General features: G+C 41.9%; 6 protein-coding genes across 17 annotated transcripts in view; 3 read left to right on the top strand and 3 right to left on the bottom strand.

Moving 5' to 3' along the window:
* The window catches only part of ift88 (intraflagellar transport 88 homolog), a 26,235-nt gene extending 24,851 nt beyond the window's left edge, over positions 1-1,384 (bottom strand). For 2 of the 4 annotated variants that reach the window (XM_061691570.1, XM_061691571.1), the window contains exons 1-5: positions 1,257-1,384; positions 1,077-1,139; positions 847-906; positions 485-529; positions 332-395 (exon numbers count right to left, since the gene is read on the bottom strand). In XM_061691570.1, the coding sequence (XP_061547554.1) occupies positions 332-395; positions 485-529; positions 847-906; positions 1,077-1,139; positions 1,257-1,337 (313 nt within the window). In that variant the 5' untranslated portion in view covers positions 1,338-1,384. Of the gene's footprint in view, positions 1-331; positions 396-484; positions 548-720; positions 771-846; positions 907-1,076; positions 1,140-1,256 lie in introns of those variants that run through there. The other 2 variants (XM_061691572.1, XM_061691573.1) reach the window with 2 other exon arrangements.
* A 678-nt stretch (positions 1,385-2,062) lies between these two features.
* cryl1 (crystallin, lambda 1) lies at positions 2,063-23,978 on the top strand. 3 transcript variants are annotated; one of them, XR_009769569.1, is made up of 9 exons: positions 2,063-2,323; positions 2,493-2,600; positions 4,425-4,551; positions 4,778-4,939; positions 5,439-5,534; positions 5,636-5,734; positions 15,647-15,755; positions 21,738-21,931; positions 22,590-22,676. XR_009769569.1 is itself a non-coding variant. In XM_061692200.1 (9 exons), exons 1-9 carry the CDS (start codon positions 2,298-2,300, stop codon positions 23,785-23,787), a joined length of 939 nt encoding a protein of 312 aa, XP_061548184.1. In that variant the 5' UTR covers positions 2,071-2,297; the 3' UTR covers positions 23,788-23,978. The 3 variants fall into 3 exon arrangements, 2 of the variants coding, with proteins under 2 accessions (XP_061548184.1, XP_061548185.1); XM_061692200.1 differs by lacking the exon at positions 21,738-21,931 and adding an exon at positions 23,683-23,978 and having other exon boundaries at positions 2,071-2,323; positions 22,590-22,696; XM_061692201.1 differs by lacking the exons at positions 2,063-2,323; positions 21,738-21,931 and adding an exon at positions 23,683-23,978 and having other exon boundaries at positions 2,510-2,600; positions 4,388-4,551; positions 22,590-22,696.
* Positions 23,979-27,013: 3,035 nt separating this feature from the next.
* On the top strand, positions 27,014-33,773 carry gjb8 (gap junction protein beta 8). The gene is made up of 3 exons (XM_061691564.1): positions 27,014-27,181; positions 30,499-30,599; positions 31,342-33,773. The coding sequence occupies exon 3, from the start codon at positions 31,348-31,350 to the stop codon at positions 32,158-32,160; it is 813 nt and encodes a 270-aa protein (XP_061547548.1). The 5' UTR covers positions 27,014-27,181; positions 30,499-30,599; positions 31,342-31,347; the 3' UTR covers positions 32,161-33,773.
* Positions 33,774-41,205: 7,432 nt separating this feature from the next.
* On the top strand, positions 41,206-44,384 carry gja3 (gap junction protein, alpha 3). Its single transcript, XM_061692312.1, has 2 exons — positions 41,206-41,628; positions 43,416-44,384. The coding sequence occupies exons 1-2, from the start codon at positions 41,263-41,265 to the stop codon at positions 44,382-44,384; spliced, it is 1,335 nt and encodes a 444-aa protein (XP_061548296.1). The 5' UTR covers positions 41,206-41,262.
* Positions 44,385-53,838: 9,454 nt separating this feature from the next.
* zmym2 (zinc finger, MYM-type 2) lies at positions 53,839-118,899 on the bottom strand. Of its 4 annotated transcripts, none has more exons than XM_061691111.1 (24): positions 118,816-118,899; positions 103,361-103,981; positions 97,545-97,698; positions 96,927-97,075; positions 93,093-93,241; positions 92,853-93,015; positions 88,849-89,061; positions 85,852-86,002; positions 78,003-78,118; positions 77,800-77,928; positions 74,783-74,933; positions 74,517-74,689; positions 72,818-72,983; positions 72,018-72,046; positions 71,795-71,936; positions 71,591-71,712; positions 70,559-70,715; positions 67,840-68,001; positions 66,553-66,626; positions 66,002-66,310; positions 64,501-64,615; positions 59,528-59,755; positions 55,954-56,077; positions 53,839-55,589 (listed from the first exon to the last, which is right to left on the bottom strand). In XM_061691111.1, the coding sequence occupies exons 2-24, from the start codon at positions 103,964-103,966 to the stop codon at positions 55,397-55,399; spliced, it is 3,975 nt and encodes a 1,324-aa protein (XP_061547095.1). In that variant the 5' UTR covers positions 103,967-103,981; positions 118,816-118,899; the 3' UTR covers positions 53,839-55,396. The 4 variants fall into 4 exon arrangements, with proteins under 4 accessions (XP_061547095.1, XP_061547097.1, XP_061547098.1 ...); XM_061691113.1 differs by having other exon boundaries at positions 55,954-56,074; XM_061691114.1 differs by lacking the exon at positions 118,816-118,899 and adding an exon at positions 98,714-98,768 and having other exon boundaries at positions 103,361-103,451.
* An 8,012-nt stretch (positions 118,900-126,911) lies between these two features.
* mphosph8 (M-phase phosphoprotein 8) overlaps positions 126,912-144,179 on the bottom strand; it is a 39,701-nt gene continuing 22,433 nt past the window's right edge. For 3 of the 4 annotated variants that reach the window (XM_061691767.1, XM_061691768.1, XM_061691769.1), the window contains one exon: positions 137,879-144,179. This exon is cut by the window's right edge and continues 344 nt beyond it. In XM_061691767.1, coding sequence (XP_061547751.1) covers positions 143,235-144,179 — 945 coding nt within the window. In that variant the 3' untranslated portion in view covers positions 137,879-143,234. Of the gene's footprint in view, positions 127,317-128,526; positions 128,611-128,690; positions 128,816-132,093; positions 132,246-132,881; positions 133,037-133,487; positions 133,575-133,650; positions 133,792-137,878 lie in introns of those variants that run through there. The other variant, XM_061691770.1, reaches the window with a different exon arrangement.

Here is a 144,179-nt window from a genome sequence, read left to right as displayed (position 1 = left end):
CGGTGGCGGACGTTGTTAACCCGGGCCATGACCGATCCGGTATGGAATACTTTGGATGAATGCTCATATTTGCGGCCCTATGTTCAACTCCCCCGTTATATTGTTGTATTTTAATTGCTTTGTAAAACCCTTGCTTTGGGTCACTTTGCGATTAACCTGCAAATATTTGCCCCTCAAAATTAGAAAGTTGCTCCGCTTCAAATGAAAAAATAATTAGTAAAACTGCTCCTCAAAGAAAAGCAAAACATTTCAAGCCTCAAATTAATAACTTCTTCAGTACAAACACTAAGTTGTTTGTCAATAATAGATGGTAAATGTTGAATAAACTCACCACGTACTCGCGATGAGGTGAAACCCGCCGCTCTGACCGCTGACATGGGCCGAGACGCTCCATCCTGAACCAGAAATGTAGAAAATACTTTAATGTAAAGTCTGTATTATAACATTTTCAGTAACCCATCTCTGCAAATGAAGCCGAAATTACCAGTACAGCTCCAGTCATGGGTCGACCGGTCATGGACAGCCGAGCCTACAACAACAATAAGAGCTAATATAATATTTTCAAGTTAATGACACATACATTAAGTAATTTTGGACTTTAAAAGAGACATTTTCCTGCCTTTTTTAACTATTTAAAACAAATCCCAGGACATCACAATTTAACATTCTTCAGAACAGCTTGCTTCCAGATACATTTTCAGAAACAGGCAGATAACTTACAAATTATGTGATTTATGTTTGACTTCACACTTGTGGGTGGGCAGGCACTCCTATAAGACAATTTTTCATAATGTGTCCCCCTTAAAAATCATTATCTAGCACTCAGAAGTCATCAAGTCTACTTACTCCAAAGGAGGAAACGAGAGGGCGCCCCGATGCGGCAGTCCCAGGAAATTTAGCAGTCATCTGCACAGTGCAAGAAGAGAAAAGAGCTTCATGAGTATTCTAAATACACGCCGATATACATATAGTGGAATTGTCACATTTGATTCATGTTAACTACCACTTAAATTGCGTGAGGCGGCAATTGCGGTTTATAACGACACAAACGTTGTCATTTACAGTTCATTACTGACCGGGGGTCTTCTTCCATGACTGGTCCTGACTGCCTCTTGGAAGCCCGCATCATTATCCAGCTCCTTGAATGGGTAAAGTGATCGTTATTCTCCACATTTAGCATTTTTGGGGGTCCAACTTGTTTAGATGACTGGGTAGCAAGTTAGCTAACTCTTAATAGGCTACGTTACGTCTCTCACCTCGGTGTCGAACGTTGGGTTGTAGTCGTTGTATCCCGAGTAAATATCCTCTTCCTCTACCGCCAGATGAACATTTTCCATCTTGTCTCCCCCACCCCAAAAAACAAGTATGAACGCTAGCTGGTGTGTGTGTGTGGGGGGGGGGGGGGAGCTAGAGATAATCGATTGGAGAAGTTTGTTGTCAATCCCAGCATTCCACACGACATAGGCTGGACTATTTTCCTTTTTATGAGATATGATTCGTCCTTGGCGGCTCCATAAACGTGTAGCTTCACGTTCATTGGTCGAAGCTGGTTTCAAGCTGTTGCTGTGTAACAAGCGTGAGTGACAGGTTTGCGCCTGTCCTTTTAGTTTATAAGGCTAAGAATCGCTTACTTTTAGTTTTCATATCACGGTAAAAATTTACCAATGTATTTATGAATGTAAATCATGATAAAGTCAGCGAGGAAAAGACGAGGATACGCGACTAGAGGAGTTTGGTGTCATCCCCCCGGGCTCCATGTCCCGTAGGCGGAACACGTTGGTTTGACCCGATTCGTAACTTGCGCGTCAATCATCACCTATCTTCACATTCATTGGTCGAAGCTCGTTTAAGCCGTTGCTAGGATACAAGCGGACGCCATGAACTTGCGCCTTACATTTAAAGCAATACAATTTATAGTTTAGACGAAGATAATTTTGTCAAATGCTGTTATTGCGAATCGGCGTGTTCCATGCGGAATGGGCCAGATTTTTTGTTTTAAAAGACCCGACTGTTGCTAGTATAAACGCTTAATGACAGGCTCGTGCGTCACTGTTATAGCTAGAATGCCTTTAACTAAACGTAAAGTATCACATTCATGTAAAAAAAAATATAAATTCGAACATTATTAAATTGCTTTTATGTAAGTAGTTTTGGTGTGTTTTCAGCCTTTCGAGTTGCCATAACATGCATGTCGCAACCAGGTAGTGTGACGTCTGACGGGGCGGGGAACAGCTCTGTTAGGAAGTTCGGCACATTTGTTTTTGTTTTAAAAGATCAAATAAGTGAGCACTTAAAACATGAAAATCATTACCGTCATCGGCAGGTGAGCTAGACTTCATCTGTTTGTAGTACGTAATGGCTGCCATGTGAACTATTACGCGATGCACATTAGCATTAGCTCAAATTTCCCGATTGTGCATGAACACTTTTTTTTGTTTTTTTGCTTAATTTGAACACAACTTGAGTGCAAATGGTGTATGCGTGTGTTACAGTGGGCTGATAGGGCGGTCGTGGGCAATGGTGTTCGCCAGTGGAGGCTACACTGTGAAACTCTACGACAACCAAGCAGGGCAGGCAGCCAACGCAATGACTGAGATGAAGTTAGTAATGAAAATATTTCACGATGTGTGCGATATGGGATTAAAATCTCGCGAGACATCCCAATGAGAATGCAAAGGACTAGTTTGTTTTGTGTGATGTCTCCACACCGGCGTTAAACATAAGTTTAAATCATAGACAAGAGACATGAGCCTAACATGAAAGACGAGTTATCAAAACCGGTATCGTATATAATTGACATTAAAAATTATTTTTTTACTTTTGTACCAAAGTACATTTCAGTTTTTTTCCTGTTTTTTTCCCCTTCTTTTTTTAGTACAGGTGTTGAAACAGTACTACTTAAAATTAGAATCTAGTATCTTTTCTTCATCTAGTTCAGGGGTGTCAAACTCATTTTTTGTCACGGGCCACATCGTAGTTATGACTTCCCTCCGAGGGCCGCTCCAACTGTGAACCCATATAAATGAAATATGACATCACAACAACACATTGATGAATAACCAGTTTTGAAATCAGAAGCCTATAAAACATGTTTTTCAACTACTACATTTCTTTTCAAAGGGGGATTGATAGCAAAAAAAATATCTCAAAGGTATTACACCAGAATGGTATTTTGAATTGCTTTCGCGGGCCACATAAAATGATGGGTGGGCCGAATTGACACCATGATCTAGTACTCACTGTTAGAACTACAGATTCTTGTGTAAAAGTAGAAGTGCTGATTCAACTCCGGTACGTAAGTAAAAGTACAGACTCTCAAATGCATTTAAGTACAAAAGTAAAATTGAATGTTTACTATCATCCATCCACCCATTATCTGAACCGCTTACAAGGGTCGCAGGAGCGCTGGAGCCTATCCCAGCTATCATCGGGCAGGAGGCGGGGTAAACCCTGAACTGGTTGCCAGCCAATCGCAGGGCACATATAAACAAACAACCATTCACACCTACAGGCAATTTGGAATCTTCAATTAACCTACCACCTACCATTTTTTGGGGATATGGGAGGAAACTGAGTGCCCGGAGAAACCCCACGCAGGCACGGGGAGAACATGCAAACTCCACACAGGCAGGGCCGGGGATTGAACCCCAGTCCTCCGAACTGTGAGACAGATGCTCTAACCAGTCACCCACCGTGCCGCCTGTTTACTATCAACAACTGAAAAATAAACCTTATATTTGTTCACTCAGATTCACAACAGAAGCTGGTAGTTATTAGGCTGGCACAAGACAACGTATTTGTCGCAGATCCTTCTTGTAGACGATAACTTAAACAATTCCATTAAAGCCATGAATGGGAAATGCAATGTTTTGTTTTTCTGCCCTCAAACTCCCATAAGATCAACCAAAATCTCAACCGCACAACTTGACCGCTCTCTTTCTATTTGGGTCTTTATTTGAGGCAATCGGCTGAGGTTGAAAAAAGTACAAGCCTTTTTTGACAAAGTAGGAGAAAGTACAGATATAAGTTTTGTGTAGGAAGGAAAATTAAAAAGTCACCAGAAGAACAAATACTCCAGAAGCTGAAAAATCTTCTTAAGCACAGCAACAAAGTACCTGTACTTCGTTACTTCCAACCACTGCTTCTACATTAAGTACAGAGTGTGAGTACTTTTGCCACCTCTGGTTAAAGCAGCCAATTTACTGGTGTGGGCTTAGTTTACAAAAGTTGCAGAAAAACAGAAGTGTAATATTAACAGAGACAAACAGCCTGTGCATAAACACATACAGGCAGGCAGGCCTCATTCACGTGATCAGCCTGTTAAGTTACTTTGACAACAACAACGTGTCTATACAAGTGGTGACATGGTTGGTTAAACTTTACATAGTGTGTGAGTGTGTGCGTGTGTGTGTGTGTGTGTACAGGAAGCAGATGATGGAACTGCAAGAAGTGGGAATGCTGAGAGGGCAGCTGAGTGCAATGCAGCAGTTGGCCTTGCTCAGCAGTCATGAGGACCTGCCACAGGCTCTGCAGGGGGCTTTCTTTGTGCAGGTATTTGCTTTGCTGTGTGTTAGTAGTTTAATCATTCGCACTTTGTAAACATCTAAGACAATTTAGATTCATCAAAGAACCGAGTGGTTCGTTTATTTTCTCAAGATTATTTTTTTTTTTTTTACTTACAAATGTTTTGTACAGTTAAGGCTGTATAATGGCTGTAATTAGTCCCAGGAATGGTCAAATTCAAGTTAAATGATGTTTTTTTTTTTTTTTGTCCTAGGAGTGCGTCTTTGAGAATCTGGAGGTAAAGCAGAACCTGTTCCGGGACGTGGAGCGCCTGGTGGGCGAAGACGTTATCCTGAGCAGCTCCACTTCCTGTCTGGTGCCCAGCGCTGTCTTCTTGTCGGTCCAAAACAGGAGCCGCTGCCTTGTTTCCCATCCGGTTCGTACAGCCATTTTTAAGCCAGACCAACAAAATTTGATTTCCCATAGTCCCACATTGCATTGTTATTACAGTGAATCCCTGCATATTTGCATTTAGGCATTCAACAAATTCACATATTTTCTGACTCTGACTCTGCCCACTATTCTCTGTTACACCCTGAACCAGTCTCCAGCCAATCGCAGGGCACATAGAAACAAAGACATTCAAACATACAGGCAATTTAGAGTCTTCAATCAACCAACCACACGTTTTTGGGATGTGGGAGGAAACCGGAGTGCCCGGAGAAAACCCACCCAGGCACGAGATTTGAACCCCGGCCCCCAGAACTGTGAGGCAGATGTGCTAACCAGTCTTCCACTGTACCGGCGCTGTGACACAAATGATTGCAATTTGTTTTGTGGACTCACAAGCTTCAGCTCGCAGTCCCCAGTTTGAGAACATTGCATTAACGTTTTCTTTGATACACACGGTTGACTTCATTATCCAATGTGACTAGGTCAACCCGCCCTACTACGTTAAACTTGTGGAGTTGGTACCTCACCCAGAGACAGCAGTGGCCATTATAGAAAATACATACGCCCTGATGACCGAGGTAAAAAAATAAGCAGTGGAAAATGTTTGTCACACCAGTATTTTTTATTTCAACAGCATATTCCACTCACTTTTGTTGTTGTTGATTTATTTTGCAATCAGGTGGGTCAGGTGCCCGTCCGCCTGAAGAAAGAGATTGACGGCTTCACCATCAACAGGGTGCAGGCCGCCATCATTGCAGAGTGTTGGAGGCTGGTCCAGGTTAGTCCTGACAAATGGTTAGATGGATGGATGTTTAGAAACAAACCCCAATTCTAATGAAGTTGGGACGTTGTTTCAAATGTAAATAAAAACAATGACCTACAAATCCTTTTTAACTTTTATTCAACTGAATACACTACAAAGATGATACTTGATGTTCAAATTGATTAACGTTTTTGTTTTTTGCAAATATTCACACATTTGGAATTTTCCAAAACACAAAAAAAGCTGGGACACGGGCATGTTTCCATCACGTTTCCTTTTAACGACACGCAATAAACATTTGGGAACTGAGGACACTAATTGTTGGAGCTTTGTAGGTGGAATTATTTCCTATTCTTGCTTGATGTATAACTTCAGTTGCTCAACAGTCCGGGGTCTCCGTTGTCGTATTTTGTGCGTCATAATGTGCCGCACATTTTCAATGGGAGACAGGTCTGGACTGCTGGCCGGCCAATCTAGTACTTGCACTCTTTTACTACGAAGCCATGCTGTTGCAACACATGCAGAATGTGGCTTGGCATTGTCTTGTTGAGATAAGCAGAGAGGTCCCTGAAAAAGACATTGCATGGGTGGCAGCATATATTGCTCCAAAACCTGTATGTACCTTTCAGCATTAATGGTCCCTTAACAGATGTGCTAGCTAGCCATGCCATGGGCACTGACACACTGCTGGCTTTTTAACTTTGTGCTGATAACAATCTGGATGGTCCTTTTCCTCTTTGACCCGGAGGACACGACGTCCATGAGTTCCAATAACAATTGCACGTGTACTCGTCAGACCACAGCACACTTTTCCACTTTGCATCAGTCCATCTTGGATGAGCTCGAGCCGAGAAAAGCCAACGGCGTTTCTGACTCTGATTGTTGTTGATACTATATATGGCTTTCGCTTTTAAATGGTAGTTTTAACTTGCATTTGTGTATGTAGCAATGAATTGTGTTAACTGACAATGGTTTTCTGAAGTGTTCTTGAGCCCACGTGGCAATGATGATTGATAGATGGTGGATTGACCAATGGATGGAAGGATGGATAAACAGACAAATGGTTGGAAGCATAGATGGACTGATCGATAGATGGATCAATGGATGGATAAATGGGAAGAGGATGGAATGGTGAAGAAGAGATAATGGATTGCTGGATGGATTGATCCATGGAAGGATTTATAGATGAATACATATGATGATGGTTAGATTAATGGATGGATCAATGAATGAACGTCGATATCAGGGATTTCCAACCTTTATGGAGCCAAGGCACATATTTACCAATTTAAAAATCTCACTGCACACCAACAAACAAAAATGTCGAACAAAATGGATAAATTAATTACTGTATGTACTTCCTGCCATCTAATAGAAGAGAATTAATTTGTTCTGTCTGTCACTATGCCTCACTGGCATAAATAGAGGAACAAAGATACATTATTTATTGTAAATATAATTTTTTGCGCAATTAAGTCAAATTTCATCATTTCCCACGGCACACCTGAATAGCGCTCACGGCACACTAATGTGCCCTGGGGCACATTAAATGGATGGCAGGATCAGTGGAGGATATGTAATGGATCAATTGATCATTAAGATTGCTCAATAGATGGATTGGTAGATGCAGGCTAGTAGGAGTGGATCCTGTCATCACATTTTATTCCTCAGGGGGGTGCCAGGGAGTCACCTTATGTTATCTGAAATTGAGGTACAGTTCTGTAGATTTCATGTGTGAGAGACAAATTTGGTCCTCATGATGCACTTGTGAGTGAATCTGTGAAATGTTATCCTCATGATGCACTGGTGCAAGGCTTGTTTGTGTGTTTGTTTTGTTGTGTTTATCAATCAATGTCCTCAAGATGTGCTTGCTTGTGAATGTGTGTGAAATTCAAATAAATCAAGAGCCTTATGATACCCGTGTGCATGTGTGTGTGTGTGTGTGTGTGTGTTTGTGTGTGTGTGTGTGTGTGCGTGCGTGCGTGTGTCTGTGTGTGAAGGCTTAGTTGCTCTGCGTGAAAATGTCCTGATGCTTTCTGTAATGGATAGAGCAAGTTACAACCCCAATTCCAGTGAAGTTGGGACGTTGTGTTAAACAAATAAAAACAGAATACAATGATTTGCAAATCAAGTTCCACGTATATTTAATGGAATATACTACAAAGACAAGATATTTAATGTTCAAACTGATAAACTTTGTTTTTAGCAAATAATCATTAACTTAAGAATTTTATGGCTGCAACACGTTCCAAAAAGGCTGGGACAGGTGGCAAAAAAGTGAGAAAGTTGAGGAATGCTCATCAAACACCTGTTTGGAACATCCCACAGGTGAACAGGCTAATTGGGAACAGGTGGGTACCATGATTGGGTATAAAAGGAGCTTCCCTGAATTGCTCAGTCATTCACAAGCAAAGATGGCGCGAGCTTCACCTCTTTGTGAACAAGTGCGTGAGAAAATAGTCGAACAGTTTAAGGAGAATGTTCCTCAACGTACAATTGCGAGGAATTTAGGGATTTCATCATCTACAGTCTATAATATCATCAAAGGGTTCAGAGAATCTCGAGAAATCACTGCATGTAAGCGGCAAGTCCGAAAACCAACATTGAATGCCCGTGACCTTCGATCCCTCAGGCGACACTGCAATGTGTAAAGGATATCACCACATGGGCTCAGGAACACTTCAGAAAACCAATGTCAGTAAATACAGTTCGGCACTACATCCGTAAGTGCAACATGAAACTCTACTATGCAAGGAAAAAGCCATTTATCAACAACACCCAGAAACGCCGCCGGCTTCTCTGGGCCCGAGCACATCTAAGATGGACTGATGCAAAGTGGACAAGTGTTCTGTGGTCCAATGAGTCCACATTTCCAATTCTTTGGGGAAATTGTGGACGTCGTGTCCTCCGGGCCAAAGAGGAAAAGAACCATCCGGACTGTTATGGACCCAAAGTTCAAAAGCTAGCATCTGTGATGGTATGGGGCTGTGTTAGTGCCAATGGCATGGGTAACTTACAAATCTATGAAGGCACCATTAATGCTGAAAGATACATACAGGTTTTGGATAAATATATGCTGCCATCCAAGCAACGTCTTTTTCATAGACGCCCCTGCTTATTTCAGCAAGACAGTGCCAAACCACATTGCGCACATGTTACAACAGCGTGGTTTCGTAGTAAAAGAGTGCGGGTACTAGACTGGCCTGCCTGCAGTCCAGACCTGTCTCCCATTGAAAATTTCCGGCACATTATGAAGCGTAAAATACGACAACGGAGACCCCGGACTGTTCAACAGCTGAAGCTGTACATCAAGTAAGAATGGGAAATAATTCCACCTACAAAGCTTCAACAATTCGTGTCCTCAGTTCCCAAATGTTTATTTAATGTTGTTAAAAGATGACACAGTGGTAAACATAACCCTGTCCCAGCTTCTTTGGAACGTGTTGCAGCCATAAAATTCTATTTTCTAAAAACAATAAAGTTTATCAGTTTTAATATTACATATCTTGTCTTTGTAGTGTATTCAATGAAATATAGGTTGAACATGATTTGCAAATCATTGTATTCTGTTTGGCGGCACGGTGGACGACTGGTTAGAGCGTCAGCCTCACAGTTCTGATGACCTGGGTTCAATCCCCGGCCTCGCCTGTGTGGAGTTTGCATGTTTGCATGTTCTCCCCGTGCCTGCGTGCACGGGGAGAACATGCACATCCCAAAAACATGCATTAATTGGAGACTCTAAATTGCCCGTAGGCATGACTGTGAGTGCGAATGGTTGTTTGTTTGTATGTGCCCTGCGATTGGCTGGCAACCAGTTCAGGGTGTACCCCGCCTCCTGCCCGATGACAGCTGGGATAGGCTCCAGCACGCCCGAGACCCTAGTGAGGAGAAGTGGCTCAGAAAATGGATGGATGCATGGATGTATTCTGTTTTTATTTGTTTAACACAATTTCCCAACTTCATTGGAATTGGGGTTGTACAAAACAGAATAAATTCCATATCATGACAGTGTGATTGTGCAGAGTTTTAACAAAAGCGTTCTGATACAAATAATAATTTTCCTAGTAAGCCTAATCAATTTTTATCATAATGTACTGTATTACAAAAGAACCACCGAAGAACACATTCACCTCCATTTACACAGCTTCCCTGACCGCGCCTCGCGTTCTCACGCAGCTGCCACGTGCCATGAATGGCGGCCATGGCCGCATTGGATCTGTTACCAAATACAGAGTTTGTCCGCCGATATATGAAGGCTCGTATATAGTGTGTTCAGACGGGGTTATCCTGGAACTCCCTAACAAAATCTGGCACTCTTAAATGAAAATGAACTTTCGTTCAACAACTGCTCTTTGATGCCCGAATGAGCGCGTTCTTAATCATGTTTTATCAGGCAGAAATGAACTAAGTTCAGTTCATGTTCGCACAAAATATGAACTAGTTTAGGGAACTTTCGTTCATTGAACTCATTCAGGTACAACAGTGGAGGTTACAGTGGCCTAAAAAACTGACCAGCCCCCAAATGCATCACAAAGTGGTTCCTTGTGAGACATCACAAAGGATTCTCTACAGTATTAAAACACAAGACATGCGTGAAGGGACATTTGTTCTCCATGTTTGTTACAGTCTTAATTAATACACGGAAAACTAAGTCTGGCCTACTTTCTGGATTCCATACATTACTGTTGTCTTTCAAAGGAAAAGACAACAAATTTTAGGATTTCTTTCAATCAGATTTTGTCATTTAACATTGGCAAGTAAAGAAGCGTGACGATGGCGACAAGGATAAACCGGCATTAAAGGCGCTTCAATGGATTGTCAGTGTTTTCAGGAAGTAAGTGGAAATCAAAGTTCACATTCTCAAAAGAGTGTCACAGATGACTCGTCACTTGTACATTGTTGCGTGTTCAGAATTAGAAAAGGGCCATTGTGGATTATTTAGTCACAATTCATTTCAATGGGGAAAATTGATTTGATATACACGTAAATGAAGTTTTGAGCTTGGTTATGGAACTGATTATACTCGTAAATGAAGGTATCGCTGCAATATTAATACAGATAGACCTGTCTCTTTGCGGCTGTCACAATGTTTGTTTTCCTTAGTGCATTCTTTGTGTAAAGTGTTGTTTGTTGGTTGTTTTTTTTTTGGCTTCACTGGATCCTCGATAAAACGGATCCCAATATAACGGATATGGGATAAAACGGACCGTCGGGACTGAACGATGTGTCGAAATATAGTTTCCATTTGTCACTTAAAATGCCGTTGACAATGTCTGTTATTTTCAGAATTGGCCGCCTTTGTTTACTGGCACTGTGGCACAATCCAGGCAGAGAATGGGACTGATGTATTTCTGGGTCACCTATATATAATAATACTAGATCCTTCGTCACCTACGTGGCGGCCATGTTGAATGTGGGGCATTGATGTGGCCACGTGAAGATGGTTATAGCTATTGTACATAGAGCAGAGAGAGAGCAGCATGTTTGCGGCGTTAACTCTGAGGAGTACAAAACAAGTCTTTGGAGTCTGGAACATGCTATTTTTGGGCGAGTATTTTTTAATTTTTTTTTGTCAAGCAGTTCGCCTTTGGCAACAGATTTGGAACTAGGAAGCACACTAATTCCTCATGGCTCAGGACAGTGACTCGCCTATGATGAGTACTGCACTAACCCTTCAACAATGTCAGGATGACCAAGCACACTGGTGTGCTAAATTTGGATAAAATGTGGAACCTTCAAACGTTTTCAAGCTTTTTTATATTTACAATCACTATATACAGTACTGTGTGTTTTAGACTATGACAAAAACCTACACAATATTAATTTTGTACTGTACAGTAATATGGGTGCATATTCCCTCCCCCCAAAAAAAGTGCTTCAATGTAACGGACAATCAGCTATATCGGACTGACCGCCGCCCCTCTATTATTCCGTTTTATCGAGGATCCACTGTACATACATACAAATGTGTGGATGTTAAAGGCCCCCGAATAGATGATTTAGTAATAAGAAGCACAATATTTTCTAGCCTTGAACTTGGTCGCCAGGCAATCGTAGGTTCAAACAAATATTTGTAATGAAAGTATCCATCTTATTACATTGGAATCCACCAGTATCAATCCTAAGGTTGGTGTTGGTGTCTTCAATATTTGGATCTATCCACCCTCCACTACTGAAGCTCACCCTCGAGGAACAGTTGTTGTCTCACCTGACCTAAAACTGGCTCTAATATTGTGTTCCCCGTTGGAATTGTGCACAGGTTCATCTTCGTTTATCTGATGCCCAAAAATCGCACACTGTGCACGGTTCATTTTGATCCAACCAGCGCGAGGATCAAGGCTTCTCTGCACGCTATTGCGGAATTCCTGTGTAGGAATAGCATGCGAGGGGTGTGTTCGCACCGGGCTGTGGAAGTTCAGGCTCCCTGCGAGGCTCCTGTTATGGGACTTAACTCTGAGGTTTCCATTATGTGGCAGCTGTTAAAAATGCCACTGTGCTGTTAAAAGTGGACCACGTGCCCAGAATGCACGACAGCATCAACTCCATGGAGCATCAGTTTCTTGTTTTATCCAAAAGCAGATTATTAAATGAGTGTCTTGTTGCCAAATAGCTCATTTCGACAAAAACAAAATAAATACAGAGAATGTGGAAAAGCAAAGGTACGTCAAGTCACAGTTTTGAGGACTCAATAACTCATGAAATGTTCATGCCAGTGAAAATGTACATATTTGTAGGGTGACACCCCCCCTCCTCCCCCCATCTCAAATATTTGCCTGGAAGTGCCGCATGTTTTTTTTCTTTTCCCAAAATTCAGCCCTCACATTTCACGTAACATGCAATTTGGTAGACATGTCTATCATGAGTACACCTGCAAAAAAAAGTCTCAAGAACTCATGACCAAAAAGACCTTGGAAGTTTGTCATTATGAGTTGAATGACTTGCCATAAAATCTGAACCTCTCTGTCAGCTCAATAAGCTCAGAGCCTCACCAAACATCTTGTGTGCACTGTATAGCTCCAGTCTTATGACTAAATCACAAATCACTGTAATTGCTGTTTGAAAATGGTGGCTTTTCTAATTGACGCTCAATTCAACATTAATTTCATTGACATTGTCGAAAACAAACAACCAAACTTGCCTGACTGGAATGATCTTTTCGGCTTCTTTGGCTGTTCTCGGTGGGGTGGACCAACAGGTCCATCTGGATTGTTAGCCAGCTTTCACTGTTGAGAATGTGGGGCAGAGGTTTACTCCCTTGAATCTTATCCTGCCTGATTGTGTGCAAGGTAAAGGCAGAATCAGCACCGCAGAATTAAGAATGTGAATGTGGACTCATAGGGCTCCAGTAGAACATGATTTGCACTTTACAGAAGACAATCAACAATTGCAATCGAGATAAGACCTCCACATAGAGAGCTTTAATTGTGGTCCATCTTTTTCTTCATTATCAGGCTTCTTCATTGTTCAAAGATAGTCCAAAAAGACAGGCGGGTACCATTTGTTTCTAGGGGGTGGAACGAATCCTCCTGTATGATAGATGCAAATGTAAAGGGAGCTCTTATATATTTTAATTAGAAAAGAATAGTTTATTTATTCATGGTTTATTATTATTATTTTAGCCCACGACCCTAGTGAGGAGAAGCGGCTCAGAAGATGGATGGATGGATGATTATTTTAATGATTGTCTTTTATGTTTGATCTGCAGCACTTTGCTACAGCAGTGGTTGTTGTTAAAAGTGCTATATAGAGTTGAGTTGATGTTTAAGCCTGCAGATAGGCAATTTAGTAATAAGAAAGTGGATTGACGCAATGGTTCAGCTCGCTAAAAAAATAGTCAAAAAGCTGCGATCTGTCAATCTGTCAAGCAGACATTGTCACCATATGAAAGAAACTTTGAAAATTGTCACCCGTCCCACTGTTGAAAATTCCAAGAAAATACTTATTAATCCCAGCTAAATCATACGTTCAAATCAAAATGGCTGACTACCTGCACATTTTGCTATGTAGTTTTTTTTTCTCCATTTTTCCTGATCATTATGCCAGCTCGATTTTGTGTCAATCCGTCGTACTATTGGCGGGTGGGAATATTCTCTAGCAGTGTTTTTTTTTTAATGTTGTTATGTGAGGGTTACTTAGAAAACAGTCATCCAAAACTAACAAATCAAATGTGGCTGACAGTGAGGTTTGGTGTTTGTGTGTGAGTGAGCCTGTGGTCCTTGTTATGTAACACAGACCCCCACCCCAAGCTCGCCTTAGCCATCCAATTACGCTGAGAAAGAGAGAGAGAGAAGGGGTCCTTGAGTTAAGGCCAACATTGGAAAGCAGAGTGGCTGAGAAAGCGGATGGTGATCATTGTGGAGGAAAAGGTTCCGCCTACCTGGCCACTTAACTAAGATAACAGGCTCGTTGTTGAACAGCAGACTTGAACAAAGAGCGGCCTGTGAAGCCCCCCACAGACCCTCACGTCCCCTCACCGACCCGATTTGCTCCCAGCTTTGATTTCCTACAATGTGACAACCTCACCTGAACTCAGACACATACTGAACTCTGCTTCATCCCCACATCACCACCCTCATGCCTTTGTCCTCAATCCTTTTATCCTCTATCATTAGTCCTCATCTTTAAATCCTCAACCGGAACTCCAACACGCAATTGACTCTTGATTCATCCCTCCAACATGAACCATCACTCCTCCCATCTCCACCATCATTAACCTAAATCCTCATCCCTCCATCATCAAACGTCTTCCCTTCCAACAAGTCAAAAAGTACAGTGGAACCTCAGTTTCTGTGATGAATCCATTCCAGAAAGTCTGACTGAAACCGAATCATATGAAATGCAAAGCAATATTTACCATAGGAAATAATGTAAATCAAATTAATCCATTCCAGACACCGAAAAATATAAACAAAAATACATTTTATTGAGAATAATGATAGCTTTACATACAAAAACAGAGTGAAATAAATATGAAAGACTCATGAAGTGGATAAATTAACATTTAACATCACTTTTACCTTTATTGAACCCTCTTGATGGCGTATACGGGCAAGGAGGGGTCAGAGTGGAGCGATTTACCGAGTTCTTTCTTGAATTATGTAGTGTTTCTCCCATTTATTTATTTTTCTATATCAAATGGTTGGCACTCGGAACTTTCTGTCGTATTGTGTAAAAACATGACTACAGATAAGGCGTATGCCACAAAGCAAGCTTTTATTATCAATTTAAGGCAATAACGAACGTCCTGTCTGCTCGGGAATACTTGGGACAATGTGGAGCAATAGCTGCATAACGTCCCACCAAAAATGAGGCCTTCAAAATAAAAGCAGATCATTCAGCAGTCACATTCAAACTATTTTGTGCTTGTTTATCAAGTGCGACTGTTAAATAAGCCACCATGTGGCCCAGCAAAGTGCGGTGAAAGTGTATTATACCGTCTGCTTTTTTTTTTTTTTTTTTGAAGCTCTGACTTTTGACAGGAATGTGTTATGCAGCGCTTGCATTGTGGAATACACCTTGCCACCTGTTGTACGTTTTATACTCAATTTACGAAAGGCGTCGGAAGAACTTGTATCAATTCTGGGAAACGAATGACCGAGTCGTGCGCTTTTTTTTTTTTAATACACAAAAACTGAGTGCATATATACGAAAGCAGGGACAAAATTTCGATCAACAAATAATCATCAAAACCCGAATCATACAAAAACTGAGATTCAACTATAATCCTCATCTTTCCATCGTCATCCTGAATTCCAACACTCCCTTCATTCTTGTTCCTCCATTCTGGACCATCATCCCCCGCTTTCTCAAGGCTGAGCCAGCCATCCTTAGGCCTCATCTTTATATCACTCATATGAACATCTCTTCGTGTGAAAGAGTATTGCTTCTCTTGGTTGTTAACTCTCAACTGTCCATTTCCATCCTCAGGATGGCATCATCTCTGTCCAGGACATCGACTTGGTGATGTCAGAAGGACTGGGAATGCGCTACGCCTTCATTGGTCCCATGGAAACCATGCACCTCAATGCACCTGAAGGTAAAGCTGCTAAAGTGGAGTTGAATTATTGGAGTTTTGTGTTTTTACGACTCGTTCACAGCCCTGCTCTCCTCCCCGAGCGCAGTGACGAAAACTCAAATCCCTATTTAGTGTATGTGCGCTTCAAATTTGGTAGCAATCTGACAAAAAAGTTTCAGACAAATTTGTCTTTGAAAGACCCCTGGAAATGGCTGAAATGAGCCTAAAATGGCAGACTTCCTGTGTCTTTTTGGTCATGGATTATTGAAACATTTTGTGAGTCTATTCATGACGGACATGTGTACCAAAGGTCATGTTGCCAAGTCAAACTGGCTTTGGGGGCTGAATTTTCAAAAAACCTGAGTTTCAATCCAAAGTTAACATTTTCTTCGTTTTGATAGAGCTTGTGCACTGGCTGTCATGTGGTGCAGCTGTACCTAACGAAATGTATGCAGAGTGTTAATAATAATAATAATGAACACATACCTAACATGTAGCTCACGTCCTACTGCTGCATACATTACATACTACGCGCCGCGATGTTGCTGAGAGTGAAACGCCAGGTAGATGGAGAATGTCAGCTGCGGGTGTGAAAGCCACACAGTCACTGGGCATGTGAGCAGGAACGCCAACAAAGGCGTCCTTTGATGGCTGACCCCTCACACCCTTCGTCCAAAAGCTCACATGGTGTCCTAAGCACAGTTCTCGGACCTTGTAGAACTCCTCAAATAGTTCCAATCATATGGCGAAGACAAGAAAGTGGATTTCCGCCAGAATTATCTTGCCAGGGAGCTTTTACGTAACACATTCACTGCCATTGAAAGCTTTAGAACTCAAATATCCATGTTAACTGGGAAGGGTCGCATTGAATGAGTTAAATGTATTTTACTTATTTCTGTTGCTAACCAAAACAGGAGCACCTACCACGAAAGGTCTCTCAGATACCCCCCTTAATTTACTGCTACTTTAGAAGTCAAATATGAATCTTAACTGGGAAGGCTGGAAATGAATGAGTTAAAATGGACGCCTCCTTTTTACCATGAGGCCAGAAGAATAGTTCATAACTGTCAAGACATAGTAATTCTTAAGGCTTCTTTATACCTGCGCGGGCGGCGACGGCGCTGACGTCACTGCGGCTCGCCCGCGCGTATTTTACCCTTCTACTCGAGCGCAACCCATGTGCACAGTTTTTAAAAAGTACTGCAGTTCACCTCCAAATCAGGGGTGTCGCTACAGCTGGTATTGGCTAAAACGTACCAATCACGAGAGATGATCTCCGCGGCGTTGAACGCAAAGCAACTATTTTTGCGCGGGCCAATTCGTCGGTCACATGATGCAATGCGGGCGTTCTCGGCCTCTCGTCTACACTAGAGCTGTGGGATATGGACAACATTTTATATCCCGCTAACGATATATATAGTGACATATTTTTCCTTAAAATGACATGAAATGAATTTATTTATTTATAAAATGTTTCATATAGACCACACAATTCAATTAATAAAAGATTAATACAAAATAAAATAAAACATATCCAGTGGACCTTTAAATACCATTCAAATAAATGGTCGTATAACCACTTTTCAAGAAATGCGGTAAAGTGCAAATAATTAAATTAAATATAACACATTGCGCCGGTGCGGTGGACGATTGGTTAACACGTCTGCCTCACAGTTCTGAGAACCAGGTTTCAAATCCCGGCCCTGCCTGTGTGGAGTTTGCATGTTCTCCCCGTGCCTGGTTGGGTTTTCTCCTGGCACTCCAGTTTCCTCCCACAACCTAAAAACATGTGTGGGAGGTTGATTTAAGACTCTAAATTGCCCGTAGGTGTGAATGTGAGTGCGAATGGCTGTTTGTTTCTATGTGCCCTGCGATTGGCTGGCGACCGGTTCAGGGTGTACCCCGCCTCCCGCCCGAAGATAGCTGGGATAGGCTCCAGTAGACCACGACCCTAGTGTGGATAAGTGGCGCAAAGAAAACGGATGGATGGATGGACAACACAGTGCTTCATGTAACATTCAAGTAGGATTTATCCAGTAAAAGTCCAAATAAATTAACTGCTTCAGTGGTTGAGTTTTAGGAACACAAGCTTGTTAGCTTGTTCTGATGGCCTGACTGTGATGTCTCAGTCTGAATATTAGGGACACCATGTAAAAGGAGCATGGACCTAAGCGACAAAGAAGAATAGCAACAATGGAAATCTAATGATAGACTACAAATGGAAATGAGCTGTCTGCCAAATCTGGTGCAAGCCTCTCTTCATGTCTTTTGATATTTATTAATGTACATTGTGCATATACTGTTTTTGTTTTTAACAATATGTCGTTATATTGTTCAATTGACGTTTTATATCTACGATATGTATTGTTAGATCACACTGTTCTAACTTATAGTAACTCATATTTGAGTAATCCTTTCTGCATTGCGGGGGTTAGGTTCCATACCACCGTAAGTGAAATCCATGATATAAAAATAACCTATTATAATACATGTTTTTATAGCATTTTAAAAAAAAAAAAAGGTCTTTAAACACACTTTTGAATCAATACAAACATGTTAAAACCCAGAAACACCACCGGGTTCTCTGGGCCCGAGCTCATTTAAGATGGACTGATGCAAAGTGGAAAAGTGTTCTGTAGTCCGACAAGTCCACATTTTAAATTGTTTTTGGAAAATTTGGACGTCGTAACGAAAGATCTGGACTGTTATGGACGCAAAGTTCAAAAGCCAGCATCTGTGATGGTATGGGGCTGTGTTAGTGCCAATGGCATGGGTAACTTACACATCTGTGAAGGCACCATTAATGCTGAGAGGTACATACAGGTTTTGGAGAAACATTTGCTGCCATCCAAGCAACTTTTTCTTTTTCATGGACGCCCCTGCTTATTTCAGCAAGACAATGCCAAACCACATTCTGCACGTGTTACAACAGCTTCCATAATTAGTGTCCTCATTTCCCAAACGTTTATTGAATGTTGTTAAAAGAAAAGGTGATGTAACACAGTGGTAAACATGACCCTGTCCCAGCTTTTTTTCAACGTGTTGCAGCCATAAAATTAAGTTAATTATTTATTATTTGCTAAAAACAATAAAGTTGATCAGTTTGAACATGAACTATCTTGTCTTTGTAGTGTATTCAATTAAATATAGATTGAACATGATTTGAAAATCATTGTATTCTGTTTTTATTTGTGTTTAAGACAACGTCCCAACTTCATTGGAATTGGGATTGTATTTTGATATTTGGAAATGTTCCACTCTGACTTGATTTTATAGCTGAGGGTCGCATCTTCATGTCACACTCAACAACAAAAGCAGCCAACTCTTTATGGTGTTACGTCTAATCATTGTCTGCTATCCAGACAGTTTGTTACAACTCTAAAATGTAGCATCACGTCGCTGAATCGCGAGCAAAGCTTCCCTGTTTACTAATGGTTAACAGATTTATTGGTGCGTGGTATTAATCATTCGTTAAGCAAAATGTCTGCTGCCTTTGTCACGAGGAAATCATTAAAGAGCAATCAATGACGTGACGTGGCCGTGTCGAGAAGGAAGCTTGTGAAAGTTTATAGTTTTCTACTGCACATTGTTAGCCTAATAGTGGTTTTATGTGAGTGGAGCTCCATTTTCAGTCATTGTATGTCTTTTCTTAAACCATAGGACAATTTTGATGCTTTGTTGAAAGCTATTGTTTGATTTTGTATAAACATCAAAGACAGTTTAAAGAGAGGTCAAGAAATCTAACATGCAGTTGATTTAAATAGTCTACAGACCATGATAAATAATTTTTCCACCATTAATATGACCTGTAATCTAAAACATTGATTGAAGATTGACATTTTTGGCCATCATTGCAAAATGTATGTTTGGCGCAAACGCAGCATTGTTTATCACCATTGAGTTGCATTTATTATGCATTATTTTTCCCGTTCTTTTTGTTGATACGCTTGTGGAGGGAGTCAATGATGAGGGCAAGAAATATAGTTTCAAGTTTGTATTTAAGCAAACAGTCATACAGCACAGAACTACTCTGTGGGGATGCGTGGATCCTCGGCCAATGACGATATGATTACTGCGAGTGGGAACAAAAGCAGCAGGGGTAATTGTGCTGGGTGCCAAAGGAAAAACATTGTCTAGATATAGTGTGTACAAATAGGCAACACAGTTTCAAACATAATGATAACAAGCAATGCCGAGCCAAAATATTACCTGTAGTTTGCAGAAGCATGGTGGTGACCGTATCGGGATTTGGGACTGTTTATCTCTAGCTGGAACTGGGGCCTGAGTCAAGGTGGAGGGAATTATGATCTGTTCCAAATGCCAGTCAGTGTTAGCACAAAACCTTCAGGCTTCTGCTAGAAAGCAACAACAAAAAGCAAAACGTCAGAATTGGTGAAAAATATCTGCTGACACCCACTTAACATGAGTTTGACTGTGATTGATTAATTGTGAACACAGCCAGATCCCAAGTTACACGGGGGTGTGCCTACTTGTGCAACCACATTATCTCAGAGATTCATTTTAATTTCCCTTCTTGAAAATATATTTTTTTTTCATTTGAGTTGTATAAGTTATTAGTAAGTTTTGACATGATTTATCTTAGGCTATGTTCACACTGCAGGTCAATTCAGATTTTTTTGCCCAATGTGACATGTATTAGATTTTTTTCATGTCAATGTGAACAGTACAATTACATATTTTTCATATCAGACCCAGGCCTCTTTCATTTGTGGATATAAATCGGATATGTATCAAACACGAGATACGTCCTCAAACGGCGACAAACGTCATAATTTTTCGACAAAACAGCTCGTCACAAAACTGCCACGGCTGACAAAAGAGCAGAAAACAGACAGTTGGGGAAAAGAAGATGTTGAACTGATAAATAAGAAAATGTTGGCTCCGGTTGCACAAAAGCCTTGAAATGGCCACAAATGTGTCCTGACGAGACCTACGCAAGGGGTCGTATTTACCGCCGCCAACATAGCCACTCGTGGTTGTGCGCAATGTCACCTCCTGTTTTGAGCGCATGCGTGTGATGTCACCGACGCTTTCCATCCACAGTCGAAGCTGCATTTGTTTTTATAATGTGAATGACAACATAAAAACATTGGATTGAACAAAAAATCTGAATTGGGCATCATGCCCTGCAATGTGAATGTAGCCAAAGTCTCACTTTTTAAAAACCAGTGGTGTGTAGACTTTTTATATCCACTGCATTCTTTTTCATAAACGAAACAATTTAGTCGTCTTCAAACCTCACGTTATGTGTTTCTTAAAAACATCCAAGAAGAAGTAGTCTTCAACAAAACGAAATAAAGTTGACAAGTAATCTATAATTTTGTAAGCATCAAAACCAATTTGTAGTTTTCATCGAGCCAAACTTTTGTTTGTTTTGGGAAACAAGACCACTTAGTCGCTAACAAACCTAGACCAAATATTTTGTTAACTCGGTGTGTGGTTTAGTCCTCAATAAACATTTTAACAGTTTTCGTAAACATAGGAGAGTTTAGAATCTTTGACAAACTCTGTGTTTCATAAATATCAAAGACGGTTCCTCTTTGATCAAACACAATTCAAAAATACATCAAAGACAATTCTGTCTCGACAAACCCGGTGTGCAGTTTACTCTTCAGTTTGTGTAACATGCTTGTTTTTGTAAAGACAAGACAGTTTAGAATTGTTGACTACCCTAATGTACATTTCCATAAACAATCATTTCAATCTTTGACAAACCTATGATTTGGCAAACATTGAATTCAATTTAGAGTCTTTGACGAACCTATGATTTGGTATATACTAGCTAATACCAATAGCAATACCAAGTATCGCTACGGAGCCGATACAGACCTTATTTCAAGGTATCAGGTACTTATAAAGGCTGCCAATACCAGCCACCTAAGGCCTCCTTGCCAGTAGTTGGCGCTGTACTGCGGAGGTTGGACACATCGGTGAATCATATCGTGTCAAAAAATATGTCTTTGTTATCTGTTATTGTGTTAGGCCTGGTACACAAAGATTTTTCCAAAAATACAAAGAAGAAGAAACACTTCCGGATACGTGCCGATGTTTCCTGAGTGTTCCCGAAGGTTGCCGGAGCCGAGAGCCTTGTAAAATGATGTTCTCAAAAACGACTTGCTTTGGAAAATACTTCTTGCCGTCTGGGAAACCCACTTTTCTACAAAACATGACATCGGGTGAGACGTGTTTGTTTTCATTTACGTTTATTTCCGTGCTTGTCCGTCTTGGGTGCTTCTTTGATGGGCTACATTTTTTGTCACGTCACCATTCTCGGCGTCAGGACTCGGCTTTACCCACACACGTGAAGCGTTTTGGTCATAAATATTGAACACGTCCGTTATTTAAAATTGTCGGCCCCGACCTGTTTCAGGTCCTAAAATCAGGACAGATCCACTCAACACACACCGTAACACACGATTGTCTTTATGTGTCTACCGATTGGCTTAATGTAAGTTTAATATTTTATCTAGCAAAAGTCCTAGTGATATGGGTATCAATATCTGTGAGTACTCAAGAATGAACATTCGTACTGGTATCAGTCTGAAAAACTGGTTTTGAACATCCCTACTGAACACCAAACACAAAATCTTTGAAAAACCTATTTCGTAAACATCAAAAACAGTGAAGGGTCTTCAATGAACCTAACATGCATTTTGTAAACATCAAAGACAATTTTGTCATCGATTAACCTAATGTGCGTGTTTTTGTAAACAAAATAAAAATAAAAGAACATTCATGACCACCCCTTAATAACATGTAAGTGGATCTGCCAACTGTGGTCATGTTGGCACATTCAAGTGTTCAGTACTTCTCTGATGGTCCATCCTTCCACAGGTCTCGGAGACTACATGAAGCGTTATGGTGAAGGCATCCGAAGGGTTCTGAGGTCCTTTGGGCCTGTCCCGGACTTCTTTGCTGAGGATGCCAAGAGCGTGATTAGCGTATGTATCCACAAAGACAAGATGGGCCAGTATTTGTCCAAAGATCATATCGTAGCTGTTCACATTGCGATTAAAATATAACTCATTGTTTTATAATAGACACCACGTCTCCATGAGCTACTTGTATTCATAAACAATAAGGACAATACAATGCTTGAGAAACCTAACATACTGTTACTGTTTTGTAAAACATTTCAGATAATTTAGTTTTCATTTAACAGAAAATGTGTTGTAAAAATCAAAGACAACTTTAGAATCTTTGACGAAGCTAATATCTGTATTTTTGTCCTCATCAAAGACACTTGGTCTTCAAAATACAGTGGTGCCTTGACTTATGAGTTTAATTCATTCCGTGCCCACGCTCGTAACTCAAAACACACATCTCAAATCATCTTTCTCCATTGAAAAGAACAGAAATGCCATTCATTGATTCCAGACCCACATTGCGCTCCTTCTGGTGTGTGCACCTTGGGCACCAGGGAGCCGAATAATACAGAGACACACACGAAGAAGAGTATCACAACCGACTCAGTGAGCTGCAGTGATAGTGATTTTTCGCAGAGGATAAAGAATATATGTGGGTATTCTTATGTCTGTCTACATAAGGGTTATACCACCGCGACTACTAACGCTATTCGTTAGCCTGTCTATGGCGTTTTGGATGTGAAGTGAGTTGACTTAGCTGCCAACGTCTAGCTTGTATCTCAAATTTTTGTTCACATACCAAAGCAAAAAAAATAATCATCCGAGCGACGGCTCAAATCTCAAAAAAGTCGTAAATCGGGTCACTCGTACGTCAAGGCACTACTGAACGTTTTAGTGAAAACCACAATTTTGTCTTCATTGTTTGTAAACAAAGACAATTTGGTATTCATTGAACCTAATGCATGCCTTTTCATAAAAAAATGTACAATTTAGTCTTGGACGAATCCGGTGTACGTGTAACGTATGTAAAGATCAGACAATGTCAAGTCTTTCCATTGTAGGAGATGTGCGAGCTGGTCCCCAACAATGAGCGGCATCTGTCGGCCCGGCGGGAACGGCGAGACCAGCTCCTCATGGGTCTGGCCCACCTCAAGAAAGACCACTGAAGACAACAGGACTACCGCAACATATCACTGGAGATCATTTCACTCCTTTGTTGTTTTTCCCCAAACACAATCCTGTTACTTACACGACTCCAACAGACAAGTGAACATAGCTTTGACTTATAACCACAGTCAGGGATCGCTGTCTGTTTTTTTGTGACCGGTCTTTAAATAAACATTGTCTGATCATTTCATTGCATGGTACAGTTCTTTGAACCATACGACATGAGCGGTGTCCTGGCTGGTCCACACCACTAAAGTAGGCAATCTGGGGTTTCCATAGCAACAGCCCTAGCTCTTACCATCACAAGCCAAGTGTGGCATCCACATGACTCTTTAGGCCCGATTATTACACATTCTTTAATCGAATGGGCATTTGTCATTGATTGGTCATTGATTACGGAGGAAGTTCCTCACCCAGCGATGTGTCATTGCTGGAGCAGATGGAATTGTTTCGTGATTGGCAGAAAGGAGCAGCCATGCGTTTTTACTTGCCTATGACATCATGCTTCCGTTCCATTCATTCGCATTTACGCACTTTTAATACCCTTCAACGTAATGTGTTTTCGTGAACATGAAAGGCATGTAAGTGCTGTAAAAAAAAGTATTACCCCCTTCTGAAATTTGTTTTTTTTTTGCAGAGTTTCCCCACTTTAAAGTTTAAGATAATCAGACAAATGAAAATATCACAGATAACCCAAGTAAACATAAAAGGTCGTTTTTAAATGGTGATTTTAGTTATTAATGGGGGGGGAAACGATTAAAAACGACCTGGCCCTGTGTGAAGAATTGCCCCCCTTGTTAAATCATGAATTAACTGTGGCTCACAATTTATTTGCGGGGAAAACTGAGTTAATTTTCACTGACCACACTCAAGCCTGATTACCTCCAGAACTGTTCAATCACGAAATCACTAAAATAGAACCTGCTTGACAAATGACTGTGAATATTCTTATTCATCCAGGTCATTTCATTCTCTGGGCATTGAATTGATTGCAACTGGAGTGTTCTGGTTGTCTTAGAAGACATTTCGCCTCTCATCCAAGCAGCCTTAATCAGTTTATGCAACAAGGCTTAGTTAGGACGCGCTATCCTGTGTTGGTGTGGAAAAACTCAATATCAACTATTTATTCTCTAAGTTGGAGGCACGCCCCAAGCCACGTGTGGTATCGTTCTTTTGGAGTGCAAAAAGGGAGAGTTAGGCTGCCTGGCAGAGAGGTCAATATTTGTCCGCAAGAGTTGTAAAGTGGATACACCCTCATTAATATTCCATTCAGTTTTAGTGTAAAAGTGGGGCTGCCTAACAGTCAAGCAGGCCGTGTAGCATTAATTGAGTTTCTTTCGGCATGGTCATAAGTCACCTCCTCTGTTAAGTGATGGTTTTTCCCACCTTAACGTAGCTCATTTTGGTACTGGGAAAAAGAACATCATACCACCAGTTAAACGTGGTGGCTCTTGCGGGCCACATGAAATGATGTGGCGGGCTGGATCAGGCCCCCGGGCCATGAGTTTGACACCTGTGAGTTATTGTATTCAATTGCCCTCACGAAATGTTTTTGTAAAGACAATCAAGTCTCCCACGAACGTAAACGTGTTTTTTGACAATCCTAGAATACAGGTTTTCAAAAACGACAATTTAGTCATGAAAAAGCCTATAACCCACAATTCTGTAACAATTAAAGTCATTTTCAGTCATTTTGATGACAATGAAGTATCAAAGACAATGTTTTCCTACAAACATCGGTTTGGAATCTTTATTTCACCGAAGATAAACAATTATGATTGAAGACAATTTTGTTTTTGTAACCTGTGTCTTCTTATCTTCTTACATCAAAAACAATTTAGTCTTTCACAAACCTAAAATACACGTTTTTGTAAACATCAAAGACAATTCTTGGGCCTTCAGTGAACCTAACATACTTTTTGATGAACATAGGGCTCACCGTATTAGAAGGCGCAGGCATGGTAAAAAATAAGCTAGCTTAAAACATACGGTAGCATGCATGCATGCACGCTAAAACAATGTTTTTAAAAAGGCAGCGGGAGCAAAACTGAGTTCGGTTGTACTTTATTGAAGTATTTAAGAATGTACTCACGTTATTTTTTCGATCAATCCTCATCCACAAATCCATCAAAGTCCTCATCTTCTGTATCCGAAATAAACAACCGGGCAAGTTCTCAATCAAACACGGCGGGTTCGAGTCAGTCTCGTTGCCGTGCGAAAGCTCGAAAAACAGTGCGAGCAGACAAGTTAGCCGCAGCTTCCACAATCCATTCGCAAATTGCGGCGCTGCCTCCTAGTCTTACTAAAGCTGTGTTCGCCATCTGTCATCCACGGCTCCCACGCCGCTCGCAACTTCACTCTAAACGCCCTGTTTACAACAACGTCCAGCGGTTGGAGTTCCTTCGTCAAGCTCCGAGTTATTGCACTCAGTCGAATGGTGACTGTAGAGACGCTTCTCCCGGCTGTGCTTTGCTCATTAATCCGTTGCTCGAGTTGGTCTTCCAACTCGGGCCACCCTGGCCTTGTTTCCGCGGAAACTCAGCTTGGTCTTCTTGACTTGGCGAAGCTCGTTTTCCTGCTTCCTCCACTTGCGAACCGTGGATTCGTTGCGCTTGAATTCTCTCGCGGCTGCTCGATTCCCATGTTCCTCCGCGTAACTGATAGCTTGCAGTTTAAACCGTCCTTCGTAAGCGCGTCTCTTCGTAGGTGACATTTTCGGGGGTCCTTAGCCAAAAATGATGTTGTTTTGCACAATGCACATTCCGGAAATGCTCCCAGTCAGTCAAGCAGTAAAAAAAATAATAATAATAATAATAATAATAATAAATTAAAAAAACAGCGCTATATCACTACTGGGGGCGTGGCTTTAGCGTCCTTCCCCTGTCCTCGATGTTAGCAGCATGTCGGCAGGAAATGCTTAAAAAAACGAGAAACGTGAAGCGGAGCACTTCATCACACAACAACATTTACAGATTTTGGAACTCTTTCCACACATAAGGTGTGCCGCATTATAAGGCGCCCCCGTCCATTTTGGAGAAAATATAAGAGTTTTTAGTGCGCCTTATGGTCGTGAAAATACGGTATACTGTAGTGCATTGTGTATTCTGTGCGTTTGTGTGTGTGTGCGCGCGCGCGTGTGTGTGTGTGTGCGCTTAGCCCAACCCCTCCATTTTCATGTTGATGACAATGATGAGCTTGAGAAGTTTGTCTTTGTTCAAAGTTTGTTGGTCATCTCAACAGCACAGCTCTTATTTGCTCCTTCAGCTTTTCAAATTGTATTTTTGAATTCATTTAAAAAAATTATTATTATTTTTTTTTTTTAAAAAGTCACACGTTGAAACAAAGGACTACTTTTTATTGTTATTTGTTTACTGGACTCTCCACACCAGACAGGTTAGTCAACATTCTCATTCAATTAGTAAATAGTTTAGAATATCATTTAAAGAGGCTAAAGTAAAGTTTAGTAAAGTAAAAAGGAAGTTAACTGTAAATGCCTCTGAATGTGTGAAAATACACAACATATTTGGCACCATTTCTGATTCTTTATTTCTGAAACAATAACCCTTGACATAGCAGCAAACTGTATTTTTAACACTGATGCTATACGGTATCAGAATCATCTTTATTTATAGTGAACATATGCACACGAAATAGTTCCTCTGCATTTTACCCATCAAAGCAGTGGACACATCAAACACACACTTGTTAGTGGCACACACTGAAGCAGGGCAACTGTCAGATTTCGGGTACGTGAATTTAGCGGACGCCCACCAAAATCGCAGTTTCTCATTTTTTCGCAAAAGGTAATCTTTGTTCTTTTCAGATTACATTGTTGGGAAATCCCTTTACCACCTCATCTTTGTATTTTTCAATTTGGTTGAGATGTTCAGTGGTTCTGACGAAGATGGGAAAAGTGGCATCAAAACCCTTCATCCTTATCCGATACCAATAAGTATGTTACTAAAATTTTCAAAATTCCTTTATATCAAAATAGACTATCATTGGATAGTAGGAGTGTTAACCGAATAAAATGAGCCCTAGTTTGTAAGAATCGGATAAGGATTGCTGATCACTTTTTATGTTGAAATTTTTTTTTTATGTTGAAATTTCCCCCAAACTTTGGTATAAAAAAAAAAATAAATAAAAAAAAGAATTTTAAAAAATGCCCGGAAGGTTCCTATTAGCTGAGATGGAAATGTGACGATTAAAAAGATCAATTTTCAGATTTATCAACCGCTCGAACTTTTTCATTATTAGGGTCCTCAACCCTCGCCGAGACCAATTGCATCGCTGGAATTATGTCAAAACGCCACAGAAAACAAGAATAATAATAGCGAATCAAGTACATGCAGGTTTTAGGTGGACGAATCCTATGAACCGAGGCGGTAAAGGGATTTCCCAACAACGTAATCTGAAAAGAACAAGAATTAACTTGTGCGAAACAATGAGAAAACACGATTTTGGGGGACCGCCGCTAAATTTGTGACCACAATCCAGCACAGCAAAATGGAAAGAAAATGGCAGCCGTTTTTCTGGATTTAGTAACATACCGCCAAGTCTTACGAGGGCTCATTTTATCCGTGTACCACTCCTCTTTCTGACTGATTACATTTTGATGACTTTTCTTAATTTTGAATGATTGAATGAAATGAATTTCAAAATTCAATGAATTAATCAACCAATTATTGACGTATACAACTGAATAAAAACAAAAACTCAAATGAGTAACGAACATTTTAACTAATTAAATAATAGTTAATTCCCATTTTCTTCTGTATTATAACTATATTTTTTTATCCATCCATCCATTTTCTGTACCGCTTATCCTCACTAGGGTCGCGGGAGTGCTGGAGCCTATCCCAGTTATCTATGGGCGAGAGACGGGCGACACCCTGAACTGGTCGCCAGCCAATCGCAGGCCATATAGAAACAAACAACCATTCGCACTTACATTCACACCTACGGGCAATTTAGAGTCTTCAATCAACCTACCATCCATGTTTTTGGGATGTGGGAGGAAACCCACGCAGGCACGGGGAGAACATGCAAACTCCACCCATGCGGGGCCGGGATTTGATTCCCAGTCTTCAGAACTGTGAGGCAGATGTGCTAACCGGTCGGTCACCGTGCAGCCCTATATTTTTATATTGAATCAATTCGATCAATTACCAATAATCTACTTAATAAGTGAATAAAAGGTAAATAATGAAGAATACAAATGTAAAGTAGTTTATGATAGGAATAAAATCATTAATTCCATTCATTAATTTTAAAATGTAATTATTTAGAATTACTTAACCAATAATCTATTTAAAATAAACAAAACATTGTTACATTTATATGTATTTAATTGTATGTATAGTCAACCAACCAAACCAAAAAATAAATAAAACATGAAAAAATTACATTTAATCAACACATTTTTGAAAAATGCGCCAAGTGAATGCAAAATATGCAATTTAGGGGCCCCTGTACTTTGACCACCCATGAATTAGATTTGTCCCAGTCTGAGCTGCAGTGTGTCTATCATCAATGCACAAAACGTCAACGCAAATCTAAATTCCAGATATGTGGCAGGAGAATGTCAAGAAGACACATGACTGACTTTGTGGAAAAGCAATATTGTTCAATCAGAAATGAATCTGGGAAAAACCTTAAATTTGGCCGGGCCTCAATATTGATGGGATCGCTGGGAAATAGACAAGCCATGTTTGACTCAGGTTAGATGAGACCGGCAGAAAGTCACGATTTAGCCTACAAAACCTGCTAGCGAGCAGGTTAGCTTCACAGAGTTTGCGACGGAGTCGGAATTTCTCTTTGAAACCGATTGATCATGCATTCCCTCATCCCAGGCTCAATTTCCTCAGAGTTTTCACATAACCCCTGGATCAAAGCAACTGTAAAAACTTTCAACTTTTTTTTTTTACTGTCTTTTTTTTTTTTTTTTTAAAACAAAATGTCACCACAGAGCGGCCGAAGACGACTACATTGGATGTTTAGGTTTTGTTCGTCTTTACATATATAATATCATATTTGTATCAATAAATGATACACCTGTTTAACTTTTGTCCGAAGACACCAGCCATAAAGAAAACATAATTTAAACTTTAAAAAAAAGTTTGGCTTAAAAATAATCAGGTCATCAAACCGTCGCCGTGCTCGCTTAGCATAGCATACGCAAAAAGTCAGCTATCCCGTTTTCCGGGTTTGGTCACGTGACGTTCCACATATCGCCGATTAGCACACGTGTGAGGAAAATATCGACGTTTATGATATTGTATCTTGGACGAAGGACCAAAGATGGGGGCAATCTCTTCAATGCAAAAACAATTATACCTGCAGTTGACCGTAATCGCACAAAGATATTTTTCTCACCCGCCACCTTTCATCTCCCCGACACTCTTGTTGTTTATTTCATATACTGTTAAAGATTGTTAAAAAAATGGTTTATAATAGCAAACTTTTTTTGGTACACATTAGACATCATTTAGTCTTCGGCAAACCAGAAGACCATTGTGTTTAACCAGTAAAAACAATGTACCGTATTTTCATGACCATAAGGCGCACTTAAAAGTCTTCAATTTTCTCCAAAATGGAGGGAGCGCCTTATAATGCGCCGCGCCTTGTGTGTGCACAGAGTTCCAGCATCTATAAATGTTGCTGTGTGATGAGTGCTCCGCTTGACTATTTTTTTGGTTTTGTTTTTTAAGCATTTCTTGCCGCCACGCTGCTTACACAGAGGAAAAGCGGACGTGGCTGAGGACAGGGGAAGGGTACGTGAAGTAGGACGCTAAAGCCACGCCCCCAGCAGGTATATAGCGCCGGGGTGTCTTTTTTGTTTTTTTTTACCGCTTGACTGACTGGGAACATTTCCGGGGTGTGCATTGTGCAAAACAACATCGGTTTGGCTAAGGACCCCCGAAAATGTCCCCTATGAAGAGACACGCTTACGAAGCACAGTTTTGAACTGCAAGCTATTATTCTGGCCAGCCGGTTTCCAAAATGTCTGCTTCAAACCAAATTGGAAGTTTTTCAGTCGTGGCCTCCTGAGACTTTAGTGGGTCTGATCATGATAGACATGTCTACTAAGTTTCATGTTCCACGGTGAAACTGGTTTCAGAGGCAAAACTTTCAAAAGAATAATCTTATTTTTACTAGTAGATTTTTGGCCTACAATTTCTGCTTCAAAGCAAAATGGAAGTTCTGCTGTGCATTTTTGGCCATGGCTGGCTTTCTTAGACTTTTTTGTGGGTCTGATCCTGATCATGAAACATCTATGAAGTTTCATCTTCAACCGTGAAACTGGCTTTAGGGGCTGTATTTTCAAAAGAATCACATTTTGGTCTAAAATGTCTGCTTCAAACTAAAATGGAAGTTTTCCTGTACATTTTCAAGTATGTAGGTTTTCCTCGGGCAGGGCTCATGGTAGACATGTCTCCCAACTTTCATGTTCCAAAGCGAAAGTGTCTTGAGGGGCTGTCATTTGAAAAGATTGCGGCAGGGTGTGACTTTGCTGTTTCGTGTTTCTAAAGTCTCTTTGCCTCCCCCTGCAGGCCGTCATGTCCTGGGGGGCCCTGTACGCCCAGCTGGGCGGCGTCAATAAGCATTCGACCAGCCTGGGCAAGATCTGGCTGTCGGTGCTGTTCATCTTCCGCATCACCATCCTGGTGCTGGCCGCCGAGAGCGTGTGGGGCGACGAGCAGTCCGACTTCACGTGCAACACGCAGCAGCCGGGCTGCAAGAACGTGTGCTACGACCACTTCTTCCCCGTGTCTCACATCCGCTTGTGGTGCCTGCAGCTCATCTTCGTGTCCACACCAGCCCTGCTGGTGGCCATGCACGTGGCCTACCGCAAGCGTGGCGACAAGCGCACCATGCTGTCATCCAACGGTACCGAGAAGCCCAGCGACGTGGACCTGGAGACGCTCAAACGACGGCGGCTTCCCATCACCGGCACGCTTTGGTGGACGTACACCTGCAGCCTCTTCTTCCGCCTCATTTTCGAGGGCGGCTTCATGTACGCGCTCTACTTCATCTATGATGGCTTCCAGATGCCGCGGCTGGTCAAGTGCGAGCAGTGGCCCTGCCCCAACAAGGTGGACTGCTTCATCTCGCGGCCCACCGAAAAGACGATCTTCACCATCTTCATGGTGGCCTCCTCGGCCATCTGCATGGTGCTCAACGTGGCCGAGCTGGGCTACCTGGTGGGCAAGGCGCTCATGCGCTGCTCGAGCCGCCGGCGAAACAGGAGACTGTCGTACAACCGCAAGGAAACCGCGACGCGGGACAACGCCGCCTTGCATAACAAGAAGAATGCGCTGCTGCTCTCCGCGCCCTCCTCGGACTCATCCGCTCGCAAGACCGAGTGCTGAAGGAGACCGCCCAAACAGAACGCTACACCGGAACGTCCTGGCTGTTTCAAATATCAGCCCGCACGTCTGGTCGAGATGCTTCTAGAACCTCAACAACTTAGATGGATCCTCTCGTTACACTCAAAACGATCAAGATTGTAGCCACGTTTAATCAACAATACAAAAGTGTTGGGACACCCCTCCATTCATCAATCAGTGCTTGGATATCATTGATTGCATGCTACCCCAACAGCACTACTTTAGGCTATGAAAAATAAAATATTAAAATGTTTTGAGACTCAAAACACCGTTGCTTCAGGAAACCTACATTTGGCCACAAAAAAATACAAACCTCAATTCCAATGAAGTTGGGATGTCTAAGACATAAATAAAAACACAATACAATGATTTGGAAATCCCTTTCAACCTATACTCAAAACCCTATACGCAAGTAAATACACCACGAAGACAAGATATTTAATGTTCAAACTGGTAGTGTTTTCTTTTTTTTTTTAGGGGGGGTGGGGGTAGATATTCACTCATTTTTAATTTGATGCCTGCAACTTATCTCACAAAAGCTGAGAGGGGGGCAAATTTGAAGCCTTGTAAGTGGTGTTCTTTGCCACACTTGCTTGATGTAAAACTTCAGTCGCACAGCAGTCCGGCGTCTCCGTTGTCTTATTTTGCGCTTCATAACGGGCCCCACGTTTTCAATGGCAGACCGGTTTAGTACTACTGTGACTTTGAGACATACCTTTTATACCCAATCATGGCACTCACCTGTTTCCAACTAACCTGCTCACCTGTGGAATGTCAACCATCAACTTTCCCATACTTTTGTTGCCATTGAGCAAGCTTTTTTGGAATGGGCTGCAGGCATTACATTTGAAATGAGAGAATATTTGCAAAAAAACAATTACGTTCATCAGTTTGAACATTAAATATCTTGTCTTTGTAGTGTATGAAATGGAATATAAGTTGAAAAGGATTTGCAAATCATTCTGTTTTATTTTACACACAAAATGCAATATTTGGACACAAAAATGCAACAATTGACAACAAAAAGCAGCATTTTTGCAGAGAAATGTTATTTCAGGTCACAAAAAAAAATCTCTATTTCGCCAGCAAAGTAGTAGTTTCCCCACACAATTGCAATATTTTGACATTACAACACAATATTTGGTGGCAAAAAGATTACAATAAGTGATGAAAATGTTATGTTGTGCTACTAAAACACTTATGCCACAGAAACATATTTTGCTTAAACTGGCCACCTTGCCACACAATGTTATATTTGGACACAAACGTGCAATCAATGTGCACCAAAATGCAGCAATTGGCCGCAGTGAATTCAGTTTGGCCCAAACATTCTTTATATTTTCAGAAAACTGATATTTGCCCATTAAAGTAAATTCCCCATGGAAATGTGATATTTTGACATTTACACACAATATTTGTACACAAAGGGTTACAATAAGTGATGAAAATGCTGTTCCGAAATCAGATGACAAAACATATTTTTCTGTACATTTGGTCAAAAAGTGTTTGGTTTCTTTTTGACCAAATATGCAATAGATGACCACAAAACGTTGCCTTTGTTTATTTATGATGAAAAGTTTCTCGTTTCTTTCTGGACTGCAATATTTTGTCATTAAAATACAATATTTGTACATAAAAGGGTGTTCAGGAAATCAGGCCACCAAGCATATACTATTTTGATATATTTTTTCATATATTCGGACAAAACATGCAACACTTGTCCACAAAAGGTAACATGCAGTATTTGTCCAGACATGCGATATTTTGCCATTAAAACCCAATACACAAAAGGGTAGAGTAAGTAATTAAAATGTTGTTATGCTTCTAAAATAAATGACCCCGCCCCCCCCCCCCATCTTAATAATGCTAACTAGCAGCATAAAATGGAATAGATGTCAAACGCTAAAAAGCCTGTATTTGACTGTTCCTGGGTCAAACTTTGACCCTATATATATATATATATATATATATATATATATACACATATATACACACACACACACACACACACACACACAAACAATTTCCCCAAAATTAGAATATGATGGAAAGGTTTATTTCCATAATTCCATTCAAAAGGTTAAACTGTCATAGATTATAGATTCAGGGCCCACAATTTAAAACAGTTTCAAGTATTTATTTTTACATAATTTGGGCTTCCAGCTCATTAACCCCATGGCATCAGGAATTCAAAAAACGTGAATACTTTGAAGAAATCACCATTTACTTCTCGTTTTTTGGAGGGGAAAAAAAAAAAAGAACTTGGGGTCACATTAAAGCAATCAAAATATGGTACTTTCAAAACGATATGTTAATCTTCAATACTTGGTTGGGAATCTCTTTGCTTGAATCACTGCCTCGGTGCACCTGTTGCATTGCCTGGGAGTTATGGAAGCCCAGATTTCCTTGGTGCTTGCTGTCAGTTCAGTTTTGGGTCTGGTGCCCCTCATTGTCCTCTTAATAATACCCCATAGATTCTCCATGGGATTTAGATCAAGCGAGTTGGCTTACCAGTCAAGCACTGTGATGGCATGGGCATCAAACCAGGTTTCGGTGCTTCTGGCGGTATGGGCAGGAGCCAGGTCTTCATGGAAGATGAAATCTGCATCTCCATACAGATCCTCAGCAGAAGGAATCACGAAGTCCTCTAAAACATTCTGGTCGACTGTTACGTTGACCTTGGATTTAAGAAAGCAGAGTTTACCAACACCAGCACTGGACATTGCACCCCAAATCATGACTGACTGGGGATATTTCACACTGGACCTCAAGCAGCTTGGGTTCTGTTCTTCACCCGTCTTCCTCTAAACCCTTGGACCGTCATTCCAGAATGAAGGTATATACACACACGTGTGTGTATATATATATATACACATACATATATATATATATCAGAATCAGAATCAGAATCAGAATCATCTTTATTTGCCAAGTATGTCCAAAACACACAAGGAATTTGTCTCCGGTAGTTGGAGCCGCCCTAGTACAACAAACAGTCAATTTACAGAACACTTTGGGGACATAAAGACATTGACAAAAAACAATTGTGCAAAAAGATGCACTTAGAGCAGTTCGAACGACTAATATTGCAATAGTCCGGTGCAATGACCATTGTGCAAAGGGCGCTGAGACTTCAAGGAGTGTATGCGGTTTAAAGTGACGAGTAGTGCGATCATCTGGGACAATGTCGGTTGTGCAAATGTTACAGATACTCCTCAATCAGTGTGCAAATGGAGCAGATGCTACTCTGGCATGAGTGGCCAGTATATGCAAATAGTGCAGCATGGCGAGACAACGACAGTGAGTGCACAAGTAATACATAATTGGCCCCACAGAAATGTGACAACGAACTCAAGTCAAAAAATTGCCAGCATGTTGTAATGGAATTGTAGGTTAGGTGTTTAAGAAGTTGATCGCAAGAGGGAAGAAGCTGTTGGAATGTCTACTAGTTCTAGTTTGCGTTGATCGGTAGCGCCTACCTGAGGGAAGGAGCCGGAAGAGCCGGTGACCGGGGTGCAGACGGTCCGAGAGGATTTTGCACGCCCTTGTCTTAGTTCTGGCAGCGTGCAAGTCCTCAATGGTGGGTAGGGGGGTACCGACAATCCTTTCAGCAGTTTTGATTGTCCGTTGCAGTCGGAGTTTGTCCTTTTTTGTAGCAGCACCAAACCAGACTGTGATGGAAGAACACAGGACCGATTCGATGACCGCTGTGTAGAACTGTCTCAGCAGCTCCGGTGGCAGGCCGTGCTTTCTCAGAAGCCGCAGGAAGTACATCCTCTGCTGGGCCTTTTTGAGGACGGAGTTGATGTTGTTCGCCCACTTCAGGTCCTGAGAGATTGTAATTCCCAGGAACTTGAAGGTCTCGACGGTTGACACAAGGCAGCTGGACAACGTGAGGGGCAGCTGTGGCGAAGGATGCCTCCTGAAGTCCACGATCATCTCTACCGTCTTGAGCGTGTTCAGCTCCAGGTTGTGTCGCCCGCACCGCAGCTCCGGCCGCTCCGCTTCCTGTCGATATGCAGACTCGTCACCGTCCTTGATGAGGCCGATGACAGTGGTGTCATCTGCAAACTTCACTCACATTCACAGTAAAGGGCAATTAAGTCTCTTCAATTAACCTACCATGCATGTCATTCGAATGTGGGAGGAAACCAGAATAACAGACTCCACACACGGAAGCCAGATTTGAACTTGTGACCTCAGGAGACACACACAACCACACGCACACATCCACACTTTGAAGACAGGCATGTAATGACGCTAGCAGGAGAGGTCCTTGCAGAGAGATACTGCCCCTTAGTGCCCATTAGAGACGCTGGTAGAATTCAAAAGTGTGTGGTCATGTAAAATAAAACTAAAGTAAAACTACGCAACTCCATAAATTATGTTTGCTTGTCAAGATCAAATTGGTAAATTGTTTTGCCTTATGATTCTAATCGGTGGCTCGCTTAGCAACTCAAGTGTTCCACTAGTGCGCGCGCGTGTGTGTTTGTGTTTGTGCTGTATTGTATCAGCTTTCATCGCTTGTCTTATTTTAGCGGCTGGCAGCACGCTAATCGCAGCAGACTTGACACCTCCCGTTGAATAACAAGAGGAACCTTGTCTTTGTCCTCTCAGCTCCAAGAATAAATGCTGCCCCCCCCACACACACACACACATGAGAAAGGTTTGGGGATCATTACACACATTATGTAATAATTCATGCCAGAATACAGGTGTATAAAATCAAGTACCAAGGCATGTAGACTGTTTTTACAAACATTTGTGACAGAATGGGTCGCTATATTTTATGTGTGTGTGTGTGTCTGTATATATATATATATATATATATATATATATATATATATATATATATACACAGTATCTATAGTAAATAATGCATGTATTCATAATACATTGTTGTAATTATATCAATGTATATTTATTTTTATCTGATTAAACCAATGCTTTTAATAATACAATATATAAATATAAATACATTTTAAAATTAAATAATTTCTAAATGGGGTATCATTGACTCAAATGCTTTATAAATGAAAATAGAAAATTATAGTATATAAAAGAATTCAAATATTCAAAAGAATCAGCAAAAAACTATTAAGTGAACAATATTAAAAGTATAAAACGTAATAATCTTTTTCGACATTTTATGCAAATTATGAAATATTTTATTCAATATCGTTTTTTTTATTTTAACTTTTTTTATACATCACATATATGTGTGTTTGCCACTTTTTTGTTTTACCCCAATCTTTGATAGACCATGTTTTATTTGTAATATGACTGTGCACTATTTTTGTTTTATTTGTTTTACTGTAATATCTTAAAGCTCATAACTTGTTTTATTTTTCATGATTCTATTCTAACATTTCAAACCTGATATATTTTTTGTTATTTAATATCATACTTTTATTTGATTTATTTATGTTTACAGTTTTAGGGTATTTTTTTTCTTCTTACTTTTGGTGCTTTTTGGGTCCACTGTAATTGACACTTGAACGCACCGCCAAAGTAAACCACTTGTTTCCCTTCCAAAAAAAATTAAAATAATAATAAGCTTGGGTTTTCTTTCTTCTTGCGCACCCTGGAGTCGGTCACACCCGTGGAGAAAAACACTTGCGAGCAGGGGCCGCGCACAGACGGACGAGGGCGTGCTTTAAAAAAAAAAAAAAAAAAAAATTCAAGGGGTGGCGGATTGGATTGGGGGGCGGGGGGGGGGGGGGAGCTTTCTCCCGGGGGCACCCCCAAAGCATGTGAGCTTTTGCCGTGCACTTTAAAGAGCGTCCCTTCTGCTGTGTCAAGGTACGAGCACATCTATGCTTTCTTATTCACACGCAGTGAGCATATATATGGATTATGATTGCATTCTAATCATCATCATCGATGTGATTAGTACACACAAAGCTCACAATGGTGCTTGCTCTCTAGTAGCCTCTGCCTTGTCACTTTTGTGTGCATGTGTGTGTGTGTGTGTGTTACCTTTAGGTTTTTCGGTACTTTTTTTAGAACTTTTCCAATGTTTCAAATTGATTAACCTCATAAGTACTGCACTGGAAATTCACAGGATCTAATTTTAGTAATTTAAGTTGAATAAACGCAGAACCAGGCCACAGAGATCCTTTTTAAACGTGTTTTTAGGTGACAATATGTTAATTTTCATCATTTTTGCTTCGCAGGTGTGGAGAATATCAAGAACTCCAGTCCATGGATTTATTCGCTTTAATACAACGACATTTTTGTAAGTTGATCCTCTTATTTTTAAATAATATCTTAACGGGTTTTTCATGGTATTGTAGCACATGTTACATAAGACATCAGCATCCAAGTTGAAAAAAAATGACCTTTATCAATCAGAATAAAATGATTTATTATTTATATATTTTGAAAACATTTTAAAAAGTTAAACAAGGGCCAGCCTACAATTCAGAAATTTCTGGATTTTTTTATTTTAAATTCTTTTTTTCCCCGCCATTTTCTAATGTACATGATGAGCATTATGGGTTGAAATGTGTTTAGAATTTAATTCAGAGGCAGGCATACATGAGTCCTGCAGTTTATTTTTTAAAAACAATTTATTGTACTGTAATTTTGGGTCAAATTGAAAGGGGGAAAAAAAAAATCTACAATTTTGTCCGAAAAAGAAATGATCAAATTTCTTCAGCTCGCCTCATTTGTTTTATTTTGTCATTTATTTATTTGAATTGGTTTAAATAGATTTTACCTTTTATTTTTTAGAAAATTTCCGATGGTTTTTACTTTAAACTTTTTAATACATAGTTTTTACTTCATCTCTTGTAGAATTATGCATTAAATAGTTTTAAATTAGCATTACATTACATTTTATAATTAAACAATTTATGTAGAATTTCTTTCTTAATATTTTTATAATTTGTATTAAATGTTTATTTTTACTGTTGTCTTAAAATTTTGTGCTCAACTCTTTTATTAATTACGCTTCACTTATTTTTTAATTGCCATTTGTCTCTGATGCAGTGGGTGAAATTACCGGGAAAAAGACATATTTTTTTTAATGAGAAAAAATTTAGGATATAAACTATTCTGCTGGCCTTAGTTTGTTTCCTTTTTATTTTATTATAAATATATATTTTTGATAACTATTTCACTTGCATTTATTCTTTTTTTGCGAATTAAGCATGCAGCAGGTCACAGTGACGTGTAACAAACACCAGGATTATTATGAACAAACATCTCTCCAAATGGCCTCAAACTTTAACACCAACAAAAATGCACTTGATGATTTTGACTGGACACCAAAAGTGATAAAAGTATCTTTGTTCATGCAAACCAAATTGCATCATTAGCATCATATCGTGTAACTAAATGGCCCTTTTCTTTACTACGATGACTAACTTTAAACATGAACAAAACTCAACATTTAGATGATTTGGACTGATTAAATGTGGAGTCCACCAAAAGTGATAAAAGCATCTTTGAGCATGCAAACTGAAATTGAATAATTATCATTCTTCATGCTGAATAGTCTTTTTGAGGGAGAGATGGTTCTTTAATATTTATTATTGCTCATAATTACAATGAGGCATGGACAGTGGGCAACAGGTTGAAAGGAGGGTGCTGTCACTATTTGTTCCCGTGAGCGTGTGCATGTTTTGCAGCGTGATAATGTTGATCTCAGCAAATGCCTGCTGCCCAGTGGAGCAAACAGGTGAGCGAGCAATGCCCACCATACAGAAGAGGAGTGAGAGAGCGAGAGAGAGAGAGCGAGCGAGAGAGAGAGAGAGAGAGAGCGAGCGAGAGACAGAGAGAGAGAGAGAGAGGTTTGGTACAGTAGAGTACATGAGCAGCAGCCTCCTTGTGTTGATGATGTTTACCATAAGCAATGTCAATAAGCTGATTTTGTTTGTTTTTTTTGCTTTGACTTGCAAGCAAAACATTGAGATAGGAGCGTTATATGGTGGCAGTGAACTCAAGTCACTTGACAACAAGCAGCAGTTTGGTACATCATGAACAATTCTTCTAAAAAGAGGCTTAAAAGTTCAACTGTACTGTCAAACTAAACAAAACAAAAACAATTACGCATTCTGTATTTAAATCAGCCAGATAACTTTGCTGTTCCGCTAGCTTACTGCTAACACGCAGTGCAATAGACAGGCTAATGAATAACCCTTCAAGCAATGGCTATTTGAACAATCATTGGAGCAATACAGCTAGATAATATAACAACACTTAGTCATATATTCTTTATCCTCTGTGAACAATGACTAATATTACTCCAGTTCACTGAGCCAATTACAGTAGTTGTGAAAGTCTTCCTCGTTTGTCTTCATGACTGTTATATACTGCTTCCCGGCAGCCAAGACGTGCCCACCAGAATTGAAGTATTTTTTTTTTTTTACATTTAATTAAACTGTTATCACTGTTTTATAAACAATATTGTAGTGTAGTGTAGTGTAATATTTCTTTACTGAAGAACACAAAAAAATGTGCTGTAGGTATCAACAATTAGGACTTATTCAATTTCTCATCATATGAGGTAGCAGTACTTTATTTTTGTTCCCATGCATCCAGAAGATAAAATAATGAGATTGTAGAATATGACTTTCATTTCTTAGATCCAGACCACATAGGTGGACCGCCTTGTAATTTGTCAGATCCTAGGTGGAAGTGATTTCACAGGTGACAAAGCCTTGGCGTAGGTTTAAAAAATATATAAAATCAAATAAGTTAAACTCTCCTCAAATGAGTTTGTAGGACTTTATTTGTGTTCTCTTGGATCCAGACAATGAACCTCAACCTCTTTGTAGCTCACAAGATCCTAGAGAATTGCGATTTCACAGGTCACGAAGAATTGGTGGAGGTAAATACAAAAACTAAACATTCCGACGAATTACCAATTTCAGGAAATGATGTTTTGGGACATTATTTTGTTTCTTAGCTCCAGAAAATGACAGTTGATGCCTTTGTAGCTACTAAGATCCTTAATGGTAATGGTCCAGTCATTGATTTCCCAGGTGACAAAGCCTTGGTAGCAGTCCGAGTGTTCTAAAACCTTAATCTCCCCCTCTTCTAGACACTACGTTGTCCACAGGCTGGCAATCTTGAAGCATGGGTGACTGGAGCTTTCTTGGGCGTCTGCTGGAGAACGCCCAGGAGCACTCCACGGTGATCGGCAAGGTGTGGCTGACAGTCCTGTTTATCTTCCGGATCCTGGTGCTGGGCGCCGCCGCCGAGGACGTGTGGGGAGACGAGCAGTCAGACTTCACCTGCAACACACAGCAGCCCGGGTGCGAGAACGTATGCTACGACCAGGCCTTCCCCATCTCGCACATCCGCTTCTGGGTCCTGCAGATCATCTTCGTGTCTACGCCCACACTTATCTATCTGGGACACGTGTTGCACATTGTACGGATGGAGGAGAAGCGCAAGGAGAAGGAGGAGGAACAGCACAAAGCCAACAGATTCCAAGCAGAGGTGGGGGAGTACCTGCAGACTTAAGTACTAGGACTTGGGAACAAAAACCATTCAGGATCACGGTTAACTCTCATGAGATGAGATTTTGGTATCTTATTTGGGATTCCCAAACAATGAAAGACTGACTTCCTTTAGGTACTCCTATCCTGATTTAACAGATGACAAAGCCTTGGCCGAGGTAAAAAACAAAAAACATTTAGACTGTCAAATTTCATCAGATGAGCTTGTAGGATCTTATTTTTGGTTCCCTACTTCCAGATGATGAAAGTTGATCTCCTTTTAGCCATTAAATCCGATATGGTTGTGTTCCACGCACTAATTTCATATGTGACAAATCCTTGGCGGGGGTTAAAAAAAAAACATTCAGGCGAATTCCAAATTTCATTGGATGAGGTTGGAGGATCTTGTTTTTGTTCCATTGGCTCAAGAAGATAAAATTATACCTGCTTTTAGCTCTTACAGTCCAGATGATAGTGGGTCAACCATTGATGGCACATGTGAGAAAGCCTTGGGAGAGGTAATAACCTTTCAAACTCAGGTGAACTCTGATGAAATGAGGTTGCTTGTATCCGGGATCTTGTTCTTTCGGTCACGACCCAAAGCTCGTGACCATAGGTGAGGGTAGGAACGTAGATCGGCCGGTAAATCGAGAGCTTCGCCTTTTGGCTTAGCTCCTTGGCTTAGCTCCTTCTTCACCACAACGGACCGATACAAAGTCTAATACAAAAAAATAATACATAAACTATTAGGACTAAGGAAAACTCATGACATGAGGTTGTAGGATCTTATTTCGGTTCCGTTGGATCCAGAAGATGAAAGGTGGCCTCATTGTAGCTAGGTCTACTCAATGATTTTACAGTTGGCAAATAATTTGCTTATGCAAAATCCATTCAATTAAGGTGAACACTCATGAGATGAAGTTGTATGATCTAATTTTGGTTCCCTAATTCCGGAAGATGAAAGTTGGCCTACTTATAGCAAGTGTAGGTAGTGGTCTATTAATTGATTTCACAGGTGAAAAAGCTTTGGCAGAGGTAAAAAAACATTTTGACTCAAGGGCCCATCTCACTGGCCTGGAGACGAGTTTGCGACCTGACAGCGACCAAGGAGACAGCAGAGACATCCCGGCGACGTCACCGCAAAGTGGTGAAGACGTCTCCGTAATGTCTCCCAGGCGAATTGGTCTCAACGAGACGTCGCCTGCCAATCTCTGCGACATTGCGGGGACTTCCGGGAGAATTGGTCTCTGCGAGACGTTATATTTTGGTCTCCTGAGTTGGAGCAGTCGAGGCGACGTCTCCACCGCCACCAGTGAGATTGGCCCTTGAGATGAAGATTGTCCAGTCCAAGATGTCCCCGGCCTCTCGCTTTCTGGCTGATTTCTCGCAAAACTGGCACTTCAGAGGTGTAAGAGGTCCTGACAATCACCTTAAATACCACCGTTGTTTAGCCCCTAATACTACTTTCAATGCAAAATTCTATATCGAAAGCCATAGAGAAGCCAGGATTAAGCTCCTTTCACGCAACCTTTCCGCAAAATTGTTGTATCAGAGGCATAGAGTAGTTTCAAGACCATTTCAAAATAGTGATTGTGTTAGTGCAGCTCCTCAAGTGCAAAATGGCTCATGTGTGAATATATTTTGTGACTGAGCAAGAGTGTATGACTTGACTTGTGATTTGCTTAACTCAAGTCATGACTTGACTTGCTTAATTTATGCCACAGTAACTTGGGACTTGCTTGGAACTTGGTTAAGACTTATACGATTTCCTGCAACCTCTGCTTCCAGGAGGAAAAGGAGCTGCTGTTTAGGAGCGGCGGTGGCAGTGATGGAGACCGGGGCGCCAGCAAAAGGGTGAAGCCCCCCATCCGGGACGAGCACGGAAAAGTCCGCATCCGGGGGGCTTTACTGCGCACCTACGTCTTCAACATTATCTTCAAGACCCTCTTCGAGGTGGGCTTTATCCTGGGTCAGTACCTCCTGTACGGGTTCCAGCTGCAGCCCCTGTACAAGTGCGCCAGATGGCCCTGCCCCAACACGGTGGACTGCTTCATCTCACGGCCCACCGAGAAGACCATCTTCATTATCTTCATGCTGGTGGTGGCCTGTGTATCGCTTTTCCTCAACCTACTGGAAGTCTACCACCTTGGTTGGAAGAAGCTCAAGCAGGGCATGACCAACGGAGCTATGTTGGAGCAGCAGTCGGTGCGCCGCCCCACAGGTTCTAATGCCCCCGAGCCGCAGTGCTCGACCCCCAGGACCGGAGGCGGCTACCCTAGCAAGTACACGGACGTGACAGCCGGGAGTGGGGCCTTCCTGCCCCGGGCAGAGTTTAAGATGGACAACATGCAGCAGGAGGAGGACCTCCGGCAGCATGGGCCGGCCGCCCACTACTACATCAGCAACAATAACAACCACCGACTGGCCGCTCAGCAGAACTGGGCCAACCTGGCCACCGAGCAGCAAACTCAAGAGATGAAGGCCACCTCCCCTAGTCCCTCTTCCTCCTCCTCCTCCTCAAACCAGTTGCCCATGGCGGACTCCGCCCCTGGTGGCACTCCCATTACCCTGGGGACCAGTCAGAGTACCTGCAGCAGCCGGGGCTCCAAGGTCAACGAGTTAGGTGATAGCTGCTTGACCACCACCACGGTAGAGATCTTCAAGCCCCGTCTGACCGTCGCCTTGGACCCTCGGCGGCTGAGTCGGGCCAGCAAGAGCAGCAGCGTTAGGGCCAGACCCGATGACTTGGCGGTATGAGCCCCACTCCGGGCCCCTGACCCCAGAAAGAAACGCATCCTGACGCCAGAATGACGTAAGGGAAATAACGAAAGGTTGTGGTGACCAAGTCCCTTTCACACCGAATTTCGGAATTGATGCATCAGAGGTGTAACGGTAGAGCCGGTGTTCATTTGCTTGTTTTACACGGAACGCACCGAAGCGTGACATTGTGGGTTAACAAGGTACCCTCTGATACTACGAAGTTGGCGAATTCCCAGGTTGACTTATAGCCCGTGCCTTTCACGTAAACCCCAGTGAAGTAGGACATTGACGAGTCTGTGTGCTTTAACGCAACAAAGTTTTCAAATTCACACCCCATTCCCATAATTGCTTTACGCACCACCGGCATTCTGTCTCTGATAATACTTTCTACATGCTATGGGTAACTTTCACATGGGACAGTGACGTCCCTGGGAAAAGCCACCTTTGATTTTCAGTGTGAAAGGGGCTATGGACTCTTTTGGGGAAGATCTAGTTGTGTTTTTTCTTCTTTTAGCTGCACTGAATGAACTCGTGTGTGCCTGGTTTTAAACTGGTACCCACAATGCGCTGCAGCACCCCTCTCCCAGAGCGACTGGATGGCCCAGAGGGGGGTTCTAAATAGCTAACATGTCACGTGACACAAAATGATAACACAGCCTTGGTTTCGTACGAGGCACGGCGACATTCTCATGATGCCCCTCAACATTGGTTTGATTGAATTACATTTAAAACAAAATTAAATAAAACACTGACATTTTCAAAAGAAATCTAGTAAAGTTGCCATTTGGCCAAATTCACAAGCACCCAAAGAGTAAAATAAGGCCAAAAAACAACAAAGCACCAAACTTTAGTTATAAACCGCATCGTTGTTGTCAGTTTGTGCCAGAAAACAAGACAAAATGCTAACATTTTTAGAAAACTCAATTCAAGTTGCCTTCATTCACATCCTCCCCAAGTGTAAAAACAAAAACAACTTGCTGGATTTTAATCATAACGACACACTTGTCAGTTTGCGTCAGAAAACAAAACAAAATGCTAACATTTTAACAAAAAAATCAAGTCACGTTGGGCTCAGTTCTGACCACCCACTACGAAAATAACCCAAACAACAACAACAAACGACACACTTAATGTCAAATTATAACGAGAAATAAAACTAAATGCTCACATTTGAACAAGAAATCCAGTCAAGTGGGAAGTTGGCTTCTTTCATGAACGCAAGAAGTTCCAAATAAACCCCCAAAACAACAACACAAACCTCTTTAGACACATCACAGAGTTGTACTCATAAATGACATACACGTCAATTTGTGACGGAAAACAAAATGCAAACATTTCAAAGCGAAGTCCAATCAAGTTGCATTATTCAAAAGCGTAAAACAACCCCAAACAACAACTCACTTAATTTGACTCATGAATGACATGCATGTCATTTTGTGATGCAAAACTAAACAAAACGCTAACATTTTTTAAAAAAAGGTTAGCTTCATACACGGCGTCTTCACAAAGTGCAACAAAAATAAAACCATGATACACACGCACAATGCTTTCACAGCCACAGGCGTCAGTTTGAAAAGAAAGACAGCCAAGTTGTCAGTTCATTCACTTCCCGTTTTTAAACCCCACATATCCCAAACAACAGAAAACACAAAATTTGACTCAGAAATCACACTTGTCAGTTTTTGAAGGTAAACAAAAGGCTAATATTGCTTTCATTCAAAACATCCCAAAGAGTAAAACAACCCCAAACAACAACACAATTTTACTCAAATGACATACTTGTTCAGTTTAATGCAAAAATAAAGAAAATAAAAAGTTGTTAGCTTCCTACACAGCCTGACAAAATGCAACAAAAACAAATGCACACCCAAAACTGCAAACTGTCATTCAAGCGCTATCATCAAAGCACTACCGGTCATCTTCAGAGGCGTTTTCACAAAAAGATGGCACTGTATGCGTTAATTTCACATTTTCTCATTGGAAAAATGACAACAACAAAAAAAACCACTTACAGTATTTTGCATTTTTTCCTCCAGTTTACATTTTGGTAGTTGATTTGCACATGTAGGAAACAAAATGCTGATATTGATAAACCTAGAGAGAGTCCTCAAAGGAACTAAATATTTTTTAAAAATGTCTGATCTCCTCACACCAAAGGCAGAGTTTTCAAGAAATAAAAAAAAAATTTAAAGTTATTTATCTTAAGATGAGAGAAGAGTGTGTTCACGTGAGTGTGTGTGTGTGTGTGTGTGTGAATGACCCTTTTGTAAAGTTGATGTAAATGTTCATTTACCTCAAATGTTTACAAAACTGTTACTAAATAAAACTTTTTTTGTACCAGAGTCATCTTTTGTCTGCTAAAATCTCAATAATCCAATAAAAGTATTTGATACTTTTGAATTTAAAATAGAAGAAAAAGTATTATTTTGGGTCATTTAAAAAGTTAATTATGTTACTATTTTATTTTACCTCAGGTTTTGTGGGGTAGGAATTCCCCCCTTTTCTTTGTGGTCTGCCGGCCGGTCGGGCCGGGCCAGACCCGCAGGAATCTAACCTCTTACTTCACACACACTGCACATTTTTAGGACTCAAACTGTACATACGCCGCACATCGGGCACACTCAATGGGGGACTGCCACCAGGTATGGTGGGGCGGGTGCCGGGCTGGGTGCTGGCACATCTGTGCTGGTTTCCAGTCTGGTCGCCGCCCCCCTTCACTGCTCAGCCGGTCCTCTAGTTTTAATGCATCATACACCCATCTGTGGTTGTAGGGCAGGTATAGGTACAGGCTAGCTGGGTGGGGGAGGTGGGAGGGGTAGGCGGGCATGGGGGGCTGTGGTCTGGTGCCCGTGCCCCTCCCTTTGGGACTGGTTGGGGCGCTTCAGTCAGGCTCGGGACCGCCAGGTCCAGGGGGAGGGGGGGGGGGTCAGTTGAGTCCCTCTGGTTGGGTCCCCTGCTCAACGGGCTTGCTGACTCGGCCCCCCCCTTGTGGGTGGGGCTCACCCTTCCTCGATGTGCTGGCTCAGCAACTCCGTATATCAGTTGACTAACATGCATGTGATATGGGTTTCATTCACTAATAAGTTCGATAGACACACTATAGGCTTTAATTACTTGCCCCCCCCCAAAAAATCCTTTTCTGTCCGGCTCTGCTTCCGGGTGAATAATAATAATAATTAAAAAAAATCAAAATAAGCAGAGGGAGTATTTCAAACTCCTTTGCTGCACAGTAAAACTGTTCCAGCACAAAGGCATACAGATCCACCATTCTGCAAGGCCATGCAGCTGAACAGGACAGGTTTATTAACAAAACTAAACAAAAAGTCATTTATATAACTTACTAGATTGGAATAAATTCTTCCCCAGCACATTAGGTTGTAAAACATTAAGATCTTTCCCACTCAGAACTTATTCTGTCAAAAAAACAAAAAACAGATTGATGAATTATACAATTATCTCATAGCTAGTTTGTCAGCATTAAAACCCTTTTGAAAATATATAGTAATTATGCTAATTTTAACAATATTGACTTTATTACTGTCTGTTAAATGTGGATGAGGTGGTGTCCTGCCCGCCAGGAAACTGTAAATCCACCGGCAGATAGCAGGCGAGATGCTGAACTGGAGAAGCTTGGAGTAGAGGAGTTTGGGGATGATGGTGTTGAACGCAGAACTGAAGGCCACAAACAGGATCCTTGCGTAGGTCCCTGCACCGTTGAGGTGTTCCTGAATGAAGCGGAGCACCGTGTTAACTGCAACATCCACGGACCTGTTTGCTCGATAAGCAAACTGCAGGGGGTTCAGCAGAGGTCCTGTGATGCTCATGAGGTGGTCCAGCACGAGGCGTTCAAAGGACTTCACGACCACAGATGTCAGGGCGACAGGTCTGTAGTTATTCAGTCTTGAAATTGCAGATTTCTTGGGGACTGGGATGATGGTGGAGCATTTGAGGCAGGATGGGACTTCCAAAGATCTATTTAAAATTCGCGTGAAAACTAGAGCAAGCTGGTCTGTGCAGACTTTCAAGCAGGAGCGGAACACACTGTTCTAGCCTGCCACTTTGTTGATATTTTGTTGTTTAAAGACACGTATTCATGTCCTGTTCATGAATGGTCAGTCAGAGGTGTGTTGGTGGTGCGGCTGGGTGGGTGAGGGGCGTGAAAGAGTCCTTTTCAAATCTGCAGTAGAAGGTATGCAATTCGTCAGCCAGTCCTTTATTATTCTCTGTTTGGGAGGATGATCGCTGGTTGTTGATTAGTGATTGTAATCCTTGCCAAACTGATGCGGCGTCGTGATATAGTCCTTATATATATATATATATATATATGTTTTTTGGGGTGGGGTGGGTCCAGTGGCTGCAGATTGACGGGAGATGGAGAGCTCACCCGTCACTCGCCTCACACCCACGTCAACTTTTCACGTGTATATTTTTAATAGGACAGTGGTAACAATGTTGGCGAGGGAGTTTGAAACAGCCCAGAAAACAACGCTTTCCCATCACATGTGCACAGGTTCCCGCATGGATTTTGAGAATTTTTACATAGTAAGGAAAAGCTGGTAGAGATTTTTACGCTGCGTTTTTGAAAATGGAACATGGAACAGGTGAAAATGTTCACAAAAAGACACGACCGTGTTAAAAAAACAAACAAAAAAACATACGAGTGACAGGGTAAAGACATTTGTTCGCGTTGTGTTTTCAAAAAGACATGGTAAAGATTTTTCAGAACATTTTCACTGACAGACAGCAACTTGGTAAGGATATTTGACAAGGGTTAGGGTTTTTGAATTTCGTCACCCACAATTGACGACCTACAAATAACCTGCTTAACGTCTTCCCCGCCATAGAGGGGACTTCTTTTTGCAAAAAAATCCCTGATGACCTGATTAAATATTATATTGCAAAATTTCACTTATTACAAAGTAGACGTTTTTAACCTAGAAACGGTGTGTTCAAGGACTAAGGAAAGTTCAGCATCACTGAATGCAACCGAGCATTGTTTCATTTTTATTTTATTTTTTTAACCGCTTAATGTGCATTGATTGCTACTCGGAAATGTGACATTACTCTCACACGCGTTCACATGACATACGCTATTGTACGTGTTGAGGTTTGGAGGTTGTTCCGCCCTCCTGGAAAGGTTTGTCACTCAAGTGTCCAGAGCAGAGCTGCCAGATTATTTTTAGCCTTCAATCACCGAACACATTCACACTCTGCCCACAGGACAAATACCTTGCACCCCCTTCGCCCTCCCTCACACTCTCACAACCTTTATGCATGTGTTGGGGTGTGATGACTTTGTTTCACTTGTGGTCTGTTTTATGTACTGTACTTCTTTTCAAAATAGCAAATATACCAAATGTTAATGTACCAAATAAAGACTTTCCACAGCTGTGTGGCCAGAATGAATCCTGAAAATTAAATTGCAAATTCTGTTTACTCCTATTTACTGACATTAGAAAAATGTATTTTATATAGATTAACATCTTGCCTCCAAAAAAACAAAATCGTCCATCTATGTGCACTGATGAAACATTGCTGTCATGTAGCTGGTTTTGACCATAGTACACTGGACGAAGTGAGGGGGATGGGGTGTAGGGTTGGGTGCCAGAATAAGCTCCGCGGGAACACCTACAGGTCAGGCCACGACGTGGCCTCTCGGCCTACAATGATCGGATGCTCAAGTGGACCTTTGGTCAGGCGCTGCCGTTTGTTCAGTTTCAGAATACTGTACACAAGTTTTAAGGCACGCAATAGCCGAGGCATTTCTCAACGCATGGGTCAATAAAATCCTAAACTGTGTGGCTAGCTCGGAACGAGTGTTTCTGACCCCAAATGCGTCTTTATCCCAAATTACTGGACATTTTCTGCAAACATCCAATGAAACGTCAGAAAATTTAATGGCATGTAATGTAATCGCATCTTAATTTAAAAAGGCTTGTGAGATCACCAAAGGACAGAATGTGCAGCTACTTCGGAACAGGTGCGCCATTACTTTCTCAGCCATGCTACCACTTTGCAAATGACTGGTCATTTTCAGCTCAAGATAGGGCACTCGTAAGTCAAACAACCAACCTTAATAGCATTAAAACAACAACACCCTCCTCCTTCCGGAAATGCAGCAGTCATCCATTCCCAAGTCTGTCGCCCAACCTTGGGGTTGTTGTTTCATCATTAAACCACCACATTAGTTCATACCGTGTGATCGGAGGAGGCCGGGTAGGCCGCCTAGTCTGCCCCCCGCGCCTCGCCCACGCTGCCCCTGCTGAGCGCAGCGCTCTCATTGTGGGCCCTGAAAGGCTCGGGGATTGAGCCCGAACAATAAAAAAAAAAAGGGTCTGCGGAGGTGACAAAAAATGTTTTTACACACTCACAGGCGGCACTTGAATGGGGTAAGTAATTGGAATCTGGCCAATTCGGACAAAGAATGACAAAATAAAACTTGAGTGACCCATTTTGGCTACCTGCACCCATCCAGACTTTGGAGCGTGGGGGCAAATTGTATCAATCATAAACAAGCCATCTTTGTACGTTCCAATTGGTTTTAGTTTGATCAACACAAGTGAAGGCAACAAGGCCTGACGCTAACACCACCTCCATGGTGCCCCTGGGAGTCGGGGTCAGAGTTCAAAGTGCTATCATATCGCCCCCTACTGGAGAAAAGTGTGCAAGACAAAAAGCAGAGGCCTGTGTAACACCGCAGTACAATTCGTTACTGTGCCTAAGTCGATTTTTCAGGTATCAGCACTTGAGTATTTATGTACAGTCCCTTAGCTCAATGAACAGGAGAGATTTTTTCAGGCGGTTGCTTCACTTTATTTGCAGATCAGTATCATCAGACACCATGTGCAGTCACAGTATCATCAGACACCATGTGCAGTCACAGTATCATCAGACACCGTGTGCAGTTTCAAGATGAGGACAAAATAACAGCGAAGCATACAACTGTCTTTATGAGTGCAAATAAAGTACAGCTAACCTAACATTTAAGAGCTCAGCTTTGTTTCTTTTGTCTGTACCTCGCATTCGGAGATTGAAATGTGAACATTGGAACAATGAACACAAATGCAATTATGTAGGTGAAAGCAAAGAACCTTTGGTCTGTTAAGGACAAAAGGGACTCTCTTTATTCATACTCATTTTATTGCTTTGTGTTCTGCATCTTCTTTCTATTAAGCCTCAGAGAGAACTATTATTGTTCCAGAACCTCTTAGCCTAATTCTATTTGAAATCATATAACTGAGTAAAATTACTACTCTCAGTCTGTACTCTTTACTTGAGTAAAGGAGTCAAATCTTTGTCAATATTTTTTAAACGAGTATCTGTGCTTCTAGTGCGAATACTTTTGCCACCTCTGCCAAAAATTGAGATTAAGGCGCTTTAGTGGTGGCATGACTTGCCTTACATTTAACAGCTAATAGCAAGACCATTTTTCAAATGTGTGTGAAGAAAAGGACAAAATAGGTGGCTATTCAAGGACAAGTGTGCTATTAACTTTCTCAGCCCTATTTGTCAGTTCCGAAATAAAGTGGGCCCCCACATATTTGCGCTTTGGCATTCACTGCATTTTCTTTGGCACCTCTGGGAAAAACGCAATTTGCTATTTTTGTGCTCAGCCAAACGAAGAACAGTAATGCTTCGGTGCCAAGCAAACAATTTGAAGTGAGTTGAAGTTTTATTTTAGACAAAAATAGTCCTTTGCGACCATCTTGTTACAACCCCTTTTGGGGCAGGGGGCATCACAATTTGTGGATTTTTGCTATTTGAACTGCAAATGTGGTGGGGTTAACTGTGAAGGACTTTCTATAAACATTCCACATACAACACTCGTAAGTCAAGATAGTACTGCATGCACTTTACTAGATTAACCTCTCTTACTTGGCTGCCATCTTTCTCTCATTTTGAATAAAAACAAGTCGTGTGGTTAGAAAAAAAAAAAGTCATTTATTGAACACGAGCACACAAGCACACCAGCAGATGTGCGCACACGCACGCACACGTTCATATTTACACACTGAGGCACATTCACACCCAAGTCAGCGGCGACACCCGGGTCAGCACCGACATCGCCCCGACGGGCTCGCGTAAAGGTTTTCCTATTTGAGTCTAGTACTGAGGAGCAAACCCGACCGGCATCCCTGTAGGCAGATCAAAGAGCGCTTAACTCAGAAAAAGATGCTCCACTCATCACTGCAATTCGTTCAAATTAAGTTCAAGAGCCATCATTTAAACCAAGCAAATACAGGAAGTAGTAATAATATGAATTTTAAGTCATTGTGATGGTGAATCCTTCCGATGCAAACCTGAGTTTAGCTTTCATTTTCTTGGGAGAAACCAAATGAATGAAGCATCAAAGTAAATGGGACAACGAAAAACCAGTGACGAGGTCCGTCCTTCATGTTTTTCTGTGGAGTGTCTGCTTTTTTTTTTTTAAATATTTTTTTTTTTTTTTTTTTTTTTAAACAAGCTTCTTGGGAAAGAAGAAAAAGTACAAAAAGGACTCAGGGAGAAATAAGGAGAAATAAATATGTTTTTAAAAAAATGGTTCGGGGTTTGGTTTTTGTCCCTTTTGTGACCATCCCAGTTCATACCACCCTTCTTTGTCAAAGAGACGCCGCCAAAACAATCTGAACCTAGTTAGCGTGCAACACTACATCGAGCTAACGGAGACACGCAGCATGTCAATGCGTAGCTTATTAGCCTCGCAGAGCCTCGGAAGAGTCATGGTGATGTCGCTTGGAAAGATATTGTGGCCAAAAGTTGGTTTCCATTGCACAGTCTAGTGGCTGCTTCCAAAGTACTTTGCTCTTTTGTATGATGGGGGGGGGGGGTAGCTACTAATGCAACAGAAAGTATAGGTATAGTAAAGGTATCTCCAAATTTTGCAAACATTTGATGGTGTGAAACAGGGTGCCATTTCTCAACAAACGTGGCATCAAAAGACAAACGTGCCTCTTGTTCAGAACGGGTGTGGTATTACTTTGCTCAGCCCGAATACTCAGATTCCAAAATACTGGATTTCTCCTGAAAACAAGTCACCATAAAATTAAACAGAGTGTAATAAGTGTCAATGATGCAATTACAAATGACAAAATGTGTGGCTAGTTCATGACGAGTGTGCCACCTTCTTTCTCAGCCCGAATATTTGTAGGTGCAAGAACAGGTTTTTTTTTTTTTTTTTTTTTTCTACGGATGCTACAATAAAAAAGAAATTGAAAAATGTAGATTTAGTTCTGAACGGATGTGGTATAACTTTGCTCAACCTGAATTCTTGTAGGTTCCGAAATATTGGAATTCTGAAAACAAACTGGATGACAAAACGTTTTAAACTTACTTTTCTCCCAAATACTTGTACATTACAAGCAATTGGACTAAGAGCTACAATGGAAAAAGAAAAGGTTTTAACTATGCGCGATGATATTTCACAACAGATGTGACAAAATGTCACATGGCGGGTGTGTTATTACTTTTCTAAATAGTTGCACCTTTGAAGCTACTGGGCAAACATGGCATCGCTGGAAAACCCAAGCATCTCCAATAGTGATAAAAGGAAATAGCAGTGCCATTTTCCAACGGATGTGACGTCAATCAGAGGACAAAATGTACATCAAGTTCGGGGCAGGTGTGGTATTATGTGGTATTTGCACGTTCCAAGCTATTGGGCAAACAGAATCACTGTATAAAGAATGCAGCTATGAAACTTAAAACGCATGTAATAACTAATTACTATGCTCAACCCAATTACTTGTACATGCCGAACAATTTGGCTTTTCCTGTGAGCATAGTGTCACAAAAAATGTTGCTGTAATTATTAAACGCTGCAAAAGAGGAACGGCATTTCTCAAAATGTGCAGCTTCTTAGGCACGGGTGTGCTATTACTTTTCGCAGCCAATATACTTCTCTCGTCCGAAATTTTGGGAGTTTTTCTGCAGCAAATAGCCATGCCATCTCCAGATTTTGCACAAATTTTTTTTTTTTAAAAGCATGTAACACCAATGCTTTTTCTCAGCTAATCCATCTTTCTCAGCCCAAATACTTCTCCCTTTGGAACATTTTACCTTTTTTTGTGGCAAAATTCTGGATTCTGAAAATTTGGTGGAAAAGTTGTTAAGGCGTGTTAACAGTAGTGCCATTTCTTAATGAATGTAACTTCAAAGCACAAAATACGTGGCTACTTCAACATAGGGGATCTATAAATTTTATGACTTTTTATGGAGCAAAATGCACGTATCTGCAAATATTGCGAAACATCTTTGAGTGTATGTAATACCAGTGCCATATTTCAATAGATGTGACTTACAAATGACAAAATGCTTGGCCACTTCAGGACAGGTGTGCTATAACTTCTCAGCCAGAATACTGGTCCCTTCCGAAATACTAGGACATTTTCTGCAGCAAAAAGCATGCAGCTCAACTTTGAGAAAAAGTTCAAGGCGCATAATCGCGGTGCCATTTCTCAACGGATGTGACATCAATCTAAGGACAAAATGTATGGCAACTTCAGCACAGGTGCGCTATTTCATTCTTCAACCGAATTACCTGTCCCTTCTGAAATATTGGACTTCTTCCTGCAGACATCATAGCACCACTCGCTGTCCAATGAAAAGCATGCATCTCCTTGTCCTTTCAGGAATGGGATGCTAAGAGTACATGCTAACAGTTCTCCTGATTTGTCTTTTCCAAAGCCTAAATCAGGTGCATGGGCTTGTGCCTAAACTAACTCTCCAAACGACATCACTTCATTTAATTCAGGCTTGGTGACAGCATATCCGGATCATTAGGAGGCAAAACATTCCGTAACTGTCCAGATGCCACCCATCCCCAAAACAATCTCAGGAACATTCTGGAAAACCACCCCACACCCGTCCCCAGTTTTTCTAGCTATGGGCGGCGTCTCATGCAGCTCCGTGGTAGGAATGAAGGAGGTTTACATAAGAAATTGTTGGAAGAACTATTCACTATGGCCTTCCTGTGGATCTAACTAACAATCTACACGTCCAAACCAGACGTGCTACTCGGCGCCACCTTTCTCCTCTTGCTCCTGCGAGTCCGTGTAGATGTCCCGCACCAGTAGGACTCTGGCGAGGAGGGTCTCCAGCGTGTGGCGCTCCAGCGGCTCGGAGGTGAACCAGGCCCCGTTGCCGTCCCAGGCGGCGTCAGGCTGAGCATAGAAGAAGTCCGAGCATTCCAGCAATGACGCCGGGCTGCGTCAGGGGGGAAAGACAAGACGGGAGAAGACAGTGGTTAAAAAAAAAAAAAAAGTGTTGCGGTTCACTTTGGTGGGGTTGTGGCTAAGCTGGACAGGAAGTCCTCATCGTCCAATGGTCATCACTGAAGATTCAGGATGTGAACAGCATGGAGTTAAAATCACAGGACACACTCTTAAAAAATTTCAGCAAAATACGTTGCAGACCCACCCGCTATTGGTGAAAATCCACAATATAGAGAGAGTATTCTGTCAGTGCTAATGTTCAAAATGTATTTAAAAAAGTTGTCCTGACAAATAAAACCCAATTAACTGATAAAGCGGCAGACACAGAACCCAGTGAGGTAGGATATTGAACGCACCACTTAGAGCGGTAAAGCCAGAAAAGGTGTTGCTCTTGCTCCGTGACAGGAGCAAGTGGTCCCACGTCGTTGTCTTCTTCACACTCCTGATGGTCCAGCTTCCTCTTGCGAGAGTCCTTTTCTACTATGAGGCAAACAAAGCATACCTTATATTACAAGCTTAACTATGTAGAGTACTACATTATAAAGTATACATCATACCAGGGGTGGACAGATTTTAGTGCTCAGGGGCCTCAATTTTTAAAAAATGGACAGATGCGCAAGGGGGGGAAAAAAAATGCACGAATAAAGTTAATTTTAATAAATAATACATTCTCATCTTTCAATTTTAAATTTCATCATATTGATATACAGTCTCCTCCAAAAGTATTGGAACGGCAATTTGAATCCCTTTGTTTTTGGGTTTCAGATCAAAAGATGTATATGAGCAAAGTTCAGAATTCCAGCGTTTATTTCATGGTATTTACATCTACATGAGTTAAACAACTCAGGATAGAGCACCTTTTGTTTGAAGCCACCCACTTTTCAAGTGAGCAAAAGTATTGGAACAGACCATTAAATTAACTTAAAAAGTGAATAACTTAACCCTTCAGTCTCCTCTTCAGGAGGTAAAACGCATGCTCTATTGGGTTAAGGTCTGGTGATTGACTTGGCCAGTCCACTCCCCCCCCCCCCCGATTAAGTCCTTTTTTTGTGTTGACAGTGTGTTTTGGGTCATTGTCTTGTTGCATGATGAAGCTTCTCCTGATTAGTTTGGATGCATTTTTCCGGAAATTGTAAGCCCAAGCCAGATCCTTTCTTTCTCCATACTTTGGTAGAGGTTAATCTTGGTCTGATCAGTCCATAAAACTTTGTTCCAAAACTTTTGCGGCTCATCTCTACACTTCTTTGAAAAATCCAATCAGGCCTTCCGATTCTTTTTGCGGATGAGTGGATTGCATCTTGTGGTATGGCCTGTATATTTCTTCTCTCAAAGTATTCTTCAAACAGTGGATTGTGATACCTTCACCCCTGGCCTGTGGAGGCTGGCAGTGATGTCTCCGGCTTATCTTTGGGTGTTTCTTCACAGCTCTCACAATGTTTCCGTCATCAACTGCTGCTGATACCCTTGGCCTACCTGTTCGATGTCTATTTCTCAGAACACCAGTAGTTTATTTTTCAGGACATTCCAAATTGTTGTATTGGCTATGCCCAATGTTTGTGCAATAGCTTTGATCGATTTTCTCTCAGTTTCAAAATGGTTTGTTTTTCTCCCATAGATAGCTCTCTGGTCTTCATGTTTGCTTAACAGCAAATGCAACTTTCACAGGTGAAACCCAAAGCCACAGTCACATGTTCCAATTCTTTTGCTCACTTGAAAGGTGGGTGGGTTCAAATAAAAGGTGCTCTGTCCTGTTTCTTAAATTTCTTGTTCATTTTAACACAACTCAATGTAAATACCATGAAAAAAAAGCTGGAATTCTAAACTTTTGTCTCACATTCATCTGAAACCCAAATGTCTTCAGTATACAACAAAAACAAAGGAATTGCCGTTCAAATACTTTTAGAGGAGACTGTATATAATTAAAATTTGATAAAAAATAAATTTACTAATACTAATGTTAAATGTAGATTTGTTTTTGTTTTTTTACAATACATCAATTAACCAGTGAAGAAATCAATGAATACTAATACTCAAGAAAATAAGTGGTAGAATTATTGTAGACTTGCATGATAGTGTCAACGCTTAGCCCTGCCTTCAACTATACGCTCAACCACAGTCATAGAAAAAATTATTACAACACCCTTGTTTCTTAAATTTCTTGTTCATTTTAATGCCTGGTACCAGTAAAAGTATACTATTACCTGAAGAATACAATGACCACAGCACAAAATGCAGCTGCTTTGACATGCTTAAGCTTATTTGTATTCCTAGTGATTTTGGTTATTAACAAGTAGGGCTGCCACGATTAGTCACGACAATGTGACGATCAAAATCGTCCATTTATTCATTCCTCAATGTCATAGTTTATTTTTATTTCTGAGATTAGTTTTTCTCTCAAAAGCGTTTGAATCCTCCCAATGCTCACCGCGCTGCCCTGTTGTCTGCTTGCGGCAGGACGCACATGCGCAGTAGTTGTCTTCCGGGTCAGCTGTGCCGTACCCGGAAAAACTACAGTGATCTGTGTAGCAGCAGCGCTTGGATGTTTAAGGATTTAAGCCCAAATGCTGAAGAGAAATGCAATTCAAAACATGAGAACGAACGCGCCTTTCATGGCAGCACGACAGTAATACACGAGCATCTAAAAAGGAAGTACATTGTGGCTGATTCCATTTCTGACAAAGAGGGACCCATCACCTTTTTGGCCTGTACGATTCCGGAGGCAGGTGATGGGTACCGGATAGCCAACTGGAATATGGCATTTGTGATCGTCGAAGCAAAAATTCAGCCGTGGGCGGTGTTCAGTGAGGCCAAGGAGAACGACTTCCAGACAGCTGGATGAGATCTGCCTGGAGTTCCTAAAAGCTCTGGATGTTGTGGCTCTGTCCTGGCTGACACACCTCTGCAGCATCGCATGGACATTGGGGACAGTCCTTCTGGATTGACAGACTGGGGTGGTGGTCCCCCTTTTTAAGAAGGGGGACCGGAGGGTGTGGTCCAACTACAGGGGGAATCACACTCCTCAGCCTCCCCGGTAAGGTCTCTTCAGAGGTTCTGGAGAGGAGGGTCCGTCTGGAAGTCTATTCCTTGGTGGCTCGGGAATCTGGGTAGGACGCCGTGTCACGGGCATGTTCCACCGGTAAGAGGCCATGTGGACGACCCACGACACGCTGGAGAAACTATGTCTCTTGGCTGGCCTGGTAACGCCTCGGGATCGCCCCAGAGTACGGCTCTCTAGTGAGGTCTTCCAGGTAAGACGGAGGCCCCGGGGACGACCCAGGACACGCTGGAGAGACTGTGTCTCCTTGCTAGCCTGGGAATGCCTCTGGATCCCCCCCTGGAAGAGCTGGACAAAGTGGCTGGGAAGAAGGAAGTCTGGGCATCCCTGCTTAAGCTGCAGCCCCCGTGACCCGACCTCGGATTTGCGGAAGAAAATGGATGGATGAACTAGTTTGTTTTTGGACCGGTTCAAAATTTTGAATTATGAACTACGAACTGAATTAGTTCATTTTTGGAATGATGAACTGAACTTTGAACTAGTTCTCATAGAAAATTTACTTTCCCAACACTGATCCTGTATTATTTGACATTGCAATATATATCACAGGTTTAGGGAGAAAAAAAAAAAATGGTGATGTCATTTTTTTTCAATATCGTGTAGCCCTAATATAAAATATGATTAGTCGACTACTTGCAAAAATAATCGGTGACCTATAGACTATCAAAATACTCGTTTGTGGCAGCCCTACTATCAAGGAAACCATGGAAAATGGCCAGATATCAGCTGTTAAATTCAACTCTTTAGTGCTATGTTTGTTGTCATCATTCTATTTGTCCAAACAAATGTACCTTTATTTGTACCAGGGCATTAAAATAAATAAGAAAATAGATGGTCTAATAATTTTTTCCATGACTGTAGATGATTTCACCCACCCTGAGAGACAGGAGAAGACACGCGGCTCTCCCCGGTGATGACTGGGTGCATGGCCCCCGGGCCGTAGACTTGGGCAAAGGACAGCCGTCGGTGCTGCTGGGTGCTGTGCAGGCGGAGGCGCTTGGCGTTCAGATAGACCAGTGAGCGCAGAAGGACGGCGGGCGTTGTGCCGCCCAGATGCCCGCCCGCCCACAGGCACCGTTCGTCCACACGGCTCCAGGCTAAGCCTACGATTGGGGGGTGGGGGTTGTCAATAAATAAATATATAAAATCGTGTGGTAATGTCAAAGTAGTGATTTAATGCAGTGGTTCTACAACGTCTTACACCAAGTACCACAGAAAATACTAAAAATCATATACTAGGCAGTGGCTTTATTCCTAAAAAGTCATTTAATATCATTGTAACATTATGCAGTTTCAACATTAACTCGATTAACTCTTAAATATACAACCCCAATTCCAATGACGTTGGGACGTTGTGTTAAATAAAAACAGAATACAATGATTTGCAAATCATGTTCAACCTATATTTAATTGAATACACTACAAACAAGATATTTAATGTTCAAACTGATAAACATTATTGTTTGTAGCAAATCATTAACTTAGAATTTTATGGCTGCAACATGTTCCAAAAAAGCTGGGACAGGTGGCAACAAAGACTGAGAAAGTTGAGGAATGCTCATCAAACGCATTTGAATTGCTCAGTCATTCACAAGTGTTGCAAAAAAAGAGTCTAAGTTAATGATTATTTGCTAAAAACAAAGTTTATCAGTTTGAACATTAAATATCTTGTCTTTGTAGTGTATTCAATTAAATATAGGTCGAACATTATTTGCAAATCATTGTATTCTGTTTTTATTTATATTTAACATCCCAACTTCATTGGAATTGGGGTTGTAATACAAACTGTACTTCATGATTCAATCAAAATGTATTGCATATAAGTTAAACATTTTACCAAAATAAATGTTGGACAGTTATAAAAGATTCAATGCAACTGTACTGTACTTAAAAGTTAAATACAATTGAACTGTACTTAAACGTAGAGTCTTGGATTTTAAAAGAAAAGTTTAAACCTATTATATACAGCTTGAACCTTTATGTGACTCTCTGCCTACCAGTAGAGGCAGCCTGCGTACCACTACCTCACTTGAGAATCACTGATCTACTCTCATCCATATTTGTATTGCAGAGTGAGCGTCTTCATATAACAAGTACAATCACAACTTGTCAGGATGTGAACAGCAATGTGGTATAATCACGAGACGCAACCCGCTAGTTGACATGCTAATTTATTAAATTTTACTTCAGACCAATTTACAACTAATCACTCAGCTAAAACAAAAATAAGTTAATGTTAGTAGACCATTAAAAACGACTCAGCTAAAAAGAAAAAGTTAATGTTGGTGGGACATTAAGGAAATTCTACTTGATTTCTGGCCCACAAATATATACCGTATTTTCCGGATGACAGAGCGCATCAGATTATAAACCGTACCGATTTTGTGTAGAATTTTTTTTTTTTTTTTTTTTTTAACATATATTAGCCGGACTATACACCGCGGATATATACTTGGTGAAATTAGATATTTACACAAAGATTTTGTAAATGTTTATTCAGATACCTTGTTTCCGAACAGTTCCTGTAACACAGCAGTAAAACGGCTCAAACATAACAGAAAAGTCAGTGTTTTTATTCATCCTCCTCCTGTTCACTGAAACCACTGAAGCCGTCTTTGTCAGTCTCTGAGTTGAAGAGCCTCTGAACGTCTCCGTCACACACCATTTCAGTCTCTCTGTCGCTCTCAATGTCATTTTCATCTCGAGACACAGTCACCGCTGAAGTTGTGCTGTTTTCCTCACGTAGCAGTCCAGTCTTTAGAAATCCATTGGTGATCGTAGATTCTTTCACACTGCTACACGCTTTTAAGACCACTGGCAGACCTCAGAAAAGGATGATCTTCGCATGCGGCCAGTTTTTGTGAAAGATTTCTCGCCACTGGTCGTCAAAGTCTCCCACTCACCTCGGAGTGTCACTTTCAAAGCACGATTCACACTGATGTCCAGTGGCTGCAAAAACCTTGTTGTACCTCCAGAAATCACAGCTGGAATTGAGTTTGATCTCTTGATGGCTGTTTTCACAGAATCTATTATATGGTCCCTCATAGTGTCCAAAACTATCGATGCTTTTTTTCTGGTGGAAAAAATCCTCCCAGACGCCTACTGTAAAACTCCGTCAGCCATTCAGTCATTAAGCTTTCCATCATCCACCCTTTTTGTTAACTTTAACGACTATGCCTTTTGGGAGGTTTTTTGGCTTAAAAATCACCATTGGTGGAAGCTTGTGTCCGGAAGCGGTGCAGCTCAAAACACGGGTGAAGTGCGTTCTCTCGTGGCCAGTTATGTGCAGCAGCTCTATTTCCCTCCTGGATGGACAGATCGATGGCTTTCAACTTAAAAGCTGCATCATACGCTTTTCTTGTACTTTCCATGATGAGGGTGTGAAAAAAAAACATATTTTGCGTTCGTGCATGTCGTGCTGCGTTTTGCGTTGAGCGTGACAAAAACTAGCGTCGTCTTCTACACGCAGAAGGCATCTGCGCATGCCTGAACCCGAGTGCATTATGGGAAGCGTTCATGCTTTAAGCATTACGTTCAAACAAGTTTTTGTTGTACGTTTAAACAAGTTGGGCCTGTCTTGTTTTTGCACTTATTGCGCCGCCTGATAGCCGTTAGCGGAAAAAAAAATCGATATTTTAGCCGCATCGTTACATAGGCCGCAGGGTTCAGAGCACGGGAAAAAAGTAGCGGCTTGTAGTCCGGAAAATACGGTCAGTTAATGTTAGTTGAAAATAAGCGTGTTTCAGCTGAGGCCATGTCCACACGAAAACGGAGCCGTTCTAAACACGGAATCATTTCAAGAAATGTGCATGTCTACACGAAAACGCTAAAACATTGGGGTATGTATGCTAGACCTGTGTGTCTCTAAAGTTGCCACAGGAAGTCACCAAAAACAGAAGAAGCCATGCGATGTAAACTTCTTGTTAATGTTCACACACGGTCACATGTTAAGCGGCACAACAGTGTTGTCGTTTCAGGAAAGATGTGTATGTGTTGTACACATAGGAAAACGATGGCAGCGTTTTGAGATTTATCCACTCTGGGACCTAGTTTAAAAAATGATCGGATTTGGGCTCCCAAAATGCCAGCTCTGTGGACAGAATAAAGAAAATAAAAATAAAATAACCTTTGCAGATGCACTTAAACTAGCAACGTAACAAATGGCCGCCATCTTGGTAGACTCTTTGAAAAACATGTAATGAGCACTTCAAACACCTAAAATCCTCCATGACAAATAAATTCCTGAAAATAAAATTGATGACTAAAGTACATGACCTATTCGACTCTCTGCACCGCTCTTCTTGCGAATGTTCAATTTGCACTATTAAGTCGAGCTTTTTAGGGCAAGTGACGCAGTTAAAACATCACCGTTTCGATTTGTATCGAAACGATCAGTGTGACATCATTTTTTTTCCCATTAGGCCAATACATATGGCTCTGATACTTATCGTGCATCCCCCTACCTTAGAGGCTCATAGCAACTCCAAATATATGTATACAAAATCTATATATGTATTTTATGTTGTTGTTGTGAATCATTGTGTATTTATGCCCGTAACGAGAACAGCAAAACGAGTGATTTCACAAGACGTGCGTGTGCAGCACAACACGTGACGTGTACACCTGTACATTCAATTGCTACGTCCTCTGGTTAAGTTAAATAAAACAAAACATGGGTTACCTTAAATTATCGGCGTGATTTATTTATTTATGTATCTCAGTAATATGTTTGTTTGCCTCTCCCACTAACAAAGCACGAAACCCTCTTAAATCCGTAAAATCGCGGTCACTTCCTCCTCGCTGTTCCTAATGAAGTGGCCAATTCACACAAGAACACTAAGTTAACACAAAAGACGGGGAAAAAAACGAGAATGTTGTGCTGATGCATTTTGGTTTGCTTATGGTTGTTGGTAAAATGTCAACAATTGTGTAGTTGTGTAGTTTTGAAGAATGAATATGAAGTAACTAGCTAAGCTACGAGGCTATCAGTCCACACTGAACTCGTGTTGATACGGATGAATTTGCTCGAATTATCCTACTCACATCGTTTAGTGAAATATTCGGTATGTCTTGAGCAATCTTTTGAAGAATGCACTCATTTTGCATGGAGATAGACCCGATGAAACAGAGTTTAAACCTTAAAAAAAAACAAAGCCTGTGGCATTATGGGCAGTAGCCTACTGTAATCTATATACCGACTGTACTACTCAAGATGACATCTTCAAATATTCACATACTTTGCAAAATAAAGACTTAATTCCTGAAACCCGTTTTAGCTGAGTCCTTTTTATTATCTTGAACTTCCTACATTGTTTTCATCATGTTCTTGCTCAACCAACATTAACTTGTATATTTGTGGTTTCACAATCATGGATGTGTTCAACCGCCATTCACTTCTTATGCTTTTAGCCAACGTCCCACATTTGTGTTTTTGCACTTATGTTACTGTCCGACTAACTTATTTGAGTCATGTTGCGTTCTACCAACATTAACTTTCTATATTAATGTTTTTGCCGGAGTCATGTTTGTGTTTTACCAATATTAACTTCCTTTGTTTTTTCCCGGCAGCAATTTTTGTGTTCAACTGACAAATTATCTGTGTCTCAGCTGAGTTATGTCGTTAATAACTTGAATTGGGGGCAGGGGGACACAAGCTAAAATTGCAAAACGATGTTAGAAATCATGACTGTGCTAAAACAAGTTAGGTTATTGGGCGTCGAATACAAAAATTACTCAGCTAAAAATGGGTTTTAATGGCTAAGTGGTATTTTTAGGGTTTATTATCTTACTTTTTTGCCTGACTGGCACCTCTACAGTGGCTTTTGTCCAATTAGGTCTCTGTACTTACCATCAGGAAGCAGGCTGGGCTTCCAGTCGATCAGAACCTTATTAAGCTCCTCCCCAAACTCCTGGTAGCAGGAGTCGCTGAAGATGTCACTCTGTTGGCCATTGGTGTAAAGATGCTAAAAAAGAAAAAGACAAAAAACATTTTGGTTTTCCATTGACAAAATGGTTACAAAGATAGATGAATGTGCAGGTGATGTTAGTGTCCTCATATTGAAATGATCATCACATTTGTCAGGATGTGAACAGCAAAAGGTTTAAAATCACAGGACACAAACACTGTAAAACATCTAAATAAATGATCTTTAATAATAGGGAAAATAAGGGTGTTTTCGTTTTTAAAGTAGCTCAATCAATAAGAACAACAAAAGCACAGCATCCGTTAGGAGTTCAGTGTAAAAATTGTACAAAACCTCAAACTCACAGAGGGAGTTTTCCACTTTAGCATCAAAGAGCAGAAGACATTTTAGCCTTAAAGTGCAGAAAAGCTGTGAGGTTGCAGTGCACCGTGTGGTAAGATGAGAGCTGCCGTTCACATGTGCAGCAGCAGGAGAGTGCCGAGCTGTGCAACACTAAAATGTGTCCCCAAGGAAACACTCCATGCTCAACTTTGGTTCCTAGCCCGGGAATGATGGGAATTTTGCAAAATTGAGATTTAGAAGGCAAAATCTTTTAATATGTAATATTTAAATATATACAAAAAAAATATATAGCCATCCATAATATGTACCACTTATCTAAATTTTCAAAATGCATTTGTTAAATATAAAAATGTTTACACTAAATGCACAAATATATTTAGATCAAATGGGATATAAAAGGTAATGTAACTGCATTGCTTGAAGGGGATTTCTGTCCCAAAATAACCCAAAGGTGGTGACCTATATACAAAATTTAATGGTGCTAAATGCAACTGTCTTCAGGGTCTGGATAAAGATTACTCAATACCTAGAAATAGCCAAACTGAGTTTAAATTGGCCAGCCAAAGTGAGTTTAAAACGGCCACTTTGAACCCAAATGCCCAACTTCCTGTCTCTTTTTGGGCATCGCTTCTTGCATCACTTAAGATTTTTGGGAGGAATACTCACAACAGACATAGCTATTAAATTACACGTTGCAATATGAAATTGTCTTCAGGGGCTGAATTTTCAAACAAATTAATGAGCAGAGTTATTCGAAACCTATGAAATGGCCAAAATGAGCTTAAAATAGCCACTATGAACAAAAACAGCCAACTTCCTGTGTCTTTTCGGCATGGCTTCTCGATACTTTTTTGTAGGTCAACTCATGATAGATATACCTTCCAAATTTCATGAAGCCAAGTGGTACTTTCATCAGGGGCTGAATTAAAAAAAAAAAAAATTCAACTAGCAAGTCAATATTAAAACAGGTGTGTCATCAAAGATGCCTGCTTTAAAACCAAAATTACTTTTTGGGCAGGGCTTGACTCACGACTGACATATCTACCATTTTATGTTTCTCAGTGAAAGTGAGAGAAAACCAACCTTCTGGATGCCGAGGCAGAGGTAGTAGATGCTGTCTGGGGCGTATCGCTCCCCATTGGGCCGGCACACCTCCCTTACAAAGCCACACAGCTTGCCGTTCAGCTCGTCGGCGCACATTTTCAGTACGTCAGTCTCGGCGGGATTCACCAGAGCTGGACTGGACGCTTGGGGGTCGGCTGTGGACCCTTCTTTTCCACCTGAGCCCATCCAGCGTCTGAAGGCGTTGATGCCGTAGAGAGCTTTCAGGGGCGGTGAGCAAAGAGACGAGGCTCTGACCAAGCTGCGTTTCACCGCCAGCCTCTTGTTCCCCTGTGACGCAAATAGGTTTGTAAAATTCCGGCAATTGTCATAGTTGGAAACTTTCCATCGATGTTAGGAGAATTCAAGGGGACACACAAGAAGACAAAAATTGAAGACTGACTTTTCAGAGGGAAATGGTTTAATTTTTAGCATAATCCAGACTAAAATGACTAGATTTCACACACAAAACATGGCAACAATATGCGTGAGGCGGTGTGGCATTGTGATTGGTGAAACATTAACATGCGTACTTGTGTCCTTGGCTGAGGTTGTGGCGCCGGCTTGTCCTCACGTTCCTCCATGTCCTCTGGGAATGATGCTGAAGCTGAGGAAGAAGAGGGAAAACTCAATTAAACAGAGGATGACACAGTATTTTGAGACCAACAGTGAGTCACCGGTTGCTCAGAGGCCCATGGTTACAAAATGCAAGCATGCTTTGGCGCCACCTATGGACTACATCACGACCAACTTGACTACAGTAATCGCCTGCTATATTGCAGTTTACGTATGGCGGGTTGTCCTGCTCCCTTGCATATTTTTCGAATGAACAATTGTTTTGTGTTAAAATGATAGCGTGGGGTATTTTAAGAAGAAGAAGAATCACCTTTTATTGTCATGAACATGGATGCATGCACATGAAATTTGCCGCTATAACAAAGATCTCAATGCAAGAAGCCGCAGTGGCTCCCTGAAACTGGATTACGGACAAACTCTTGTCCCGCTCCTTTGAATTCTGTCTGAAAGTTAGGGATAGAACGATTAACGGCGCAGATTTTCAGCATTTTGACACATATGAGCATGGGCCTTTTTAAATTTATTATAATTTTTTTTTTTTTTTTTTTTTTTCAATCCGAAGATCGATGTGAGCAATTTAAAAATGGGTAAACTTCAGGGAACTATAATTGAAATTTTCAGTTGATTTTATGAGAGCTGCTGCTCACCCTGGGAACTCCTGTACTATTTCTTTAACTCAAAACAAAGACAAGTGAAAGATTTACATTTCAGTTACAGTAAAAGTTTGGAAACCTTTATTTAGTGCATAAAACTTTAAAGGAGCTATTAATTTTTTTAGGGTTTCATTTAACTTTATAAGACATGATGCTGTGGTCGGGAGCTCCCGGTACTTTTAGTTAGACTTTTTAAACAAAGATGTCTACTGTCTAGGATTAAAAAAAAAATGCAAAACTGGAAAACTGCTTAATGATATGGTTAAATGCATTTAAATGAAGTTCCGGAGCTTGTATTATTCAAAATTTTGACAACAATATAGTCCCTTTTACAGCAAATGAATATCAGCTCCCAATATTGGGTATCGGGCTCCTTGACTACTAATAATCGGTATCGCTCCCCCCAAAAACATTGTCTCTCTCTCCTGAAAGTCACAGCCAAATGCTGGCTCTACCGTTACCCTTTGATGCACCATTTTGGCCAGAGAGGCAGTGTGAAAGAGTCAAAAGATGCTATTAAGGGTCTTCTTTTGAGCTTGAAAAAGAACATTTGCAGTAGTTCCTGTGGTTTGACTGCCACAAATAATTTACCTTGAGGAAAGTCCTCCTCCAGGTCCATGTAGTCTCCCTCCTCTTCCTCCTTCTTTACCTCCTCCTTCGGATCCATATTACCTTCCTTCACCTGCTCCTCTGGACTGGCGGTGACCATCTTTTCATCTTCATGCTCACTTGTCTCCTTCTCTAGCTTCACGTCTGAAAAAAGGCAGATAGAAAAAGGCAGATGGTCCTTTTAAATTGGGGTACACTCATAACAATCAGGCCAATTTGAGCATTTTTCCTTCTCTGCAATCAAAGTCAGCAAAGGCCCGATTGTCGGATGTCTCTACAAGATTATGCCGCGTGATTATCACGTGACGTGGCGTGTGTTATGAGTGAGTTTTCTTCTGTGGTGAGTTTTTAAGAGTGATTGTCTTGTGGAAAGTTTTAAGAGTGATTGTCCTATGGTGTGTGTTCAGAGTATTCATCCCATGGTGTTGAACTCGTTAAGAGTGATTATCCTATGGTAGGGGTTGAACCAATTGACTAATCGACAACTTTGCAACTGTGCAATGATGGTTATAGCTTGCGGTCGACTAATCGCCACTCACATATTTTGGACACGGATGCCTTGATGAAGGCGGGTAGGTGGTGGGTTCACGTAGCAAACTAGCAGCGGTGTCTCAAACATGAGGCAATATTTGATTTAAAAATTAGACTAGTAAGCAAAGTCACTTGCAAAATATCCAAATATATCCTGAAATATAAACAAAAGCACAAGTACTCTCTATTCATACCATCTGAAAAGGCTAATGCTAGCCGAGAGGGTAGCCATAAATCCTCACTACCAACCCCCCGGTGTATTCTAAGATACTGTAGCATCCGGTTACACAATGACACGGAGGTAAGCCATGGTCGATTAATAAGCTCTTTACTGTCAAAATGAACGCTTAATGTGTCAAAGAAACAATCCAACTGACAGCTGTCCTCCCGTCATTGCCTCACTGCCAGGGTGCGTGCCTGCTCAGTGTGTGCATTCAGCTGCTGCAGCCAGCTAGCACCACCCCCTCATACATTCAGGGACTGTCAAAGAAAGTCGGATTTTATAAAGTAACAATGAAGTAACTGCTCGTAACACAACCCAAGGTTTGATCAAATACATTGTTGAAAACCATTGGTTCCTCTGTCCTATTTTTTAAACTTCACATTATTCTTATACACTGTAGCAAGTAGTGATCCTGTTGTGTATGATGAATTGTTGTTAGATTTGTACAAATTTCGTCTGTACCTTGAAGTTATCTGAATGTGATTGGATGAACATGTCGGGTGAGTGGGTTGTGACTTCAGCACAGCAGCCAGTGAGTGTGTGAGTGAGGGAGACTTGAGTTGAGAAAAATAATGTCAATCAGTCAGTCAGCATCTACTATCATCCCCTTAGCGTCGACTACAAAAAAATCTGATGTTGTTCAAACCTTAGTGTGTCATAAGAGTGACGGCCCTGTGGTGTGGGGTGTGTTATGTGTGATAATCCTCTCGTGTGGAATGTTTTAACAGTGATTATCGTATGGTGTGGGGTATGTTAAGAGTGATTGTCTTGTAGTGTGGAGTGTGTTAAGAGTCATTATCCTGTGGAGTGTAGTGAAAGGGATTATCCTGTGGTGTGGTAGGTGTGTTAATAGTAGAGCTACGAAGAAGTTGGTGGTGAGTTGAATTGGCCTCGCGGGTCTGCCTGAAAAAACAGATACCGAATCAGAATTTTCCCATTTCAATCAAAACGAATCAAAGAGTAACATACTACTATATTCTGACAAGAGCTGCAATGCTGCCACGCCGCATTTACTTCCTTTGTTTACGGCTGCCACCATTTTGATTTACTGCGCATGCTTATATGCGCAGTTGTACAGTAGCTACTGTAGTCCTGCAGCTGATCACATGGATCACGGAGCCGTCTCCCCCGAAACGATAATCTCTGCAGAACGAGGCTTCCGATGGCTCTGCCCAAGGAGCTGCACACGAATGTTCATGGCAGACTGCGACTGCAACAGATGAATTGTATGAAGTTGTGCAAAATTCATGCAACACATCATGGCAGATGACTGACGAGAGCTAGCGGCGAACTAGCAACTAGCTAGCTGCCTAGTAGAAGCAGATGCTCCCAGCCAACAGCTTTTCCAGAGGGAAAAGCAGATGCCAAACACGACAGCCTAAATGCGTCAGCGTACTCTTTCTGGTGTTGTGACAAAATCTGCTAGATAGTTTTCAAATAACCAGGTGGTACAATAACCAATAGTACAAGGTATAAATTGATTCTGATTCATTGGTCATTCGTTACTGTCAATGCAAATAGAGAATGGGGATTTAGAGTAAGAGTCCTAGCCCTAGTTAATCGTGATTATCTGGTGGTGTGGGGTGTATCAAGAGTGACTGTGCTGCGGGGTGTGTTGAGAATGATTGTCCTGCGTTGTAGACTGTGTTAAGATTGATTATTCTGGGGTGTGGGATGTGTTGAAAAGGTTTATTCATTGGGTTGGGATCCAGTGGTGTGGAGCGTATATTAATAGTGCTTTTCCCTGTGGTGTGAAGTGTGTTAGGAGTGATTATCCTGTGGTAAGTGATTTATCATGGGAGTGTGGTATGTGTTAAGAGTGATTTTTCCTGCCCAATCTACTCAGAAAACAGTTGGAGTCATTGTGAATGTTAAACCTGTTCAATTTATCTAATATTTACTCCACACTCAACAGGAAGTGTCACGCGTTAGGCTTGCGAGATGTACCTGCTTTCTGGTCATCCGATGTCGCCTCTGTCGGGGACAGCGGGTCCTTTTGGGTGGCCACGGGGACTGAGGGCGCTTGGCTTCTCAGCTCCTGGATGGTCTGAACGATCTGCTCGGTGCTCTGCAGGGTGGTGGGTAGGAAGACGGGGACGGGGAGCTGGCCGAGGTGGGGGGATATGTGGAGGTTGAGTTAAGCAGACCACACACATCCAATGTCAACAAGGGCTCCAAACCTAACCGAGGTTCTGTTTCTGTACTTCCGTTCTAAGTAATTGTCAGCGATTAGATGTGGTCAGAAGGTGGCACAATGTTTAGTATAAGTGTATATATTGATAAGACAAATGTCAAGGTTGCAGGACCTTTTGGAAAGCACTACCTACTCCTAGTAGTAATACTACTAGTAGTGTCCATGTCGGGGTGGTGTGGTGCAGAGGGTAAGAGTACGCCCTGCAACTGGAGGGTCGTCAGTTCATCGTGTTGCAATAGTTGACAGTACAAGCAAAAAACATTCAGATCATTTCATATAACAACAATCAGCAGTTTTACGAAGCAAAATCCAAACTATTTCAAACCAAATTAAATGAAACATCGACAGCCTGATATTTCAGCCTCCAAGCTGGTTAAAAGTAATTTAAAAGTGTTCAATGATGAAAAATGCAGATGCACACGTGCGGGGGATTATGATCCCATGGAACCGGCAATGCTGTGGCACGAGAACTGTTAGGAGCAGGAGGCCAGACTATGTAAAAACTTTTTTCTTATTGCTGTTGTTCAATGTTGCTGTGACTTCTCTCAAGTTTGTATTTAACATAATACTGTATTATAAAAATAGGTGTTAAATTAGAGCTGCACACATACACATATTGCATGTGCCATTATTGTGTTGACGATATTTTTTCGCTTTGTTACGTAGCCCCTATGTAAAATGATTTAATATTTTGGCCGGTGGATTTTTTTCATCTAATGCCTATATCAGACTACAGGATTGTAGCCTTGATATTGGTGGTATGCAATATTATTAACATTTCTTACCGGTAGAGGCATGGAGAGCGGCGTGGGCGCTAACTGCGAGTACATATTCATGGGTATGGGGATGAAGACGGGCACGGGGATCGGGACAGGTACGTATTCCCGCTTCACACCGTCATCCACATCTGTGTTAACACAGCAAGATCAGTTTTGACAGCAGTCTTACCAGGTGTGGCTAATAAAGTGTCTGCTGAAGTGAAGACTCACCCGTCTGTATGGTCTTGCTCTGCATGTGTGGCTTGCAGTAGGTGGCCTTCGTGAGGGTGAGCGGCTTGCAGAGGACTGCCTTGTTTTTGACGTCTCTCATCAGGCCGCTGCCCGCGTATGCCGCCGTGCCCTGGCTTACCAGCTGCATGGTGGAAGGATGATGTTTAGGGGCTTGACAATGTTCACAGAATGAGACTGGAAAATTTCTCAAAAACCTACTCACCCCAAGTTTGGAAGCTTGCGATTCAATGCCTGAAAAGAAACATAATACAGTTTGACACTAAAATGGCTGGTTCCAACCACAATGGCTGACTTCATGTGAGTTTTACAGCATGGAGACTTTTTTGTGAGTCTACTCATGATAAACATAGCTACCAAATTTCATGTTGCTATGTCAAAATGATTTTGGCGGCAGTTATTACCGAAGTTTCCTGTTTTCAAACCATGCGCCACCCATAGGCAATTGGAAGACTTTTTATGGGTCTACTTAAGATATACAATGGGTACGGAAAGTTTACAGACTCCCTTAAATTTTTCACTGTTTGTTATATTGCAGCCATTTGTTAAAATCATTTTTTTCCTCATTAATGTACTTGAATGATTTTAGCAAATGGCTGCAATATAAAAAAAGAGTGAAACATTTAAGGGGGTCTGAATACTGTCCGTACCACACTGTAGATAGACGTCTACCAAATCTCATGTTGCTAAGTGGGCTTTGGGGGCTGACTTTTCAAAGAAATTCAATGGACCCCTGTAGATGACCAAAATGGGCCGTTTCAAACGAAAATAGCTGATTTCGGTTTCTTGAGACTTTCGTGTGGGCTTACACATGATAGACATGGTTCCCAAATTACAATGTTGCTAAGTGACAGTGTCTTCGGGGACTGATAAAAAAAGATTGCTAGGGTGCCTGGAAATTGCCAAATTGGCCCATAATGTCCACTTGAAAACACAAAGGGACCATTAGAGAATCAGTGTTGTAAACAATAGATATAATTAATGGCGAAATTGTTTTATGCTTACCCGTGCAGCTGTTCTCGGGCCCTTTCTGCGTGGCCATGATGGGCTCGTTCTGCTGGCAGTAGAACCTGAGTAGACACTGCTGGTCGCAGAATTGCTTCATCTCCGAACGCCACATTACAGACTCTGTCAGCTGGCCCTGAACCTTACAGCAGTCGCAGCGTGCCGCCTAGTGAACACGCAAAGACAGGCTGTCAGTTTACTGACTGGAACTGAATACATGACTATGTATTATAAAAATTGTTTTATTTTGTTTTTGCTGGGGGAAAAATGGAATTTACAAGAATTGAAGGTCCCATGCCATCAAAATCCCCCCCAAAATAAGGTCAAAATAAAATAGGTCAAAATTAGTCTGTGACACGGTTTTAGTCTGACATCTATGCCGGTATTCTATTGAATCAAATAACCTTTGAAAACCAAACGTGCAGATTTGAAATTGGCGACGTTGTTACATAGACTTGCCAATAGTCAAGTATCTACCCACTCAACTTAAATTTGTGTGACGCTACGTAGCGACAGCCAATCGGGGTTGAGAAGACGCTACTTCACCCACAACGCCCTCAAACAATGACAGATATAATGATGGGCACATGGGACTCCTATTGAAAAATGAGCAGGCCTGGTGGTGAACGAGGAAATTAGTGTATCTGGTAAGTACTATTTGTTTAGTTGTTGGTTGTAGAAGCGAATATACGTTTGGTGTGTACTCTACTGCCGCGGTCACACGCCATCTTCAAATCAAGGTAAACAGCAATTCAATTAGTGCAAAACTCATTAACATATCAAAAATTAATTAACGGCTGTCTTATCTGGCAGGCGCAAAAGACCAACTAGAATAGCTTGAAAAAAGTAATCATTTCCAACCCAAATTATCTTGCAAACCCGATAAAGGACATCAATGATTACAATTTTAAAAAATTATGTGTAGTGCTACAAACGAATCTGTGCTAAATCCAGTTTATTCGCAAAAAACAAAACAAAAACAGAAGAGTCAGAATTTTGGGATTTGAATGAAAACTAAAAACATAACCAGCCGTACTTAATTCCTTTGTTTTACGGCCGCCATTTTGACTTACTCTGCATGCGCATATGCGGAGTTGAACAGTAGCTTCCAATAAGTCTCCTACGAGATTATAATCGCCGCGGAATGAGGCATCATATTTGCCGTGTCCAAAGATCTGCATGGATGTTCACGACTGCCACCGCGGGATATGAATTGGATAAAGGTATGCAAGATTCATTGAACACAGCGCGGCAGATGATTGACGAGAACTAGCAATCTACCACTAACTAGAAGCCAAGATAACTAGCAGGATTAGTAGAAGCAGAAGTTGCGAGCCAGTGTGGGTTTACACCGGTGCAAAACAGACCACAGCCACGATGCGGCAAGGGATCATGGTTAAAGTAAACCATTTTAAACTAAGAAAAAGCGGTGTTGAGGCAGTTTTGTCAGCATCTGACGAATGTAATTAATAAACTTTCTTGGAATCCAACTTAGTTACATTTAAAATCAAGTTATCAGTAGAGTAATTAAGTTACATTTAAAATCAAGTAATCAGTCAAGTAATTAACCTAGTAAGTAACTGTAGCAACAGGTAACAGTTATTATAAAACTAAGGCTTAATTCCCTTGGTGTAATTCGTTTTTTTTTTTTTTTTTTCTTGTCAGCATGGCCGTTAATACTATTGGTTCTAAAACTGACCTTGTGGTACCAGTCATGGAACTTCTTGGCGCAAGGCTCGCCGCAGAAGTCCCGGGTCATGCCGCCAAGCTGCCGCGTGACACCTCTCTTACACATCTGGCTGCAGTGGTTGCAGCTGACGCACTTCAGGCCCAGACGCTTTATGAAGTCCTGCTTGAACAGCAACTTGCACCCTGGCACACAAAACGCATTCAAAGTGGGGCGTGGTTAAAAAAAAATAATTATAAATAATCAACAGCAGGGGAGGAGGCAGGCGTCTGCATTACCTTCGCTGCAGAAGGGCTTCTTCTCGCCAGAGAAGTTGGCAGTGGTTTGCAGCGTCTTCTCCTCCTGGCAGTACTCACACATGGTGACAATGCAGTGCAGCTTCTTGTAGTCGTCGCAGCACACCTTGCTGCAGAAGTGGTACACTTTGTCCTGAGGGACACGGACAGACGTCAGGTGCAGAGTCCACCCTCGTGCTCAAGGTCAACGCCAATGAGTTTAAGCTTACAACTAACTCATCTTGTACCATTATTACTGTCTTCTTTGAAAGCTGATTTTATTCTCAAAACATTGACTTTTCCCCCCAACACACACACACACACAAATTATTGGGAGATACAGACATTGTTTTCCTTGGGAAAGATATTTTAAAAAGGCTCGCTCATTCCTCAAACAAAAAAAAATGCAATTCTTCCAAATTTAGACTATTTGCGTCACATTGGCCGTAGGTGTGAATGTGAGTGCGGATGGTTGTTTGTTTATCTGTGCCCTGCGATTGGCTGGCGATCAGTTTAGGGCATAGCCCACCTCTCGCCCGAAAATAGCTGGGATAGGCTCCAGCACGCCTGCGACCCTCGTAAGGATAAGCGGTACAGAAAATGGATGGTTGGATTTTCCCCCTTAAAAATTACATTTTCTAAAAAAAAAAAGTATTCTTACAAGTGTCTTTTTTTTCGAGCAAAATTACTATTTTCCAATTTAAAAAAACACTATTCTTAAAGGATTACAATTGTTTTCCCTCGAAAATACAACTATTGTAAAATTATGATATTTATCCACAAAAACAGACTATTTTTTTGTAAAATTCCCAAACTTTTTTTGCTCCCAAAAATAATCTAAGAAAAAAAAATATGAACGACTGGAAATACAACTCCGGGCAAGAATTATGCAAACTAAATTCGCCGAAAGGAATATTTTATTCCTGCAAGTTTCCTCTAAAAATACATAGCCACAAGATTTTGAATTATTTAGTTCTTGCAAAACATAGGACTTATGGCCAGCCGAGAGACATAGTCTCTCCAGCGTGTCATGGGTCTCCTCCCCGTGGGACGTGCCCAGAACACCTCACCAAGGAGGCGTCCAGGAGGCTTGCTAATCAGATGCCCGAGCCACCTCATCTGGCTACTCTCAATGCGGAGGAGCAGCGGCTCTACTCTGAGCCCCTCCCAGATGACCGAGCTTCTCACCCTCTCTCTAAGGGAGAGTCCGGATACCCTGCGGAGGAAACTCATTTTAGGCGCTTGTATCCGGGATCTTGTTCTTTCGGTCACGACCCACAGCTCGTGACCATAGTTGAGGGTAGGAACGTAGATCGATTGGTAAATAGCTCCTTCACCACAACGAACCAATACTAAGTCCGCATCATTGCAGACGCAGCACCGATCCGCCTGTCGATCTCCCGTTCCATTCTTCCCTCACTCGTGAACAAGACCCCAAGATATTTGAACTCCTCCACTTGGGGCGCCGACCCGGACAGGGCACTCCACCCTTTTCCAACTGAGGTCCATGGTCTCAGATTTGGAGGTGCTGATTCTCATCCCAGCCGCTTCACACTGCTGTGAACCGCTCCAGTGAGGGTTGCAGATCATGGCTTGATGAAGCCAACAGAACCACATCTGCAAAAAGCAGAGATGCAACACTGAGGCCACCAAACCGGACCCCCTGTACGCCTCGCCTGCACCTACAAATTCTGTTCATAAAGTTATGAACAGAATCGGTGACAAAGGGCAGCCTGAGCAGAGTCCAACCCTAACCAGAAACGAGTCTGACTTACTACCGCCAATACAGCCCAAACTCTGACAATGGTCGTACAGGGACCGAACAGCAACAACAGTCAGGACCCGTCCCCCCACCCGAAGGCGGAGGGAGGTTACACTCTCGTCCACCGGGATGAACCCAAATGTACAGGCGCCGAGCCGGGGACAACTCCAGAGTGGAAGAGAGTCCAACCCATCTCAAGAGGACTGGTACCAGGTGTGTGTGGAGGAGAGTCAGACTGTATCTAGTCGGAACTTCTCGACCTCGCACACCAGCTCGGGCTCCTTCCCTGCCAGAGAGGTGACGTTCCACGTCCCTAGAGCCAGCTTCTGTAGCCGGGCCCCGGATCGCCAAGGTCCCTGCCTTTTGTCACCGCCCAGCTCACAATGCACCCGACCCCTATGACCCTTCCCACAGGTGGTGGGCCCATGGGAAGGGAGACCCACCTTACCCTTTTGGGCTGTGCCCGGCCCAGGCCCCATGGCTGCTGGCCCGGCCATCAGGCGCTCACCTTCGAGCCCCACTTCCAGGCCTGGTTCCAGAGGGGGGGGCCCGGGGAAATGTTTTCCTCTGTTTTGAATCATCATAGGGGTATTGAGAGCCGTGCTTTGTCTGGTCCCTCACCAAGGACCTGTTTGTCATGGGTGACCCTGCCAGGGGCATAAAGCCCCAGACAACTTTGCTCCTAGGATCATTGGGAAACCCCTCCACCACGATAAGGTGACAGCTCAAGGAGGTGTAAGGGGTAATTTTTTTCTCTGGGGGGTTAAAAGCAACAACTAAGATTATAACATTCATCCACAAAAAAATGACATGGGTTTTTCAGTATCGAACCTAACTAAAAAATTACGAACTTAAATTCTTGTAAATTATCGTATTCTTTGGGAGAAAAAAAATAAAATTTTATTCCTGCAAGTCCATTACTTAGTTCCTTGAAAAAGAAAAACAAAACTATGAGTAAGATTATGACATTCCTCCTAAAAATACGACACTCATAAGATTCTGACTGTCTTAAAAAATAAATAAATAAATACAACTATATTATAAAAAAATATTACTTATTCTCATTACACAACCTTTACTCTGGAGAAAAAAAAAACTATTCTCAGAAAAGTATTTTTTAAATTTGTTTTAAACAAAAATACATTGTTTTCCTCAACAACAACAACAGGGCTATTTTCATACTACTATTTTTTTCTTAAAGATTTTCAGTTTTTTTCCCCACCCTTCATTAGGGTAATCTAGAAGAATCCCATCTGACCTCCCACTCCAGTGTCTCTGGCTTGACGCTGAATGCTCCTCTGCAGTAGTTACACTTGAGCTGCACCGCATTGTTTTTGTTAGTGGACAGTGCAGTCTCTCCGTTGGTGGCCGTCTGGAGGGTGGCGTTCTGTAACCATGACCACCGGTCTTAAAAACGTCCACAAAAATCATAATCATCATCATAAATGAATGAGCGCACACCTGGAACTTGGTCACACAGAGCGAGCTGCAGAAGTTGAGGACGTTTCCCTCCGGCAGCGTGGCCTGGTACTGAGGTAAAGAGTTCCTCTTGCAGAAGTGACATGATGGCTCCGCGTCTAAACAAAACACACACAGTTTAGTACAGAGCTGCTTTTTGTGAACAAAATCACATTAATTTGGATCTTGTGACTGGCATACTAGATGTAAGTCCCATTTTCATTTCCCACTCCCTAGACAGGACTCTTTGCCGGACACCAATTTTTGTGTGTGTAAAAAGGACTGCTATACATCCTGTGTGGCTGGCATGGTTCATTTGTGTCAGGGGTGGGAAAATTCTGGCCTGTGGGCCACATCCGGCCCGTTCATCATTTCAATCCGGCCCACCAAAGATTTGTACAGAATCGCCCAAATCAAATAAAAATCACGACTGCATTCATTCCTGTAATGAAGAGTGGTTCCAGCAGGTTGTCCTGTAATGCCCAGTGCTTCCACCAGGTACAGTGATACATTAACTTGACTTTGGCTGTTCTGTTTTTACTCTGTCACTGCTCTGAACCCTTCTTCAACCATGAGTGGGCCAAAGAAAAGAAAAGTCGACAGTGCCTGCCAAGTGTTTAATATAGAATGGACTACTCAATACGTTTTCACTGAAGTCCGCTCAAAAGCTGTATGTCTTAATTTGTTAGGAAACCATTGCGGCTTTAGAGGAATATAACATGAGCCGTCACTTTTCTACCAAGGATGCTGATTATGCGAACAGCCAATCAACGCAGGAACTGATGGCTACGGCTCAGCGGTTAAAGTCAAGCTTGCAGGCTCAGCAAAACACCTTTATCTGACAAACTGCCATCCAAGATTCAGTCACACAAGACCCTGAAACAGCGCCACAGGAGCTGATTGATCTCCAACGTGATACGGTCTTAAAAGAGAAGTTCAACTCTCAAACTGGATGAGTTGAGCGCAGACAAATTTCCAAAAATCCGGAAGATGGCACAGAGGATGCTGGTGGTTTTTGCCTCTATATATTAGTGTGAACAGACTTTTAGTGTGATGAACACCAACAAAGCATCCAAGAGATCCCAGCTGAGTGATGAACACCTCAGATGTTTTCTGAGAATTGCCACAAAACTAACACTTTGATGCACTGACAAAAAAAAAGGTGATCAACAAAACAACACTGTTCCCTTTAAAAGTAAATCTAAGTATTAACACTACAGTGCCTTTTTTTGTCTGTTTTTGATACGTAAGCATCTATCTGGTCCTGGCTTGGCCCGCCTGTCAAATTTTAAGACAATGTGGTCCCTGAGCCAAAAAGTTTGCCCACCTCTGATTAGTGTCTTTATTTTAGCCCTGCCATTGTTTTATTTTTGTAGGTCTCTACTTTGTTACCGTTTAGTTTTTTTAGGTTGCCACTCCCTGATTTTACTCTAAATCTCCTGACAGTCCTCATGGCCTGTGATGAACATTTTGTGATCAAAAGGGGCTTTGATTTTGATCTTCTCTGACAAGCGTGGTGCATTTGAGTCCATCAGTTAGCGATGTAATTGTTTTACTTTCTGTTCTTAAATTTCATGATTTTATTCATAGTTCATTGACAGGACTTTCAGCCTCAGAGCAGCTTTTTGTGAACAAAAATGATTTTGATTTTCTATGACTACCGCAGTGCATTGAACATTTCTCCATTAAGGCTATCTTATTTGAGTCCTTTTGTTAGCGCTATAATAATTTTATTTTGGAATGTTTAAACAGTGATTTTATTCCTATTTACTTGACAGGGCCTGAGACCAGCTTGTTTTTTTTGCAATCAGAAAGTGCTTTGATTTGGATCTTCTGTGATGAGCATGGTGCATTTGCATAAATCTGTTAGCAGTGTTAACTGTTTTATTTTGGCAGGTCGCCACTTCCTGTGTTTTTTTTGTTTGCTTTTTTAAATACACATTCACGTGAGTTTGATACGACTCTCAGCCTCATACCGGCATTTTGTGAACAAAAAGAACTTGATCATGCATGACTAGCATGGTGCATTTGAGTCCATCAGTTAGCGGTGCAGGGTCTCGTTTCATGTGCGTAATGAGCAAGGACACAAAGTAAAATCAATCTGCGTCTGAGGACACAACACTATAGAGATTAGTATTCCGGTGTGATGCTGGAAATCCGGCTTAGAAATCTTTTTGACAAGACAGTGCTCTAGAGTGCGACTAATTTGATCGCACGTGTGCCCTAATTTCTGAATGGTGCAGCTGAAATTAAAAAAGAGACTGTCCACCTGTACGCCCAGCCATTTGAGGAAGAATTATTTTTTTTCCCCCCGCGACTTGAAAGCAGACATGAAACCCATCTGGTCTCTAAACCAATCAAAGATTGCAAAGGGCGGGAAGGGAGTCTCCCACCCTCCCTTCTCATTGGCCCTGTGCATGCATGTGCGCGCGCATGCAAGCGCGAGTGCTTTTCAATCCGGGCACTAGTGTACTCAAAGCTAAGTTTTCTGACCGTGAGCACAGTTGCAGAAAGTTGAGCAGGATAAATGGAATTAGTTCCAAAGCCTAACGCCACTGCGATGATGTGGGAACATTTTGCATTCAAGCCAGATGAACACGCCCATCCCTGCTAACACCAATGAGCTGGTACGTCGAATGTGTATGAGGTTTCAAAGACGACGACTTAAAACCTCAAAGGAACAAAATCCATTTCAAACCATCCCACCAGCTCGGATTCTGGGAACAAAAACTAGTGGGACATTTCCCGTCACCTTGCAATTATGGAACCCTTTGCCCAACCATGCAAATACAAACGTGACAGTTTATACGGTGCATGTATGCTCACGTTATATACAGTATTGCGTTACTATTTTAAGAGATATAGCCACTTGACATGTTGACAAAGCGGGGTTTAAAGAAAGGCTGCAGACACTTGAATAGTAGTACAAATCTTGACTCAAAACAGGTTGCTTTGATCTACTTCTTGTGCTGTTAATGTTGCCATACTTTGCAAACTTGATTGGCAGTATATTGCCTGTTAGGGCATTAACGTGTGTAATCTGTTCCAACTGTTTGTTCAAGTGCAATTTTTGTGAACAGAGCCTGAATGTTTTATTTATATTTTTTATCTATGATATTTTTATTATTGTTCTATATTACAATGCAAATGTTCAACATACAGGGGAACCTTGATAAAACAGACCCCAATATAACGGATATCAGATAAAAGGACCGTCGGGACTGAACAATGTGTCCAAAAATAGTTTCCATTTGTCACTTAAAATGCCGTTGACCAAGTCTGTTAGTTCCAGAATTGGTCTCTGTTGTTTACTGGCACTGTGGCGCAATGCAGGCAGAGAATGGGACTGACATATTTCCAGGTCACAGATATACAGTGGGGCAAAAAAGTATTTCGTCACCCAACAATTGTGCAAGTTCTCCTACTTACAAAGATGAGTGAGGCCTGCAATTTTCATCATAGGTATACCTCACCTATGGGAGACAAAATGAGAAAGAAGAAGAAAAAAAAAAAAAAAAAAAAAAATCCAGAAAATCACATCTGATTTTTAAAGAATTTATTAGCAAATTATGGTGGAAAATAAGTATTTGGTCAATAACAAAAGTTCATCTCAATACTTTATACAGTGGGTACGGAAAGTATTCAGACCCGCTTAAAATTGTCAGTTATATTGCAACCATTTGCTAAAATAAGTAATTTTTTTCCCTCAATGTACACACAGCTCCCCATATTGCAAAAAAAAAAAAAAATGAAACGTGTTGAAATTTTTGCAGCTTTATAAAAAAAAAAAAAAGAAAAACTGAAATATCACACAGCCATAAGTATTCAGACCCTTTGCTGTGACACTCATATTTAACTCCATAATCCTTAAACGGAAGACATTTGAGACAACCAAAACGCTTCCTAGAGCTGGCCGTCTGGCCAAACTGAGCAATTGGGGGAGAAGAGCCTTTGTGAGAGAGGTAAAGGAGAACCCAAAGATCACTGTGGCTGAGCTCCAGAGATGCAGTCGGGAGATGAGAGAAAGTTCATCCATCACTGCAGCTCTCCACCAGTCGGGCTTTATGGCAGAGTGGCCCGACGGAAGCCTCTCCTCAGTGCAGGACACATGAAAGCCTGCATGGAGTCTGCTAAAAAAAAAAACCCAGAATGACTCCAAGATGGTGAGAAATAAGATTTTCTGGTCTGATGAGCCCAAGAGAGAACTTTTTGGCCTTAATTCTAAGTGGTATGTGTGGAGAAAACCAGGCACTGCTCATCACCTGTCCAATACAGTCCCAACAGTGAAGCATGGTGGTGGCGTTTTCCAGCTGCAGTGACAGGACGACTGGTTACAATCGAAGGAAAGATGAATGCGGCCAAGTACAGGGATATCCTGGATCAAAACCTTCTCCAGAACGCTCAGGACCTCAGACTGGGCTGAAGGTTCAGCTTCCAACAAGACAATGACCCGAAGCACACAGCTAAAATAACAAAGGAGTGGCTTCAGAACAACTCTGTGACTGTTCTTCAATGGCCCTGCTAGAGCCCTGACTTTAACCCAATTGAGCATCTTTGGAGAGACCTGAAAATGGCTGTCCATCAACAGTCACGATCCAACCTGACAGAATTGGAGAGGATCTGCAAGAAGGAATGACAGAGGAAAAAAAACGAACTTGAATGATTTTGGGAAATGGCTCCAATATAAAGTGAAAAATTTAAGGGGGTCTGAATACTTTCCGTACCCACTGTATACCCTTTGTTGACAAAGATCAAATGTTTTCTGTAAATCTTCACAAGGTTTTCACATACCGTTGCTGGTATTTTGGTCCGTTCCTCCATGCAGATCTCCTCTAGAGCAGTGATGGTTTGGGGCTGTCGCTGGGCAACACAGTCTTTCAACTCTCTCCAAAGATTTTCTATGGGGTTGAGATCTGGAGACTGGGTAGGCCACTCCAGGACCTTGAAATGCTTCTTACGAAGCCACTCCTTCGTTGCCCGGGCAGTATGTTTGGGATCATTGTCATACTGAAAGACCCAGCCACGTTTCATCTTCAATGCCCTTGATGATGGAAGGAGATTTTCACTCAAAATCTCACGATACATGGCCCCATTCATTCTTTCCTTTACATTGTTCAGTCATCCTGGTCCCTTTTTCACAAATACTGCCCCAAAGCATGATGTTTCCACCCCCACGTGTCGCAGTATGTATGGTGTTCTTTGGATGCAACGCCGCATTCGTTCTCCTCCAAAACAATTTTTACCAAAAAGTTATATTTTGGTTTCATCTGACCATAAGACACTCTCCCAAACCTCTTCTGGATCACTCAAATGCTCTCTAGCAAACTTCAGATGGACTTGGACATGTACTGGTTTAAGCAGGGGGACATGTCTGGCACTGCAGTCCCCCCGTGTGGTTCTGGGATTTTTGCTCAACGTTCTTGTGATCATTTTGACCCCACAGGGTGAGATCCTCCGTGGAGCCCCAGATTGAGGGAGATTATCAGTGGTCTTGTTTGTCTTCCATTTTTTAATAATTGCTCCCACAGTTGATTTCTTCACACCAAGCTGCTTACCTATTGCAGATTCGGTCTTCCCAGCCTGGTGCAGGTTTACAATTCTGTCTGGTGTCTTTTGACAGCTCTTTGGTCTTGGCCGTAGTGGAGTTTGGAATATGACTGTTTGAGGTTGTGGACAGGTGTCTTTTATACTGATAAATTCAAACAGGTGCCATTAATACAGGTAACGAGTGGAGGAAAGAGGAGCCTCTTGAAGAAGTTGCAGGTCTGTGAGAGCGAGAAATCTTGCTTGTTTGTAGGTGACCAAATACTTATCTTCCACCATAATTTGTTAATAAATGATTTAAAAATCAGACAGTGATTTTCTGTTTTTTTTTTTTTTTTTTTTCGTTTTTTTGGCTCTCATAGGTGAGGTATACCTATGATGAAAATTACAGGCCTCTCTCATCTTTTTAAGTGGGAGAACTTGCACAATTGGTGGCTGACTAAATACTTTTTTGCCCCACTGTACAATACGACTAGATCAAATTCCAAAAGACGTGCCTCCCATGCCTATGTGGCGGCCACGTTGAATGTGGGGCACTGACGTGGCAGCCATTTGATGTTGTTTCTATCAATCTTCTATTGTGTGTAGAGAACTAGCAGAGAGGGAGAGAGCAGCATGGCGGCGGCGTTAACGCTGAGGAATACAAAACAAGTCTTTGGCGTCTGGAACATGCTATTTTGCCTTTGGCAACGGATTTCAATCTAGGAAGCACACTAATTCCTTGTGGCTCATGAAAGCGACTCACCTATGATGAGTACGTCAACAATGTCACCATGACCATGCACACTGGCGTGGTAAGTTTGGATAAAATGCGAAACTTTCAAACATTTTCAAGCTTTTTTTTTTTTTTTAATTTAAAACAACTGTACTGTACAGAACAAGGCCAAGATACTTGTTGACGAGTGAGTGAAGAATGGAACGGGAGATCGACAGGCGGATCGGTGCAGCGTCTGCAGTGATGCAGACTTTGTATCGGTCAGTTGTGGTAAAGAAGGAGCTAAGCCGAAAGGCGAAGCTCTCAATTTAACGGCCGATCTATGTTCTTACCCTCACCTATGGTCACGAGCTGTGGGTTGTGACTGAAAGAACAAGATCCCGGCCGAAATGAGTTTCCTCCGCAGAGTGTCCGGGCTCTCCCTTAGAGATAGGGTGAGAAGCTCGGTCATCCGGGAGGATCTCAGAGTAGAGCCACTGCTCCTCCACATCGAGAGGAGCCAGTTGAGGTGGCTGGGGCATCTGATTAGGATGCCTCCCGGACGGCTCCTTGGTGAGGTGTTCTGGGCACGTGCCACCGGGAGGAGACCCCGCGGACGACCCTGTACTGGGCGTTTAGGCCACAAAAAAAACTACAAAACAATAATTTTGTACTGTACAGTCACATTGGTGTACATGGGCTAAAAAAAAAAAAAAAAAAAAAAGCCCAAAAAGAAAAGTGCTTCAATGTAACGGATAATCGGCTATATCGGACTACGCCCTCGTTCCTATCAGTCCCTTCTATCGAAGTTCCACTGCATTCTTCAAGTTAATTGTTCTTATAAAGGATGTACTTGAAATATGATGCTCGAATATCACTATATTAATGGCATAAAAACCAACGACACTATCGTTTGTCGTGATAGTTTCTGGGAAAATATATCCTAAAACATTTAAATAAAAAACTAAATACATATATTGAGAGAGAGAGAGAGCAATGGCTAACAAAAATATTGTACAAACAGGATAAAAACAATAGAGTAACAACTGTAATAAAAATCTTCAATACAGCAGGACAGCAAAGCAAGAACCATGATATACCGCAGGATTCCTCTCTGTATTCCATGATGATAAGTTGCAGGGAATCATTGTTTCCAGACGTGCATCCTGGGACTCACATGGTTTCAAGTGTAAAATGATCTATATGGTGTAATTGTTTTATTGTGGAATTTTTTAACTTACAGATTTTATTCCCATTCCCTTGACAGGACTCAGCCAGAGACCAGCTTTTTGTGAACAAAAGATTTTGATTTGGATCTTGTGTGATTATTGCGGTACATTTTAGTCCATCTGTTAGCACTGCAATGTTTGTATTTATTTATTTATTTATTTATTTTAAAATTGTATTTCATTTCCTTTGCAGGACTCTCAGAGTAAGCTTGTGTTGAATAGCTTTTTGTGAACAAAGGACTGGATTGATTCTAATTGTGATGCATTTGTGTCCTTCTGTAATTGCCGTTTTGTCAAAAAGAAGCAGTGAGTGAAGAGCAGACCACTATGTTAGCCTCTGTCGCCAGCCTCCGCATTTGGTCAAGTGCCACTTGTGTTTACTCACGGTGGAAGGTGGCAGCGGCCATCTTGGCCTTGTTCATGCAGTTGGTGGAGCAGTAGGAGCCCATGGCACCGTCGGCGGCCAGGCCCAGGACCACCTCGCCTGTCTTGATCAGCGTCTTGCACGTCAGGCAGCTCGCCAGCTTACTGTGAGCCTGAAGACAAAAAGATTCCTACATATAGAGTAATGCACCCAAAAAAACAATTAACCATTTACTTTTCATCATCTTAGCTTCAGGCTCTGATATGATTGTGACATCACAAATCTGACATTCCTCCATGAACAAAGTTTTTTTTTTTTTTTTTTTTTTTTTTTTACAAATGGCATATTACTGAAAAAGCCAAATTTTTCTCAAGAACAGCGTATTTTTTAGAATTAAAGGCACAATATTACAAGAATAAGGTTGTGTCTTTGAAATTCACTCATCAAAATGTGACTCTCTTTCCATGTTTAACTGACTATCATCATGCTACGACTTTATCTCGGAACAAATAACTATGTTCTCATAAGATTACTTATAATAAAAGTCTTTGTTCTTATAAAGATTACAACTTGATTTCCTTAAAAAAAAAGACAATTCTCAGAAAATTCAAAGTATTTGTTGTCATAAGTTATGACTTGTTTGTAGAAAATATGCAACTTTTTAATTCCTATGGCATTTAGGGGTACATAGTTGTTTAGTTGGTGTTGTTAGGGGATTGTTACGATTATCAGGGGGCCCTTAGAAAAAAATTCTCCCCTGTAACAAAAAGTTGGAGAACCCCTGCTGGTGGCATCCCATTACTTTTGGTCGCACAAACAAGACATGAAAATGGTTGGTCTAATGAGCGGCTGTTGCCAAGCAACATCTACAACACTTCAACTTGTGGCTACTACCAAAGTGTTCATCTGAGAGCTTGTTCAAAGAAAAAACAGAGGAAATGATTGAGTCATTACAGCGAATTGGAGTCCTTCAGAGCAACAATACAACACTGAAACACATTTAACCTTGAACAATAGAAATAAACAGAGTCCACTAGAAATGATCAGGAAGCAAGAAAAAGTCCAGCGCTCCCTCATTCATGCACATGTACTACCTTATGATTAATACGATTGTTTCTGTTGGCAGCTATTCATGACAACACCGCACACAATAGAAATACACAGATTGAGTGGAAACACAACCCCGGGCAAAAATTATGGATGGAATTACCGTACCACTCCTGGAGGATGAGCATTTAAATGTTGAATACCGGAGAAAAAAGGCTAATCACGAATGTGCCACATAACTATTTTTATTCAACATACCACCCGTCTCGCTTTAAGAAACACTTAAAAAAAAAAAAAAAAAAAAAAAAAAAAAAAAAAAAAAAAAAAAAAAAAAAAAAAGCAAGAAAGAAAATTGTTGTTTTTTTTTTGTTTTTTTTTTTTAGAGCAAGTAGAGGAACAATATGTTAGCTGCTCAATTCTGACCAAAAAATTGTGAAATCATCTTGTAATTTTCAGTTTTAAAACAAACACCTGCATCAGATTGAATCTGCTAATTTGTCAGCAGGTAAGAGTGCTCACATCTTGGAGAGCTGTTGCACCAAGTGGATTGACATGAATTATGGCTCCAACAAGAGATGTCAGGTGAAACAAAGGAAAGAATTATAAAACTTCTTTAAGAAGGTAAAACATCACGGAACGTTGCAAAAGATGTTTGTTGTTTGCAGTCAGGATTCTCTAAAATCTGGACCAACTACGAACAAAATGGGAAGGTTGTAACAGGGAAGCGTCCTGGTAGACCAAGGAAGACCTCTAAGGGCCAACATAGAAAACTTAAAGCAATAGGTCTTGAAAATAGAAAATGCACCAGCAAGACAAATGAGGTACAAATGGAAGAAACTACCAAAAGGAAATGCGATTTACAAAGAGAAAAGCCAAATGAAAGCCCTCCTTAACACCTAAACAGAAACCACCACAAAAAGAAAAAAAAAAGAAAGAAAAGCAATCATGGATTGTGGATGACATGATGATGAAATTCAGTGATGAATTACAAATCTGCAATGGGCAAGGTGATGATGCTGGAACTTTTGTTTGGTGCCGTTCCAATGAGATTTCTGAAGATGACTGCCTGAAGAAAATGTGCAAATTTCCACAGTCTTTGATGATACGAGGCTGTCAGGTAAAGGCACAGGGGCGATGGCAGTCATGACATCTTCAATAAATCCACAGGTTTACATAGAAATTTTGGACACTTTTCTGATTCCATGGATTGAAAGGGTGTTGCGCGATGACATTTTTCAAGATGAAAATGCATCTTAGCATAGAGCAAAAACCATAAAAACCTTCCTTCGAGAAAGACAATGTATGGTCTGCAAATACTATGGATCTCTATCAAATGGAAAATCTGTGGAGGAAATGAGAGAAAATGGTCAATTGACAGGCTCCAACCCACAAAGCTGAGGTGGGAACAGCAATCGGGGAAGTTGGAGCCAGATTGATGAAGAATATTGCTTGACCCTAGTTAAGTCCATGCCTCAGAGACTGCAAGCTGTTATAAAAACCAGAGGTGGTACAACAAAGTACTAATGTAGTGTTGTTGTAGTTTTCCATATACCCCCACCCCCCACCCCCGCTCAGAATTGAGGGATTATACGTAAATATGTATATTTACTTGCTCTAAAAAATATATAAGAATAAAAATAGTGACTGACAATTTTCTTTTTTGGTGTGTTTTTTAAAGCCACAAGAGTGGTATTTTGAATAATATGTTTTGTGCAGTGTTCTCTGATTTTACTTTTATCTCCAAAATTAAATATTCAAATGATCATTCTCCAGGAGCAGTGATTCCATAATTCTTGCCAGGGGTTGTAATACATAGCAGTAAAAATGTCTGTAACAGGCTCAGTCACAGGCACGTGTCATATGATTAATTGTGATAGCTTCTCTCACCAGTTCTTCACGAACCGCCACCTTGCACAACAGAAATGGAACAGAACGTCAGGAAATAATCTACAGAGTGAAATTAAAGAGTACCTGCTTAAAGTCCTTGATGCATTTCTGGCAGCAAAAGCGCTTTTGCTGTCCATCCACCAGCATGAAGTGGTTGGCGGAAGCCCTGGTGGGCAGGTAGTCTCCGCACTGCTCGCAGCAGTTCATGATGAGACCGTTGGCTCTGCGGTACACGTTGAAGCACATGTCGCTGCAGATCTTGTGCGTCACCGTCTTGAAGCTCACCTCATGACGGATCTGAGCGCAAGAAAGTCTGCATTTTTACATCATGTACAGGGGAAAATTAGTACAGAATTCAACTACCGTAATTTCACATGTACAATACAATCTCGAGTATGGCTGTTGTCACTAATTAAATATTGTAAGAATTGGTTATCCTATAGCTATTTCATCGACTAACCGAGTAATCAGCCCCGCACTTTTTTTTTTTTTTTTTTTTTTTTTAAACTAACTAAGGTAATCGGATGGTTTTTTTCCCCCCCCGCCCAAGCCCTACTCTCGAGTGTAATGCGCATCCCCAAAGTTGACCCCAGAAATCAAGAAAATTCTGCAGCCCATATATAATATGCACCAAGAATTGGTGTCCTGTCCGCAGAGCCCGCAGCGTCATGTCCCCCTCGGAGGAAAAAATTACCCCTCAATAGCGGCGAGAGGGAAATATAACTACAAACCGTATGGGTAGACGATTTTTCAGCACACCTACACTGCCAGCCATGCTCGCTCGCATGTTACGTGAGCGTTTTTTTTTTTTTTTTTTTTTTTTTTTTTTTTTTTTTTTTTTTTTTTTTAAGTTAAGCACTCACGTACATAGGGCGAGTCTTGTAAAAAAAAACAATAATTTAAAATAAAAAATAAAAAAAAGTATAGGCCAGATACCGGCACTGGTGTTACCACTCCAATGAAAATGTAGAGTCCAGAAAAAAAACTCCGTGTCCATTGTATGGAACGCCTTACTCTGCCTTGGAATGGTTAGCACCAAGACAGGACTCATACTTTTAGTGTATTCTTCCTTTGATTCACGGTGTGGAAGCACAGTGAATCAAATACACCAATACACCCACCCAAACACACACACCCAGGGGCGGGTTTCAAACCATGCGTCTACGGACACAGATTATGATCATTTCATGCGTCCCTGCTAATTTTTGTGTGTCTCAGATGCAGGACACATATCAAACGAGATCCCTGCATGGGCAATTTAGAGTCTTCAATTAACCTACCATGCATGTTTTTGGGATGTGGGAGGAAACCAGAGTGCCCGGAGAAAACCCACACAGGCACAGGGAGAACATGCAAACTCCACACAGGCGGGGAGGGGGATTGAACCCCGGTCCTCAGAACTGAGAGGCAGACGCTCTCACCAGTCGTCCACCGTGCCGCCTAATGTAGTTCATTTCCTACTTTTTTGAGGCCGTGGTGCAGCCTAATGCACCCAGCCAGAGTGCCACCCTGGGCAGCTGCCCATATCGCCCATATCAGAAACCACCCATCACGATGTATATGTGCGTAATAGTCACATCGCAGGGTCCGCTGTCCGTATTAATATACAGTGAAGCAAGTGTAATATTAAAAAGTGACCACCAGAGGGACTTGTTGGGAGATGCTAGGAAGATTAGCACCAATGTCACGGGTTAATTATAAAACTTCAAAACAACACACTGAGCAGCCCAGAGTGTTGTATACTTATCTCCTTGTATGATAATTATGAATGAGGACATGGGAAACAATGTACTACTCTACCTATATATTATGCGCACTCTGACTTTAGAAGATTTTGGGAAAACATTGCGCATTATACACAGGAAAATACAGTACCTTATTCCATCTTAGTATCTTCCACTCAGGACAATATGCCAGGAAAAAGGGAGCTTTGGTGGGTGGTATGAAAGGATCTAGGATACTATCTCAGAAGGTGGAAAATTTACAGGTCGACTTCAATCGGCCAATTCCCTATCGGTACCTTTCACACTAAATGGCCATCCATCCACCCATTTTCTACACCGCTTATCCTCAACTAGGGTCGCGGGCGTGCTGGAGCCTATCCGGCTAACTGTGGGCAGGAGGCGGGGTACACCCTGAACTGGTCCCCAGCCAATCGCAGGGCACATATAAACAACCATTGGCACTCACATTCAAACCTACAGAAAATTTAGAGTCTTGAATTAACCTATCATGCAATTTTTGGGGATGTAGGAGGAAACCAGAGTACCCGGAGAAAAACCCACACAGGCACAGGGAGAACATGCAAACTCACACACAGGTGATACCGGATTTGAATCCGGGTTCTCAGAACTGTGAGACGAATGTGCTAACCAGTCGCCCACCGTGCCGCCTCAAAAAAATGGACATTCAGGAAAAACCCTCTTTATGGACACTGTGAAAGGGGGCCCGAGACTACCTCAGAAGTCGGTACACTTGCCGGTTGACTTCAACCCACCCCGATTCCTTTTTGCTACCTTTCACACAGTCGCAAACCAGTAAAAAAGTCCACTTTGGTGAGCAGTGTGAAAGGAGGGTGATACTACCCTGGAAGCCTAGAATATTTTTGGGTCAACTCCCAAATCTGTTTGTTTTCTTCACATTGGTCTGCAACTTGTGGGAAAACCATCAACTAAATCTGTCTTACAACAGCAGTGTGAAAGGGGATGACACTATTATACATCGCAAACTCCCCATTCTGTATTAGTATACACATAGAACTGCGACCTGGGGGAAAAACAGCTTTGATAGGCTATGTGAGAGGGGCTTAATAGTACCTCAAGAAATGGGAAAAAATTCCAGGTCGACTTCCAACCCCATTCTGTAATCAGTAGGTTTCACACAGAACAACAACCAGTGAAAAAGCCAGTTTTGGTAGGCAGTGTGAAAGGGGGTTTGACACCAACTGGAAGCCAGAAATCTTGCAGGTATCAGACATTTCTGCTTCAACCCTCATCCATACCCTTTCACACAACACACCTACCTGAGGAAAACAGTGAAAAAGCCAGCTTGATAATACCTCAGAAGGCGGAACGCTGAGAGTCGACTTCAACTCCCTTTTCCCGATCAATGCACACAGGATAGCTACAGGATATAAAGGTAGCTTTGATGGGCAATGTGAAAGGTGCTTAATAATACCTCGGAAGCCATTACATTTGCCAGTCGACTTCAACACGCTAATTTTTTTTAGACACCGACGGCAACCCAGTAAAAAGTCCGCCTTGGTGAACAGTGTGAAAGGGGGTTGATTGTACCCTGGGTCAACTCCCCAATCCGTACAAGTACCTTTCACACAAGACAGTGACTTGGGGAAATTAAAAAAAATCTGTCTTTGAAACAGCAGGTCGACTTCCAACCCCCCATTATGTATTTTGTACCTTTCACACAGAATAGCAACCAATGAAAATGCCGGCTTTTGGTAGGCAGAGTGAAGGGGTGTTTGATTACCCCACTCAAAAGCCAGAAATTTTGCAGGTATTGGAAATTTCACCTTCAACCCCCTATAAATATCCTATCAAAAAGCAAACCTACCCGGGGGGAAACAGTGAAAAAGCCAGCTTGATACTACCTCAGAAGACAGAACTTTTCAGGTCGACTTCAACTCCCCTTTCCATATCAGTACACACAGAATAGCAACTTAGGAAATCGAAGCCAGCTTTGATGGGTCGTGTGAAAGGGGCTTAATACTACCTCAGAATTTGGAAAATTTGCTGGTTGAACTGAAAGCCCCATTCAATACTGGTACCTTAGACACAGAACTCTGACCCAGGTAAAAGCAGTGGAAAATAACAGCTTTGATGTACAGTGTGAAAGGGTTTTGATACTACCTTGGTGTTATTTGACGGATTTAATCGGCCATTTCGTGTCTGCACATGACACAAAACAGCAACCAGGGAAAATTTTGTGTAAAAGCTGGCTTGGTGGTACCTCAGAAGCAGCATCTTTTCAGGTAGACTTCATACCACTATTTGGTATCGTACTTTTCACACATAACAGTGACACGGGGGAAAAAAACTGTTTGACCGTCAGTGTGAAAGGGGCTCACAGACCTCGGTGAGCTTTCCACAGACTGTGCATTTGGTTTTGAGGCTGGACTTGGGCGGGTTTTGCTTGTTCTCGTAGGCGCCCAGGCAGCCGGTGCTGCAGAACTCCTGGAAGGACTCGCTTGAGTCCACCTGGGCCACGATGGTACCTTTCATGTTGGTGATGTCCCTGCAGGGCAGGTGGGTGTGACAGTGACATTAGCGGAGACCCTCCAACTACCCCCAAAAACAGCAACCCAAACTTACTTTTTACACATGGTGCAGCTTTTTTTGGGTGGAGGTTTATGCGAGAAGGCAGACAGGCAGGTGGTGGAGCAGAAGAGGTGTGTGGAGCCTTTGCGCTGGTACGCTGTCTGACCTTTCTTCAGAGGCTTCTTACAGTTTGCACACGTCACCTGCATTAAACAGGAATGAAATAAGGCACATTACAGGTGGACAGACAATTATATAGGATGTAAATATGCTAGATGCACAAACTATCAATTATGATGTGAAAATGGTACATTACAGGTATCTCTAACAATATATATATCAAAACCGAAACTCATGATACTCTGACATGAACCCGTGTCACCTTTGGAAATGGCTGTACTGCGCTCCTTCCAACTACCAGAGTTTGTCCCTCAGTGCTACCAAAACGTAATAATACAATTATTATTATTATTATTATTTTTTTTAAAAACAGCATAGATTGAAGAAATTTCTTTTGCAAGCCTCCTCCAGCTGAGTGTCATCTGACCGTGGGGAGCAAACTTTGCCTACCCCTAATGCTAGTTCACAACTAAGCAAAGCGGAGCAGTGGCTGAAACACAGCTAGTACGATTAATGACCCTGAAATTGCAGACTCTCCGAGCTCATTTAGGTTAGCCATATGGGAGCATTTCTGCTACCCAATTGAGAACAGAGATGGAAAATTGTCTCAGGCCAGATTTATGGAGTGCACGATTTATAGTTGTCCTGTGTACAAATTTCTGCAGCTCCTCCAGAGTAACCATGAGCCTCTTGGCTGCTTCAGAGACCCAGTGCTCTTCTCGCTCGCTCTGTCAGTTTAGGTGGACAGCCATGTCTTGGTAGGTTTGCAATTGTGCCATACTCATTCAATTTTTGGATGACCGATTGACCGGAACTCCTTGAGATGCTCAAAGCTTGTTTTTTTTTTTTTTATATAACTTAACCCTGCTTTATAGTTCTCCACAACTTCATCCCTGCCCTGTCTAGTGAGTTCCTTGGTCTTCATGATGCTGTTATTCACTAGTGTTCTCTAACAAACCACTGAGGCCTTCAAAGATGTCGTGTAGTGTTGCCAGTGGCTTTCCAAGATACGGCAAGATTTTATGGCTGTTTAGTTAAGTTAATCAAGTTTCAGGACTCGAGACTGTGACCAAATCGGTCGCATATGAGACCTTTTTTTCCAGCTTGTGCGATTAAAAATATAATCTTGTCGCGAGGGATGGGTATCGAAAATCAATGGGAACCGGTTCTAAAGTTAATACCTTATAGTCGTTAGCGGAATTTTCTAGCAAATCCCTTATCGATTCTATTCAACTTGATGATGTCATTGCACATTTTACGCAGCGTACGCATCGCATGGATCAGCTGGCATTCACACAACTACTGACCTCAATCACACAACCACATGCCTCAGCTGGTACTAATATGCTACAATACATTAACTATTCTGAGTAAGGGTGACAGATTTTCACCAAGAGCAGCAGGAAACAACTAAAAATGACACGAATTTAACTAGAAACGACACCGCTTTGAACTATTAAACCTTGTCAGTAGAAAATAAAGATTCATTTTAATTCAGTCAAAATGTGATAAGAGTAATTTTGACTATCGGAATGCATTATGGGAAAGAGCGCATGCAAATTTTCCAGGTCTTATGCGAAAATACACCCTACCAGAAACTGCGACCGTAAGTTTCTCTTGGCCTCTTCAGGGCAGTATGGTACAATTCAAAAAAGGAGCTACACGTTCCTATAAGTTTAAAAGAGTAGAAGAACAACGTTCTGATAGAACATTATTAAACTTGTTTTTCATAGGTAATAAACAATACTCACAGTCATATATTCTTCCTAATCTGTCTGTATTTCGTTTGTATGTGAATATTCGTTATTTGATGGTAAATCCCACCCGTGAATGCTAATTTTAGCTAGCTCATAAACATGGTTTCCCTTTGTGTTAGCATTATGCTAGGGATCTCTAAAACGATGTGTCTTGTACTTAAACATCCAATGTGTGCAATTTGTTTTGTGCGTTTATTTTTATAGTAAACTCCAAACGGGGCATCATTAAGCATTTTAAAACACACTCAGGGAAGGCAGAATGAACATATGTTACACCAAGATACATATGATGCGTTCAGGGTGCGTTTACAATGCAGGAACCTGCATACCCGCGCCACGGCACAGTCGCCCCCCCCCCCAGATTGTAACGTTTCTATATTATAATGAGAAGCCTGGCTATAATATCCTGCGGGCGCATTGTATTTTATTCTTTTTTTTTTTTTTTTAAACAGTCCCCTGGATGTTTTTTTTCTCCCCCAAACTATACATTTGAGAATCAAAGAAGCGACTCATGAAGCAGTATCGAAAATGGAATTGGAATAGTAAAAATCGTATCAATACCCATCCCTACTTGTTCCACTTGCGCGAATGCATGTTTTAATGGTTGAAAGTCACCTTTTTATCCACTGCAAACCCCTCCTCCTGTACGCTCGCCGAGAGAGATAGAGAGAGAAAGAGAGAGAGAGCGCGAGTGAGCAGTCTCAATCGTTATGAATTCCATTTGAGTTCAAAGCATCCCGCTGCAATGATTGGCTGCCTCTTGCGACATAATTGACTGCTTCTTCCCGATAGGACACACGATTATCAACAGCAGCGTCACGTACATGCACATATGCGCGTCACAGACAGGCTAGTACGCCATTGTGGCTGGCCAGTGGAATGGCCACCACGTTCCTATATTGACGGTGGCCCGCTACCTATTCATTTTAAGTGTGAGCCGTCAACTCATCTGGACTACTCTGAGCCCTTTTGAGCTGAACAAATGATTAAATAAACAAAGCCTTTGTTTTAATTTAATTGACTTGTTTTGTCTGCACTGCTTGTTGCGGACAAACTTCTTGATCACAGTAAAATATTTTCCAAATATTATATTTCAAGTCTCTGTCAATCTTTACTTCATATGAAACTTTGGCATGCCATGGTCATGCTGTACCCTCCCCAAAAAGGATGCAATGCGTCCAAATCATGTGCTGGTGCGACTAACTGAAAAAGTTGGTCACACTAGTTCGCAAGTTAGTGTAGAATGTACAATCACAACAAGGGGACGAGGAATAATAAAAAATAAAATCTGCATGGCTGCCACGTAGGCACGTCGCTCAGCCGGCCTGCTACATCTTATTAATCTCTATTCATATATGGTTATAATGTTACATCAAACACATAACCTGTGTGCTAAGGCTAAAGAAATAGTCATCATTTGCCTTAAACTAATGCTAACGTTTACAGCGTTCAGCAAAAAACTCACAGCCATTGACGCAAATATTAGCAGCTAACAGCTTACTGAGATGACCGAAAATAAAAACTAACAAACTGATTACAACTGAACTGAAAAAAGAAAAAGGCAAAATGAAATTTAAAAAAAAAAAAAAAAAAAAAAACTATACTGGAAAATCCAAAACGAGTATAACCCTGGTCAGAAATTGAATCAGCCACAACATACTTCCTTTTTAGATACTGTTGTGCTGCCATGAAAACTGCATTCGGACTCGCAGGTTTTGCATCACATCACTTGTCAGTATTTTGGGTGAAATGCTCAACTATTTTAGCGCCATTGGGCAGCAGTAGTTCTTCCGGGTACGGCACAGCTGACCTTGAAGACCACTACTGTACATGTGCATTCATCACAAAGACCCTTAGATAATTGTGCGCTACCACATAAAATCTCAATAAGTTCAAGTTTGCGATTATAAGGTCATAAAATGTGGACAAGTTCAAGGGGTATGAATGTAAATTTGGTACATTAGCGTTGTGAGGACATTAAATGAGGTAAATGTGGTACATGGATCATTACCTTCACCGTCCTGGGTTGCGGCTGGGTGCCTGGCGAGGAGGAGGAAGACTGTCCCGGAGGTTTGGGCAGGGAAGTGGCGGTGGATAAAGAGTCCACCCCCGTTTGCTTTTGGTTGCGAGGCACCGACGCAGACTGGGAAATCCACGAGTCTGTGGGGGAACATGACAAGCCTGCGTCATCTATTTTAATCCTCCATTTTACCACATGCTTCACTTCTAAAGGCCACAATTCCACCAAGCAGTCCATTCCAGCTGCTCTGTGAAAGGTACTGATGTTTAGTGTGTGTGTGTCACAAATTTTCCCAGGACCGGGGTGTTTTAAACACCGGCAGTTAATTCTCACGCCTTCTGTAACACCCGGGAAAAAGAAAAAGAAAAGCCAGCTATGATAGGCAGGGTGAAAGGGGCATGATACAGTACTAATTCAGAAGATGGAAAATTTACAGGTAAACTTCAACTGCCCATTCTGTATTGGTAACTTAGTGACTCGGGGCGGGGGGGACTGCAAAAAACTCATCAAATTTGATGGGCAGTGTGAAAGGGTCTTGATAGTACTGGGGAAAGCAGAACATTTGTGGGTTCAGTGTGGAAGTGTATTGTGTGGTGGGGGTATGACTACCTGTTCTGTTGTGCGTCCCCGTGTCGCCGTTTTGCACCGCCGATCCCCGCCCAGGGTTGAAGGAAGCACTCGGTCTTCCAGACGTTGCGTCGGAATTCAGGCTGAAGGCGCTGCCGATCTGTAGACCGTTTTCTTCTGCCGCGGTGTCACCCGACTACGGGAAAGTGGGCTCATGTCATCAAACGTATACAGTGGGAGGAAAAAGTATGTGAACACTGGAATTTCTGCATAAAGTGGTCATCCTATGTAGTTTGAACATCTAAATCACAAGAATATACAGTGTTCTCAATCTAATACCACACAAACAATGTTTTCATATTTTTATAGAGCATTAAAGGTAAACAGTCACAGGACAGGGATCGAAAATATAAGTGAACCATTGGATTTAATAACTGGTTGACCCTTCTTTGGCAGCAATAACAACCAAATGTTTCCTGTAGTTGCAGATCAGACGTGCATATCGATTAGGACGAATTTCGGACCATCCTCTTAACAAAACTGTTGCTTTTCAGCTTTAGATTCCTGGGATGGCCAGTATGACGAACTCTCGAGGTCATGTTGCAGCATCTCAATCGGGCTGAGGTCAGGACTTTGACTGGGACATTCCAAAACACGCATTTTCTTTTTCTGAAGGCATTCTGTTGTTGACTTGCTTTTGTGCTTTGGATCATTGTCCTGTTGTAACACCCAACCTTTATTGAGCTTCAACTGTTGGACAGATGCTCTCATGTTCTTCTGCAAAATATCTTGATAAACTTGGGAATTGATTTTTCCATTGGTGATAGCAAGCTGTCCAAGTCCTGAGGTAGAAAAATCATACCCATACCATGATGCTTCCTCTACCATGCTTCACAGTTGAGATAAGGTTTTGATGTTGGTGTGCTGTGCCATTTTTCCTCCACACATGGCATTGTATAGTCCTCCCAAACAACTCAACTTTGGTTTCATTGCCAGTAGTGATGTGGAACAGCTAAGTGCTCTTAGCAAATTTAAACGTGCAGGAATGTTTTGTTTAAGACAGTAACTTCCTTCTTTGTGTTCTCCCTAGAAACCCATTCTTGTTTACGGTTTTATGTGTGGTAGATTTGTCTAGAGATGTTGACATATGGCAGTGATTTCTTTAAGGTCTTCAGCTGACCCTCTTTTTTTTTTTTTTTTTTTTTTTTTACCTTATTGAGCATTCTGTGGTGTGCTCTTGCAGTCATCTTTACAGGACGGCCACTCCTTGGAAGAGAAGCAACAGTGCTGAACTTTCTCCATTTAAAGACAATTTGTATAAAGTCCAGTAAACAAAGACAATTGGCCTGTTTTTGTGCCGATTTTGCCCCGACCAAGCCGGTCAAACGCCAGACAAATTTACATCTTATAACATTACCCCTAGGTCTGTTGTATGTTAAGAGTGGATTTGTCCCGATTTTATGGTCCAAAACAGGTCGGGCCGACATTCTTAAATAATGAAGGCGTTCAATATTTACAACCAAAACCCGTCCTGTGTGGGGAACGCCGACTTCTTTCGAGTCATGGCGGAGTGAACTGTGACATGTAACAGAATATAGCCAAACAAGTAGCACCCTGACTCAACAAAAAGAAAGAAACAAGCATCTCTTACCTGATGTAGCTTTTTTTTTTTTTTTTTTTTTTTTTAAATAAAAGTGGGTTAACCAGACACAGGTATTTTCCGAAGCGTTTTTGGATGACCCCACCATTTTACAAGGCTCCCGGCTCCGGCAACCTTCAGCGCATACCCGGAATTGTTTCTTCTTATTCGGTTTTGTGAGTTCACGTGTGATCACGTGAGATTGGTGGTGCAATAGAATCTTTGTGTGTGTGGTGTTCTGTGTTATTTTTCATCGGACCACACCACACACAATACGACCAAAAGAGTTAACTGCCAGATTTTTTAATTTTTGTGTGGGCCCTGTCACTGATAAAAAAATCTTTTAAGAATGATTTGAAAAATCCTTGTGTGTACCAGGCCTAACCGTGAACTGATGAACATCCAGACCTTTAGAGAAACAGTACCTTAGTACCTTTTCCAGCTATATACAAGTCAACAACAAGTTTTTTGAAAGCTCTTTTGAGTGAGGCATGGTACACATCAAGCAATGCTTCTTGAAAAGAGACAATTCTAAACTGGTGTGCGTTTTCCAGTGGCTAGAGCAGCTTTAAACCACAGCTAAAATCTTGTCTAACTGATTGGACTCGAGGTTTGCTCAAACATAACTCTGATGAGCTCTTGCAAAATCTGTAACCTAGAGGTTCACTTACTTTTTCCTCCCTGTCCTGTGAACATTAACATGTTATTTTCAATATAAATATGAAAACATTTTAAAATTTGTGTGCTATTAGTTTAAACTAGGGATGGGCGAGTACTAATAACAGGTATACCAATCCCGGCCTTATTTCAGTGAATCGGGTACTCGTGACGGCTGTGAATACCAGCCACCGATACTGACTGTATGTAAACGTTTTTCTGTGTTTCTGTTTCTTCACCATCCTCTCATATGGACACTAAGATGCAACATAGATATATATCTATAGATATATATAGATATACATCTATACATATGGTTTAGGTTTATATGCATGCTCAGAGTCCATTATGAATGTGCTGCTACCTAAATTGTTTCATATGCTCAATTAGGGTGTTATGGCTTTCTGCATGGGTGTGAATTCCATCTTTCTCCATCTCATATGCCCATTAAGACACAAGCTAAGTTTATATATATATATTTAAAACGTCACAATTTTTCTCACTAAATATATTTCCTAAGGTGCTACTGACATGAACATTTCACCTGATGCTTTATATATATATATATATATATATATATATAAAATGCGCATAAAACAGAATACAATGATTTGCAAATCATGTTCCACCTATATTTAACTGAATACACTACAAAGGGGTAACTTACAGATCTGTGAAGACACCATTCATGCTGAAAGGTACATACAGGTTTTGGAGAAACATATGCTGCCGTCCAAGCAACGTCTTTTTCATGGACGCCCCTGCTTATTTCAGCAAGACAATCCCAAACCACATTCTGCACGTGTTGCAAAAGTGTGGCTTCGTCGTAAAAGAGTGCGGGTACTAGACTGGGCTGCTTGCAGTCCAGACCTGTCTCCCATTGAAAATGTGTGGCGCATTATAAAGCGTAAAATACGACAATTGAGACCCCGGACTGTTCAGCAAGCTTTAACAATTAGTGTCCTCAGTTCCTAAACGTTTATTGAATGTTGTTAAAAGAAAAGGTGATGTAACACAGTGGTAAACATGATCCTGTCCCAGCTTTTTGGGAACGTGTTGGAGCCATAAAATTCTAAGTTAAATGATTATTTCCTAAAAACAATAAAGTTTATCAGTTTGAACAAATATATTGTCTTTGTAGTGTATTCAACAATTAAATATAGGTTGAACATGATTTGCAAATCATTGTATTCTGTTTTTATTTGTTTAACACAACATCCCAACTTCATTGGAATTGGGGTTGTAAATAGTTTTTCTTTACTCTGTAACCTTGATCCCCCTGGGTCTGAAATAAAGACTAAAGAGCTGCAAGATTGTGGTTAGTCCACTGAAGACGAGCACCTCACCTGTCAATCAAATATATTGTGATGCCCTCACAATAGTGGTCTAAGATGAAGGGAGTCGCCAAAGGACTTTCAGTCGCTTTTTAGAACTCGGGGAAAGACATGACAGGAACATCACAACAAACAAGTTGCTCTCAGCCACAACTCACACTACAGAGAGTCTAATCCCAGAATGACTTTTTCCTTCACTCCTGACGTCTCCTTACTCACCCCCGCCCGTTTTCTTAAAGGCGTACACTTGCTGGAGTCAACTGCTGGCTGAATTATGTGTGCCACAGAGGTTATGCTTAATAAACTGTTAACTTTGCAGTGTTTGTGTTAATTTGGGACAAACACATAACTCAGAGAGGCCCTGAAGTTTTAAACAACATCGCAGCGGTGGCGAGAGCTGTTTAGCTCCTTAAAATCGCTGCTCATTAGCTCGTGGGCTAGCTCATTAGCTCGTCAGCTAACAAACACAATAAGAAAACTTTCCCTTAAGTGTCTCCGTTGTGTGAATCTACGCGGCGCACATGGAGCACGGCTGTGGAGTATTGGACAGAGCCAAAACCAAAGAGTGTACCGGTCCGCCGGCGTTCCATGAGCCCACTAGTGGGTAACAACACAGCCGTCCAACTCTGGACGGCTGTGTTGCGCGGCAGCTCACAGTGTGATCCACGCGCCAGCTCACCACAACAATGACAAATTATCGAGTCTGGAAATACTATCGTGTGCATGCGCCGCCAATCAAGACAGTACTGTAATGCCCTCATCTGGGCAAGGAGACCTAGCTACAGTATTTTGCAAGGATGTCTGGTTATGCCAAAATAAAACTATATTTATGATACCTTTCCATTAAATTACCCTCAATTCCTAGTTAAAGCACAAGTTTCCAATTTGGAACCTTTCCAAAATTCCTCATCGAAATGCCCATGGATATTGACCGGACACATTCTGGACAGGGGTGGGTAAACATATCGATTCAATGCATTGCAATTCTTCCACCTGCAATTCTATTACGATTAAGCAAATCGTCTGAAATCAATTCACCGCTTGGCCAGTGAGAGGCGCTTTGCTTGATTGGCGTTGCATTGCTTTTGCTGCACGGAGATGGTGCCGCTATGATGTTTTTGTGCATCTGCTAACTATCATTACACTGATTTCCTTTCTGATGTGATACTTTAGTCATATGAGGGACTGTATTTGTAGTATCGCAAGTACCAACATTTAATTTTGAGAATTGATCTTACAGTATCAAAGGAATCAACATTTCAGACTGTATCAGTCCTTCCCCATCCAAGTGACGCCACTCCAGCCAGCGTAATGGCGTCTACATACAGTCATCAGGATCTTTTGAGTTTAGGATTATGCCACAAAAAGACTATAACGGGAGGCAAACCAAAGCTGCAGCACCACAGCACGAGCACAGTGTCCCCCCATACATGTAAACATGCACGCCAGTTGTAATGCTTTGCTTTTATTTGAACGTTTCCATTGTCTTTTAAAATTATATGAAAGAAATGGCCTGTTTTTACAAGCCAGCACTTGTTGCAGACAAACTTCACATGCACAGTAAAATATTTTGCAGGGATAACGAGTCACTCTCAATCTTAAACTACAGTATGCCAATTACGCAAAACTCCAACATGCGTGGTCAAGTGTTGCCAATGGAAAAAGTTAGTGTAAAGCCCTGTTTCATTTCACATTTTATATTATTTTCTTAGTATTTACATATTTAAGGAAGTGATTGCATTTTTTCTTTGAAATGTTTTTCATTGAAAGGTTATTCAGCAATTGTTTTAAGTTTACATGTACTTTAAAAACTGTGATGTAACATATCCCTCTGATGTGGCGTAAGGCTGTCACTATCGAATCTTTTTAGAATCAATTATCCTATAGATATTTCGTTGATTGAGTAATCGCTATCCCCCCACCCCCAAAAAAAAGTTTTTTTTAAATTTGTCGGAAATTTTCCATCCAGTTGCTACACTACAAATAAACAGTTCAAAGCAAGCACACTTTCCCACTTATTTCGAGAACTGGGCTAGAGAGTGAGAACAGCTGTGAAGGAATACTTTAAAAAGTGTTTTAATAAATTCAACTGTGGAAAAGGGTAAAACGATGTATAATTTTTTTTATCTGGTCTCTATATTGCGGCTTTTCAACTATTGTGAGTGGGTCTGAAACGTATCACTGCAATCAATGGGTGTTCACACTAATTTAAATAATTGCCATCTTACCATTGGTCCGCCCTGTAGTGACGTCACCGAGGTGATCATCAAGTCGGCTTGGGCATCCCCTGGTGACGTTTTGCCGTCAGCACCTCTTTTCTTGCCCAGCGTGGTGACGTTGGCGATGCGGATCTCTGAATGTGGTTCCACACTGCTGAGGGTGGCAGGCGAGGAGCCGCCGTGGTTCTCCTCAGGCTCCTCCTCATCGTCAATAACGATGGGCTCAGCCGCCGAGGCGGGGTTGGAGGGCTCGGAAGTGTCGGGTGTCGCTGCGGCGGGTGGTGTCACCTCGGCGGGCGGCGTCACCTCGGCGGGCGGCGTCACCTCGGCGGGAGTCTTGTCTTCCGTCTCCATGTCAGCAGGGCACTCCGAACACTCATTTAAGGGCGGCAGCTCGGGGGCATGCTCCTCTACCAGAACCACGTCGTCGTCGTTATCCTCGCCGCTGCCCTTCTTCGGCGCCTCATCGTTATGTGTTGCCACGCCAACCGACTCTGGGGTCTCCACAGTGGGAGCCGCAGCGGCCTCCACGTGCTCCCCCGCTGCCGCCGCCGCCCCCGCTGTCGCCACCTCCTCCTCTGGAACAGCAGGGTTGGGTTCCAACTCCCCATCCATTGCTAAGGCAACCACCTGGAACATCCCCAGCCCAAATAAGGCAATTAGGTGGAACCCGATTTTTCCCCCTGATACCCCCTGCCCCAGGATCAGCTGCTACAGATACAGATATGCCAATTTTAAGGAAACTGGGTGAAAGTAGCAAGTTTCATGCCGATAAAATAACCAAAAACCACTAACGGTCGTGAATTCTCACTATTCTAATTCGCAATTTTGACTAATTTTGAATCCTTTTAGAATTTATTCTACTGTTGATTATTGATCGAATAGTCAAATAATAATCCCCCCCACTATTACCAAAAATAAATATATATTTTTCTTACGACTAAAATGCATTTTATTTATGAGCGATGGACTTCAATCCTTAAACTGCATTATGTTGGTACTGAGTGTATGGTATAAATTTGACGTACAGAACTTGAGACAGCAAAATGCTTCACAATTACCAATCACGATTAGCGTGCTAGCGATGACCATTTTAGGTAAAAAAATGCTAACTACCACTCACTTATAGTTATATGTACATTACACATCTAACAAGGTCTTAAAAATCACAGACGCTCCTTTGTTGTTTTTGGCAAAGTTTATGATTGGCCCAACACAGCGTCCATCTGCAATAAAAGTCCGTGTGAAACATGGGTTCCGGGCGGAACTTTTTTTTGGTGTGAAAGGGGCTCTATTACATGATTGCAGGAAACTGCGTTCATTGATGTCCCACTTTAGTGGACCCTACTTTAAAAGGTACGCGATGTTAATCCAGACTCAACAGGCTTCTGTCCACTACTGAAATACGATCAGCAAACTTGCATGTCTACATCTACTCCTAATTTTGTATTGATACCTTAAACCCAGAACAGGGAGACCTGAAAAAGTCTGCTTGGTTGGACAGTGTGAAAGGGGCTTCATCATCAAATTCAGGGAAGCAGAATTAGCAATATCTCATTGTTGGTGAGTCCTGAATGAAAAGACAGACTGCTAAACCCCACTCAAGAGAGGATGCCCATTTTAAGGAAAATCTGCATGAAAGGGACCTGTGTCGTGAATTTAACAAAGAACACTTTGCCATTGGAAGCCAGCAAATTTCTTGACAAAGGTGGGTATTGTGCTAACATCGTAAATCCTGCTCCCCTTCTCACCTGCTGTCGCTCCTCGTCCCTTTTTTGTACTCCTCCCTCGTTGCTGCGGCAACCCGTGAAGCTACACCTTGGTTGCTATGGCGATAGCGAGGCCCACCACCAGGGACGCGCTCTCTTACCGCTACGTCTGGCGTGTCGTTTTTGGACGCATCAGTGGGAGCCAAGGGGGGTTGTCTTTCATGTCACGTGCTAACGAGTGCAATGGCGGCAAAACTCCCAAAAGCGGCCACTTCACGTATCACAGGCATGGTTTATCGAGTGTGTGCTTGGACGCGCCACCAAGATGGGCTGCCACTTTGACGTGCAGCCATTTTTAAGTGAAAACTAAGCCTCCGTGATGTTTGGGGGGGGGCGACCATGTAACAGGAAGTGTGGGGCAACAGACTCAGGAGCAGGAAGCTGATGTTTTCACACACACACGCGCGCATGCGCACACAAACACACACACACACACACACACACACACACGTCACGTCAACAAATAAAAGCCCCCTTTTCCCTGAGTGGTACAGTGCCACTGCGACTGACTTCAATGACTGATAGTTCCAAACAGAGAGCCCACAAAATGGCCGCCACTGCCTGTGCCTTTCACACAGAACACAGCCACGTAAGTGTGACTGTACCCTTTCACAAACACACTTACATGACATTAAAATAGCATTTACACGCAGTGTGAAAGGGGGCTATTATGGGAAACAGTAGAGGTGGCACCTGTAAAGCTGTTAAGACTGCAAGACAAAAGTGGCGGAGCATTCAGGAGAAAAGCATGCAAAACATTTCATGCGGTGTAATATTTAGTATATAAAATGAATGTGATCAAATATATATATGTAATAATATAAATAGTCTATATGCCGCAGCAGACGACCACAAAACAAACGGACGTGGCACCTATAAAGCTGATATTCACGATAAGATATATGTATGTCAATAATTTAGTGCCATCTGTCTTTTTGGTTAGTGAACCAAAGACAATTTTCCACCTTGGTTGACAAAGAATTATTCTAATCTAGGGCTGCAACTATGGACTATTTTAGTATTCCCATATTAAAAAAAAATAATAAAAAAAAAAAAAGTAATCAAGTATTTGGAGGAGTTTGATTTTTTTTATTTAAATTTAAAAAATACATTTTTGCCTGTTAAACAGCAAATATGAACAGAAAAAAAGCCATTTCACTTAATTAGCAACCAACTGGCTCTCTTTTTTAGATAAACTTTTTTTCTTAAATTCACACAGAGCATAAAACTATTTTCTTGTCTGTAAACACTTTCATTGAGGCAATTTCAAACAAATAGAACTACATAAAACACAAATATAAAGAAATTGCAGTTTAAAGTTAGCATTCCTTGTAAGTATACAAAATATAAGGCAACAGTATTTGTGTGTTGTGGACCTTCACTTGAGCAGCTAGCATTTTAGCATGTAAAGGAATTATGGTTGGGAATCTCTGGCACGAGGCCAATTTGATACATATCTAGATACACAGGTAGCGATTCGATAAAAAAAAAACTATCTCTTTACGGGGGGAACGATTCAATTCAATTCAGAATGGGAGCGATAAGATTCTCGATCCAGTGCAGAAAAAAAATGATTGTTAACATTTGTACATGTGCTAATCACAAAGAACCTTGACTGAACCCAATTCTATAAAATGACATTTGTCTAACCTTATTTTCAAATATGTACAGTAAAAGACCACTTAAACCTGAGCATTGTTGCTTTATGGCACTGTAAAAAATAATTAAATTTTCCTCTATTGAAATAAATTAATTACTTCAATATCCATTTTCTTTACCGCTTATTCTCAGTAGGGTCACGGGCAGCTGGAGCCTATCCCAGCTATCTTCGGGCGGGAGGCGGGGTACACCCTGAAACGGTCGCCAGCAGGGCACAAAGAAACAAACAACCATCAGCACTCCTACAGGCAATTTAGAGTCTTCAATCAACCTACCACACGTTTTTGGGATGTGGGAGGAAACCGGAGTGCCCGGAGAAAACCCACCCAGGCATGGGGAGAACGTGCAAACTCCGCAAAGTTTCAGGACATACCTGGCTTTGTGTCCTCTCGATAGTTTCTTTTTAGGGTCGCACAGTACCAACTCGAAGGTCTAAGTGGACCCCAAGGACTCGAGAAGAAGCATTAGTTTGCTGAATTACAGCCCAAGGAAATTGCAGCGCTGTACCTACCTTTGCCATATTGCCTGCATGTCTGTGACGGTACCTTATCTCAAGTTCGCTGGTGTCAGCGGTACGTAATGTGACGTCACATTCAATGTTTAAAACTCCTAGGGGAATGCTACTTTGCTATCGTTGTGACCACGAAAGTAGCTTAACTACTGAAAAGCTATTTGATATTGAAATAGTGACGGGATGGAGAAATGTAGTTAAGCTAGTAGTGTTGCTAGTATCCAGCACGTACGTAATGTGACGTCGCACTCAATGTTTAAAACTCCTGGGGCAATGCTACTTTGCTATCGTCGTGACCACGAAAGTAGCTTAACTACTGACAAGCTATTTGATGTTGAAATAGTGACAGGGCGGAGAAACGTAGTTAAACTAGTAGTGTTGCAAGTATCCAGCACTGCTATGTTTGGTTGTAAACATAACGTTACCTGCAAAGCACAACGAGAGACCTCTCGCGCTTATTTTACGAGATCAACACTAGGCTTTACATGATCAGGATGTTTGGGGCCGAAGACAGAATTTTAAAAAACGATAACCAATCACAGATCCGATCACAAGATGGAGCAATGTGTCTATTTAAATGACTTGTGTACTGTATACCGAGTATCTGCAAAAGTATTCTCTAGTCAGGTCATGTACTCTAATCAGTCAGGTCAAACCAACATTACAAAATGACAGAAATAATGGGTGCTAAATTACTGTAATTAAATTACTTCACACACCGAAACTTTAGAGCATGATTCGACAGAACGGCGGCATGTTTCCGTACAACCATTAGTGCTAGCACTAGCTTGCTAGGCTACACGTTTTGTTACCTGGTCGCGAGCCGTATCGTATTAGAAGTACTTGAATATACCTCAAGCAATCCTGAAATGAACGTCCTTTCCCGAGCACCAAACGTTTTTCCCCATTTTGTTCTTATAATACACGCGGTGCGATCCATTGTTGTTGTTGTCACCATGGTAACGAGTGTATCCGGTCACGTTTGAGTTGACAAGATAAAGTCCAGTTATCGTAAAAGATGGGATGCTGTGGTATCAGAATACAAGATTTTATTGCAGTAGTCTGACATAGTGCAATCGTGAAAGACCAAATTTGTCTTTTAGTCTGATCCACGCATTATGCGTTGTCGGTCTCAGACGTGTTGTTTGTCCCACACCGCCGACATTAAAAAAAATAACTATTGGCAGTCAGATATTTACAGTACTATGTCAAAAGACATGTGAAAAGGCTAAAAATAAACTAGCTTTGGATTCAAATATACTGTACATGGCGACACGGAGTAAATGTCTTTTGCAGAGCCGATCAATGACGTCCTTGATCGAATCGCGGAATTATGACAAAGCCAATCAGCATAACATGCTAATTATCAGCCAATACCGATCAAAAAGATCAGATCAGTAAAGTCTAATGAAAACCATAAAGCCTCAGGCAACAGATTCCTAGCCTTACGATGTCCGGTCTGCAGCCCTTCAACCGACATATCAAACAAAACAAACAAAAACATTGCAGAAGGGTCTGGGGTGATGCCCCAGGCCCCCACAGAAAATTATTTTACAACCCAAATTGAAATGAAGTTGGGACGTTGTGTTAAACAAAAACCGAATACAATGATTTGCAAATCATGTTTAACCTATATTTAATTGAATACACTACAAAGACAAGATATTTAATGTTCAAACTGATAAACTGTTATTTTAGAAAATAATCATTAACTTGGAATTTTATGGCTGCAATACGTTCTAAAAAAAAAGCTGGGACAGGGTCATGTTTACCACTGTGTTACATCACCTTTTCTTTTAACAACATTCAATAGACGTTTGTGAACTGAGGACACTAATTGTTGAAGCTTTGTAGATGGAATTCTTTACCATTTTTGCTGGCTTGTACAGCTTCAGCTGTTCAACAGTCCAGGGTCTCCGTTGTCGTATTTTATGCTTCATAATGCGCCATACATTTTCAATGGGAAAAATGTATGGCGCATTGGACTGCAGGCAAGCCAGTCGAACACCCATACTCTTTTACTACGAAGCCACGCTGTTGTAACACGTGCACAATGTGGTTTGGCACTGTCTTGCTGAAATAAGCAGGGGCATCCATGAAAAAGACGTTGCTTGGATGGCAGCACTATGTTTCTCCAAAACCTGTATGTACCTTTCAGCATTAATGGTGCCTTCACAGATGTGTAAGTTACCCATGCCATTGGCACTAACACAGCCCCATACCATCACAGATGCTGGCTTTTGAACTTTGCGTCCATAACAGTCCGGATGGTTCTTTTCTTCTTTGGCTCGGGGACCAGACGTCCACAATTTCCAAAAACAATTTGAAATGTGGAATCGTCGGACCACAGAACCCTTTTCCACTTTGCATCAGTCCATCTCAGATGAGCTCGGGGCCAGAGAAGCCGGCGGTATATGATATCCTTTACAGATTGATGTCAGTTTTTGATGCAGTGCCGCCTGAGGGATCGAAGGTCACGAGCATTCAATGTTGGTTTTCGGCCTTGCCGCTTACATGCAGAGATTTCTCCAGATTCTCTGAACCTTTTGATCATGTTATTGACCGTAGATGATGAAATCCCTAAATTCCTTGCAATTGTACGTTGAGGAACATTGCCCTTAAACTGTTTGACTATTTTCTCACGCACTTGTTCACAAAGAGGTGAACCTCGCCCCATCTTTGCTTATGAATGACTGAGCAATTCAGGGAAGCTCCGTTTACACCCAATCATGGCACCCACCTGTTCCCAATTAGCCTGTTCACCTGTGGGATGTTCCAAACAGGTGTTTGATGAGCATTCCTCAACTATCTCAGTCTTTTTTGCCACCTGTCCCAGCTTTTTGGGAACGTGTTGCAGCCATAAAATTAATGTTAATGATTATTTGCTATTAAAGTTAATGATTATTTGCTAAAAACAAAGTTTTTCAGTTTGAACATTAAATATCTTGTCTTCGTAGTGTATTAAATTAAATATAAGTTTAACATGATTTGGAAATCATTGCATTCTGTTTTTATATACGTTTAACACAATGTCCCAACTTCACTGGAATTGGGGTTGTATATTTTAACATAAATTAACCAATCTGGAAGACTCTGAAGAGTACAATAAGGCAAAATATAATTTTTTCTTCAAGCAGAATAACATTTATTTACACCGTTCAACTACATGTTGATGTATAAATTTAAGATCAAAATAAATTTTGCCTCATCTTTGCTTTTTTGTTTTGGTCGCCAGGACCATCTCCACCTGCATCTGACGCCTGCTTCAAGCTGTGCCACATGAATAGCATCGTCCTCTTTAAGCACTCTCATTCTGGATAAAAATTGACTAAAATCAGTGTCTGTTTCAATTCATTTTTCACTATTACCAACTTCAAAGGCTAATCCCAAATGCATCCTCCAGGAAAATATTAAGTACAGTATTTTTCTGTTTTTATTGGCCATTTCTGAATTTGAAGTTAATTCATTGTGTTGTGACATAACCCCTAACATCGCTCCGTCGCTAAATACATTTAAAACTAACATCCGTAAACTAATTAGATAATTGTAGACGCATTTCCTAATTAATACAAGATGTACTAGCAGATAAGCTCTTGATGCCGATGTTTCGTGTGCTTCGCGGTTCCGCTGGGACCACAACCAGGGCCACGATCCGCAGCACCTCAACACGAAAATACATAAGACCAGTGCAACAAATACAACACTGGCTGATCTGATGAGCAAAAATGTTGCTTAAACGTAAGAGTAGCAATAGCGGAAGTCCGCTCCAGAGGTGGGTAGAGTAGCCAAATATTGTACTCAAGAGTACTGTTACTTGACAATAATGTGACTCAAGTAAAAGTAAAAAGTAGTCCCCCAAAAAATTACTTGACTAAGAGTAAAAAGTACACACTGAAAGAATTACTCAAATACTGAGTAAATAGTGAGTAACTTCTAGATTTTTTAACCACAGCATGAACATCAAAAAGAATCCATCCATCCATTTTATTTACCGCTTATCCTCACTAGTGTCGCAGGCTGCTGGAGCCTATCCGAGCTATCTTCGGGCGGGAGGCGGGGTACACCCTGAACCAGTCGCCAGCCAATTGCAGGGCACATAGAGACAAACAACCATTCGCACTCACATTCACACCTACGTTCAATTTAGAGTCTTCAATCAACCTACCACGCATGTTTATGGGATGTGGGAGGAAACCGGAGTGCCCGGCGAAAACCCTCCCAGGCACGGGGAGAATATGCAAATTCCCCATAGACGGGGCCGGGAATTGAACCCCAGTCCCCAGAACTGTGAGGCAGATGTGCTAACCAGTCATCCACCGTGCCGGCTCAATAAAATAACAATGACAAAATAAAATGTGAATGTGCAAATTCTGTTGTCCGTGTGTGTGTGTATGCACAGCCAAAACTACAACATCTGGAATTTACTGCAAGGCGTTTTCTCAAGTTATACATAGGGTGAATATATATCCACATTTGGGCAGACAGTGCCAGACAAACACCACAATACATGAAAGCTGTTGTTTTTGTTCATCTAAATATAAACAAGAGTAGCGCCCCATTGCCTTCATGGTAACGACGACCTTCCCAGAATGGTGGCCACGTAAGCACGACGGTCAGCCAGGCTGGCTTATCTAGTGTTAATACTCATGCCCAGGAAGCCCAATAGAAGACGATGTGTGGAGTCATGTGACTTTCTTGTGTCATTTGATTGGTGAAGTAGACAAATGTCACTTGCGCTTAAATTGGATAGGAGCAAACAGCGCCCAATGTGGAAGTCGTAGTCTTGCGCATGAAAGAGCAATAATTGATAAATAAAAGTGGCGAGCGACATTTAGATAATTGTAACGGAGTAAAAGTACCGTTACTTACTTAACAGCAGAAGCGGCGTGTTTTTTTCTGGTGTCGTCAACTCCTGTGATTTATCCAAAGCAGGTCCCGAAGTGCACAGGTGGAACCTCAGGCCGATGCGCTCACATATTAGAGCGCCGGAGTAATATTCAGAAATTGCATCTGTGTGTGGATGGTGGATGTGTGGAATGGATCTAGCTTTTCCTCACTTATCAACTCCTCAAAGTATTCTTTGCATCTATCCAGCACACTACTGGCACCACTCAACACATTTCCATATCATTAATCACTCTAACCTGCTCCACATCCTTCCCATCTCTATCCCTCTGTCTGGCCAACCTGTATAGATCTTTTTCTCCTCCTTCAGTGTCCAACCTGGCATACATGTGACCATATCACTCATTTGGCCTTTGCCACCTCTACCTTCGCCCTACGTCACATCGTGTACTCCTTTCTCCTCTCCTTAGTCCTCTCAGTGTCCCACTACTTCTTAGCCAACCTCTTTCCTTGTATGACTTCCTGTACTTTGAGGTTGCACCACCAATTCTCCTTCTCACCTTTCCTACCAGAAGATACACCAAGTACTCTCCTGCCTGTCTCTCTAATCATCTTGGCTGTAGTGGTCCAGTCTTCTGGAAGCTCCTCCTGTCCACCGAGGGCCTGTCTCAGCTCTTCCCGAAAAGCCACACAACACTCTTCCTTTCTCAGCTTCCACCACATGGTTCTCTGCTCTGCTTTTGTCTTCTTAATTTTCCTCCCTACAAGAGTCATTTTACACACCACCATCCTATGCTGTCTAGTCATACTCTCCCCTACCATTACCTTACAGTCAGTAACCTCCTTCAGATTACATCTGCACAAGATGCAATCCACCAGCGTGCAGTCTCCCTCCGCTCTTGTAGGTCACCCTATGTTCCAGCCTCTTCTGGAAAAAGGTGTTCACTACAGCCATGTCACTCCTTTTTTGAAAGTCTACCACCATGTGTCCCTCCAAGTTCCTTTCCTGAATGCCAAACTTCTTCATCACCCATTTCCTTCACCAACATGTCCATTACAATCTAAACCAATCACGACTCTCTCTCTCTCTGTCTGTCTGGGATGCTCATAACCACTTCGTCTAGCTCCTTCCAGAATTTCTCTTTCACCTCTAAGTCACATCATACCTGTTGGGTATAGCCACTAATCACATTATACATAACACCCTCAATTTCAAGTTTCAGCCTCATCACTCGATTGGATACTCTTTATCTCCAAGAAATTCTTAACCAACTATTCCTTTAAAATAACCCTGACTCAATTACTCTTCCCATCTACAACATGGCAAAAATAATTTGAACCCTGCCCCTAAACTTCTACCCTTATTGCCATTCCATTCTTGGACACACAATATATCAACATTTCTCCTAATCATCATGTCAACACAATCCCAAGCTTTTCCGGTCATAGTCCCAATATTCGAAGTCCCCACATTCAGTTCTTGGCCCTGTGCTTTGCTCTTATGTTTCTGCCTAAGAACCCGCTTTCCACCTCTCCTCCATCTTCGACCCACAGTAGCTGAATTTCAAGCAGTTCCCTGTAGGTTAACGGCGCCGGTGGCGGACGTTGTTAACCCGGGCCACAACCGATCCGGTATGTAATTCTTTCTCAGATTTGTTTGGCAAAGTTTTAACAGATGTATTTTCAAAATAACTTTGAATACTGTCACTTGCCAGACTTAAAGGTCCCATATTTTGGCTATTTAGACCTCCATAAAGTGACTCTCTTACATGGACTAGTATAAGTGTCAATTTGATTTTAAAAAAAAACACCTTTGTTTTGTCATCCAAGTGTCCAAAAAAGGCCCCTCTTACAGATACTTCTGTTTCACCCAGTTTTGTATCGCTTTGTCCATATTTGGCGACGACCACCCCCTTTCCTCTGACTGGAACACGTAGGCCTGTCACGATAATTATTTTAGGGCGATATATTTTCCCAAAAACTACCACGATAAACGATATTGTTTGATTATTGCCTCTGAAATTATGAAAAATAAGACCCCGCCCTTATTATTATTTTTATTGCTTTTAAATCAGTCGCTCTTATTTTTATTATTATAGTTATTATTATTACTTCCTTTATTGCTTCCCTATTAAATAGGTTTTTTTTACCCTGTGATATGGATCCCTCTGGGTCTGAAATAAAGAATAGAGCTGCAAGACTAGCCTGGTTTATATGGGGCCTTCTATTCTGATTATAACTGGTTTAGAAGTCCAAGCCGAATGAAAATGCTCCATATAAACACCTCAATGTCATTCGGTTTGACAGGGGTGAACTACTAATTTTGCCAAACTGTTCAGAATTATCGCCTGTGCGTGCTTCGTCTCGATGTAAATGCGCGGGGATGTCATCATTTATGCACGGCGTAAATATGGCGGCTCCAGACGGAGCTCGTTTGTGAAGCTGTTGTTTGTAACTACTTATAAGTTGTTCAAGCTTTTTTTTTTAACATAAAAAAAATCCCAACTACTATGCTGAATAGACAGACCTCCACCTTGATCAATGACCTGATATTCAGAACAAAGCGAGCATGTCACACAGCTTTTCCGATTAAATGTAGTGCACATCATGTATACACTAGACTTTACACTGACCTGATCGGCTTTATCGGTATCGGCTGATAATTAGCATTTTATGCTGATCGGCTTTAATGTCATAATTTGCAGAGCGATCAATGACAATTGATCAGCTCCGCAAAAGATATTTACTCCACGTCGCCATCGTGTACAGCAGTGATTCCTTTATTGAGCCAAGGCTCAATATATTTTACATGTGAAAAATCTCACGGCACACCAACAAACAAAAATGTCATTAAAATTGGATACACAAGTCAATTATACACTTTGTGCCATCCAATAAAAGAGTATTTATTTTTTCTGTCTGTCTTTATATGCTGCTGGCGTAGATAGGTGAACAAAGAGACATTTTTTTTAAATAAATAATATTCTGACCAATTACGTGAAATTTGATAATTTCCCGCGGCACACCAGAAGAGCTCTCATGGCACACTAATGTGCCACGGCACACTGGTTGGGAATCACTAGGTGTATAGTATATTTGAATCCAAAAGCTAGTTTAGCCTTCTCGCATGTCTTTTGACGTAGTGCTGTAAATATCTAACATCCAATAAAGTTATTTTTTGTTAAAACATGTCGGCGGTGTGGGACAGACAACACGTCTTGAGACAGACACGTAATGTGTGGATCAGTCTACAAGACAAATTTGGCCTTTCACGATTGCACTGTCATACTCCTGCAATAAAATCTTAGCATCCTGTCTTATGATCACGGGGCTTTATCTTGTCAACTCAAACGCAACCAGATACACTCGTTACCATGGCGACGACATTGCAACGCATGTTTTATAACGTACGTAAACATAACGTACGTAAACATGCCGGCATTATGTTGAATCATGCTCTAAGGTTTTGTTGTTTGTGACGTAATTCAATTACAGTAAGTTAGCACCCATTATTTCTGTCATGTTGTAATGTTGGTTTGACCTGACTGCTTATAATACATAACCTGACTAGAGCAGTGATTTCCAACCTTAATGGAGCGAACGCACATATTTTACAATTGGAAAATCTTACGGTACACCAACAAACAAAAATGTTGCAAAACGTAGATGCACAGTAATTACTGTATGTACTTCCTGCCATCAAATAGAAGACCATTTATTTGTTCCGTCTGTCACTGTGCCTCACTGGCAAAAAATAGAGGAACAAAGATACAGTAGTTCTTGTAAATTAATAATTTTTTGAGCAGTGAAGTAAAATTTGATAATTTTCTACGACACACCTGCAGATCGTTCATGGCACACTGGCTGGGAATCACTGGATTAGAGAATACTTTTGAAGATACTCAGTATACAGTACACAAGTATATACAGTAAATTAACAAGTCATTGCTCCATTTTGTGATCAGATCGGTGATCATTTTTTTTAAACTCGCTGATCAGCCCTAAAAGGTTATGCTTAAGAAAACAACATTCCCAAGTTTGTGTTAATCGTGGACTAACACACACAACAACGCGGTGCAAAGTGCTGATGTTTTAAACGACATTGCCACGGTGGTGTGAGCTGTTTAGCTTAACTTGCTAGCTTGTAGGCTAGCCTGTTAGCTTGCAACAACAAACAGTTAACTTTTCCTTAAGTGTCTCGGTTTTGTGAATCTACGTGCTGCATAGAGCAAGGCTGTGGAGTGTGGCGTATTGGACGGAGCCAGCTGTGCCGGTCTACCTGCGGTCCATAAGCCCACTAGCGGCTAATGACACAGCCGTCCAACTCTTGTCAGCTCACCACAACAATGACAATTTAGCAAGTCCGGAAAAAATAGCGTGTCAATTTTATTTATCAAACAATAAGTTGATATAGTAATTATTGTGACAGGGGTAAGCACACCTGTTTGTTATGTCGACAGCGGTGGCACGAGAGCGGAGAGGTAGGCGGAGATCTTCGCGAGTGACGTAGGTAACCTTGAGAAATTCAAATGAGCTGATTTCAGGCCTCTCGACAGACAAACGTCTGGAATTCAGGCATGCGTGGCTGAGTTTAATTAATATATCACATTTACTGAGGCACCATAGAGCTAATATATAATCCCAAATATTAGGAAAAAATGGTTTGATAAAATATAGGGCCTTTAAACTTATTGGCCCCTGGTCTCAGGTGATGTCCTAATTAATTTCCGGTTTCCAGTTCTGGTCCTGTGTGGCAGTGTAGTGTGGTAAAACATGGTACCTTTAGATTGATACTGAGAGCAATTTCGTTTGGCTGGCATGACTACAATTATGTATTTTTGATAGCAGCCATTGTCTCTCCAGTCTGCCTGCATGTGCATTAAAAGCATCAAAACCTGATTGTGATTGGTTAATAAGGAACCAAGTGGCTCAGTGCTGACGCCTCCAAATTCAGCGTGTTGATTGGTTTAGGGATGCAAATATGTCATGCCCCTGACTCAGCAGCCTCTGGGTTCGCAGCTGTGTGCAACGGAGCGGGTGACTAACGTCATAATGGGCAACGCAGTGGGTAACTGACGTCATAATCATGTGACATAACAAATCACTAATGAAATTCATTGCCAACACTTGTGATTGTCAATGTTTTTATTTTTTTTTTAGATTCATTGTTGCAGCCCAAATAAATATTACACTGCAATAACTGTCCCGTGCTAACGTTATTGACATAACTATAAAAATGGAAAATCAGACAAATTGTTCTGAAAGTTCATTTCTATAGGTTCGCGCCTCTGCAATTATAATGATAATTGCAATTTCACTAATTATTGGCATAATTCATTTAGTTTTTTGTTTTTCAGTTTTCAGCCTTTGCTTTTGCATTTTTGGTTTCGGCCAAGAATTTTCATTTTGGTGAATTATGTATTATTATAAAAACACATTTGTACCAAATAAAGACCTCTCCCTGAACATACCACTTGTCCCTAGCAGGTACCTGACACACTCTGCAGTTGAGTAGATAAGATGCAATGCAGAGCCACTTGACTGAGGGCCTCAAATACCCCCCCACACACACACACACACACACACACACACTTATGATGTCATCACCAGATGACCTGGGGGTCTTTGTACACGTCATCATGTCGCATATTTGACGTCACCAGCACAACAACAACTCATTATAAGGGCAAGGAAGGAGGAAAAAAATGGAGGTCAAAGCATGCTCACACCGCAAATGGCGTCCGTTACGGTTGTTGTGATTGTATGTGTGCATATTAGCAACGGGCCACGGAGAGGGGTACGTTCAACTCTACGTGGCCGTGCCTTGATCAATTCCGGCATTACGGAGCTGGTCGAACATCCCCGCCCGGATCCCACTTGGCTGGTCCAAAACTTTAAAACTGTGCATCCCCACCCCCACTCTCCTTGTCCCAAAATGAGCGGGGCCGGTGCGGGGGCTCCTAAATTATGTTGGGGGTCCAACAAGAAACGTGGTCAAACTGCGCCATTGTGGCCCAATGCACACGCAAGTAAACGACGTTCACAACGTCCCAACCCCCACATTCACCGGTGTGAAAACTACTCCAATGGACCAAAACCGAACGCAGGGGTGGGATTAAAAGGCCGTTTTGGGCACTACCTGCTTTAATTGAAAAGTTTGTCGCTACCAATCGTGGCGCAATCAGGCTGCGATGGCATCGAGCCTCCGATAGGGGCGCCCTATCTTCTCCCGTCCCCCCGCCCCGCCGGCGTTACGTATCACATGAACCAGGCTTCGATTGTGTCATGCGGCCGTAAACAAGCAACGCCAGCCGTCGTGTCGTACGTAATTTAAAAAAAAAAAGACGGAAACAATATCCATAAACATAACAAGACTACCCCCCCCCCACCTTCCCCTCTTCCATTACCACCGTCGCCACCCAGCGGGGAAACCAGTGCCTAGCGTCCGCCATTAGGGCTCTACAATGAACAATACTTGGACACATCGTTTAAATTAAACTCTTTAACCAGTCTCATCGCCGCCTGTGTCAAGACACGCCGCCCGCCGGAGCTAAGGGGAGGCCTGGCGAGGGCCAAGCGACGGACAAAAAGTTGCCCAAACTTTCAACTTTGAGGGCTTTCAGAAAGAATGTCGAAAAAGTGAGGTGGGGAAAAAAAGAGGAGACGAGTGTGGTTCTTACCGGAGTAGAGCTCGACACGGTGTAGCGCCACTTTTGTGCCTTGAGATTAATCCCGGGGAGCGCATGCGCACAACGCCACACCAACCAATTCGACCTTCAAAGATCGCCAATGAAACAGAAGGCTCACTCCAGCCACATATAGTGGCTGGGGAAATAATGTCACGTGACGTTTAAACGCGCGCCTCTAAAATGGAATTTACCAATACCAAATTATTCCTACACGCTTCCCACACACTGTTAGGCCGTTTTTGATGGGACTAATCGCTAGAAACCTCAGCGATACCATCCAACCGTCAGTCACCTACAAAAAAACAGAAAAAAAAAAAAAAAGCGGCAGCCATTTTGACCGGAAACGGGAAATTGACTTCTTTCAATTTTTAAAGGCGAATTCACACTACTGCGCTTGACATCTTACAATGGTAGCCAATATAAAGGAAACATCACTGCTTAAAAAGGCGAATTCACCTAAATATCTAACCCGGAAGTGTCTGGCGAAAACTTTGACAAATCGAGGCAGAGTGAGTGCTCATTCTTTACAGTCCGCACGCCAAACTCCTACCCGCCCCCCCATGTTTTGGGCATGCGCAGAGCGAATCAACGCGCTGGCAATTAAATTGGCCCCATTAGGAAGATTTAACCTTGGCCGTAGCGAGCACGTCTGCCGTTTAACCTGACAATTGGACGCTTATCGGAGTCGAACCGATCACAAGTGCTCGGAGTTGGGTCCAATCAGGAGCGAGGATCTGGGGTGAAAGAGTTTACCTTCCATTCTGGGAATTGGGGGGAAAAAAACACCCGCCCAGAATGAGGGATAAAATATGTTAAATTGATCTGAGGAAACAGTCAAGTATACGTAGATAAATGGTGATGAGATGTCAGAAGGGGTGTGTTCAAGTGCACAACATGGCCGAACCACCAGGTGCGTTCAAGTGCTCAAGCCGGAAGAGCGTCGCGTGGCGTGCACGACATTTCCATGGCGTAAGTGAAGGCAGCAGGGAGGGTTGACTTTGCTCAAGGAGGCTTTTGTGCTCCCACCCCGCATGATTTTCACCTCAAAAATCCTTTCTTTGAGTCCGGCGCTTGTTCGACGAAATAAATCAAGTTTGACTGAATGTTGTTGCCTTTAAATAGTTTCGTGAGCATGAATTATGTCGAGCCAGGAGCAAGACCCCCCCCCCCCTAGATATATATACAGTGGGTACAGAAAGTACTCAGACCCCTTAAAATGTTCACTCATTTTTATAGTGCAGTCATTTGCTAAAATCATTTAAGTTCATTTTTTTGCCACATTAATGTACACACAGCGACCCATATTGAGAGGGGAAAAAAGGAATTGTTGACATTTTTGCAGATTTATTAAAAAAGAAAAACTGAAATATCTCACAGCCGTAAGTATTCAGTCCCTTTGCTCAATATTTAGTAGAAGCACCCTTTTGAGCTAATACAGCCATGAGTCTTTTTGGGAAGTTTTTCACACCTGGATTTGGGGATCGTCTGCCATTCCTCCTTGCAGAGCCTCTCCAGTTCTGTCAGGTTGGATGGTGAACATTGGTGGGCAGCCATTTTCAGGTCTCTCCAGAGATGCGCAATTGGGTTTAAGTCAGCGCTCTGGCTGGGCATGCAAGAACTGTCACGGAGTTGTTCGGAAGCCACTCCTTCGGTATTTTAGCTGTGTGCTTCGTGTCATTGTCTTGTTGGAAGGTGAAACTTCAGGTTTTGAGCACTCTGGAGAAGGTTTTCGTCCAGGATATCCCTGTACTTGGCCGCATTCATCTTTTCTTCGATTGCAACCATTCTCCCTGTCCCTGCATCTGAAAAACTCCCCCACAGCATGATGCTGCCACCACCATTGCTTCACTTTTGGGACTGTATTGGACAGGTGGTGAGCAGTGCCTGGTTTTGTCCACACATACCACTTGGAATTAAGGCCAAAAAGTTCTATCTTGGTCTCATCAGATCAGAGAATCTTATTTCTCACCATCTTGGAGTCCTTCAGGTGTTTTTTAGCAAACTCCATGCGGGCTTTCATGTCTTGCACTGAGGGGAGGCTTCCGTCGGGCCACTCTGCCATAAAGCCCCGACTGGTGGAGGGCGGCAGTGATGGTTGACTTTCGAGAACTTTCTCCCATCTCCCGACTACATTTCTGGAGCTCCACCACAGTGATCTCACCAAGGCTCTTCTCCCCCAATTGCTCAGTCCTCGGCCAGCTCGAGGAAGGGTTCTGGTCGTCCCAAAAGTCTTCCATTTCAGGATTATGGAGGCCACTGTGCTCTTAGGATCCTTAAGTGCAACAGAAGTTTTTTTGTAACGTTGGCCAGATCTGTGCCTTCTCACAATTCTTTCTCTGAGCTCTTCAGACAGTTCCTTTGACCTCATGATTCTCATTTTCTCTGACATGCATTGTGAGCTGTAAGGTCTTATAGAGACAGGTGTGTGGCTTTCCTAATCAAGTCCAATCGGTACAATCAAACACAGCTGGACTCCAATGAAGGTGTAGAACCATCTCATGGATGATCAGAAGAAATGGACTGCACCCGAGTTCAATATGAGTGTCACAGCAAAGGGTCTGAATACTTATGGCTGTGTGATATTTCACTTTTTCTTTTTTAATCAATCAAAACTTCCAACAATTATGTTTTTTTCTGTCAATATGGGGTGCTGTGTGCACATTAATGAGGAAATAAAAACAACTTAAATGATTTTAACAAATGGCTGCAATATAACACAGAGTGAAACATTTAAGGGGTCTGAAAACATTCTGTACCCACTGTATATATATATATATATATATATATATATATACATACATACACACATACAATATATGCGGGGTTGGCACTGAGTCATGAAACCTCTTAGCTAGTGTGGCTAAACAGTGTAAAAATATCCTAGCAACACTTGTGTGTAGTTAGCCACAACATCATGTGTGTTTATGTGGCGAAACCTTTAGCCACACTTAGCCAGTCCTCGTCACTGGGAAGATGATAAGCTCCAACGCTACCTTGTCATCAATCAGGAGTAGGGCTGAACGATATGGGAAAATTCTCTTAATTGTGAGGGTGTTTCTTTTGTTCTTGTTTTTTTTTTTTTTTTTTAAACAAATATTGTGATTGCAGGCGGCACGGTGGACAACTGCTGAGCACATCTGCCTCAAAGTTCTGAAGACCCAGATTCAAATCTGGCCTCACTTGTGTGGAGTTTGCATGTTCTCCCCGTGTCTGTGTGGCTTTTCTCCAGGTACTCCGGTTTCCTCCTACATCCCAAAAACACGCATGGGAGGTTAATAGAAGACTCGCCCGAAGATAGCCGAGATAGGCTCCAGCACGCGGGTGACCCGGGTGAGGATAAGCGGTTCAGAAAATGAATGGATGGACTGTGATTGCAATTCAGCATGCAATTGTTTGAGAGGAAGTTTATCTTCAGCATTTTTCACTAAACACAAGATATAAATTATTCTGACCAACTAGACATTAGATATAGACAACAAATAACTCTTTCTTGTAGGCCTGGCCGAAATGTTGTGATGAATTTATATGAACAAATCTTCATTTTACTATTGAATTGTATAAAGAAAAACCTTCAATCACAGTAGAATATTGACTTGATTTAACTTCATGCCTTGTAAAAATGTAATACTGTATAATATAGGTATACTGTCAGTAGCACTGCTATCAGTGTCAGCTGAATATAGAGATAAAGTGGAGTGACATGAGTGACACTCTTCATCACTAAAATGTGAGTATAAAAGCAGTTGAAATGGTCAACTATAATAAATGTTGATCAATGTTCTCATCAATTACAGTAAAAGTGGTAAATTGATTCACTTATTTGATAATCCTCAAGAAGGATTTTGAGGACCTCATAACCGATAGAATTTTCTCAAACTTTTTCGTTGAAGTAAAACATTATTATTCAAACTCTTCGGTGGTTAATGTTATCAAGCTAACAATCTGTAAAATAAATGTAACAGATTTCAAAGCAGGACAAAATGGTCTAAATTACATAAGGGGGGGGGGGGGGTGGATGAAGCAGGGCGTGACTATGTTTGCCGTGGGCTGCCAAATGACGAGCTAGCTATGTGCAGGACCTGGTTCGAGCCAGCTTGGCCTGACAACCAAAGTGCGATTAGCGGCTCGTGCATTGATGAAGAAGGCAGCTAGCTAGCTGCGATTGCTAATGTGAATTGCAGGACACATTGGCCATCAACATTTCAAACGTATGCGCGGCAGTATGGATGCTTGAGTCCGGCGGCAAGCGGCGTCGGGCCGCTCCCCGCCCGTGAGACTTCGGGTGAAAGGCGGACTACACCCTACGGAGCGGGGAGGGGGGGGAAACTAAACCATTAACACCGTTCACACACGGCAGAATGAGCACGCTCACTTTTGACTTTTGTCAGGAACGGGCTTTTGAGTTTTGACGCAAGCAATTTTTATTCGCCGGCGTGGCAAATGTGGCCAATATTCACTTCTCCACATCCTGTTTCAATTAGCCATTCTCTCTCTCTCTCTCTCTCTCTCTCTCTCTCTCTCTCTCTCTCTCCTCCCAACTGGATCTCTGGAGCTCGGCCACAGTGATCTTTTTGTTCTTCTTTACCTCTCTCACCAAGGCTCTTCTCCCCCGATTGCTCAGTTTTCCTAATCAAGTCCAATCAGTATAATCAAACACAGCTGGACTCCAATGAAGGTGTAGAACCAGCTCAAGGAGGATCTAAATATATGAGTAATATACAGCAAAGGGTCTGAATGCTTATGGCTATGTGATATTTCAGTTTTTCTTTTTCAATAAATCTGCAAAAATTTCAACAATTCAGATTTTTTTTTCTGTCAATACGGGGTGCTGTGTGGACATTAATGAGGGGAAAAATGAACTTAAATTATTTTAGCAATTGGCTGCAATATAACAAAGTGTGAAAATTTTAAGGGGGTCTGAATACTTTCCATACCCACTATATATATCTGGCACATATTTTTTAAATATGTTTTTCTTAATTTTACTTAAGGAGAACCCTATTTATATTTGTATATATCCATCCATCCATTTTCTGAACCGCTTATCCTCACTAGGGTCACGGGCATGCTGGAGCCTATCCCAGCTATCATCGGGCAGGAGGCGGAGTACATCCTGAACTGGTCGCCAGCCAATTGCCGGGCACACATAAACAAACAACCATTCGCACTCACATTCACACCTACGGGCAATTTTGAGTCTTCGATCAACCTACCACACATGTTTTTGGGCTGTGGGAGGAAACCGGAGTGTCCGGAGAAAACCCACGCAGGCACGAGGAAAACATGCAAACTCCGGACAGGCGGGGCCGGGGATTGATTCCTGGTCCTCAGAACTGTGAGGCAGATGCTCTAACCAGTCACCACCGTGCCACCTATATACACACGCGCACACACACACACACATACATATATATATGTTCTCCCCATGCCTGCTTGGGTTTTCTCTGTGTGTGTATATATCACGGCTGAAATAAGTATTTAAGACATCACCGTTTTTCTCAATAAATATATTTCCAAAGGTGCTATTGAGAAGAAAATTTCACCAAATGTTGGGAAGAACCCAAGTAATCCAGACACACAAAGAAAGTAGAACAAATAACATCAGAAATTAAGTGTGTAATAATGTGAAATGACACAGGGAAAAAGTATTGTACACGCCAAGTGGTATTTATTTAATACTTTGTACAAAAGCCTGGTGTGATTTTGGCTCATTCCTCTACACAAGCAGTCTTCAAATCTTCAAGGTTCTGTGGGCTTCTTTTATGGACCTTGAGTTTCAGTTTTTTCCATAAATTTTCAATTGGATTCAAGTGAGGTGATTGGCTGTGCCGTTCAAGGAGCTTTATTTTTTTCAAATCAATTAAGAGTTTCCTTGGCAGTATGTTTTGGATCACTAGCCTGCTGAAATGTCCACCCTCATTTCATTTTCATCCTCCTCGTAGCTGGCAGCAGACGTTTGTCAAGAATGTCTTGGTTTTGCCCATTCATCCTTCCTTCAATAATGTGAAGTTTACCAGTACTGAAAAGTAGCCCCATACCATCATGTTTCCACCTTCAAACTTCACTGTTGGTATGGTGTTTTTAGGGTGAGGGGCAGTGCAATTTCTCCTCCAAACATGTGAATGATGGCATCTAAACACTTCAATTTTGCTCTCGGCCGACCACACTATATTCTCCCAGAATTGAACTGGCTTGTCCAAATGTTGTTCACCAAACTTGAAACGAGCTTTGACATGCGTTTTCTTTTTTCTTCAGCAATGGGGTCTTGCGTGGTGAGCATGCCATGGCAGCAGAGTGCCTTACTCAATGTTTTAATGGTGACAACAGTACCTGCTAATTCCAGGTCTTTTTGAAGCTATCTACAGGTGGTCCCTGGTTCTTGGACAACTCTTCTGATTATTCTTTGCCCTCCTCTGTCAGAAATCTTGCGAGAAGCACCCGATCGAGGCGAATTTATGGTGGTAAGATTGGCTTTTCACTTACGTATTATGGCCCCAACCGTGCTCACTGGAACGTTCAGCATCTTAAATATGCGCCTGTAACCAATGCCATCGTTATGTTTTGCAACAATTAGTTTGGGATGGGGTCATTGATGGTGCAGCGGTACACTCGCCTGACTTTGGTGCAGGCAGTGTGGGTTCAGTTCCCACTCACTGACGGTGTGAATGTGAGTGCGAATGGTTGTCTGTATCTCTATGTGGCCTGTGACTGACTGGCGACCAGTTCAGGGTGTAGTCCGCCTTTCACCCGAAGTCAGCTGGGATAGGCTCCAGCGTCCCGCGACCCTAACCAGGATGAGCGGTGTTGAAAATGGATGGATAGTTTGCGATGGTCTTGAGACAGCTCTCTGCTCTTACCCATCATGAGATGTTTCTTGACTCACACCTTGGCAATGAGACCTTTTTGTAGGCCATCAATTAGGACTCAACCATATGATATTAATTTTCACTGACAAGGGGCTGGATTGCTGTTTGATGATTGATAGATTTTAGGTGTTGGCGTTCCATGGCTTTTTGCATCTCCCTTTCTTCAATGTATTCAATACTTTTTCCCTGTGTCATTTCACAATTTTAATTTAAATTAACTTAATTTCTGTTCGTATTTGTTCCAATTTCTTTGTATGTATGGATTATTCGTGTTTTCCCCCCAACACCTGGTGAAATTTTCAGGTCAATAGCACCTTTGGAAGTTTTATTTAGTAAGAAAAATGAAGTGTTCAATATGTGTACATATACATTTGTATGTATAAAAATGTATCCACACACACAGACATATATTTATATACATACATACATATACAGTGGGTACGGAAAGTATTCAGACACCTTAAATTTTTCACTTTGTTATACTGAAGCCATTTGCTAAAATAATTTAAGTTCATTTTTTCCCCTCATTAATGTACACACAGCACCCCATATTGACAGAAAAAAACCAGAATTGTTGAAATGTTTCCAGATTTATTAAAAAAGAAAAACTGAAATATCACACAGCCAAAAGTATTCAGACCTTTTGCTCAGTATTTAGTATCTCCACACATACCGGTTAGAATTAAGGCCAAAAGGTTCTATCTTCGTCTCATCAGACCAGAGGAAAAAATAAACCCTCTGGACAACACCTGTCCATATAGTGAGAAAGTTAGAGTAAGCATGTCATTAACAGTATTTATTAAAGTAATTCAATTGCAATAAAGTAATTTAATTACAGTAAGTTAGCACCCATTATTTCTGTTATGATATTGATTTGACCTAAACTTATGTCAGTGGCCAATCCTTGAATGCCCCCTAGAGGTCATTGATGTTTTAACTTTTGTCTAAAATGCTAGAGAATATGTTTGAAGATACTCAAGCATATTGTACACAAGTGTATACAATAAAGAAAGTCATGTAAACAGACACATTGCTCCATCTTGTGATCGGATCGGTGATCTGTTAAAGTTTTTTTAAACTTGCTGATCCGTGAAAAAATCCCGAGCGTGTAAAGCCTAATATATATATATATATATATATATATATATATATATACATACATACACCAACACAACCCCCCCCCCCCCCAAAAAAAAGGACGAAAAAAAACCACCCTACAATAAAAACTTTGTGACGCTATTACAGGGCTGAATTGACCAGAGCCAGCATTTGTTTATTTACATGACATGAATATGTACAAAAAATAACCAGAAACAACACAAACACTACAGATGAACATGTCATTCATTATTTAAAAAAAATGTAGTAACATATTTGGAGAATTAGAACAGGAGTGGCACCATTTTCCTTTTTATAGTTTATGAAAACATATGCTACAACATTTTTATTATTACACATTATGACCCTTTGTGGCATTTTTTGGTTGTTAGACTTGAATGGTGACCCCGATCAATGCAGGATAAAAATGATAAAAATAAAAAAAATAAACAACCCCTCGCCTGGGGGGGTGTAACACATGATGGGTCACTGCAGCTGGACTTTGTAGGCACATATGAGAAGCTTCACCTAAGGAAAGTAAAAGATCGAAACATTTACAAGGCATGAAAAGTCTACCGAGATAAGAACAATGCTAACACTTGCTATGCTAACAACCGCAAGGAACCACAGTATAAATCCCGGAATTGTTTTTGTGCTTCCATGGATACATGCTACACTGTAATGCTAAAAGCCCTTCATGAGCTAGGAGGAATGTTAACATGCTAATAGTTAGCATGCTAACAACCAGCCTGGACCCCACAACATAAATTATTTGTACCATAATATACAGACGCTATAGTGCTAACTGAGCTAGGTAAAAGCATTACAGTGCTAAAGGTTTTCTAAGATAGCTAGAATGCTTACATGCAGTAAGATAACATAACAGTTAGGATGGTAACCACCTGCGCTGACCCCATAATAACAATTCCAGAAACATTTTGTACGTTTATGGACAGACACTGAAGTATTTCATTAACAACCGGCAGGGACGCCACAAAATACAAATACAATTGGGACAGATGCTTTAATGCTAACTGAGCAAGGTCGAATGCAAATAGTTAGGATACTAACAACCTGCATGGAACCACAATTTCAATCCAAAGAATATTTGGTGCCTCAGTGTACAGGCACTATAGTGGTCAGTATGCCAACAACCTGGATGGAACCACAATGTCAATCCCCTAACACACAGGTGTCAAACTGGTGGCCCGGCCGCCACATCATTTTATGTGGCCCGCGAAAGCAAATCAAAATTCCTAATTGTGTTCTGGTGTAATAACATTGAGATATTTGCGAGCATATTTTTAACAATCCCCGAAAAGATATGTAATAGTTGAAAAACATGTTCTTAAAGTATTCTGAATTCAAAACTGGCTATTCATCAAGGTGTTCTGTATACTGTATGTAATTATATGAGGTAATCTTTCGTTTATATGGGTTCACAGTCATAGCGGCCCTCCGGGGGAAGTCATAACTACAATGTGGCTCGTGACAAAGATGAGTTTGACACCCCTGGCCTAACACTTCATGCCTCAGTGGATAAGCACTGTAGTGCTAAAACCTATTAAGCTAGGTCGAATGCTAACATGCTAACAGTTATTATGCTCACAACCTACTTGGAACCAGAATGTCAATCCCAGAAATTGTTTTCTCAGTGGATAGGTGCTACAGTGCTAATGCCGTTTGAGCTAGGTTGAATGCTAGCACGCTAACAGTTAGAAAGCTAACAATCGGTTACCTTGGCTGAGGGCGCCTCCGCCAGCCGGATGAAGAGTTTGTTGTTTCCCGCCACGGGACTGAAGGAGTAGATGAAGTGACTGTCCTGTTTACACAAACAACAAAATAGCTCCAAGTCAATGTCAACACCAAAATGGCCGACAGTAGTACCGGTATTGAACGGACCAGGAAGATGGGCAGCTGGAACTTGTCGTTGAGCACCACGGTCTGTACGCCGCACGGGCCGCCTAGACGGGCAGTGATCTCATTGCGGAAGTTAGCGTGGAAGATGAAGAGGAGGATGCCCGTGCCTGCGGAGGAAGGACACAATGCTAACAGTTAGCAAGCGAACACATTTGTGCATTTGTATAACATGCTTAGTAGACACCACAATATAAATCCCCAAACATTTCGTGCCTCAACGGACAGGTGCTAAATTGCTAAAAGCCTTCTGAGCGAGGTAGAATACTTACATGCTAACTGTTAGCATGTTTGAACAACCTGCGAGGAGTACAGAAAATCAATTCTGGGAACATTTTGTCCCTTAATCAGAGGTGGGTAGAGTAGCCAAATATTGTACTCAAGTAGGAGTACTGCTACTTTAGAATAATATGACTCAAGTAAAAGTAAAGTACTCCTCAAAGTAATTACTTGAGTAAGAGTAAGAAAGTACTCAGTGAAGAAGTGCTGAGTAAATGGTGAGTTACTTAAATCAGCATGAACGCCAAATAAAAGAAAAATAACTACATAAAATATGAATGTGCAAATTCAGATTTTGCTTAACAATATCACTTCAACTAACACATGAATAAAATCTTTATAAAATAACAAATTAAGGCCGATTCAGCTCCAAGAAATGGTCTTTGGAAATTTTGTTTTCACTTATTAAACACCACAAACACTGTTATGCAGGTTTTTGTGATGTAAAAGAATTTAGACCCCCTCCTGGAGCCATCACCTTATCGTGGTGGAGGGGTTTGTGTGTCCCAATGAGCCTAGGCGCTAAGTTGTCTGGGGCTTCACGCCCTGGTAGGGTCACCCATGGCAAACAGGTCCTAGGTGAGGCACCAGACGAAGCACGGTTAAAAGATGATGAAAAATATAAATGGATGTAGGTTTCCCTTGCCCCGACGCAGGTCACCAGGGTCCCCCTCTGGCGAAGGCGAGTGCTTGGTCGCCGGGCCTGCACCCACAGCCTGAAAGGGTAACGTGGGCCACCCTTCCCATGGGCTCACCACCCGTGGGAGGGGCCATAGGGGTCGGGTGCGGTGTGAGCTGGGCGGTGGCCGAAGGCAGGGACCTTGGCGAGCTGATCCCCAGCTACAGAAGCTGGCTCTAAGGACATGGAATGTCACCTCTCTGGCAGGGAAGGAGACCATGGAAAAAGACGCCCGGATTGGCTTCGAGGAAATTCTGGTCCACCATCCGGCGTCTCAGGAGGGGGGAGCAGTGCACCATCAACACTGTATAGTGGGGATGGGGGGCTACTGACCTTGACTCGGGACATTGTGAGTCGTGGGGAGAATACTTCGAAGACCTCCTCAATTCCACCAACACGGCTTCCCATGAGGAAGCAGTCAGGGGTCTCTGAGGCGGGCTCTCCTATCTCTGGGGATGAGGTCACGAGGTGGTTAAAAGCTCCTCGGTGGCAACGCCCTAGGAGTGGATGAGATTCGCCTGGTGTTCCTAATGGCTCTGGATGTTGTGGGGGTGTCCTGGTTGATACGCTTCTGCAACATTGCGTGGACATTGGGGAGAGTGCCTCTGGATTGGCAAACGGGGGTGGTGGTTGCCCTTTTTAAGAAGGGCGACCGGAGGGTGTGTTCCAACTACAGGGGGATCACATTCCTCAGCCTCCCGGGTAAGGTCTATTCAGGGGTGCTGGAGAGGAAGGTCCGTCGGGAAGTCGAATCTCAGATCCAGGAGGAGCAGTGTGGTTTTCGTCCTGGCCGTGGAACAGTGGACCAGCTCTAAACCCTCGGCAGGATCCTCGAGAGTGCATGGGAGTTCGTCCAACCAGTCTACATTTGTTTTGTGGACTTTGAGAAGGCGTTCGACCGTGTCCCTGTGGGGGGTGCTTTGTGAGTATGGGGTACTGATCCCCCTGATACGGGCTGTTTGGTCCCTGTACAACCAGTGTCAGAGTTTATTCCGCATTGCTGGCAGTAAGTCTGACTTGTTTCTGGGGAGGGTTGTACTCTGCTGTTGTATTTCGGAGTTTGTAATATAAAAACACAAGTTCCCCCACCCCAATATGAGTCACTTTGATTGGCCCGCAAAGGCTTTGTATGTGGCTGCCTTGTGCCGTTTGATTGGTGGACTGGATTCAAATGACACTCGTGATCACGTTGGATTGGCGCAACGGCGCCCTATGCGGAAGTCAAAGGCGAAGTCTAAAAATAGATTGCGCGTGCAATAATTGATTTAAAAAAATTATAATAGTAGCGAGTGGCACGTAAATCACTAAAATGAAGTAAAAGTACAGTTTCTTCTTAACATAAATAATCAAGTAAAAGTAAAAAGTATGATGCATTAAAACTACTCTGACGAGTACAACAAAATGCTACTTAAGTAAATGCACGTTCCTATCCACCTCTCCCTTAATGAACAGATGCTATAGTGCCAACTGAGCTACGTAGAATACGAACATGCAAGCGAACAACATTTGTTATGCTAAAATGCTAATAAGGTAACAGTTTGTATCCAAACATCTAGCGATAGAGCAAACCGGGGATAGAAAGCATGAGGCAGTTCGATAAGGGTTGACATCTTGCCCTGTAGTCTAGTGCTATTTTGAATGAAAATGGAAAAATTCCAATATGCTAACATTAGCTAAATTAATACGCTAACAAGCTGAAAGTTGGTATGCTAACATATAGCAAGATGGCAACCAGAGAACAAAAGGTCACTCAGGCAGACTGATTAGGGTTTTACATTCTTAGCATGTCGTTTGTTCCTAATTGGAATGAGAATCGATCAAATGCTAACAATGTTTATTTTAACAAACTAACATATAACAAGACAACAACTGCAGACTGAGAACAAAAAGGCAGTAAGGCAGCTCAATAAGGCATTTACATCTGCTCAAATGCTAAGAGTTGCCTTTCCTTTTTGTGTTCTTGTTGAGCGTCCTCGCAATGTGAGACAGCAGAGCGCAGGTTGCCAATAATAGAACATGGTGACTGTAATAAGGTTAGAGTTAACTAACCCTAACTCGCATTCGGCAAATGGGTAAAAGCACTTCCTCCTTGCTCAGGTAAACGGCGAAGGGGACTGTGACATAGCACCCTCGGGACTTTAAACATCTACAATGTCTCTTTTTTGTTTTTAACAAGATGCCGCCACATAGGCCTGAAAGATGATAGTCACCAATGTTTAGGCTTCGTTCGTTAGTCCGAAGACACCAACCATAAAGAAAACTACATTTTTATCAGCTTCAAACCATCATGTCATCAATCGTAGTTATGCTCATTAGCTTAGCAAACAAAGGAGGTCAGCTATCACATTTTCGTGTTGGTCACATTGACATTGTAGGCTAGGTGCGAAAATGATGAGTTTTCTGCCCAGTGACCAGCGGTGTTAGTTTTACCTTCGGCCGGTGGCTGAGACTTGTAGGTGAACTCCGTGAAGAATTCTGGCCACTCGCACAGCCGGTGACAGGCTAGTGGGAACACAGGCTCCAGGAGAACTATCCGGCTCTCAAAGTACACCCGGACGGTGTCCTCGGCCACGCTGGTCAGCCTGTTAAGAGTTGTCTTTTTAGCACAGAGCCACACGCTGCTACACCAGGGGCCTCATGTACAAAAGGCGCATACGCACAAAAACGTTCTTTTTCACGGCAAAGGTCAGATGGATCAAGAGTGAAATGAAACTCAAAAGTTTTTGATATCCTCTTTGATATGCTGATGTGCTTCTATTTGAATTCAATTCAGCGTGTTCGTGCTGTTCCGACCCCACAGCGTCGACAGCCGCACACGCGCTATCCCATTCGCTCCTCTTTCGCGAGTTGTTAACGCCAGAGGACAGCGTGCCAAAGAGGACTTTCTTGCGCACCTCCACTTCATTGAGCAACTTCACATTCAGAAAATGTATTTTTCTTCATTACCTTGCTCATTGCCCTTTTTTCCTGATCATGCAGAGATCAGGATCTCAGGTGCAGGCTTCATTTAAATATGATTTGCATATATAATTTGGCCGTGGACAGGGCGGAGTCCACGTACGAAGGAAATGTGCTTGGATTCATGCATACGCACAGATTCATACATCTGGATATTTTTGTGCGTACGACGTTTTCTGGATTTCAGCGTACGCCATGTTTCAGTTGGAAATCCACAGAAGTCTTTGTACATGAGGCCCCTGGTCCCTACAAAGACTCACATGCTGGTGTGGTTGTTGATGAGGTCGCACACGGCCAGGTTGTTGCTGAGCTTGGCGAAGTACAAGGCGGTCGTCTTGTGCTTGGACAGGATGTTGCAGTCAGCGCCATTCTCCAGCAGGAGGCGCACGATGTCAGCGTTGCCCCGCTTGCACGCCTGTCGGGTGGGCGAAGCAAAAGACACCGGTCAATCCAATACTGTACATCCTCCATCTTGTCAACCTTGTTGAGGACAACTACAACAGGGAACCAGTTTGGCCAATTCCCTGGTAGGAGCCGTGGAATTCATCGGAAATGGCTGCTTGAAAACTGAATGGCTGACTTCCTGTTCTGTTTGGGGCATGAGTCCTTGATTGAGACTTTATGGTGGGTTCAGTTATGACAGACAATCGGTGAAACGAGTGTCCAGGGCTGATTTAGTTCCCTATTTTTTTTTTCTAACTTTGTAACAAAATGTGACCCAGGAATTCACCCAAAATGGGCCACGTCTTGTTCAATTTGGTTGACAAGTCACACTGATGTCCCTGCTCTTTCATACTGATGAACACCAGCATCTCTGGTATGTAAAAAAAAAAACCCCCAAAAAAAGTGGTAAAATGCAGCCTCACCTTCATCAATGCCGTTTCGCCTCCGAGCGTTTGTGCGTTGACGTACGAGCCCGCCTCCAGCAGTATGGCTACGGTCGTCACGAAATTCTGAAATATATTACATAACAGGATTGTATGCCAAGTCCAGCGATGACAAGGTGAGGAGATATGTCGCTTTTGTCACCTTTTCGGCGGCGTGCATCAGGGCCGTGGTGCCATTCTTCTGGCGACCATTCACTCGGACGCCCTTCCGGATCAGCAAGCGGAGGATGTCGTCTTGACCGCCTGCCGCCGCCAGCATGCTTAGCGACATTCCGCTGACGTCCTGGTATTACAACATAATGTTATGAAAACAAAATTGCTAGTGTGGAAAAAAAGTACCAAAAATGTCCATATTTGGTATTGAGACGGACGGTATCGGATCCGAAAACTATATATCGCGATACTAATATTTTTCATTCATTTTCAAGCCCCTTTTGTCTAGCTATAAACATACTTAAACAACACTTAAAAATAATGTTTTTTTTCTTACAGTAATTATATTCCAACACGGCGAGGCATGGTGGACGACTGGTGAGCACCCCTGCCTCACAGTTCTGAGGACCAGGGTTCAAATCCCGGCCCCGCCTGTGTGGAGTTTGCATGTTCTCCCCGTGCCTGCGTGGGTTTTCTCCGGGCACTCCGGTTTCCTCCCACATCCCAAAAACATGCGTGGTAGGTATGATTGAAGACTCTAAATTGCCCGTAGGTGTGAACGGGAGTGTGAATGGTCGTTTGTTTCTATGTGCCCTGCGATTGGCTGGCGACCAGTTCAGAGTGTACCCTGCCTCCCACCCAGCGACAGCTGGGATAGGCTCCAGCACGCCCGCGATTCTAGTGAACTTCGCCACCGCGGAAAAGCTCTGGTAGGAAGCCGCCATGTTGTCAAGTGCGTAAATGACGACATCGCTGCGCATTTACATTTACGAATGAGTGCGCAGCCAGACACCATTCCGAGTCACGGAGGAATCCCCAGCATGCAAAGCGTAATTGTAAATCGTTAATAATTATCCCCAAAATGGTGTCAATAGAACTTACAGCGGCTGAAATTAGTATTGAACACTTCATTTTTCTCATCAAATATATTTCCAAAGGTGCTTTTGGCATGAAAATTAGACCAGATGTTGGGAAAACCCCAAGTAATCCATACATACAAAGAAAGTAGAACAAATAAGCTCAGAAGTTAAGTTGTGTGTCATAATGTGAAATGACACAGGGAAAAAGTATTGAACATGGAAACTGGTATTGATTTAACACTTTGTACAGAAGCCTTTGTTTGCAATGACATCTTCAAGATGCCTCCTGTATGGAGAAACTAGTCTCATGCATTGCTCTGGTGTGATTTTGCCCCATTTCTCCACACAAGCAGTCTTCAAGTCTTGAAGGTTCCGTGGGCTTCTTTTATGGACCTTGACTTTCAGTTCTTTCCATAAATGTTCGATTGGATTCAAGTCAGGTGATTGACTGGGCCATTCTAGCAGCTTTATTTTATTTTTTTCTTTGGAACCAATTGAGAGTTTCCTTGGCAGTATGTTTTGGATCATTATCCTGCTGAAATGTCCACCCTCGTTTCATTTCCATCATCCTCGTAGATGGCAGCAGACTTTTGTCAAGATGGTCTCGGTACATTTGCCCATTCATCCTTCCTTCCTTCCTTCCTTCCAGTTGTCGGGGCGCCTCGGTGGGGCCGGAGGACCACCCTGGGTCCCTCGGTTTGGTCCTGTCCTTCCCTCACAGGGTGGAGCACTCCAGCCCCACGCAACACTCATATTTAATGTTTCATTGTTGTAGATAATGTAATGACTTACTTTTCTCATCCTGTTTACAATTAGTGCTTTGTCTTTTGTCTTCGTTTCCCTCGCCCCTCTCGAAACTTTTTCCGTTCGACTCTGATTCTCGATAAACTTCAATTATAAGACTAAGGAACCACAGCGGAAGCTTAAAAACTCCACTGTGACACAGTAAAACTGTTCCGGCATAAAAGGGATACAGATCCTCCATTCTGCTTGACCTAACAGCCGAACAGGACAAGAAAAAAGAAAAGAGAAGCAGCCCCACACCACCTCCGAACTTGACTGTTGGTATGGTGTTTTCAGGGTGATGTCCAGTGGCCTTTCTCCTCCAAAGGTGCTGTGCATTAGGCCATCCAAAGAGTTGAATTTTGCTCTCATCCAACCAGACTATATTCTCCCAGTATTTAACTGGCTTCTCCAAATGTTGTTCAGCAAACTTTAAACGAGTTTTGACAGGCATTTTTTTTCAGCAATGGGGTCTTGTGTGGTGAGCGTGCTTACAGGCCATGGCGGCAGAATCCCTTACTCACTGTTTTCCTGGTGACAACAGTACCTGCTAATTCCAGGTCTCATTGAAGCTCTCCACAGGTGGTCCTTGGCTCTTGGACAGCTCTTCTGATTATTCTTTCCCCTCCTCTGTCAGAAATCTTGCAAGGAGCACCTGATTGAGGCAACTTTACGGCGGTATGATTGGCGTTGCACTTACGCGTTATGGCCCCAACCGTACTCACTGGAACGTCCAGAAGCTGAGATATGCGCCTGTAACCAATGCCATCGTTCTGTTTTGCAACAATTACTTTGCGGTGGTCTTGAGACAGCTCTCTGCTCTTACCCATCATGAGATGTTTCTTGACTCACACCTTGGCAATGAGGCCTTTTTGTAGGCCATCAATTAGGACTGAACCATATGATATTCATTTTCACCGACAAGGGGCTGGATTGCTGCTTGATGATTGATAGATTTTCGGTGTTGGCGTTCCATGGCTTTTTGCATCTCCCTTTCTTCAATGTATTCAATACTTTTTCCGTGTGTCATTTCAAAATTCTACAGAGAAATTAATTTCTGACCTTATTTGTTGTACCTTCTTTGTATGTACGGATTACTTGGGTTGTTCCCAACATCTGGTGAAAATTGATCAAAGGTGAGGATGGTTACCATTAGTAGCCATTAAAACACATTTGTGTCAACTTGTGTGCATGTTATCAGGCCAAAATCTCAAGGGAACGTAAAGGGTCATTTGTGTAGTTTCTGTTGTCATCATGATTTAAAGAGAGTAAACACAGTTGTTTGATCATGAATGGCTTCACCCGAGCACTAACCATGAGTGAAAGAAAATTATTTTTAGATGTTCATCATTTTTTGTTTTAGTAAATAGAGCTGTTGTAACAGTCTTGGAAACATGACTATTTTCCCCCAAAATACATTTTCAAAACTTTTCCGGACCTGCAAATGTATTCAATCAAATTCCGTACCTTTTCATACTTTCCATACTTGCGTAGGCACCGTGCAACTTGCTGTGCGCAGCAATGTCAAATAAATAAATAAATAAATTTAAAAAATTGTATTATTTTTTTTTTCAACTCCAAAACGCAGGCTCACTCAGTCACGCTCCCTGCTGTCCTCAGTGCACGGACCCCAGCCCCTGGGTCATTCATCTAATGACATTTAGACACTCGCTCATCCAATTCCATCCAGACACCAAGGTACAGTCACAATTTACAGGAAGAACTGCAGGGTCGTTAATAGTATACAGTAAAAAATAATAATATATAATCTCCTTGCTCTGGCAATGGTAGAGAGAAGCACTACGCTATATTAATTTTACAATAAAGGTTATTGATCGACCATGGCTCGTCTCCACTTCATTGTGTAACCAGATGCTTTCTGTTACAGGAGGGTGTTTGGTTCCTTTGTTGCTCCACCATTTGTGTTCAAATATCCTTTGCTTGAAGGATTCTAAAAACTCGACAATTGTTATTGTTTGCATGTCAATTGATAGCACTAAGCTAGTGTGTTAGTGTTTCTTTAGACCGTTGTTTGGTTGTTTTTTTGAAACACACTACGTGTATTTCTGTTTTATGTTTAGTTTGACAGTGAACTCCAACTGGGAGTGGCATTTATAAAACAGCCTCTTATTTTTGAAGAAATTTTTACTTTTGCACACAAAGTGTTGCTTAATGTGAAGTGAGTTGAGTTGTGTTCACTGCCACCATACAGCGCTCTTACGTTTGCTCACGCAAGTCCAAAGAAAAACATATTTTATCTCAAAAAACAAAGCCGAAAAAAAACCCTGAAAAACTAATTCAAGGCATCACTGCTTTCATCAGATAGCAAGATTATTCAAATCTGGCAATGGCATATCACTACAGTACAATACCAATTGAGACAATAAACTTTCATGAGATCAAAATATGGATATCTCGATGGCGTATCAATATATTCAACTCATGAAAAACCGTATCCTACCAGAAAATGCAACAATATCGATATCTGGTGACCAGATACAACGATACAGGTACATCTCAATAAATTAGAATACGACAGAATTTTATTTCAGTACTCAAACATTACATAGACTCATTAAACACTTGCCAAAATACTTCTCAGAGTGCAAATTCCTGCCTAATTTCTACATTAAAAATAATCAGTTTCTTAATTGTTTGTTATGTAACATTATAGTTTTGAGAGATGGTGAACTTGGGGATTTTGTTTGCTGTAAGTTATCATCATCAAAATTATACGTATTAAAAGTCCCATATTATTTTGCTATTTAGAAAATTATTAAATATAGGTTGAACATGATTTGCAAATCATTGTATTGTTTTTATTTATGTTTAACACAACGTCCCAACTTCATTGGAATTGGGGTTGTACATCACAATATCAATATTTTCATTTTAAAGACCTATTTTCATCGAGCGCTCCACGTTTTTTATACTGTAACACTTTTTGCCAGCCTTCCTTTGCAATTTAGTAGTCGTAGGGTACCTAAGGGGCAGAGTTAGGCACAGTGATGCATGTTGATTGGTGGGATAGAGAATTTTCACATCCAGAAATGCGAAATGCAAAACAAAAAAAACAGATTGTGGGCCAGTTAAGACAAGAAACGTTTTATTATACAAGCACAGGTTCTAAGTTCCTTACAATACATCATAAAAGGCATTGACTGGGGCCAATGTGGAATCTTACACCAAAATTGAAAAATAGGAATTCTTTTTTGATGGATATTAACATCAATGTTGGAAGAACATATTGAAAATGTCTGGACAATACTGAAGGCTCAAATGATGATTATTATTATTTTTTTAAATAGTAAACTGTATAAACTACAACAGGATCGAACGAAGGAGCTTTGTGATACATTTGTGGACGAAACAAATTTGGACAGTGAGGGTTTTCATTCGTATTGAACAAACTTATCCAATGTATTCAATACCGAAAGCGTGACCCTCAAGTTTCCAGCGGTTGGGTCGTGTGTAAGATGCGGTCATGTATCGGTGAGTTGAAATCCGATTTAAAAAACTGACCCATGCAGGACTCAAGTTTGGATGACCTACTAAGGCTGCAACAATTCATCGAAAAATTCCTTTACTAAAAAGGTCAAACCAAAATCTCTTCGCAGGGATCATTTGTCCACACCGACTAATGTTACTCCAGTGCCATGAACCACTTCACGTAGAAATAAATTAAGTTAATAAGCCACGAGCCGGGGGGGGGTCCATGAGAGAGAAAATGTCCCAAGATTTGGGTCATTTCACTCTTAGAGCTATCATGCTAAAGTTCTGTTTGGAATTCAGTATTACAAAAACAAACTGTCGCTTCCATATGACGTAGGAGGTCCCTTGTATGTGATTTTTGTACAACATTCGACAAGATTTGTATTCTGTTTGGAATGACAGCCAGCGGGGGGAAAAAAGATGGACTCTTCGGAAGAGGAAATTGTTATAAATTCACTGTTATTGGTCATTTTGTGCATGCATTGCTTGGACGTTGCTGTACTTTGTTTATTTTACTTCAGGGACCTTGTTGGTCAGCTAAGGGTCCTCGGGAAGGTGAATGGATTTCGGTCACAGCATACGAATGCTATTGTTTTCTCTTGTCATCGATGCCCGTCTGCATTTGTGATAAAGATATCAGACAGAAATAGAATGAGTCATTCCCTATATTTGTGCTTGCATTATTCGGTGCGCATATTTTACATTTTATTTGGGCACCTAAGGGGTCCTCAGAAAGAGTTTTTGTTCGTTCGTGGCAATTATTGTATTCGTTTACACAGTAATTACTGTATGATTATTCTCTGCTACAGAAACACAAAATAATGTTTAGTGAGCTTTTACAAATGACAAGGGGTCACCCTCCGCCCACTGTTAGGTTAAAATGCATCAATTTCATTTTCGGTGGGTCACCAAGTTGAAAGCGCAGGAAATGAACCAGACATTCACTAAATGTAAAAAAAACAAATACCGAAAAATACAACAAGATGACAGACGAGCTCATAGGCTTAAGCGGCATTGGGTCATCTCCTTCAGTAGTGGCTTAGGTGAAAATGACTTGCGGAAAATGGAAAAAAAAAAAAAAAACAGTTACATACTGCAGATTTAAAAAGGAAGACAAAGTGTAACGTCGAGCGAATCAGCATGTCTCCGACCGGCAGCACAACGTAACATTGATTTTAGCTAATTTAACCAGTTAATAGCCAGCCAACACTACACCCTTATATGCTGACGCCCACACCAGGCCAGGCCGTGCCTTTTAAAAGCCTTACTCACACATAGCCACAGATGCTACAGTAGAATGTAAGGACGGTGACCCCAAGTGGACAGAAAAAAATACTCTACCTGCACCTCACATGCGCGTTATTGTGTTTAAAACGCAAAATCAATTATGTGATTATGCGATTAAATCAACAGGATAATCTGCAGAATACTCGATTCTAAAAATATTCAATAGCTGCAGCCCTAGTGGTCATACTAAAGTCCTGTATCAGGAATTGGATGGATGACCTCCCCCAAAGAAAAAAAAAGAAACAAAATAAATAAATAAATAAAAAACATTTGCGAGGTTTGGTTGTGGGCCAGTTACATTCAAATATCAGCCAGAAATTTTGGGAATCAACCAATTTTCCCAACCACTGTGGTATTTTATCTCTCACACAAAATACACTAAAAGTACAAAATTTGTTCTACATTGTTCTTGTACAGGGCAACATCATAATAAAGAGATTATAAACATGAACATGGGTTTAAGTGTATACACAGTGCTACCAATACTGGGACCATCTACAACATAAACCTAATACCTAAAGCGTAGAAATGAACATCTGTCGGAAGGATCAACTGGCGGTTGAAATGGTGGGATGAAATTCTCGTGAAGATTTGGTGAATGAACGTATTAAACACGGAAAATAATAATCTTATGCCTGGATCAGGCGACAAGACAAATTTGGTCTCTCATGATTGCACAATGTCAGACTACTGCCATAAAATCTTGCCGTATCTCGGCCAGACAGTGGCAACACGACACGATGTATTCCGATACCACCGTATCCCGCCTTTTACGATTACTGGGCTTTATTTTGTTAAATCAAACACTCTCGGAGAGGCGGAACCAGAGAACGTGTCACGGGTCAATGCGACCAGATACACCCGTTACCATGGCGACCACAACAACAATGGATCGCGCCAATGTATTGTGGGGGGGGGGGAGAACAAAATGAGGAAAATCGTGAAGCGGGCGTCACCAGTGCTCGGGAGAGGACGTTCATTCAAGGATTGCTTGAGATACAGCATGTTCACGTATTTTTAATGTGATACGGCTCGCAAGGCTGCAATAAAACGTTATGTAGCCTAGCAAGGTAGTGCTACCGATAAACATGCCAGCGTTCTGTCCAATCATGCGCTAAAGCATCGGTAAACAGTTTGTGGGCGTGAATAAATGTTGACAACGGGGACCAGTATGTTGACAACAGAAAGCACGGGAGACGATGCGCCGGTTACAATATGCAATCGTATTGGTCGATGTCAAAGTGCGTTGTCAAGAGAGTTGTCGCTGATATGTCACACTACACGGTAGATATCCCCCCCCCCCAAAAAAAATTTAAGATGCTAGGCTTTTCATTTTGGCGTTGTAGGGCTGTCGTAAAGCCAAATCGTTGGTCGTGGATGATGTCACACGACAAGAAGTTTTGTCGTTCCCGACAAAATGTCGGGCCCGATCTGGGAAATCGCCCGCAATAGCTAATCAGGCCAATATTGGGGCTAAAATCTTGTCGTCTGATCTCGGCATTACACATTAAGTGTAGACGCGAACTCATCAAAAGCAACAGTCGTAATGCTTTCGGTTGAAGTCATTTTGTTGGTGGGGTTAGTTCAGAGGGAGGGTCAATGGACTAAACCACAGCGTGACCAAGCAGTCTATACACAGAGGAATATGGCTGATGGTGGAAGTACATTTTTGTATGAAGCAAAGGCTCTTTGAAGTATAAGGGCAGTCTCATTTGTAACCGTTTAAAACAATTTTTAGCACGTATCGGAAGCAGAAATTAACTTTTTCTCGCTGTAATGTCACGCCATTTACCAGGGGTGTAACGGTATCAGACTTTTTGGGTCGGGAACATTCGGAGGGGTACGGTTCTTGCACGAAACATAGTAGGTAATGGACAGGCTACGCCATAAAATAAAACAGTGCCGCTTAGCCTCTGGCTAGCGGCTGTCCGGCCAAATGAGTTTATACTCGTCTGTTTTCCTAAAAAGATCTTTTGGGTTTACCACGGTCCCGAAGGGAGTTTTACGAACGGCGCGCAATGGACTAGTCTGCTGGGAGGCGTAAGAATACAGCGTCAAGAAGGCACACTCTGCTAAGCACCGTAGTTATTGTTTTTCTGTTTTATATTTATGGCCCAGAAGCGCTTTTTCATAAACATTCACCGTACTGATCACTTTACGGCGAGTGGCTCGAAACTAGTTCAGGGTGTACTCCGCCACTTGCCCCAAGTAAGCTTGGATGCCATACCATTATGGATGGATCACAGACAGGTTGCATAAAATTAAAGGGGTCCTTGGTTTATGACGGCGCCGACATACAACGTACCAGTACTGTGTTTTATTTCAGTTTTTTTTATTAGTTTTGCTTTTATGCAAATACTGTATAATTGTGACTTTACTACTGTGTTAGTAGTGTAGGTTAGTGACACGCTTACCAGGGTTCATAAGGGTTCCGATTTATGAGAGTGGAACTCCATTGTAAACTTAGAAACCCGTGTATAGTGAAATATTTAACGTGCATCCCAGGTTGGACTTGCCTTTTATTTGGAACAGACATTATTTTAAAAGGCATGAGTCAAAAAGATAAAGAAACGTATTCATATATGGAACGTTAGATAATAAATAGACTTTGCAAAAAAAGAATAGGTCAGTGCCAAGATATAGGTGTAATTTTGTGGACGTATTTTGTGCAATTGTGATATTTAACTTTATTTATGTATACATGCAGTTATCATGTTTTAAGGTGCTCTAAAAGGCACTTTGAACATGTAAGCATGCATAGTGTAGTTATGTTTGGAAAAAGAAATAAACAATTACAGAGGCAATTTTTGAACAATACGTTTTCTATATTGATAACTTCTATAAGTGGGTCGCGACCGAACGACAAATAGAAAATGTGGGTCCCTGGGTGACAACAGCAGAGTACCAATGCACCAGATGATCTTTGTGGTTGGGAATCACTGCCGTAAGTGTACCCAATGTGAACAGAACCGTCACCTTAAAACCAAGCTGTGATTTTTCAACGTACTGTTACACCCCTATTATTGACGTAGCGGACGCAGCTATTGCATGCCACCCGATGCGAACTGTAGTGTGGAACTCTGGATCTGAACTTTTTGTATCTAGTTTCGAAACTCTTGGAATAACATATTACATGTTAAGGTAGTGCTATTTACAGGGACAGATATACAGGACCGTCCCACTCCGCATTTGATGCTGGAGTCTGTAGTTCCTGTTTGGGTTGTTCAGTTAGCAGAGGCACAGCAGCAGCAAGGCCTCGTCTCTTCATGGACTGAATGTTGTTGTGGACAAAATACTTGACTTCCCGCCACGTGCGGCTACTCAAGGCCGGCTCGGCCGCCAAACATGCGTCACAGTCTTTTTTCCCCGGCACCTTGACCAGTTTGCACAAGTCTCCAAACTGCCGTCGGACTGCAGCCTGCTCCTCGGTGCTCCACAACCTTTTGTGCCTCTTCTGGGGTTTGGTGGTGGGGTGGGGTTTTGGGGTGGGGTGGGGGTTTTGGTGAGGTGGAAGCGATGGGGCCACCCCATCGTGAATGCTGCCTCTGTGGACCGTCGGGACCACCTGCGCCGTCACAGAAGTGGTCGGCTGACCGGTCGGGTAGGGAGGCGCAGCGGAGGGGTTGAGTGCCGTGAAGGAGGACACCATCATCCCGCTTCGGTCGCTTAAGGTCGAGGAGAAGGCCGGGACCAAGGGCGGAGTCGGGGAATTCAGTGTAGTGAACGTGGGAAGCATGGAGGTGCTGGGAACACCATAACTGGGAAGCACGGGGGAGTTTAAAGGGTCGGCATAGACCGGGGGAGGCATATTTGAGGTATTTGGCGAATAAGGAGGAGCCATTGGATGGATGCTGTCGGTTTCTGACGCATATATGGGCGACATGAGTGCACTGGTGGTGCTGAGCGGCGTGAACGTGGGTACCACTTGAGTGTCGGTGGCGTTCAACGATGTGAACGTGGACATTATTGGCTGACTGGTGTGGATAAGATTTGCACCAGGAGAACACAAGGACATGTAGCTTAAAGGCATCTCTGGGGTGTATGGATTTGGTTCTTGCGGCGGCATAGACATGCAAATTTTTGCATTCTCTGTCAG

The sequence above is a fragment of the Phycodurus eques genome, chromosome 12 (genome assembly GCF_024500275.1).
Source record: "Phycodurus eques isolate BA_2022a chromosome 12, UOR_Pequ_1.1, whole genome shotgun sequence".
Taxonomy (NCBI): domain Eukaryota; kingdom Metazoa; phylum Chordata; class Actinopteri; order Syngnathiformes; family Syngnathidae; genus Phycodurus; species Phycodurus eques.
Note: the sequence above shows the minus strand (reverse complement) of the source record. Positions and strands in the feature narration are given on the sequence as shown.

Coding starts and splice junctions, on each gene's coding strand:
- cryl1 (XM_061692200.1), top strand. CDS start 2,298: ATGAAAATCATTACCGTCATCGGCAG. Junction 2,601..4,424: donor AACGCAATGACTGAGATGAA/GTTAGTAATGAA, acceptor GTGTGTGTACAG/GAAGCAGATGATGGAACTGC. Junction 22,697..23,682: donor ATGCCAAGAGCGTGATTAGC/GTATGTATCCAC, acceptor TTTCCATTGTAG/GAGATGTGCGAGCTGGTCCC.
- gja3 (XM_061692312.1), top strand. CDS start 41,263: ATGGGTGACTGGAGCTTTCTTGGGCGTCTGCTGGAGAACGCCCAGGAG. Junction 41,629..43,415: donor CCAACAGATTCCAAGCAGAG/GTGGGGGAGTAC, acceptor CTCTGCTTCCAG/GAGGAAAAGGAGCTGCTGTT.
- zmym2 (XM_061691111.1), bottom strand. CDS start 103,966: ATGGATGGGGAGTTGGAACCCAACCCTGCTGTTCCAGAGGAGGAGGTG. Junction 72,984..74,516: donor TCCATGACTGGTACCACAAG/GTCAGTTTTAGA, acceptor CGTGTTCACTAG/GCGGCACGCTGCGACTGCTG. Junction 72,047..72,817: donor GCCCGAGAACAGCTGCACGG/GTAAGCATAAAA, acceptor GTTTCTTTTCAG/GCATTGAATCGCAAGCTTCC.
- gjb8 (XM_061691564.1), top strand. CDS start 31,348: ATGTCCTGGGGGGCCCTGTACGCCCAGCTGGGCGGCGTCAATAAGCAT.